Here is a 140397-nt window from a genome sequence, read left to right on the forward strand (position 1 = left end):
AAATGAAGCATCACATTACACTACAAGTAAACAACAAGAAGATGACGAAAACATGATAGAAATCTCTTGGAAAATCATTCCCATTATTCATCACACCAAAACTTAAATCCCCGTACAAAAAACTAGTTCCTTCTAAGAGATTACAAGAGAATCACTAATGAAGAAAATAAGAAACCAAGAGAAAAAATAAAGCAGTGCTTACACAAAGGCCCAAACAAGTAAAGCCCAATCACTAGAGATTAAATAGAGAATGAGAGAAAAGGGAAAGGTTTCTATACTTCCCCTACTATATAGAAGATATTACTTTTTCCATCTAGCCATCCAATTTAGATCAAATGAATCATTGACCATTTGATCTAAAATTTGACAGCTATAAGTATTTTATTTTTTCTATAAATTATATGAATATGAAATTTGGTACATATCATCATTTCAATGGGACGTACCTAAAACAAATATTAAAAAAATATTTTTGATAAAATACAATATCCAAAATACCCCTAAAACTTTCAGAGGCATTTTGGTTATTTCATTTTATTGGGAATTTTTTTTATATATTTTTTACAAGTACAAAAATGTTTTCTAGAAAAAACATTAAAAATAAAATAGTGTAGAGGCATGACATTGTGATTGAGCCATCTCAGTCGTCCAGTCAGAATGGACGATTGGATAGGGGGAAGTTTATAAATTTTATACTGTAGGGAAAGTATAGAAAGCTTACCCGAGAGAAAAAAGGAAAACACAACTTGTACAATGACCAGTTAAATAAAACCCATAGCTACTCACCATAGATTACAGCTAAAGTTATACTAAAGAGTGAGAAATGGTGTTCCTACTAGTACAAAAGTTATCCTAATCAAACCCAATTTCCAGCCCCCCAGATAGCATAAGACTCAAGAAAGATGAGGAAGAATTCCACAGCTGGAAATGGTATCAATAAATTATAGTACAAATACCAGCTAAATAAAAACCTAAACAATTTTACAAAGGGTTAAGATCGCTCTCTTTCCCTGGGTCAAAATCTCTCTCTCTCTCTCTCTCTCTCTCTCTCTCTCTCTCATACTACCTGGGTACAGGTGGTGGATTATTCCCCTGCATGTAGAATCCGGTCCCTGGATTGGAGTAAAACCCTGGGAGCATCATTTGTTGCGTTGCTGGCCCAGGCCCAGGCCCATGCACAGGTCCATTGGACCTAGGACCCATCATAGCATGAACAGGCAATGGAGGAGGTGGGGGCAATGGTGGGCCTCCAGGCCCATAACTATAAGCCAAGCCCATCATTAGCCCTCCACTAGGCTGCACATATTGTTGCATATGAGGTTGCGGAAAGGCCAGGCCTTGAGTTATTTGCTGGGTTATTTGAGTAAAGACGGGCATTGGTTTCTCAAGCTTTGGCTTCTTCTCTAATGGGCTCTCATTCCAATTTTCAGGTGTGCCTTCTTGCCCAAAAAATGACCCAGATTTTTGGGAAGAGGCAGCTTCTTCAGCTGCAAGGGAAGATAAAACAGAGGAGAATATTTGGGCTGATGAGGTTGAGGCAGTGAGCTTGGCGGCCATTTCGGCAGCTAATTCAGCAGCTGATTTCTTGGGGGGTTCAGGAATTGATGCGCTTTTAGTGTTTGAGTTAGAAAGTGGGGGGGTCAGGTTCAGGATTGGTGTTGGGTTGGGGTTGGTGGGGGGTGGTGATAGGTCTGATGAGGTGGTGAGGTGTGCGGTGGCGAGGCGATGCCGGATTCTGCTGGCTTGGTCAATTTGGGCCTGTGCTACCTGTTGAGAGTGTGTGTGTGAGAGCGAGAGAGAGAGAGAAGTGCCATGACCAGCCGAGACAAACGACAAGCACATTTTAAGTGCGACAGTCCAACATACAATGGCAACTATTAGTTTACATCAAATGAAGGAATGCGTTCTTAAAGGATGAGAGAATATTTCTTAATTTTACCTTTAGTTGATTACGAACTTGCTCCAGTTGGGATTCCTGCAAGTTATTCAGTAAGAATACAGGATTTTCTTTTTATCGTAAGTTCAAGACTCTCAAATCAACATGTACTTGCATGAGTCGTGAGATTTAAGACAGGTAATCTTCGAACAATAAACTTAGTTCTTACCTGTTCCTGGAGTGCTTCCTTCAGTTGGATTATCAGAGAAGCTCTATTAGCTTCAATACTTTTAAGTACTTCAATGCATTGTCTCAAATTGCTTTCCTGCTCATCTAGTTCATTTGCCAACGTGGCTCCCTGTGGATCTCCTATATCAATGAAAAGAACAATCTTAGGGGGCACAATGTAGATGCATGAAAACCCGATATATTGTATCTGAGAAGAAGAAAGCATCAAGCACATAATATGCCTCATAGTGTCACAGATGGGAATCTGATAGCTACACTTTAAGATACAAATTCAGGAAAGCCACTAATTTGTGTGAATCTTATGTTATAGATTGAAATGTACTTCTGATGCAGATTCAGAAATATCCCTATATTCAAGAGGCAAATCTAAATGGACCATTAAATGGGACTTCTAATGCTCATTAAACACACAAATGCGGTAACTCAATCGCAACATGTTTGTTCCCCGTCCATTATGAGCCCACTTCTGTGGATTGTGGCCAAAGAAGAATAACCTCCGTAAAAAAACAAAACATGTTTTGCCCTCATCGAAGCCAAGATGGAATCGCATCAATAAGTTACCCCTAAACAAAACTTCTTAAAGAATCAAATGAATGAGAGATATTACCAGAGAAGACACTACCATGGGATTTGAAAACCTCCAAGCCAAAAAGTGAATTCAGAAGCATGAAGACGTATGAAAGAATTGTATGAATATATTCAACATGGCATGGTCTGCACGGTATTTCTTCTGATTCCCCCACAAGCTTTTTCTAGAAAAAAAAGGACCATTTGAAAAACAAGCAAAAGAATTAAGAAAACAAAAAACAAATTGACCCAAACACTGTTCCAGTGAGTACTACAACTAAGACCAAACAGGAGATCATGAACTTTGGATATACCCAGGAAATAGCGAAATGCGTTGATACTCCAAAAATCAAAAAGTTTGGAGTCCACCTTATCGCGATATCAGATTTTACCGCAAGTCTCATAGCAAACTTTAGTTTAATGGACCAAATGAAGTCTAAAAGCACTCAAATTTTTCAAAAGGCCTACTAAAGGTGATTTAACAGCATACACCAAGTTTCATTCAGTTTGGAGTGGTACTTTTGTCTGAGTTCGCTGTGTTCGTATATTAACAAGGGACCTTCATGGCAGACCTCAGATTTGGGCTCAAATTGTATTCAGACCCATTCAAATTTGGTGGGAAGGTTGGCAAAAACTTTGATAGCATGCGGATGAAGCTTCATGCAACTGGAACTCAATTGGAGTTCAATTCGAATTGGTTTCAATAACCCCACCACGAGCCATTTATAACCCACTTTCCATCTGCCGCAACTCTCATTGTTCATAATAAATGGTCATGACATGCAGAGCAATTGTGTTATAGTGATTATTTGGGTCTAAGAAACATGAGTGATGAATTTCAAGGGTTTTTATTAAGGTTTGGGGCCATTTTCAGAAGTTCAGCATAAGGCCAATGTTGTGCTTTGGTCCTTGCAGCTATCTCTTGGATCATGTGACGGAACACGTCTTCTGTATGATTGCAATTTGATGATAGAAGTTGCCCGGATTTCATGTCCAGCGACTCTTCACAGCCATAAATCGCAGGATTATGTCCTCAATGGGGCATCTAATTTCCAATATTTAATTCTCTCATGTTTCTAAAAGATAGAAAATTCCAGAACTATGAGATTTGAAGATAGAGAGCTTCCAAAATTTGAAATAACGAGCAAGTTAAATGCCTGAACCTTCGGTGGTACTGCAGGAAACGAGGCTCTCACTGAAACAGTTGAGAACAGCAATTGAGGGGCTAAGGCCAAATAGAAAGAGGAGACTGAGAATAAGCCAGTTGGGGATGCGGACCATATGAATTTTTGCCTCCCTTGTTCAGGGGGCAAAATTGTGTTCTAGTTCCTCAAGCAGCCAAACAGGTCTAGTAGCTAGTCATCCCAGAGGTCTTGCCTAAATCATCTTGGCAACCACAGTGTAAACATTTTGGGAGTCATATGATTGCAAGATGGATGCTTCCTGGTCTGGGGTTAAAAAATACAAGTCTGACGTGCCTTTAAAAGGCGAATCACCCAAGCAAGTGTCCTTCCAAAACCTGATACGGTCTCCAGTCTTGGCGATAAAAAGGGTTTTATTCTTGAATTCCATGCATGCCCTTATCAGGCCCTCAAGCTCGGCCACTAACAGAGCTTTTTAGAAGCCAACCAGTGTCATAAAGCTCATATTTGTGGGAGATGACATCTCTCCAAAGATGCCCCTCTTCGGTAGCAAGCGCCACAATCATTTTTCTGCTGGAGAAGTGTTGAGGTTTTTGTCCCGAGCATGCCCTCTCTTTTTGGTCCGCATACTGTCTCCCATTGAACAAGATGGGACTCATGGGTATTCCCACTGCCTGCCCAGAGAAAATCCTGCATGAGCTATTCAAGTTTGTTGGCTACCTACCCTGAGCAACACACAGAACAGCAACCACTGTTATGCAGGAATATTGAGAGGATCAATCTTATGAGGGTTATTCTTCACTTCTAAGTATAAGAAACGGCCTTCCCAGGTAGTCAATCGGCTCAAACATTTCGATCACCCCGTCCCACCGGTGCTTAGGAAGTTTGCCCCCACAAAGGGAAAGACCTAAATATTTGATGGAGATGGTGTCTGTATCACAGCCTAATCTTTCTGCCAAGGTTAGGGTAATGCCATGAGGAACATTGGCCCCAATCAGCTTGGTTTTTGACATGTTAACTTTGAGGCCTGTGAGTAGTTCGAAGCATCTGAGGAACAGCCATAGTTTTTTAACTTGATTTTGGTTGGTATTGCAGAACACTAGAGTATGATCTGTGTATTGAAGATGGGATACCCCGCTAGAAGAATGGAAGCTTTTCAAGAATACCTTGGGAATATAGCCTGGATATCGAGTTGCTCAAAATTTAAGCAGCTACTGAAAAGAGGAAAGGGGCGATGGGTTCCCTTGACGAAGGCCCCCTGAGGAAGGTTACAAAAACCTTAGCAAGCAACCATTTATGAGGACATTGAAGTGGGCGGATTTGATGCAGCCAGAGATCCAAAATTTCCATCTTTGGCTGAATCCACTCAATTGCAACTTTCATCTATGATGTCCCAATCAACGTAGTCATATGCCTTGTCCCAGTCAAGCTTCAAGATTAAGCTTGGGGCTTTTGAGGTGTTTTTGGTGTGGATGCATCATCCGAAATTGGATGATCTTGGACAATGGCAGCTTGAGTTGGACTGATGACCATGTTCAGCATAAGGCAGAATCCAGAGGCTCTTGATCCTATACGAACTATTGATCAGGCTTATGCGCTGGAAACTCATCTCTTTCGTCCCTTCTACATTGGGAATCATGGCATTCATCCCCTTTTGATTACTCCTGTTCGGTGGAACTCTGATTTCGGGTTCCCCAGAAGCAGTAACATATGGTGACAGGGAAGCCATCAGAGCCTAAGGATCTGCCTTAGCTAAATCTACAATAGCTTTGTGGATTTCCTCAATTGAGGACAAACATTCCAGCCATTCAGCCTCAACTGCTGACAGGCTCTGGAGTTAAAATTGGAAATCTTAGGTCTAGGGAACTATTGCATAGAGAACAGCTCTTTGAAGTAGTTGATGACAATTTGGTTGAGGTCCTATGCCTCTATGTTTGAGTATAAGAATGCTGTTGGACCTTCTACTACAGTTGGCTATCATGCGGAAGAAAGTAGACTTGCAGTCTCCTTCAGTTAACCACTTTACCCAAGAGCTTTGGTGCTAAAAGATTGCTTCCATTTTCAATACCCTAAAAAGTTCCTCCAATTCTCCCATTTCTTTGTGTCAGTAAAAGATTGGTTTCTTCCAAGTTATCATATGTGATATTTCATCGAGGAAGCAACCCCTTTTCTAGTGATAAGCGTCTGAAATGCTCCTTAATTCACTGCTTGATCTTGGCTTTGAGCAGTTGTGATTTCTTATAGAGCCTAACACCAGTCGAACCATGGACCTAAAATGACGATCACCCAAGTCAAATCAGTCAATGTAGGTCTGGATCTTGCAGCCACATCATCTCAAAGCAGATTGGCCCATTGCCGCCCAAGACGGGGGACATATAGAGAAAGATGGGGAACTGGTCAAAGTGAGCTTAGGCAAAAGGCTTGAGTGTGATGCGATGCTCTGCATGGTTTGACCATACGAAGAGGATGCCATTGGACGGTAAGCCACTATCAATTTACAGGAATGGTTGTCAGAAGCTCACAACAACACCACTGTTACTGAAAAAGCCCCTAAAGATGTCATTTTACGAAGTATGGTTGGACCCCATGTGGGTCTAAAGCCTCCCGACATCCCCTACAGCAGGTGGGATTCTTAAGTACATGGTTGTTGACCCAACGACTGCCTGATCATGAGTAGAGGTGGGTGGCCTAATTTTGTTTCTAGAAAAGCCAGGATATCTGGAGAATATTTGAGGGAATGGTTGAAGGCGAAGGCTTTCTTTGAGGCATCACTAAAGCTCTGATTCCAGCATAAGATCTTCATTTAGGGTAGGGGGAAGGGGTTGGTAGGCACATTAGGGAGAATCTATGGAGAGCTCCTCAGTGGTTGAAGAGCTAGGTTGAGGGTAGAGGGGTGCCCAGTTAGATGAACCAGGCCTATTGTAACTTACGTTTCAAGAGAGGGTCTTTACCTCTCTGCAACCTTTACCTCTTGACTTGGACTCCTTGTGTCGTTTTATGCTTGATCAATCTGTTCTATCTCATCAGAATCAACCAAGTAGAAGGATTCCCAATCTGAGTGGTTGAATCTGAATCCTCTGGGTCACTTGATGCATCGCCGAGCCAGGGATTGAGCACAGAGAGGTAGGGTTTATGTTACCGCACAAGTTTAACAGGAAGATGTCAGGTGGACTTGTTTTACTTTATTTCATCCTGCGTCTTTTACTTTTTGCACTTGGTCACATGCCTCGGTGACATTTTGTACTTTGACCCTCTGGGTCTTTTTGTTTTTCTCTTATCCTTCAATACAATGTTAACATTATCAAAAAAAAAGATGTCTCATTGGGAGTGTTGGCCGATATCAAGAAGGCTTCTGAACTAGAAAGTTGGGTTTCAAATGTTTAGTTTCTGTGTGGGTAAAAGTTGAATGGATTTTGGATAAGCGTTTTTTAAAAAGCCCGTTGGCGTACCGTTTATGGGTAGGACCATGTGGTTCAGTTGTTGCAGGGAGATGTGGGAGGTGGGTTAGAGGCAGATTTGGGAACAAGCTGGATAGATGGGTCAAGTTTTCGCTCAGGCAGGTTTGAGTATTTTGGTTAGAGTTGGTTATGTAGTGTCTGAGGTAATAGTCAGGCAGACCCTGATGGCAATGTAGTTGGGGTTAAAGGGTGATGTTGACAGGTTAATAGAAGACAGGCTTTGTTGTGGGGGAGAGGGAGAACTTGAAATGGAGACAAGGGGGAAGGTCATGAAAAAGAGGTGAAGATGAGAGGGGTGAGAAGAAGAGGGGTTACGAAATAGGGGGTGGACAGAAGAGAGCAAGACAACAGTGAGATGGCAGAGAGGAGAAAATTGGGGACACAAGAGATAGAGGTTTTTATCTGGTCTGGCTCTGAATCATCTGGACAGATCGGCAAGGGCAAGTGGACGGTCCGGATTGATTCTTCCAGAGGAATGTTTTGGAATGTACAAATGGTATCACCACACTTTTCTTAAAGGAGAAAGAAGATTGAGGATAGGGCATGGCTATCTTTCCACCATCCAACTGTACAGCACCGATGGCCTATTCTGTCACATGGTAGCCGTATGTTAGAATGTCGATGGGAATGGGATGGTCTGCATGTAGGCTATTGAAAGGTAGGTCAATTGCTTAAGGCCCCAACCCTTTGGGCATCCACTGGGGGGGGGGGACCTGTCCCATGACCAGTTTGATGCCCCTAGGCGGTCCGCAAAAGGAGCCTTTGCGATGACATTGTAAGAGAGAAGGTTTTCGAGAAGACGGAAAGTCGGTGGAAGTGGGGTTGGAGGGGGGAGATAATTGTTTGGTGATGTGGGCTTTCTCCCACTCCTGTTGCCACATCTTCTGTCTTCAAGGCTCCCACGGGCATAGTTATGCTTCTTTTTTTCTTCTTCTCCTTTAGTTGTGCTGAAGCTTGTCATTCTACCCTGGTTGGATAGTTTCATTCACCATGTTTACAGAAAGCTGATTTGGTAGTTGACAGCGTAGCCCATTACTCACCTGTGGATACCCTTCCTAGATCATGTATCACATGTTGTTTGATGCACTCTTTAACAGCCATTTGTTTTTTAATGACCCTTTAGATAACCATTTCATGGAAACCTATATTCCTGAAAATCTCGATGTCAATAGCTACATTGCAAACCTTTCTTCTAAAAGTTTTCTAGGCAAATTGTTTTGGTCTAAAACCATCTTTCTTCATATGGAGCTTTGAGGATCATTAGTGTTCTCACTGAAACAAAAATATCACTCTGATCTACCTCCATCGCCACATCAACCACTTAATTTCGAACATATATGGAATTACCCACCAACTCAAAATAAACAGTGTTTCAAACTCATCATAGGAAAAAATGCCTACAAATAGATCACTCCTAAAAATGTTGAAAAATACCCTTGTGGCGAAGGGTAGCTCGATCAGACTTAAACTCAACTTCCCCTCACACGTCTCTAGGGTTTGGAAATCAATGGACCACCAGATTAACCAGTTGATCCATACTTTTAGTCCAATCAGACATCAACCCTTCAGCTTAATGAACCCATATTTTCTGCCAGTCTCAAGCTCATCCTGTATCCATCACATACTAAACCGGTAATATAAAGCCACTCCTATGCCAATTTGATGCAGCAAAAGTTGCAGAGAGCAAAAATTTTGAAAGGGAGGGAGACTGCAAAAAGCCACTAATGAGCTTAATAGCTCACGGAAACAAAACACCCATAAGAATTTCATAATAAATCAATCTACTCTTACAATGGTTATATAGAAACCTCTTTATGAGCAACAACACCTTAAAAGCTAACTTGATACCCAAGAAAGCAACCTAAAACCTAAATACCCCTAAAACTCATCACTAAAATGTCATCAAACTTTAACCATGATTTAGAGCCCACGTCATGAAACATACATGGAAATAACGTTCACAAGTCTTGAACAAAACTTCAAAATGAAATTTGGACCACCTGAAAAGGACATAGGAGTGGCCACCAGAAGTTGAATGCATAAATTCCATCAAGAGAGATCATGATATCATTAACTTCATAAAAAAATAAATAGAAAATAAAAAAACCACAATAGAGTTCACATAAACATGAAGCACAATTCCATCAAAGAGGATAGGATTAATTACGAAATAATGGATTGGACATATTCCCCAGGGAACCAGCTTTTGTAACAACCATGTGAACTACTCAAACAAAGCATAGATGCTTCTTTGAGTCCGCATAAAGCTGACTAAAGTTACCACGAGTCAGAAAGTAGAACAGTAGTCGAGGCTGGAAGTGTGAAATTAACAAACAAATAGATGACACAAATGCTACATGAAATTAAGGAATCATGAAGAGCCAATGGCTATCTGCAAGTCCATAAAAACCATGTTACCAATGTGATGAAAGCTTTGAAATTCAACAGACACCCACCCCCTACTTTTTAAGGAACTAGAATCTCCCCTACATTTCAACACAATTGTTGTGTTGGGGTTTCATAGCTGTTAAAGGCCGTGAGAGCACGTAAATATAATAAATCATAATGAATTAGACACTTTAGTGAAAGTGTTTTGCGGAGGATTGGGCGGTCCTTTGCCCAGGTCATGTCCAAAACCCCTGGGCATGTAGCGCTACCGTTGAGGGTTTATAGAAGGTCATCCTTTGTTGAGGTCAGAGAGATGCTCAAGAATGTTTGTAGGCCAGGTGAGTTGTGTAGTCTCTTGTGTGTCGATGAAGGCTTGTGAAAGTGAGGGCCAAAATCCTCAACAAAACTTTTGCACGCCTTTGTACATATGACAGGGTCCAATTGTGACCCTTGTACTCGATTGTGCATCATGGGTCATGTTGGGTGGTTTGGGAAGACAGTTGTGGATCATGGATCCTGGCACGTGGAGTGCCTGACAATCACTTGTATTTTACCTATATAGTACTAATCCACTTCTAAAGGTATTTTGTGAATTTTAGTTTTTTGTAGAACTCCATAAATATTGTTTTTCAACTATATTGTGTTTCTAGAATTATTGGATTTTTTCAGAATTTTAAAATGATTTTAAATGGCATAAATAACCCCAAAAGGGGAATTACTATAATTTTCAACTGGGTGGGCTAAGGCCCTAGTCCCCACATGTGTGGGGCTCACATCATGTGGGACATGGGGCCCACATGGGCCACATGCCCCACATAGAGGGACGCCTAATGTTTCAAATTAAATTGTGAAACTTGCGTTATTTTATGTAAAATATCCTAAGGTTGGAACTGAATTATTTTGAGATAGTTTTTGTGAAAACTATTTATTTGGTTATCTAGATTAGTTTGATCAAGTTTTATTATTTTGAAATCCTAATTGTCCCTTTGTGAGAGAAGGAATTCTAGAAGATTAGTTTTGACTAGTCAAAAGTCTAGATAGATTAGAAGTGGATATGGGTCAAATCTCAAAGGGATAAGGTTCCTAAATATTCACTCTTAATCATGATCACCCTCAGGCCTATATAAAGAGCCTCCCCCCCCAACAAATTCTCTGGACATCTCTCAGACCTCTCTCCCACCTCTCTCTCTCCTCCATGCCAACTCTCTCTCTCTCTCTAGCTCCTCCCTCTCTAGGTGGCACGCCACCCCCCATAAGTGTCTGTGGTGGCACAAACCTCTCTAAAGAGGAAATGGGCATGCCGAGCCTGGGTTTTAGATTAGGGAGGTGCCATCTTGTGGCATGCCCCAGGTGAGAATGGGTTATTAGTGAAACCCTAATTGCGACCCCGGCTCTCGGTCCAAAACTTCAGAAATGATGCTTTAGAGTTGCTTCCCAGTTCAGATTAGTGGATTCAGCAGGATCTTGAATTAAGTGTGTCACCGGTCAAATGCTCGAGTGTGGGGTGTATCAAGCCCTATGAGAGTAACTTTAGGCAAAAGTCCAATAAGTCGTCCCTTATTTATTTTTGTTTGCTCTTGTCTTATTGTTTTTGCTTCCTAAAGTTGTTAGTTTGTATTCAGTTTTTTAATAAAGTTTATTTGGCAGTAAGTTACAAATATCTTATATTGTAGTAGGTTTATTTTATGTATTCTTTTTTTGTGATTGTAAGTAGAATTTCTAGCCATTAATAAAAGAAAAGAAGAATTTTTTTGAATTTATAGTCTGGAATTCTACATAGCCACTCCTTTCAATTGTCACATTGAAACTTAGAACTGATGCTGCATTAAAGTTCACAAATGATGTTGAGAAAATCAATGTCTCAATAGTAAAAATTGATAAAAGTAACGTATAAGTACCAGACAAGGTAAGAAGAAGCAGCCCAAACTTTATGTTGCTAGATTTCATGGTTTGCACGCATTGGGAACAGTGAATTATACTTGTCACAATAAAATGGATATGTGAACCCAGTCCTAAGAGTTGTAGTTGTTAGGTCATCATGCTGCCTCATGATCGAAATACCAAAACCACAATAATCATGATGACATACCATACAAAATCATAGACAAAGGCTCCAACCAGTAATGGAGGTTTGATCCCAAATTATGAAATTATGGAAACCTAGATGCAGTGAAACAGGTTTGGTAGGTGCCACACTCCAGATCTCACATCATATGAAAGCAAATAATTACAGTAAAAGAAAAAAAAAGATACGATAACTCAAAGAGAAAGGAAAGCTTTCAAACAAAATAAAGATTTCAATCTTGAGAAAGGTTGATTTAGGTATACACCCAATGACAGCAAGCCATGCACAAAAAGTTTACAGGAAAGGGTATACCAAACAGAATAGAATTGACTATATATCTCCCTATAAGTACATAAAAGCTGGAGTGAATATATGATTGTTAAAAGCAGGCATTGTTGTAGCCTTGTAGACTGTCAGTTTTGAAAATATCCTAGAATCCATGATTCAATACCATAAGATGGCACGAGACATAATATGAAGAGTAATAGGCCTATTTGCAAATATCACAGAACATAAAATGTTCTACATGAAATTGGCCCTGCAGATGTTCAATAATAACATGCATTGCAGGAGAATATACAGTATAAACACAATGAATAGAAATGTCCATTTATGAGGCGTAGAAAATTATATACTCCCTATGTATATTCAACTTTTCTCCAACATGCTTTCCACAAAGTAGAATCGCGTGACATTAAAATCCGCACTGAACTTACATGAACTCTTACAAGGCTCCTAATTAAACAACTGTAGCATTGCACACCATCCAATGCCCCATTAATTTCTCGCAGCAGGTAGTGGAACACACCTATTCTAACTCTATAATTATCCAATTAACATTGCCATGGTCTAAACTAAGATCTGAGTAAGCATCACGTCCATCCTACAGTAACAAGCAAGGGTATTCACATGCATCCTTCAATCTGAACCATTTATACTTTCAGTGAAACTATCGACATTCGTTTTGCACCACAATGAATGATGACCACCCCCCTCAAGCTCTTAACAATATTGGTTCTAGCAAAATTATTTAGAAGGTTATGTCTCAAGAAGCAACAAAGGCAGATGTAATAACAAATGCAAATGAGACATCATTTTGCCATGTTATGCAAGTAACGGGAATATGACCTGGAATTGAAGATCCAACTTGAGTTAAAATTAGCGATGTGTAATCCGAGGCATTCTCTTGAGGGTTTTCCCAACAATATGCAATTTAATAATAATTGTAGGAAAACTTTTTAGTTGCTTCAAATTTCTCTCAAATTTTCAGTCTCAATGTATGGAAAGATTATATGTGTGTATATACATATGTGTGTATACACACACACACACACATAGAAACAGCTCTCTGGAGGCTAGAAAAGGGTTTTAAGGTGATTTTTGACATTAACAGTAAACTCAAAGTCGATATCAAGCATATTATTCAGAGAAGCAGATGCCATAGCCAACTCCCTAGCTAGAACTTAACATTGACACAGATTCCCTCCTAAGAACTATAAAGAATGCATGAATTTCGTCCCAGTGGCAGATATTTTACACCCCCTATCATATTCTTCCTTCCTCTTCTCTCTCATTCCCTCTAGCAAATGTCTCTGTTTGGTCTATTCCTTCAAAAAACAACTTGATTGCTTACATTTCATTTATGGAAGTCTGTTATCAATCGAAAGCTGTGTTACAGCATTTCTTTTATTTTGGTGACAAAACTGTATTGGACACGTCTTGACATACAAACCTACACAGGTCCTTCTGAATTCTTCTACTTGTCTTTTAACCATCAATTACAACATTTTAGAGGTTGTGTCTTCGTTTCATTTTGAGTAGATAGATGTGAAGTTGAAACTATGTATGGACTTCAGAAATATCCATGGAGTCAACAAATTAAGGTATCGCTAATTATTTCTTGCTATAAGGTATCACTAATTATTTCTTGCTATAAGGTATCACTAATTATTTAGTAAAATATTATTGGATTTGGTTGTCTATTCATATTATAGCCATGTTGCCAAATCCTCTTCTTCACAGCATGAGGGATCCAACACTCAGTACCCAGCATCAGACATTGACAAATGTACCCATGTCTATGCAACATACATCGAAAGCTAAATAGAAGATATCTCCCCAGCTGCTCCTTTCTTTCTTCACCAATATCCAAAGAAAGTAAATCGAAGTGTAACCCATGAGCATGCATACTTGATTATCGGTGCCATTTCTGCATCAGACATTTTTAAGTCCATCTCCTTCACTCTCACTCCTCTCCACAATGTTCAAGCCACTAAACATTAAGGTTTTGGGCATTTCTTGAGAGCTCACTCATCTCTATTATGTTGAGGTCACTTAGCATTAATATTCAAGCATGTAATTTCCTCTCCTCTCTGTCTTGTTGAAGCAGTTCTGTGGACTTCCTTCACAAATAAGACCCCTAGCAAAACCATATCTGGAAGATTCTTACCTAAGGGATTACCGAAATCAAGTTCGAAAACTGATAGATAATTGATTTCAAGAAAATACAGAGAAAGAAAAGTAACAGATAATTCCAATTGTCTAATCATGCAAAATAGGACAAGTGCACCCCAAAAAAAAGAGGACAACAGAAGCCGAAATAAAGGAACATAGATTACAATAGTTGCATATTGTCAAACAGACTATTAAACATTTTTACATGATTCCATATTTCAGGAACAACAAAGTATGAAACATCATGCAACCTTACCACGTGAACAGGCAGTCTCAGCATCTTTTTCCAACTTCCCCATGTGGTGAACAGAAGCCTTGCAGCTGTTTAAAGCATTATCTTCCTTAACATGATCGTCATGCACAGAATGAAATGAAGACAATATTTTTTCTGGCATACCTCCAACAGCCAATTTCTGAATTTAGAAAGAAAATTCAGTTCATAAGACAAATTTTCTTGTTTTGACATTTAAACTCTAGAGCCAAAAAAATTAAAAAATGCAATGAAAATCACAGACAAAAAAGGAGGAAATTGAAAGAAAAACAAAAACCAAAACCAAATGTGAACCAAAAAGGCAGAGGGGGTTCTTACTATTCTTAAGAAGTTTGTATCCTTCTTCACAATTTTGATAGAATTCGAATTTGAGCTCTTTCCATTGTTCTCTGGTAAAGGTGGAGGATCTTTTCCAAGCATTTGTGCTTTGAGGCTCCGTGCACGAGATCCAAATACTTTCCTTTCTTCCCAAATATCCATCTAATAATTCCATGTGAGATAACCAAGATTAATTTCAAAAAATGTGAGATAACCAAGATCAACAAAGTTAACAAGTTTTGCTCAATGCCTCAACCCAATGGATGCTGGAGGCATTGGACTGAGAACCACATAATAGGAAACTTACTTTATTCATTCTAAGCCTGCTTTTACAAGCTACACCAACTGCAACATGCAATGAACTACCAGGGAAAGTTACACAGACAGAGATATTTATGGGCTAGCAAAATCATTAGTTATGAAGCTTAAATCAGTTTCTTTTCCTGGGAGGTCTGGCAACAAAATATGCCTACACCTACCGCTTAGTTTGTAGAAAACATGGTTCCCAGTCAAAGAAGGGATTTGTGCGCAAAGTCATTCAAAGGATAGAGAAACCTAAGTAACAGGTTAAGGACTATGGTTTGACGTAAGACCCGGATAGAATATCAAAGTTTTTTTAAAAAATCACCCACGACATTGTTCCTTACTTGTACCCTTCAAAAAAGTAAACTACAGCAGATATATCATTTCTTATTTTCTCCTTAGGTCTTAACAAGTGTTATTTCACTAAAATAATCATTCTAATGAGACAGACAATGAACTAAAACAAGACAACTACAAACTAAAAATAAGATTGACCCATCATAGAGAGGCCTGCCACCATAAAATGTAAGGGTAGCCACTCTGACGGTATGTAAGAATTGTAATAAACAAAGGCAGAGATGATTTTTCTTAAATATAGTCATACATGATACATCATCATCATCAGAGCCTTATCCCACAAGACCAAACTTCTCTTCTGCATGCATGTACATGACCGGTATAGAGGAATATAATAGACAAAAGATAAAAATACTTTACGAGGCAAATATACAGAAACATAAGCAGAAAGTCTAGCATTACAGTTCACACCCTAGCTTAACAAATATCAATCTAGAATAAGTAATTTTCAACTAAGAATCCATACTGATCACTATAGTAAAAAGGTTGACAGGCTACAACCAAGTAGAATCATGCAGTAGAGATAAAACACCGACAAGAATCTGCTCCTGAATACATCGACAATCAACAACACTACACTGCATCTAGAAGGCATGTGCATGTATTGGTGGTGTCATAATAAAGAAATGAACCTCTCATGTCCTTAAAAAATGTAATGGTTAGCATAGCAGCAAAATTAGCTCAAGCAGTATAGATGAAGACAGGTACTTGGTTAACAAGTGACATGCAAAGGCAAACACAAAGGCATGCATGGGCCTGTACATATTATTAGGACAAGTTACCCAGGGAAATCAGTATGAGCCACAAGGTCCAAGGATAATGAACATAGATAACACTAATAAGCCAAGCCCGTGATATGTAAAAAATGATAGGAAGCCAATGTTCTAAATGTGCTTTTTGTCGCCCTAACTAAAAGGCAGTGCATGACATGCAAGACATCGAAGAAAAGGTTGTCAGAAAGCCCACAATCTATTTGACTATGATGCATGGCATCAGCCAAGAATTAATAACCAAACAGGAGTATCTCACGTTCAGCTCAAGTGTAGCTTTTGTTGTCTTATTACTCTACAAGATGAGCATGTGCTAGATCCTATTGTAGTTGTGCTGAAAAGTCCACAACCAAGGGGAGCCTAGGTGAATCTTCAAGGAAAAGATCTTAAAGCCACAACACAAAAGTACCATCTGTATAGCCTCCAACTCAATGTGAGAATCAAACTACAATCTACATTGGCTGTAACTCCATTCTAATCACCGCATAATATAGATGTATACCAAACCGTAGTTGAGTTACATGGAGTAGAAAATACTATCAAGCATACTACACCATTCAGGTCCCTCTATAGCAGTATTACTACATAAAATTGTGGATAATTTTGAGAGAAAAATATATTATTAACTTATTCAGAGTATGTAACACAAGATTAATAAATTTAATTGTTCACATGCATGTGTGCAGGCATATGTGTTTCAATACATATACACACGCACAATGTTATAACATGACTTTCAAATTACAAGTCATGTCCCCGCTAATTAAACTCTTTGTATGCTTTATTTAGATAAGTTCTATAGATAGGCATCTCCTTAAAACCCTTTCATTAATTATTTAAATATAACATCATTTAGCCAGATCTTTTAAAAATTTGACTCCTTTATTTATTATCCAAATTAAGTTTATCACAAAATAGACTAGAGAGAATAATTAGGGAAGAGAAACAAAAAAGCTTCAAAATATTTAGGAAATAATGCTATACTATAATGTAAAGAACGAATTCATACCAAAACTGGAATTCAAATCAAAATAACCACATACCATTTTCCTTTTCTCAACAGAATAGGTATCCACATAACAAAGAAATTAGCCAATGATTGATATTTAAGAAATAAAATTAAACATGAAAAATAAAATTAAATATGAAAATTAACAATTACTGAACTAACTTAAACTAATAAAACAAAAAATATATATTAAAGCTTCATTTTATACTGAATATCAAAAAAATTTGATTCGCATCGCATCTAATTTTCTAAACTAGAGCATCATGCAATGCATGTGCTGTTATCTAGTGTGTGTGTGTGTGTGTACCGATATGTGAGAGCGTGTTCCATATGGCACATGCTTATTGGTGTTCCCTTCCTTGCATTTAGGACCCTTCCTCTCATCCGCCACTGTTCTTTGGACAGTGCATAGTGAGCATGGGATCATCATCCAACACGCCCACCTACCAACACTACCACAGCCACCACCACCGCCACCATCACCTTCCCAACACCAATGTCATTGCCACCAACCACTGTCCCAAAACTGCTGTCAGTGCCACCCCATTACTATTGCCACCGTCATCATTACCACCGCTGCCTCACCACCCTCATGGGAGGTGACTCAATTGTTAGTGGTTGAGGCAGGGTGGTGTTGGTGTGAGGCATTATAGTGGTGGCCATTGTATTCGTGATCACTTGTCCAATGCATGTTCTCCACTGCAACGGACAGTGAATATGAGGGAGGGAATACCAATGGTTATGTACTAGCTAGAACATGCTATCATTTCCTCAGATCCACCCTCCTCTACCACACACACACACACACAAAAACACATATACTGCACATACTAAACACATTAGATATGTTCACTCTTATAATATTACCAGGAAATGAAAATTGATTATTTTGATCGTTAGTACTAGTTACTGAATATGATATATCCTTCTTTATTTAGGATTTTTCACCTCATAAAATCCCCTAAATTTTTTTAGTAAAGAAACAAAAGTTTACCATGGGTTGAAAATGAGATAACCCAAAGCCTTACCTATACTTGGCAATAAAATTGACAAAGTCCATTTCACTTGAAGAATTCATCACCATTTACTTCCCTATTAAATTAGGAAAAGTGCATCATAATCCAATGGTATATGCTACAAGGAACCCCCATCTAAACCACACAGCATTCTGTAATTACAGAACATGAAAAAGAATTACTACAATTTAGGAGTGAAAAGTAAATTCCAAAATACACCCCATTAATCCGTAGTACTGTACACTAAAAGCCTCTTAGGTAGCCCTTGGATTTTCTTTAATTTTAATGAAATTAACATAAGACTTCTATGCCTTCTTGCTATAAGGAATTTAGAAGTGAACCACGAAGAAGTATAAATTAGGCAAAAAGATCCTTTGCAAATCAGGAAACTAGTTCTTTTGCAAAAACTGGAAGGTACCAACCTTTCAGAACTCTTCTAACAAGATAGTAAACTACAACTACTTATTTGGAAAGAAAATACTTACTAAAAATAATGAAAACAACCCATATTTTTTCTGAAGATTTTTTTTTTGGAAGATTTTAAATATAAAAAATAATTATCAATGTAATTGAACACAAACCACTAATCTTAATTCATAATTAAATTCAACACTACACTTTGAACCATGATGAAGATACCTGACTTAGGAAAATTTCATAGATGTAAGGGACGTAAGTTTAAAAGATATTCAATTTAAGCTTTCGATTACCCCCCCCCAAACAGATTAATTCCAGGTGAAAAGTAATGCATTTGAGGGGCGGTCTGCATCATTAACCTCTCATGCCAAATTCATGGAATGACATGCCCCTCCCAAGTAAGGAGGAGCCAAATAGAATCCACATTTATGGCACCCAATAGATGATTTGCTACAGCCACCCATAACCAACCCCAACCCAATCCACACACACCACCCCCCCCCCCCCCCCCCCACACACACACACACAAAAAAAAAAAGAAACAAAAAAACCCCACCCCACCCCAACCCAAAAAAAAAAACAAAATTAACAAAACACCGCGGGTACATCAGTTTCAAGAAACCCCAAAAAAGCTGATGTAACATACATGCAAGTCCATAGGAGTCTAGGAACTAAAAAATAAAAATAAATCACAAAAGAATTTAATGCTATTTTTTCCTAAATGCGACATATATAACTTGTTTTTAAGCCATACATTTACAATAACATCTTTAAACTAGTGAAATAAAAATTGATACCAGTCTAGTGACCACTTTTTTCCCAGGTTCACCATTATTCTCCAAGACATCCTTGAGGGCTCTAGGGAGGACCTTCCAGAATTCATTCACAAATTCACTCCCTTTTCGCCTGCTGTTCTGTAGAATGTCATTTGCCAGATAAAGAAAGGCAATGCGCTGCTCTTTCTGACTGCTATTAAAAAGTTTCTCCCACGTCTCAACTACCTGTTTTGCTTTCTTTCGATGGAATATACACCAATGAGATAATGCTAGCTTAAAGTTAAGAGATACACGAGTATGAAATGCACTGGAAGCAATGACATACCTTTATGGCATATAAGAGAGGTACATACTTAGCAAGGAAGATAAAGGAAAGCTACATATAATAATCAAGAATAATCATCTTCTATATGGCAGGCAGAAGAAGTAGGCCACCTTAAGCTTCTGTGCCAATCACACAAGCAAGATGAGCTACCATGCTGAAGAAAAAAAAAATATGGGAAATTTATGTAGGGATTCAAAATAAGTTTTGATATTAAAGAATAGTCCATATTTTGAGACATTTTATCATGAGGTCCAAAGTGTTCAAGTCTTTTTTACTCTCATTTTATCCCGGGATCAAAATTTCAGTTTTCAAATAGCCAAAACACAAAAACACTAAGTGTTTGGGTGGTTCAAAAGTGCAACTTTCGAAACACCCAAGCACAAAAGAAAAAAGGCGTTTGGTCGATTTAAAAGTCCAATTTTTAAATTGCCCAAACCATAGAAAAAGATTCAAGTGCTTGGGCAGTTCGAAAGTCCAAACACTTCGGTTTTTCTTTCTTTTTTTTTTGGGTGCGTTACGAACTAGAGGTAAAATGGGAATAAAAAAACAAACTTAAAAATTTGGACCTTACCGTAAAATATCCCAAAATATGGATCATACTTATTTTGGGTCCCTAAATAAATTTCCCAAAAATCATTAGGGCTAACACATAAAACTGCTACCAAATAGCCAAGTTTCATTTATGTGGGTTGATTAACCACAATAAGCATTTGATTAGATACTGAAAATTAGCTAAAAACAAAGAACTCCAGTCAAGCAAGCATAGATAAGTGTCGCATTATGAACCTTCGATTCAAATATTGAACATTTTGGATAGCCACGATGAATCTCGATCGTCTGATTTCCTCATTATAATTCAAATCCTCCATGGAGGAATAATTTTGGTCCAACACAATACCAAATTGTCGGCATGACGATATCATTTTGTTAACGAAGGAATCAGAGTCTTATTACAAATAGATAATAAACAGTGTCAAACCAAATAAAAAGGTCAACATCCTTAAGGACACAACTCCAAGAATTAGATATCTCCATTTTCTAATTCAACCGAATCATTAGGCTGCTAATGAGGACCTTTTTTTTTGAGTAATTATGGTAATGAGGACCTGATGGGAACAAACAGCGCACCCTTACACACCTTTCACCTCACTTCCACAGACAGTCTCTTAGTACTAAGAACTCCCACCTTGTAGAAAGAAGTTCCTTGAGGAATTAAAGCAGATAAAGGTTGAGATTATCAACGGTGCCAGCAGCAGCACAGACACATCTGTTGAACATAATACAAAATTATCCTTTTCAATGAACATTTACTCATTCACGAGAAATACAGAGGACTATAAATCACCATTTGATCCGCAATAAATAGCACTGACACTTAATCAACATTACACAAGTTTCCATAATTAGCAAAACACCATGGTATTGCATACAGAAGCATAGGTCGAAGCCATGGATTTGGCTGAAAGCTCAGCCTATCGAGTTATTCAGTCAGGCACAGTGAAGTCACAAATATATAAAAAAAAAATAGACTCAACCAAATCCCATATGATTCAACCAACAATGAGCATGATTCTGAGCTGAGTCGACTCGTAACCTTTACAAAGAAGTAATGCTGAAACCATATTTTACTTATTCAACTAGGAGTAATTATAGGAAGCCTAAGAATTTGATATTTGATAGTGAATATTGCAGGATACTATGCAATTTCAGAGCTTTAAATCTAACAAATCTCAGAGAATGGTAGATCCCATACTACTTTCTATGATACTGAAATCTTAAATTGCATGAAAATAATTAAAACACAATAAAGTCAAGGATACTTTCTATGCTTTGCTGAGAGTTATTGAGCTTGGAGAGCTTCTCAGCTAATATTTGATTGTTAAAAACGTTATTCATCCTGTCGTCACAATCCGAAGTCATCTGCATATAAGAGATCTGTAGAAATTTGTAAGCAACACACCATTTCTAAACCCATGATTTACTCAAATTGATCAAAAAAATTATACTCAATTATCACGTCAATTTCTAACAGCACTGTGGTATCAATTTCCAATAGCATGCTAGAAACACAAGCCATGGGAAACAGAAGCCAACAAATCAAATGCAAGTAGTATTATATGAATGATTTTGAGATAATAAGAACAAATGGGAACGTAGGATAAAACATTGAGGAAATTTTATTAAAGAGCAACTGACATAACCACTCATGATAGAGAAGGTATAAATCAGAAGCTTATAAAGTGAGTAACTTTCAGGCAGACGCTTGCTAAATGAGATGAGAAATCGATGGTAATCTGTCGCAAAAGTACATGCATAGTTTTTCTTATATAATAACTTCTATTGATTGCCACAGAGATAGTAAAAGCAAAATGATAGTACAACCATAGAGATGAAACCCCAACCTAGACGTTTCATTATGGAACCATATCCGCCACTACATTGGCTTCTTTATGCACATTTAGAAGAAAATCTCCAATGAGAGAAATTAAAGCACTGGTAACATATGTTGTTTTTGTTGTATCTAATGAATTTGTGATGTTTTACGGTATAGTGATGTCAATTTGTGGTTAAAGAAGAAATTAGAAGTCTTAGGGATCGTCAGTATGCCTAGGTCCAATTACTCGTGCCTGCACAAATTCAGAAATGTGAAGGATGCATCTAGAAATGTTTTACAACGTCATAAATGGATAAACAAGGGAATGGAAATATCAGAGTAGGTGATTAAGGAATATCGGGACAATTTCTCGAAAGAAGGAATCATATGGACAATTTTCTTAAATTCAGAAACTTATGTAAAATTTTACTAATTAGCCATTAATGCTTTAAGGAAAATACAAATCTTTATTAAACGAAATTCATACAAGTTCTTACCAGCATATTCAAAGCACATGGACCAGAACTTGTAATACCAAATAGTACCAAGCAACTTCCTCGGATGAATCCAATAACTTTTTCTTTTTAGAAATAATTTAAAAGAAGATGATAATCAATACAATTCAGTAAAACTCTGAACATTTAGTGAATGATGATTGTCAATGAACGCATCAAAGATTAGACTGCAGACTAGCATCCTTCTCCCAAGGGACATCTAAAGCAATATGTTTTTTTGAAGGAAAGGTTAACTCCATCTAAAGCAATATGTTAATGGTGCTCAAAAGGAAATCCGGATTAGGGGTGGCGATGGGACAGGCCAGAGTTGTCAAAGTCCAGGCATGGCCCCCGTGGAGGCCTCCATGGCTTGGGCATGAGCTGGACCCACCAAGGCAGAATGCATGGTCCGATAAATGCCAGCTTTGGGTTCAGGCCCTGACCCAACCATTGAGAAATCAGATAAAAAGAAAAAACTGGAAAACTGAGGGAAGATAGACAAAGGAAATACAAACTTAGCAAACAGAGTAATGAAGTTTCCCATTGAGAAACCCAATAAAAAGAAGAAAAAAAATTGTCATATTTTTTGAACAAATCAACATAAAGTAATAATTATGGACATTTCTAATAAAATTCATACCAAATGAAAAGAAGCTTAATATCCTTACTTTAGAAATTGCGAAAACCATGAGGATTTTGCATGCACCATGCAAGTAAATTAGGTCAATTGGAGGGTCATTCTTTCAGGCGCTTTCTCACTCCTGCCATACATGGCGATAAATACCTTTTAGTTTTAAGGATTTCAGAAACCCTCATTCTGAACCCCAGAAAAGGATTACTCCACTTTCTCTCTAACCCACTACCCCAGAGGATCCAAAGGCCTCAAAAGCTCCCACCCCATAAAGTCACGAGTCTCATCAAGCTCGTGCCACCAACCAGACTAGAGAGAAAAGCCAAATGGCCTTCAAAACAAAACAAAAAAAAAAACAAGAGAGTACCCGATTTCGACTCCCTTCCTTGAGGCTTTTACACAAAAACGACTTTGAGTCATATTTTTTGATCAAGATATTTTTGCTTTTTATGCTGTTGCAGTGAGAGAGAGAGAGAGATGGTGATGGTTAGGTCAGACAACGATATTGAGGGGGTCGTCCAAGGGTTTTTACTTTTTTTCTTTTTTGGGTATAACAAAGATTCTTCATAAATTAGGTCATAAATTGGGCTGCTAAATGAAGACGCATTTACTTAATTTAGGTATGAGTTGTCCCAGCCTGAGCAATTAAAAGTTACTATACAGAAACCCAGTAGGCGGGCCTTAGGCTCTAGCCCGGGCTCGGCCTGTTAAACTACCATGCCTGATTTCTTACGCAATGGCAGAAGCACTAACATAAGAATATCACAGCAACATAAATCGCATCAGGTCTAACAGCCCATTTTCAGCCCTAATTTGTGTAAGGCAAGTTTCTAGGTAACTTGGAACAAAACAAGTTCATGGTTCAAAGATAAATGGATCATCTTGGGGTGACTAATTATGTGACAACAAAACAAATTGGAGTTGTATACGCTCCAAGTTTTCAAATATCCTCCAACACACAAATCAATGAGGAATACTCATTGAGTCATTCATTGGCTCCATGGGAAGGGCCCCTCTTCTTAATTATTACACATCCTTGATTATATTAATGATGCACTTTTATTGTTACAAAAATGAGTCTTGTCCAAAGGAAGACTAATTTGACGACAAAAAAACCTTCTTATTATAAGGTCTCTTATTAAAATGGGGCTCCAAAAGTTCTCTCAACGTTCGATGTGTCAGTACTAATTAACACATGGATAGCCAACGATCTAAACCTCCATTTTCTGTGATTAAAAAGTAATCTCCCTTATCAGGAAGAAACGCCTCAAAACAATGTTTCATATAATGTTTCATATACTCGGGGCCTCTAATATTGGCTTATTCTACAGCCAATGTCCTAGTTTTGTTATCTAACAGATAGAAACCATGATTATCTACAGGGAAATTGATGCAACCTCCTTTTCTAGTGGTGCTTTCTCATGCATGTCACATGCAAAGTGATGTAGCATTCCTTTCAACGCCAAGAAAAATAGTAAACAAGTTGTACAAAATCTAGCAATAGCTTATTTGCAAGATTGACGACGCAATCAACATAGAATTTAAGTATTTTCCATCCATAAACATTAAGGAAGCATTTGAATAAGCAGTATTAGAGCAGGAAGCACCTATTAGTAAGAATTGTCCAAAAAAAACCTAGATTACATGCAGATGTGCTCCCATCAGGAAAAACAAGTTGAAAACAAGTTGCACTAAATCTTGTTCCATGAATTTTTCCTATAATAAAAGCCTATGATTGTGTTATGCTAATGTTCATGAATAGATGTTTCTATTAGCTATCCAATTCTCTACATAACCAACCAATCAGTTATGTGGACATTCTGCGTAATTATTATAAAGATAGCTCATAATTCTTAGGAAACAGTTCCCATTCCCAAATGAAAATGCTTTTCGTATCCATTATGCCTTAAAGTTCCACATGTAAACACCGATGACAGGGATCCAGCCCAAATTTCTTCTATTAGTTTTCCTCCATATATTTTCCATGGAACTTCTTGCTCAACTATGAGCTAAATATTCATCATCATCAAAGCTTTTTCCCAACTAATGGGGTTCGGCTACACGAATCATGGTCCGCCATTCTGTTTTCGTAAGGGTCATACCCTCACTGAGGTCATAAGTCATCTTTTCTCACTACTTCCAACCATGTGTTTTTTAGTTTACCCTTTGCCCTTTATAAGCCTTCCACTTGAATTAACTCGCACCTCCTAACAAGTATTGTACTAGGTCTGCACCACACATGGTCAGCCCACCTAAGTCTACTCTCTCTCATCTTATCGCCTATTGGTGCCGCACCTAAATTTTCTTGTATGTATTCATTTTGAATTCTAGCCTTTCTTGTCTTGACACTCATCCATCTCTATGAGCTAAATATTTGCAAGATTCAAAAGTGTACCATTTCAATCCAAGCAAAGTCGAATAATCGAGATATCCATGAACAAACCAATGGTGTTCTATCTATCTATATATATATATATATATATATATATATATATACACACACACACACACTTCCCAGTTAGATGTATATTTTAACCTACCTCCCTCCCTCCCTCCTCCAATTCACAAAAAAAAAAGGTGTAAAATCTAAACTGTGATCATGAATAAGAGAGAACTTATCTACTTTGTCAGATGCGCTCGAGTGCCAATAACAAAAAACAGAGAGAATAGTATATTCATAAGTCATAACAGATTGACCAAAGAACATAGAAAACCAGTGGTGATCATTTTATTTAACATTTTCTACTCACAAAAAAATATATGATCTTTATCTGAGGTTTTTCCTTTTTACCAATGAGAAATTTGTCAACAAATATAGGGATATTTATCGCAAATCATCCAAGAGATAAACTATTTAACATTCACACCTATTTCTTTCGATTTAATTTAAAAAATCTCATTAAAGAACACATAATCATGAATTAGAATAATTTTTACGTGTGTTTTGACAATAGGATAAACTTTTAACAGTTGATATTTTACATCAACTAAGGTTGAGGACCTTAAACTTTTCCTTAACCCATCCCAAGCGCCAGTAAAGGAGCTGAGTTGCGTTTGGTAGGCAGCCAGTGTAAACCTTTGCCACATCTTATTCATGTAGTCAACCCCAAATCATCGGGATAAGGTTTGGATGATGATGATATGTCATATGTGTTCCGATAAATTTCTCATAAATATGTAGTTACAATACATCAAAGAAATAAGCATAGGCAATGGCAGAGTGTAAAGGCGTGACCACCAAGCACAGAGATGCAATCCTAGGAGTAGAAAGACATTGAAGATGGTAGAATAACAAAAAAGAACTTAACAAATAAATTGTAAATTATACATTTTTTAGTAATTATATGAACCACAATATTCCAAAAAAACAAGCATAGGTCATGGCAGAGCGTAATGCCGTGACCAAGAGCGTAGAGATGCAATCTTAGGATGAAGAAAGACACTGGAGATGGTAGGACAACAACAAAGAAATAAAAACCTTGCAGATGACTAAACAAAACAATTTCAAATGATAAAGAAGCCTTTATTCAGTCAAAGTTACAAAAAGCTTTCAGCTTTGAAGATAAAAATGAAATAGGTGGAAAAGTGTGTTTACCCCTCACATGGATGGGCTTGGTTTAATTTGAGATTCAAAGTGCAATAGCAGTGAAAATTTCACATGGTATCACAAAAATGCTGGTCAAAGCAGATCACAGAATGTACAAGGAAAGAGATAGACAGAGCTCCTACTCAGAAAGAATTTAGAGAGATCATGCTGAAAATCAAAAGGATAGCTTCTACCATAAAAGCATTTAGAGCTTTAGGACACCTGAAGTCCTGAACAACTCTAAAAAATAACTGAGTTATTTATTAGTAGAGGAGAAACAAGTGATTTTATATTCCTTTTCAAAGTCATGAACGTTTTGGTGGCATTTCTTTGACAAGCGAAGTTACAAAAATCTGTCACTTGTGAATATAGGCGCAGATCAAGCAAGGCATTCTCCCTCATAAATGGGTGGGGGAGAAAAAAGTGCCATGTTCCCAAACAATGATCCACCCAAACGAGTCAATAGAAAAAAAATTGAGTCGCACAATTATGTAACCTGATTTCCTAAATTGTGAGATATTGGCCAGTCCATGGTCACTTGATTTGACTGAAAACTATGCTCTAAAGTATGGGTAAATAGGTCAATGAGAAGCATAATACTTTTTTATTCAATGAGCAGTGGCGGTGGGCATATGTATTTTGGCAGGAATTTCTATTTGCCCAATTTCATGGCGGGTGAGCTCGGGCAAGATTTTGGGAAGTTTTCCAATTTGACATCAATATAATGCTTTGGCAGGACTTTAAGTGATGGAACTAAGCATATATTCATATGTAAGAAAACAACCAGAGGTGGGAAATGTTCAGTATGGGCCTTGGCATGGATGATCTGCAGCCAGAGGGTTCAAGTGTTTCCATGTAACATGACATTCACTAATGTTGTGTTTCTTTCCTTCCCTAAAAATAAAAATAAAAATAAAAGCATTGTACCAGCTTATTTTTTCCATGTGCGGAACCACTCACACCGCATGATGTGGTTAGTGGCTTCCACCATTAGATAATCAATAGAAAATGATTTTCTTTTTTCTTTATTAATATAAAAAAGAAATGAATCAAAGTCAGATTCCTATGAGGCTAATAACGATTTATAAATGAAATTTGTGCTCTAAATATGAAGTGCAGTGACTATGCAAATTTGTTTGTACATCTCACAAAAACTCGCCCATGATAAGTTCTTTCTAGCATGATTTTGCTCGAATACTATCCAACTTACAACCATTTTTTACTAGAATCAATTTCTCATTAAAATTATTCAACCCAATTGAAATACCACATTTATCTCCAATATAGCTTCTCATATAAAAAAAATATCCATATATTGTCTCATCATTTGAATCATTGTATACAATATTTTATTTTCCAGGGTACATTTTTACGTCTACTAGATACTCTATTAGCAAAAAATAAACTCTAAATAATCTAAATCAATATCAGAATTCTTTGAAGATTAAAACAATACATCATTGTATGGTTTCCTCTCTCATACAGAGTGCACTGTCAAGATTAGAATTACATATTAAAATTGGGATTAAAGTTGTATAAATCTTACTCATTTTACTGTTTCAAATTTTAAGGGCATAAATTATTGCAATCATAAAAAATCCTGCTAGTCATTCTGAGACTGCTAAACATATAAACTTGCATAGCATAACAACAATTTGCATCAAAACCAGTATAAACTACAGGCAAACCAAAATCCAATTAGCACAAGATACTATCGAAAACCTAATTGCAAACAAGCCTGAGCTGAACCGTAATTTATGCACCTCTAGCAACAAAAATAATTTATGCACCTCTAGCAACAAAAATAATTTATGCACCTCTAGCAACAAAAATATCACACCAACTGAGTAGTAAGATTAGAATCCACTTACCCCAATCCTCGAAGAAGTACCATTCCTTTCGCTGAATTTCTAATTTAGGAATTTGTCACGATACTAGGCAATTCTAAAACCAACCTTACTCATACCAATTTCATGCCAAAAACCCCCTAGTCTGGGCCCAACCCCTATGGTGAATTTGCACCGTAATACCTTAAATTGTACCAATCTTTTGTAGTTACCTCTCCATGAAATAAGAATAGTGAAACCCTAATTTCTCGTCTGATAACCAGTCCTAATCCTTGTTCGATCTATGCAGAGAGTTCAGGGTGATAAATTGAGAATCTGTGGTAAATTTTGCAGGAAAAAAACCGATTTTTTTTTAAAACAAATTGGGTAAATATGAAAGTATTATATTGTGCCGGATTGCCCGTCGTATTTTTAAGAAAAAGTCTATATTGCCCTTTACTTTCATTTAGACTTTCGGAACTGCCATCTCCTAATATCTTGAATGCGTGAGCACAATTATCGTTAAAACCCCAAGTTCTGATTCGGATGGAACTCCGATAGGACGGATCCAGCTTTAGGGTGGCATAGGTCCCGACCCAGTTCCTGTCTAAAAGTCCTCGTATACTTTTACCTTTTCTATGGGCTTATTTATAATTTTTTTAAGGTTCCCTCTATATCCCCACTATATAAGCTTTTTTATTAATTTTTATTCTATTTTATTTTTTAAATGTTATTTAATCATCAATTCGCACTGATCCGTATTCAATCCGGATTTTCGATCTAGTGCGACACTAGTTTCATTTATGATTTCATAACTGCCATCTCCTAAAGAGTACATGGTTCTTGAATGCGTGGCACAATTATCTCGTTAAAACCCCAATTTCTGATCCGGATAGAAATCGGGTAGAACCGATCCAGCTCTCGAGTGGCATAGGTCTCGACCCAGTTCCTCATTAAAAGCCCTTGTACATTTTGATCTTTTCTCTGGGCTTATTTATATTTTTTTTAAGTCCCCTCTATATCCCCACTATATAGGCCCCTTTATTAATTTTTATTTTTTACATTTTTTTGGATCATCCATTCAGACTGATCCATACCCAATCTAGATCGTCAATCCAATGCCACACAGATTTATAGATGGATAATTGGCTCCACCAATCCGAATTTTGAAATATTGGGCAAAATGATGTCAATAAAAGGGTGAAACTGAGGTGGTCCCTTTTTTTTCTATAATGTTAATGGGCAATTCAAATGATACAAAGGGTGTGGTTTGTATAAGGTTGAGGCTTTGAACAATCAAAGGAAGTTCAAAGGAAGACACGCATTAAAATAGTGTCAAAATATGTTATTTCAGTATTGCAAATCTTTGAGATGGCCTGAAATTTTAGTTTGATCTCTAATTATAAAGGGAGAATACGGAATGAGACCAATTACATTTGATACAAAGTGGTCACAATAATATTGACTATTGGATATGAAATTGGGTATTTGCAATTATTCCATTGATCAAGCTTAAACTTCAAAATAAATTTTTTCGAACTTTGTGAACTATAAAAATTCACATCAAATGGTTGAAAGGAATTGTGATCATCTTGTATTAAAGATAAATTGTCTCATTATATACAATTCCAATTATAAAATTTAAAGCTTCAAAATTAATATAAATCGAGCAGATCTATAAATACTTGATAATTTTGAAAATTGGTAGTCTAGATAATGCATTACAAGATGCACTATTTCCAAAACTTGAAATCCATATTTTCTCACGTTCATACATATTGAGGTCGACATGATTTGAGGATGTTTGAACATCGAAACAACCTCTTATAGTGAAATTTTTAGGTGCATCTTAATTTGATGAGAGCCTCACCCTTATATAAACTTTTTTCTTTGACAAAATATGTTAACATTAGAAAAAAAAATACAATATTTAAAATAGAAAAATCAATACTAGAGTGAGTAAACTGTTCTTAAGTTGGAGATTATCACGGGAGAACATCGTAAGCTAACTCACTAAAATAAAATAAAATATGAATATCTTGTTTGAGATATAAATATTTAAAAGTTCCAATAATAATCATTCTTTCAACATAAAGTAGATCTCTAAATTTTAAAGATAAAAATACGCGTTACCCTGGTGAGCAAGTTTGCACATGTAGAAGCACCCTGTAAAAAAAAATCAACACATCTAAAAAAATGAGATTGCATACAGTGTGATTATTTATCATCGTTATAAAGAAAACACAGTTGCTACTAGCCATTAGATGCAGCATTAGATGTCTTGAGGCATGTCACAAAGTTTAAGATTTTATTTATTTTGAACTACGAGTCCAGTCAATGACACACACAACCACCTGATTTAAAACCTAAGGGAAAAGAGTGACTCATGACCTCTTTGTATTAAAAGTAAATAGTCTCTATATACACATTTCCATAAAAAACATGTACATGTGCATGTAATGCGATGACATTGTTAAAATAATAAATTTAGGAAAAAAAAATTATAAGGTTGCTACCTTATTTAGAGAAGTAACCATCAATTTTATTCGAATGGTGTGGATTTAACGCAAATCTAAGAGACATTTGAGACGTGTCACTTTTTTATACTTCTTAAAATATATATCAAATCTACAAAATCCAATTAAATAGAAAGATTTACATATGACCCCCCCCCCCCCCCCCATATATTTACTAATACATTATTAAACGAAGGTTAAGGCAGGGCATGGGGTTGAAGGACCTTATGCACTATGAGATAGTGAAAATGTGTGAGTTTTTTAATTTAAACTGCAAAATTGTAATTGGGAATATTTTATAATAAGCAAACTTTAATTGGACTTAAAGCCTAACGATAACATATCGTTCTCTTTAAATTTATTCGTTCTCTTTAAATTAAGAGCAAACTGTAATTGGGCATAGTTTATAAGTTTATATAAAACAAACTGTAATTGGGAATAGAAAATATTGGAAAATGTAATTTATGTATTTTCCCATAAAAAAATAAAATATTGGAAAGATCATTTTTATTTTTTCCCATAAAAAGGTTTTCAATAACCGTGGCTTTTTGTTTGCTTGAATTTTTTAATAGAATGCCAATGGTGTATGAGAGGCTTTTTGGTTGCTTTAATTGTTTAATGGAATTTTAAAACAGTGGAAAATATAATTTCTGTATTTTCCCATAAAAAGGTTTTCAATAGGTTTTTTGTTTGCTTTAATTTTTTAATGGAATTCCAATAGTGTATGCGTGGCTTTTTGGTTACTTGAAGTTTTTAATGGAATTCCAATGGCTGAAATTTTAAATGGAATTCTGATGGCAAAGATTGGTTGCTTGAATGTTTGAATGGAATTCTAATGGCAAATACACCTTTGAATGGTTTTATGAATGTTTGAATGGAACTCTAATGGCAAATAAATCTTTAAATGGTATAGATTGATTTTGAAAAAAAAAAATTAAACCTCAAAGCTGTCGTAAACCACCCAAATGCTCTCAATCTCAAAAAATTGTAACCTGAAAGCCACTTTCTAGGTTTGTAAACCAACCACCCAAATGCTCATGTTTATCATCTCAATATTCAGTTTCATCAAAACCATTTTTTTAGTCCGGTACAAAATAACAATTAATTCAAATCTTTTTAAAATTTTAGCAATTTGTAATTATTTAAATTAAAATTATTAAATACGGCTATTTTTAAATTGAGAATATGGTATTTTTTTTAAAAAATTCTAATATTAATGAATCAATCAAAATTTAAATATTATAATATTATCTAATATTATATAGAATAAAAAAATCACTTCAAATCAATATACCTCTTTATTCTCTTTCAATGTCCTAATATATTTTATCCTTCATTCTATTGACAAGCTTTGTTTGCTGAATAAACTTTTTTTTCAGTTTAATTTCTTAATGTTAGCCTCATAAATTAGATGGAAGATATATAGAAAAATGCTTGACAGGCTTATAGAAAAAAATAAAAAAAAATATCACAACAAAAGTATGTTATTCATTTTTTTGAAAAAACAAAAGCATGTCAGTCCAAAGAATATAATATTAAAAGCATGTGATTCCAAATGAAGAATCGCTTGTTTTTGTTTAATTTAATTTGATTTCTTATATGTTTTTAGATTTTTCTTTGGTTATTTATGTTTTGGATTTACCAAACAATTTTTTTAAAAAATAAAATAAAAAATACATAATCACATCAAAATCATAATTGAATCTCACAAAAAGAGAGAGTAAATCATTACCTTTTCTTTATTTTATCTTGTTGTTATTTTAAATATATTAGCAGGAAGATACTAAAGATTGCTTTTAAGCTTATTTTTTTATACAACATTAATTAATATTATAATATTTTAAATTTGAGTGATTCATTAATATTAATTTTTTTTAAAATAATGAATATCACATTCTCAATCTATTGTAAATTTAAAAGTAGCTACATCTAATAATTTTAATTTAGATAATTTCAACTTTTAGTTTTTGAATGTTAACATCACAAATTAAGTCGAAGTTATATAGAAAAATGCTTGAAAAGCTTATAGAAAAAAAATGAAAAAAAAAAAAAATTCATAATGAATGAATGTTATTCTAGAGCGTGTAATATTAAAAGCATATGATTTCACATAAAGAATCATTTTTTTATGATAAATTTAATTTTGATATCTTATATGTTTTTTGAATCTTTTTGAGTTTTTTTTTGGATTTATCAAACAATATTTATAGAAAAAATAAAAAAATAAATGCATAATCACGCCAAAATCACAATTGAATATCGCCAAAAAAGTAAAGCATTGCCTCTTTGTATTTTTTAATTTTTATTTTTTATTTTGTCATTTTGCTTAATTTCTTAATGGAATTCCGAAGACACCCTTTGTACTCTAGAAACCACAAAGTTATAGACGGGAAATTCTTGGCATATGTTATTGCTTATTTAATTTATACATGCAACGCATGTGATCCTATTAGTAAAGTATATGTGAAACCACTTCTCAAATGTCCAATCCAAATAGATGATTGGGATCGCTCATGATGTCATGCCGAAATATTATTTGATTTTTAATTTTTTTCTATGAAATATTTTTGAACGAAATTTATACTATTTGATTTTTAATTTTTTTCTATGAAATATTTTTGAACGAAATTTGGGATATCCCCTCTTCTTATTGGGGCGCAATTTTTTGTTTATAAACATATTCAAATCGTTTCAGTTTTAAGCTTTGGATTAATGATAAGAGGTGAAGAAAAATAGTTGGATCTTATGATTAGAGGTGAAAAAAAATAGTTTTTTCATGTCATCATGAGGGCTTCCAGCGACCGATTCAACTAGGGAATCGGCATACCCGATTCGGTTCCAGTGAATCGCTCTGTTTTACTTTTAAAAGTCGGCGAGTCGAACCGAACTCCACCGATTCGACTCGATAACCGGCAGACGATTTTTCTGTTCGGGTGATTCGACTCGAGAACCGGCAGACCCGATTCAGTTTTAGAGAATAACCGACGATTTCATGTCGTAAATCATCAATCGCCGTATGACTTCCATGCCGCCATATGACTTCCATGCCACCATATGACTTTCTTTAATGGCTATTTTTGTAAATTTTCTTCAATGGGTATTTTTATAAATTAGTTCGTTCTGATTCTTTAATGGCCATTTTTGTAAATTTTCTTCGATGGGTATTTTTGTAAATTTTTTAAAATACATGTACCTTAAGGTTCATACACCTCGTCACGTGACTCTCCTCACTTCGCACACATCATCTTTGTTAACTACAAAAAAGTATTTATTCACTACAACTTTCTTCTACCTCTTCGATGTGGGATAATGTGAAGGTATTAACTTGAAACATTAATATATTATATATTTTGTTTGCGCTTTTAATACTATTAAGTAACATGCGGCTTACTGGTTTCCATTCTCCTTGGAACGAAACGGGGTTCTTTTATCAACTATTTTTCTTGTCAATTTAATTTTTTTTGAGGTCAAATTTTTTTCTTATAAAAAAAATGAAAGGTTTTTTTTTATCAATTTCACCTTTTGTCAAATTTTTTTATTATCAAAAAAATGAAAGGTTTTTTTCATCAATTTTGAATTTTGTCAAATTTTTTTCTTATCAATAAAATAAAATTTTTCTTATAAAAAAAAATGAAAGGTTCTTATCAATTATTTTTCTTGTCAAATTTCTTTTTTTTGTCAAAAAAAAAAAAAGTTTTTGTCAAAAAAAAAAAAAAGTAATAAAAAGTTATTGTCAAAAAAAAAAATTTCTTATAAAAAAAGAATAATACAACAAGTATTTTTGTCATAAGAAAAAAATGAAAGGTTTTTTATCAATTTCGCTTTTTGTCAAATTTTTTTCTTATAAAAAAAATGAAAGGTTTTTTTATCAATTTTTCTTTTTCTCAAATTTTTTTCTTATCAATGAAATAAAAAGTTTCTTATAAAAAAAATGAAAGGTTCTTATCAATTTTTTTTCTTAAAATAAAAGGTTTTTGTCAAAAAAATAAAAAGTAATAAAAAGTTATTGTCAAAAAATAAAGCTCTTATATAAAAAAAAAATAATACAACAAGTATTTTTGTCAAAAAAAAGGTTCTTGCTAAAAACAAAAAAAAATGTAATACAACAAACATTTACTGTAAAAAAATAAAAGGTTTTTGTCAAAAAAACTAAATTGTTCTTATAAAAAAATCATTATTTATTATAGTTCATGTATGATTATATACTTAAACCATGATAGTTCTATGATTTTTATTTGGTGTGATATAATCAAATGGTTAAAATAAATTCATACAGAGAAAAATATCTCAATATTCACATATTGATGAAAAAAATGAAAATTAATAATATAGTACTCTAATTTCTTATTGGATTTATAGAAAACAACATTTATCATAAATTTTAATAAATTTTTTATATTTTATTTACAGCTCAATCAGACTGATTCGACTGATTTCCGATCCGAATCACCATTCCGGATGGATTTGTTAGGTGCCCGATCCGAGCTACTTATCCGTTTTTAAAACCACTGCTTATAGCACATAAATGGATATTTGGTGGGGTTTTAAAGGGGGCCCTTGATTGTTTAAGGTTCATGCCTTATGTAATTACACCCATACAATGCACAAATTTTTGTATGTTACCTTAAAGTCATATTTCATACGCACATTGTACATTTGCTTTCTCGGGTAAAATACACTTTTCCATTAAAATTGTTGAGATTCACTTTAGAGTCATGATTATTTTCTAAATTAAATAAAATAATTTACACTTTTTCATTAAAATTGTTGAGATTCACTTTAGAATCATGATTATTTTCTAAATTAAATAAAACTAAATTTTGATGTAGTTGTTCTACTGAAGGAAAAAGTTTATATAAGGGCAAGACCCTAAACAATCAAATTAAGGCGTGCCTCAAAAATTCATTAGAATAGGTTGTTTCGATACCCAAAAATCCTCAAATTGATCATCTCGCCTGTATGGAAGTGAGAAAAATGGATTTTAAATCTTGGAAATGGTGGATCTTATAATGCATTTTTTGACCGTCAATTTTCAAGACTTTCAAGTGTTCATAGATCTGCTCGATCTACACTATTTTTTAAGCTTTAAATTTTATAATTATATATAAAAATAAATTCTCATGCCATCACAGAGATTCCCACTATTGAAACAACATCTTTTGACACACTTTGAAGGTGCGCCTTATTTTGATTGTTTAGGGCATTAGCCCTATAGAAACCACGCCCTTTATTAAATGAAAAATTGTTTGATAGGGCTGGAGCCCTATCAAAATAAATAAAGCCTCACCTCATAACTCACTGAAAATTGCAATTCAAGAGTTGAAAAAAACTTAAAATGGATCATCTGAGCTTGAATATTATGGTTGTTAAAAAACATTAATATTTCAAATTCTAAAAATAGTGTATATTACAATAAATCATTTAGACTGCCCATTTTACCTTAAGTAGTCATAGATCGACAAGATCTGTACTATTTTTTTAGTTTCAAATTTTATTGTCAGTGTGGAAAATTGGTTTTAGATCCATCATCAGATTTTTGATGCCAAAAGTACTTTCCTCCTGGGGATTTGAGGTGACGCTTTATTTTATTTTCTTAAAGCCTAGGCCCTATAGAAATTTCATCCATTAAGTTTACAATGTGCTCCCAGGAAACCGCCGACTCAGAGGAGCTACACAATATAGGGAAACCTTTGGCTGTGCAATAGAGTTCAAAACTAAATTGTTTCCGTTTAAATATTATATGTTGAAGGTGAAATAATTTAAAAGTTATTAAAGGATAAGTTTATATATGGTGTCAACTTTTTATTTTTGGGTAAAAGTCGGTGGAAGAGAAGGTATCGTACCTGATTTTCATTAATTAAAAATAAGAATGAGAATTATATATTATTTTACAATTTTATAATAAGGCAGTTACGCCAAATCATGAATTAACATAGTGGAAATAAAGTATAGTAGACGATAACATCAAATAGCAGCACCAAAGGTAGCATATGCTTTCTTTGCAAAGACATCAGTTACCATATTTGCTTCACAAAAAATATAAATAATAGACAACCTATAGGTAGAGATACTGCTCCGACAATTGTCTGCAATTGTCGGTAACCGCCATGAGGCATAACATCGATCATATATATACGGTGTCAACTTTTTATTATATATGTACCGCACGCATTAAAAACCTATAAGAGAAAATGTGGTTCCAAATGCTAAAAACCCTACCAAATAATTACCTTGTCATTGGGGTGTATGAATATGGACAAAAATGAAACATAATATATATTGTAATGCTAGACTGTTATTTTTTTTAATATTTAAGTATTTACATTTGTTAGAGATGACGTGAAAAATAGATTTTCAAGCCATTGTAGGGGTTTTCAGCCATAGAATTGCTTTTTTCAACACATTTTGAACTTAGGCCTTACTTTTTAAGGTTGGACTAATACAAACTGTAATTTTTATGGAAATATATAATACATGCACATAAAACATGAAGGAGAAAGAAAAAAAGGAGCTATCGACCGTATACCACATAGGTGAGATGCACCTATAAAACCCATTGGAGGTCATTTCGGCACCAAAAAAACCTCTAATTAATCATTCCAACCTCAAGATGTATGGACACAGAAAGAATGATTGTCTTAAAAAGTAGTTAATATTATAATTACAGGGACCATTAATTTTCAAGATTTTTAAGTGTTTATAAAGCAGTTTGATATGTACCATTTTTTCAAGCTTTAAATTTCATAATTAAGGGTGAAAAATGTTTTTCATACTATTTTAATTCTTCCCAATACTGGAATTAAATTTTTTACCAAGATTTAGAGATATGCCTTACTTTAATTGTTTAAGTTTACACCTTGTACAAACTGCACCCCTCTTAAAATTTTACATTTCATATGAGATAATATAAAAGGCTTTGTTCGGGTGACAATTAATGTTATTTGGAGCAAACCATCTTATATGAAATTAATACAACTTTAAATAATATTATTTGTTAATTGTTTAGTACGTACATTGTGTTATATACAAAATATTATTTAACTATTTAACTTATTGATAAAAAAAAGAGTTATTTGGCTAAGAACATTCATCGTTAGCAAATTACTATGAGTAAAGTAAAAATAAATTATGAAAAAAGATTAATTTATATGTGAAACTGTTATTTAACTATTTAACTTATTGATAAAAAAAGAGTTATTTGGCTAAGAACATGCAATGTTAGCAAATTAGTATGAATAAAGTACAAATAAATTATTTAAAAAGATTAATTTATATGTGAAGCTGTCTATTAATTTATTTCACAATCAAACAATAATTAATTCACTTTCACAATTAGTTTTACCAAAACAGTGAATTATGAGTGATAATGAATACAACCAAACATGTTCTAAATTTTTCTTTTTTCTCTCGGTGAATTGCTATAGATGAGGTCACATGTACAGCTTATAGTTAGCAAGTCGGGGACTATCACTAAATCGGCTCACCATAAAATTGAAAATAAATTATTTTTATTTTAAAAAATCAGATGAAACAATCGGGTAAAAAATACGGATTGAAAAAAATACTTCATATAAATATATCGCTAATATATCGGATTAGGCTAAAAAATTTGGAGTAAAGAAAATCAGATAAATTTATAATATTAGAAAAATTGAAATTCTAAAAAATAAAAATTATGTCAAAGCCATCAATTACTAATTCATCTAATATTAAATATACAATTACAAATTCATCTAATATTAAATATATAATTAACTAGATAATTAGATATTTTTAATATATAATAATTATTTTATATATTAAATATATAATTAACTATATATTAAATATATAATTAACTAGTATATAAAAAAATAAAAAATGTACTATATAAATGAACCCGTTAAATACTTTAACAAACATCACACATACTTATTACATACAAAAACAAATATACTATACAAATTTATTCATTAAAATACTTTAACTATGGTATGGTGACAAATATATTGTATGAATTTATTTATTAAATACTTAAACATCGCACCCACTTAGGAGATATGATTTTTGTTTTCTCATTACAATGATTTAACTATGATATAGTGATTATGGTCACTCCATAACTATTTTATAAATTTATTTAATGGAAAATAGGCTCGTAAAAATTTGGGTTTCACACGTGTTTATGGTTTAGAGAGAGAAGGAAGAAGGAAGATAATAAAATAGGATTGGCCTCATAGCCATTGGGATTTATAGAGAGAAAAAACGGAAGAAAAAAGAGGTCATGGGCTTCACAAACCCTAACATAAGAGGCCCTAATTGATTTGTAGAGAGAGAAAAGGAAGAACCCTAATGGAAGAGGCCGTAAGTAATTTTTAGAGCGAGAAAAAAAAGATGGTATGCTGATTTGAGATAATTTAAATATGGTTTTTCTCTCTGATTTACGATAATTTGAAGATGATTTTTTATTTTTTTAGGGAAACAGCAAGCAAAGCTGAAGGATTAAGTTTGGGGAACTAATGTTACACGTACAATTGCTTGTTCATGTAAGTTTACAGTTTATATAATCCAAAACAAACATATTGATTGCTTGATTCTGTAGTTACACTTTCTGTTTCTCATTTATTAGTAAAAGACTATGTTTTGAGCTCTAATTTGTGCCATAAACAGTATTTTCATAAAAACAAATCATCACAGAAATCTGCATGTTATATGATTTCTTTACACAATGATTTACTTTATAAAATGATTATTTCTTTACACAATGATTTACTTTATAAAATGATTTGCTATAAGGAGTGTTTAATTTATAGAATGATTTTCCAGAGTAACAACTGAAATCTGCATCTATTTGTTTAAGTTTTTTTAAAAATTCATACCACAACTGTGGCTTTGTAGAATACAGTCGGGATAGAATATTTTAAAATTTTTTCGTATTATGAAAAAGTGTGTTTTAAACGATTTTATGAAAACTACGCGATTTCTTGCCGATCTTTTAAAAAAATGGCCGTTTAAAACTGTTTCCATAAAAACTCCGATTAAAGGGCGATTTGCTAACTATGGTAGAGCCCGGGAAATACAGTGAATAGATAGTATGATCCCGCGAGAGCATTTTAGCTCTTGGCTTTTCGTTACGGGGCGAATAGATAAATGACATGGCGGTAAAACGGTAAACGGAAACCAGTTATGGAAGACGCACTGTGTCTGCACCTGCCCAAGCTCTCGGGGGGAGCGTCAAGCGAAACCCTAGAAATAGTTTTGCAAACGCTGTGGAAAACCAGGAAAACAGGGCTTTCACATGATGAGAAAGATTACATTCAGGGCCTTCTCCTGATGCATTCTCAAGAAGAGCTCGACCCTGTAAGTGAAAAATGTGAATAAAACCCATAAATTTATTTCCTGCATTAGTTTATTATGCATAATTTTATTAAATTATCTGGCCCAAGTGAGAAAAGAATCAAAACCCATGTTTCAATTTCTATTATTATGCATCTATTTGGTCTCTGATCATGGTTTTCTCATTGTTCATTGAGTATTTTTTGTTGGGTTTTCTGCTTGGGTTTTTTCCATGAGCAGAAGGACTTTGTTTGCTTTATTGCGTTAATTTATTATATTCCACCATATAATCATCTATGTTTTTTTCTTTGTTTAATGCAAATGCTTGTGTTTTTTCTTGCCTTTGCGGAGAAAAGTTTAGTCACAGTATTTGATATTTCAGTATTTGTTTCTATTGATTTCTGGCTGCCTTTATGCTGCATTTCCCATGTTTAGAACCTGTCTTTCTTTTTCCAGAAATTTGTTCATTTGGGGCTTAGTGGATTTGATACATATCGAGCAATACATTTTATTGCTTCCCCTTCTATTTTATTCGGCAAAATGGGGTTCTCATTTTTATTTATTTATGATGAATTGAGTATATTTATTAAAGAATATTATGAGTTTTTCAGCTTACTAGGGGTTCTCATGTTTCTTTGAACACCATTCAATGCATGATTATTTATAAGTAAGATGACCTTTGGTGACTACAAAGGCACGTGATGTAGATACTTCGAGGCAGGTCAATTCAAGTGTCGAACTAGATTTTCTAGAAAAATTGGAACTCATCGTTTTCTCAATCCTCGTGGACCCATGTTCATGCATATCGTAGCATAGCATATTGTATTGCTTGATTGTCAAGTTAATAAGCTTCCTGATAGCTAACTTCTTGGCTTGATTTTTCCAGCTTGACCTATCTTAGAACTGAAGATTCATTGAATCTAAGCAAGGTTCACTAGCTGTTCTCATCATCCTTCTCTGTGATAGGGTCATACCTTGCTTCAGAGACTGATCTTCCAATAAAACAATGTTCTGAAAATGATGTCGGGCACTAACATACTCCTAAATATATGATGTTCTTCACTTTTATATGTGTGTCTCTTGAGATTCCATTCTTTATAAGCTATGATTGATATTTTATTTGGGAGAGTATACTATTGTCCAATGGACTGCAGAAAACAATAGTCCTTTGGATCATCATTGTCGAAAGAAATGATGGAGGCTGCGAGCCACCAGAATTGGACGTGACCCAGTGGTGGGTCCAATGCTCTCTCCATTACTGTCTCTCATCTGATAATGACGACTCCAAACTATTTTGTCAAAGGCTATTTGCTTGTAGTATACTTCCCCCTTTCCTTTAATAATCATACAATAAAATGTAGTTTGTTTCTTGCATTCTATTAGCATGGTTAAGGAAAGTCATGATGAATGACAGTTAACTTCATGGATCTTTAGGTACTCGCATGTCTCCGTTCCCTTATCAGAAAGTGTGTACATGAGAACTTGACTGGGGATGATATCCAAAAGCTGTTTCCTCTTGAAGTTCCTCTTGAACTACAAAGTATTCTTGTACTACTGCTGCAAAAATATCAAAGCCAGTGGAAGGTGGATACCTCAAAAGATCAGGTCTAGTATGTTTGAAAGGATAGTCCCAGTGGACTATTGTCTATTCTCATGCATATGTTCACTCTCCCGTTCTTTGAGCTCTCCCTCTCTCCAGAAATAAGTACTTGTGTGACTGTCTATTGGTGATTTTTATTTCCATATTCTTTAAATTCTGTTTATGGCTTCTAATTGTTCCGTGATAATCCTTGTTTTGCTATGTTGGTAAGTATAATCTAGTAGTGATGCATCCATTCCCATGGTTTATTATCTTCTGTTTTTTTTGATGGTCCCATTGATTCCATGCTTTATTCTATAATCCAGCCTCAGTGGCCAAGACCAAGAACTTCATATCATGCTAAAGGCAATACATTGCCCACACAAATAGCTTTCTCTACTTTGGATATGTGGCCTCGCCAAGATGAGACAGAACAACGCTCGACTGTTGTTCCTACAACACCTTCTACTGAATTGAATCCTCCTCGCTTGCCTCCTCTACAACCCCAACACGATGATGGGCCGCCTCAAAATTTGGTAGGGCTGTATAAAACTTGGCATATGTGTGTTCTCACTTGAGATTGTGGGGAAATATATTAGTGATGTATAAATGCAAAGATTATGTCAGTAGTCTTTAACAAACACAACATGGTTTTGTCTATTTTTAATGTTAGAATTAGGATCGTGGCCAACAAGATAACAAACCCATCCATTTGTCTTCCATAGCTAGTTGCTCGATTCCCTATGCCCTTTTGTTCTTGTCTCATAAGATTATGTTGGGTATTTTTCTTTGGTGCATTTAATGCAAATGACATTATAAATTCTAAAGTCTTTTAACTATCAAACTGTTGCTTCCTTTATTTCCTTTTGTTGGAATAAGGATTGTGGCTGACAAAATAAAGAACTTAAAACTCATTTATAATCCACTAAATTCTTGAAATAATGTTTGGACATAATTTTTGGAATACGTTATTCAAAAGGCATATCATTTGTCTTTAATAATCACTTTAGATTCCTCATTTTATTTGTTAGAATCAAGATGACAAGCAAAATAAAGAACTCGTTTTACTTCTACTATATATTCAAATAAAATAAAATATTGGCATGGGAAATAATGACTATTCTTTTGCCAGATGTTTCTTCCCCGACTTAAGTCAATGACTTGGGCCATGGAGAATCAGAATTCAACACCTGCTAATAGAGTGGCTATCATCACTTTAAAGGTATGAGATAATAAGAACCAACATGAGGGGGCCACAGAAAATGGTTATCGATCTGGTTATGTATTATATAAACTGCACTGTAATCTGTTATAATTATTGGTTGCCAAAGCAACAGTTATTGATTGCAACTAAGTTATTCAACAGCCACTAATAACCTGAGTTATCTTTGGAAAAAAATGGTTTACATAGTCAGATTATAATTACATGAATTGGTCTATTGCAGCTTCAAGATTATGCTAATTCTCCTTCAGGAGAAACTGAGGAAAAGTTCCAGCTTTCCAGGGACACTCTTGATGCCATGTTGAGATCAATGGCCTATATAAGTGAGCAGCTTTCAAACGCTGTAAGTGGCTTCTCAGCTCGACTGTAATCTCTCTATTCTAATCTTTCTAAGTGATTTTTGCAATAATGAGAGTTTTGAAATTAGGGGATGTACCTTTTGTCGTTCATCAAAGGTGAAATTGCCCCTCTAACCAGCACTTGTTTATTGTATGTGCTTTCCCTTGTTGAAGATTACAAGAATCCCTTCTCATGATTGGCTTTTAAAATTACAATATTTGACCCTCAACTTCTAGTATAACCTTTTCATTAGGGAGCAATTTTCACAATTTGTTTGGGGTACATGAAAACTATATGCATGAGGACATATGTAACAGTTATTCTCATATTAGCATTAACTTTCCAAAACAAAAAGAAAAAAAAGAGAAAGTCTCATGTTAATATGACTTAATAATTAGTCATATTCGGCGTTGCTTTCTTCATCACATAGGGTAAACTTGCATTGGGACCTCAGCTACACAACACCTTCATCACCTAATAACTTCTTCTGTCCTTTAAAATAGATACCCCACAGTGAGAATTTTTATTGTACTTGTAAATCCTAACTAAAGTGCATGATTCCCCCATGGAAGTGATATGTCTACTATAGACTGAAGTATTTTTGGTCATTATGGGCTTTATATATTCATCAAACACACAGACGAGTGACGAAATTTAGTGAAAATTTGGTCATTTGTCTTTCTATAATATCATTTCCCTGAAACTAAGGGTAGAAATATTTTTTAAATCAAATGAAAATTTGGTTATTTGCCTTTCTTTGGAAGCTTTCGCTCTTTTTTTTCTTTTTTTTCCTTGGGATGTATACTGTGATCCACATGACTGTAGGAACTTCATGACCGAATGGTTATCAATGTCGCATTAATGGACTGTATGGTGTTTAGTAAGCGGGTCCCATTATAGAATTTCAATTAATGAACTGTGTGGGCCTGGCCTTACGTTCTCTTCATCAGTCTCCAACTAATTGAATGAACAGTGATAAGCCCAACAGTTATGGTTGTTATTATGACCATATGGATCATATACTTTTTCTTTCTGGTGAATATAACTCGACTGATAAGGGCATATTGCTTATAGGACATGCCTTCTTCTACGCCGCCAATGGCTCCGCCATCCAAGAAGCAGCGCCAATAGCTTGCACCCATGTAAACCGACGAGGCCAAGCACGTTCGATAAAATATTGCCACATGTGGGCCTGCCACATCAGCATGGTGCATCCATCCATGCTGAAGTGGCGTCCCCCATTGGTTGAGACATGAGAAGGATTCTTGTTGTTGTGTATGGTTTCCTTATGCCTGGAGGCTTGCAAGTGGAGCCCCTTGGTTGCTTTTGCCTCAGTGATGAGTACTTGCAATTTTATTTAGAGTTAAATCAGGAAAATCTCTCTCTCTATATCTTTTATATAAATTATAGTCATGCCATTTAGTTGGGTTTAATGAAAATTGGGGGAAAGGGAGGGATTGGATTGTTGATTGCTTGGAATTTTGTTGATTTTTATGTATTTTAGAGAATATCTTGTTCATTTATACATTTCATTTGATTATATTGTGGGCACGGTTTCTGTGAGTCCATGTAGAAATGAGCCACCTCTTAAAAATCTATTTTTGAGATGGAGTTTTTTACTTCATTTTTAAGGACATGTGATTGGAGATCATGAATACGAATAAATAAATAAATTTTGAAAACTAGAAATAATAATTATATTAAAAAAACATTTGGACCATTAGTTTCAATTATTTTTAGATGGATCACCTATTTGCATCTATTTTTAAGATGGATGCTTTACACCTTGGGACTTCACATTGTAGAAATGCAGTCCAGCTCTGTATGAAACAATTTTCCTTCATTTTTTTTCATGAAGCTTAGGACTTATACTAGCCTTTTCCCTTTTTAAGAAACTAAAGTTCATTCTTAAGCCCTAAAACCCAAAATCATCCCTCTCTCTCTCTATGATGGTGAAGGAAATCATAAGCAACTACTACCAATAATCCTCTCTCTCTTCAATGATGCAGTAAATCATGACACTATATTCATCTTGATCATGAGATAAAAAATCACTGTTATAAAAAATCATTGTTACAAATTACTCTACTCTAGGTTAAATTCCCCACCATTTTGGATCTTCTAAATTCATATTTAAGGGCACAAAAATGATTTTCAAGCCATCATAAGGGGTTTTTGGCATCAAAATTGTACTTCATGATGGAGTGTCATAAAGCCACAACCTCAGGCTTCAAAAAATGAAAAAAAGTTGTTGCAGGGCCACGACTTATCTCGCCAAAAATTGTAATTAAGGGTTTTGAAAAATTCTGGAATTGATCTTCTCCATTTTGACAATTATTGATCTAAAAAATAAAAAAAATTAAAAATTTCATTGAAGAAATTTATATAGGGTCGAGGCTCTAAACGATCAAATTAGAGCCCACCTCAAAAAATTCATTAGAAGGGGTGGTTTTGATTCCCAAATATCCTCAAATTGATCATTTTCACATCAAGATGCATGAACATGAAAAAAATGGATTTAAAGTTTTGAAAATAATACATTTTGTAATGTATTTTTGGACCATTAAATTTTCAAGTTTTCATAGATCTGTTCGATCTATACTATTTTTTAAGCTTTAAATTTTATAATTAAAAATAAAAATATATTTGAAGGCTTTCACAAAGATTTTTAGTATTGAAACCGCATTTCTGGACACTATTTGAAAATGCGTTTTACATTGATTGTTTAGGCCTCGGCTCTATTCAAACCGCACCCTTAATATTAATGTATCTTGTGACTCTCCATTATCAAATAGTCAGGAGCTTCAAATTTCAGAAATAAATAGTTTATACAAGGCCTATACTTTAAAAATTAAAGTAAAGCAGCATCACATAAACCCCTTTGGAAGATATAGTTCATGCAGCAAAAAACCCATCATCATGACATAAAAATCAAAGATATAAAAAAAAAATAGATCTTAACCCATACATAAATGTATTATAAGTTATAACATATTATCATATGGATAAACATACAATGAGACCATTTATGTTTGGTTAATGTGGTCACAAATAATCTTGACCATTGAAATTTTTTTTTTTTGACCATTGAAACGAATTTTTTTTCGAACTTTATGATATAGCCAAGCTATTAGATTTTATGGTTGTACGTAATGCATTTGATTCTTGTTATAGCTTTAAAGTGGTGCAATTTGGCTTACAACACATTACTTGGGCTGTCTTTTTTCAAGTATTTACAATTCTTTCAATTTTGTGCTACTTATGGAGATTAAAATTTCACAATTAGGACATAAAATTTCACAATTAGGACTTAAAAATTTTACAATTACTTTTCTAAAGCAAGGAAAAGTGTTGCATGCGTCTGGTCGGGGGAGCATAACTATGCTTTATGTCCCCCAAGGTATCATACATCCATCTTTAAGATAGATGGAGAGTTGTGGTCCCTCTAAAAAAAATAAAAATCCTTAAGTATATTTTTTTTCTAAAAGAATTATCATTTTTATTTACTTATTATTTATTTTTTTACATATTAATAATCTCTATATTAGATATTACATGTACCTAAATTTTAGACTTAAAATCCATGGCGAAAATGAGTGGTGAAGAAGGGACATATATTTATAGGAAAATAGTTTGCTAGGGTTGCAACCTTATCAAAATAAGTAAAGCCTCACCTCATAATCCATTGAAAATTGCAATTCAAGTGTTGAAAAACCTTGAATTCAATCATCTCATCTTGAATATTATGGTTGTGAAAAAAAAAAAAAGGATTTCAAATTCTAAAAATAGTGTATACTGCAACAATGTCAATTTCACCCTAAAAATAACATTCACATATCTACAATATCGATACCATTTTTTTAACTTCAAATTTTATTTTTGATATTGAAAATTGATTTTAGGGCCAACATGAAGATTTCCATTGTCGAAAATGCTTTCCGAAAGACGATTTGAGGTGAGGTCTTTTTTTTTTTTTGTTTTCATAGAGCCTCATCCTACTTATATAAGACACAAAAAAAATGGTCCGTACAACAAGAGTTGCTGCCTAAATAAAAAAGCGGGAAAAAATATTTAACCATTAAGAAAGATTGGCGCCACATTTTAAAGAGAGGGGCGGCTTTCAAATTTCTCAGGCACTGTACCCCAGATATTGAAGGATAAACACCCAACTGCTTCCTGTTGCTGCTGAGAAACTCTACAATTTGCAGAGAAAGAGTGGATCGGTATACGAGAGAGAAAGAGTGGATCCGTATACGAGACGAGAAACCCTAGAAGATCGTTTCTACACTGATTTTGCCGACAAACCTAAAATTAACAGAAGCCCTAATTTTCACAGAAACCTAAGTTTCTCAGATTTCTCTTGAGATAAATCGGAAAGATTGTTCCTGTTGGCTTCTTCCTTTGAGACACAGAAACTCTATAAATTTGCATAGAAACCTTGAAGATTATATATATATATATTCTCCAGATAAACCCTGAAGTTTATTATTGCATTACAAAGAAACCCATTTATCTTATGTCAAAGAAGAGAAAAACAGTTATCAATCTCCATGGATCAATCAGTAACCCTCCTGCAACTAAAGGCCCGCAAACTTGAGAAGAGGGGCAATGTCTTTGTACTAACTCTAACAGGCAACGGCAAACATCAATTCAATCCATCTTCCATTGAAGACATAACAAAAGCTCTGGACTTTGTTCACATGGCCCCTGGTCCGAAAGCTCTGACCACCACAAATGAAGGCAAGTACTTCTCTACTGGCCTCGATCTCAAATGGATTGAGCAAAACCTACCATCTTGCCTCAAAATCATTCAGCTAAAATTCGAAGGTCTAATGTGTAAAATGATGAAACTAGGGTTACCCACCTGTGCTGCAATTAATGGCCATGGATCGGCAGGTGGGTTCATTTTTGCCCTAGTCCATGATTACAGGCACTTGAAGAATGATAAAGTTGCTTTCTATATGGGTGAAATAGACCATGAAATGTTGATGCATAGAAGTTGGATGTCTGTGATCACAGAGAAAGTACCACCTTTTTGTTTGAAATCGGTGGTTTTGAAGGCCCACAAATTTGCAGCTTCTGATGCTCTTTGGCGTGGTTTGGTTGATGGTTTTATGGGGTGTTCAAAGACGAATCTGGAGCAGGCCATGAGGGAAGGGAATGCACTTGTGATGAGGAAATGTGACATGGAGGTTTATGCGAGCCTCAGGTGCAGACTTTACTCCAGCATGATCGAGGAGCTCGAGGCACATACGGATCCTTATTCATTGCCGAAGTGTTCATGGCTTTAAACTCGTTCTCTTTATCTCACTTAACTACACGTGAGTGTTCAAAATAAGATGGGTACCTCTGTTATGATGCTATGATCACATGTTTGTGAGATGCCTGACTTACAAGGAGAGCTTATTAATTCTCCCATAAGGGTGGCAATGGGCAGGGCCTTGGCCATTGTCCCTATAAAAAAAAGAGGACTGGGCTCTGCCAAATCGAGTGGTCGGCACTAACCCAACCCTGCCCTTGGATCATAGTTTGTGGCGCCCGCCCTACTTTTTTAGGGCCGGGCCATGCCGGTCTATTTGCCCGCTCTATTCTTCTGAAGAAAAACCTTAAAACAATTCTTTCAAGAGAAAAACGTATATACTATACTTCTAAAGGAGTATATTGTATACTTCTAAAAACAATTCTTTCAAGAGAAAAACGTGTAAACTATACTTCTAAAGGAGTATATTGTATACTTCTAAAGGAGTATATTTTGCATCCATCCCCTTATTCAAGATACCTACTTGGATGGATTTTTTATTCCTGAATTTTGGGGACCATTTAAGAATCACTAGATTATTTAAAAAAGAAAAAGTTTATATAGAATTGAGGCTCTGAACAATCAAATTCGAGCCTACCTCAAAAATTTCACTAGAAGAGATTGTTTTGATGCCCAAATATCATCAAATTCATCATCTTGACATCAAGATGTATGGGCATGAGAAAAAATGGATTTCAAGTTTTGGAAATAGTGTATTTTGTAACACAGATATGGACAGTCAATCTTCCAGAGTTTCAAGTTTTCATAGATCCCTCGATCTATACTATTTTTGAACATTTAAACTTTATAAATAAAGATGAAATATATTTTAAGGCTATCGAAAGGATTTCCAGTTTTGAATTTTGAGCTTTTGATCCTGCCTTCAAAACTATCCTCATTCAATATTGAATTTTGAGCTTTTGATCCTGCCTTCAAAACTATCCTTATTCAATATTGAGACATTATTTTTTCTAGTATAGAAAGTCAGTCCAATTGAAGAGGTTACTTCCTGAAAATGTAGGGTCGTAAAATTACTCTTCGGGTTTAACCGAGGGAATAAATACACAGTACACATCCAAAGGAGTATAAAATCTTTTTGCCTTAGGGAAACCCTCATAAGGCCTAGTTTGGGTTTGTCGCCATTGCTGAGAAACCCTTTCCTGTATCCATCAACCTCCATGGATCAATCGGCACTACTGCAACTAAAGGCCTGCAAACTCGAGAAGAAGGGCAATGTCTTTGTCCTAACCCTAACAGGCGATGGCGACCACCGGTTCAATCCATCCTCCATTGAAGACATAACACAAGCTCTTGACTTTGTCCACAAGGCCCCAGGCCCAAAAGCTCTGGTCACCACAAATGAAGGTAGGTACTTCTCTAATGGCCTCGATCTCAAATGGATTGGACAAAACATGCCATCTAGCCTCAAAACCATTCAGCCAAAATTTGAAGGTCTACTGTGTAAGATGATGAAATTAGGGTTGCCCACCATTGCTGCAATCAATGGCCATGCGGCGGCTGGTGGGTTCATGTTTGCCCTAGTCCATGATTATAGGTTCATGAAAAATGATAAAAGTGTTCTCTATATGAGTGAATTAGACCATGGAATGTCATTGCCTAGGAGTTTAATGTCTGTGATCAAAGAGAAAGTGCCACCTTCTTGCTTGAGAGAGGTAGTTTTGAGGTCCCAAAAATTTACAGCTTCCGAAGCTCGGACACTTGGTTTGATCGATGGTTTTTCTGGGAGCTTGGAGATAACTTTGGAGCAGGCAATGGGGGAAGCTAATAAACTAGCAACGAAGAAATGGGACATGGAAGTTTATGCGAGCCTCAGGTGCGCGCTTTACCCAAGCATGATCGAGGAGCTTGAGGCGCATAGGGATCCTTATATATGGCCTAAGGGTTCGAAGCTTTGAACCCTCTCTCTCCCATTTAGCTGTATTTTCTGGTTCAAAATAAGATTGGTATCTATGGTTATGATGCTATCCCAAAAATGTCCATGAGGCACTTGAATTGCATTCTGATTTTCTGAAAGTTATGAAATGTTGTTCTCCTTCTCTCTCTATATACTGATGACATTGCTGGGTCAAGAATAAGATGGGTGTAGCTCTGTTTTTTTATGTAATTCGTGATGTCATCTCATGCGGCCTGAGTGCATTATCTGGCTTGAGCTATCTTCCTTGCTCACCTGCTCATTAATTAGAATCTTCTCCTGTTCATTAATTCTGTTGCTATCTCGCTCTCGTTCAGCTTGTGACTTACGCTTTACATTACAATGGGTACCTTTGATCTTGGTTTGTTTCAACATGTTTTATGGGAATTGTTGAATTGTAATGTGATATTCTTCTGTTCATGAATATTATAAGTTTATGCTTGGATTTGTGGTCACTTGTCTCCAAGTCCTGCTATGTTCTCGATTGTTAACATTTTAACTGCTTTTCTAGTTCAAATAAGAAAGGGTGAATCTAGCTTTTTGCAAATTCACTGCACCTAGACATGTTATTGGATGATTGAACTATACTGTGAATTTCCGGCCATTGTGAATGTACAATTCACTCTGTCTCTTTCTCAACATTGTATTTCTAACAAAAAGTTAAAACTATTAATAAGATGGTTTGCTATGGTACCAGACCATCACACCGTGTATTGGATGTTTGAATTGTAATTTGATTTCTCTACTGTTTGTAGACGATAGTATGGTATCACAGTCTCCACAGTCTACCACACCTCTCTCTTAACATTTTCGTTGCATTTTAAAGATTACATGAGTAGCACTTTATAGGTCACCGTGATACCATAGATTGGGATCTCTGTCTATCTCATCTTGCTTGTGGAAACACAAACACATTCTTCCAAGAGTTCAGGTATAAGTCGGAAAACATAGAACTCAATAGTTAACACGAAAAAGGGTTGGAAAATGTTCTCATATAATATAAGCAGACACATCTCAACATGAACCTATTATTATTTTCTATTTGTTAAAATTTTATTTTATTTGTCAGAAAGGAATATTGAAGCATAGACAATGAGGGTGTCATGTTTATTGTTGCTTGTCTGAGAAAATAAAATCCAAGTTGAAGCTGCATGGGGAGTATATGAACAATATGAGGCACCCTTAATGCACATGTATCTGTGTTTCAATCCAGATATTATGCATGCATATAGGATTTCCATGGAAGTTTTCAATGTTGTCCCTTATCAGCTAAGACATATGAATTTCTGTCCTAGTTCCATCCATATTTGTAGATAAAGTTTATATGTGGCTATATGTTAACAAAGTTTGTTTCTATCTAATCATCCATATCGAAATATTTAGGAATGGCTAAGGTCACTTGCACCCAAGCTGGGGCTGAAAGGAAAAATACCCAGTGGTATCCCTCTCGGGATAATTACTTCATAGAACTTATGCTCAAGCAGGTTAATCAAGGTCGGTTGATCAGTTCGGGGTTCCACAGAGATGGTTGGAATGAGATGGCAAAGATGATGAAAAAGAAGTTTGGTAAGACATTTGATAAAGATAAATTGAAGAATAGATTCAAAACACTGAAAAAAATTTATCGCGAAGTCAAACAACTCCTCGGACAGTCTGGCTTTAGATGGTGTGATAAGAAAAAGATGGTGACAGCCGAATTGGCAGTTTGGGAGGAATTCATAGTGGTGAGTCTATAACACGAGCAAAATGCTGCTTCTAGTGTCTATGTATTTGCTATATGGATATTTGTGACAAAATTATATACCTTTACTTGCGCAGGAACATCCATGGGCTTCCAAATACAGAGTTAGAATTTTGCCGAATATTGATACCTTGGCCATAGCTTTTGGAGAAACCATTGAAGATTGGAGGCAAAGTCAAAGGGTTTGTGATACAAATCTTGATGACATCATGCCATTAGGAGATACTGATCAAAATGATTTGTCTGGTCACATGTCTGCTGCACAATCTGATGCTCCCCACATTGACCCAGTCGATGAACTGGCTGAATCATCGTCTTCGGGTGAAAATGCGAAAACGTCATCTAGTCAATCTAAGAGGCGCCAATCCGAAGCTCCCCCCTTTCTACCTCCCTTAAAGAAGCGAGTCATTTGTGAAGGAACATCAGAGGTAATGGAACCATTAGTGAAAACAGAGAAGATATTGACATCTCCCCAAAACCTTCAGAAACAGTGCTTAGAATCTGTGAAAGAAATTTACAAGGATGATGAATTAGACAAAGACCTCTTCTTGAAGGCTAGCGACCTGTTTCGGGATCCTTTGAATTCTAATGTTTTCTTAGCATTGAATCCCAAGTATCGAAAGAGGTGGCTGGATTACAAGGTTGGAAGGTCCCCCTAGTCAGTTGTTTTTCAGAACTATGTTTAAAAAGTTCCTTTAGTTAGGGGAACTTACTATTTTGTTTAATGCCATAGCTATGTTATTCAGAACTATGTGATGGCAATATTATCACCTCCGTTGTTGAGGTTTTTGTGTCTTTCACATCCATTTTTCTGGTTGCTCCTCCCTTATCCTGTCCTTTCATTACTACGACCTCTTAGGCCTCTTCTTTGATGGAGTTCTTCTTGTTCATCTTTCACCTTAGTTTATTTTGGGGTGCATGCTCTAACGAGTTTGTAGTATCCATGAATGATATTTGCTCATGGGCTTGTAAGGTTACCTGGATTTTATCAACTGTCATGGCCTTCAAGGCTCCAAGATTCTTCAATGCCTTTAACAATATTCTTACACTTGAGATCAAGTGACAGTGCTAATTTATCCATCTCTTGAAGATTTCCCAAAATTACCCCATTTCTTTTTAGCTGGTTTACTATCACCTGACCCCTTAGAAGTATTTTGAAATGTTCTTGGATTCGTTCATGTGCAATACCTTGAACTCAGGTTTAAGAGTTTGAAGGCACACTCTCATCACATTGTCAACTCCCATAAAATGAATTCTTAAAAATCTTCTTTGCAGCGGAAGTAACTATTCAAAAGTGGCTTCATCCATTTCTTGTGGATTAGAAATAGAGCTTTCTAATCCAACTTTCATGACTCCTTTAACAAACTTCTCTGATTTTGATTCAAATTAGCTTCTTCTTGATTGGTTGCTGGTTCTGCATATCCTGTTTTCAACAATTCCCGGGCATCTCGAGGCGCCAACAATGCCTTCATTTGAAGACTCCAATTCTCACAGTCATTTTTGCTGAAAAGGAGAACTTGTGGTCAAATAAAGGGAGCCGTTGGCTCTCATACCGCTTGTTGGAAGGAGGAAGGAGGTTTGAATCAACATTTTTTGCAAATGATAAGATAGTAAGTTCTCATTCCCACATTGCAAAATTATAGTCCATGCATACACACAATATTAATACCCTTGTAGACTATTCTGACTATTTTATGGACCTTATCTCTACCTTAACATGGATGATTTTGTCTCTACCTTATCATGGATTTGAAAGAGAGACAAATTTACATGGAAAAAAAGAAAAGGGTAAGTCAGTGGGGATTTGGGCTCCTACCCTTTTGGTGAGAATGGAGTCAAAAGACTTCATCATGGGGCTCGTTGGTATTACCGTCAATGCCCCAGCCCATTCTCACAAATTTACATGGAACAATTACAATATACACATACCAAATTCAACATTGCATGCTTTGTACTCCATACTCTCTTTCTTGAAAGTTGGTAGTATACACCAATTCAAATTTATATTATCTAGTATATTCTTCCAAGCTGTTCTTATTTATCTGATTGGGCTTTTTTTATAATTAAACATATTTATTTACTTTCCCTTAACTTGTCCCAAACCTGAGTAAAGGAGGTGGGTTATGTTAGGATAGGTAGCCAATACAAAACTTTGCCAAAACATTTCATGAATCCTTAAAAATTTTTCGTGTAGCCGATCCCACATAGTTGGGAAAAGGCTATGAGGATGATGATGATGATGATGATTCTACCCTTCACGCAAAACTTCCCAAAATTGCATTCTACATTTTATTAAAATAATTAAAGTAGCCTTTTCACCTCCCTCGGTGACTTTTGTCTACCCGCTTGGGTTTTTGCTGTGTTGTAACCTTCTCTACCATCAATACAATGTCAACCATTATCAAAAACAAAAAAAAATCAAGCTTATTTTCAATTTTCAAGAATAAGATGGTGAGCTCTTTGTTGTTTGTACAACTTGTAATTTCATCTCATGTAGCCGAATTGACTGTTTTGCTTGCCCTATCATCCTTGCTGATGACCTGCCTGCAATTTTCAACTTTTTGGCGAGCAGGGCCCTTCGCTAAGGCGACCCACTCTCCCCATTCCTCTTGGCCATCATACCTGAGGTGTTCAGCATCTCCATCTCGAGGCTCTACCAGTCTGGTCTTGTGCAAGGGTTTCAAACTAGTGGCCGTGGCCCTTGGGTGTCCCACCTTCAGTACGTGAATGACACTCTCCCTTCGCAGAGCCATGTGGACAGCCTTTGGACCTTTCTCAAGTGTTTCGAGATGGCCATGGGGTTCAAGGCTAATTTTGCCAAATAAAAAATGATAGGTGTCTACACCTGCCCTACCCTGCCCTGCCCTAGTTCATAGTCTCGTCAATTCTTGGGGTTGTGCAGTTGACCATCTACCATCCAGTTACCTCGGCCTCCCACTATGCTGTGGACTACCTAGACTATCTTTTATAAATTCGACAGGAGGTTCGCAGGTCGGAAGGGCAGGTTCTTGTCTAAGGCTGGTTGGCTAACCCTTATCAGAGCTACCCTTGCGAATACCCCAGTCTATCAGATGTCCCTTTTTTGCATTCCGGCCTCGGTTGCGGACCATGTTGAGTGTATGATGAGGAATTTCTTTTGGCAGGGGAGCATGGACACAAGTAACATCTCATCGCTTGGGACAAGCTGTGCCAACCTAAAGATTTGGGGGGCAGTCTTGGAGAGCATAATGTGGCTCTTCCGGCCAAATGTTGGTGGAGGTACATCACCCAACCGGAACACCTTTGGAGGGAGGTTATCAAATGTAAACACTGCTCTGGGGTTGATCATTGGACCCTTGATTGCAGAAGCAGTGGCATCATATCGGGCTTCTGGAGGTCTGTCCTTAGAAGTCGCGAGCCATTCCTCCAAAATATTCGGTTCGGACCTAGGGAAGGGAATAGGATCAAATTTTGGACCAATGTATGGGTTGGCCACACTCCTCTCAGGGATCAGTATCCCAATCTCTTCCGTTCTGTTTAGCCTGCAACACTTGCTCATCTGTAGCAGATAACTTTAGTGGTGCTGGATTTTCGAGATCTTGGAGGCCTAACTTCACGAGACCTTTTTTCGAACATGAGCTTGATGAGGTCAATTCTTTGGCTGGCTCCATTCAATATGTGTTCCTCACAAGCTTCTTTGGCTGGCTCCATTCAATCTGTGTTCCTCAGAAGCTCTGGCGATGATAGGATCATTTGGCCCCCCTCTCCCACAGGTTTTTTCTCAGTCTCTTCCTTCCTTCGCGGCCCCCTTCCTCCTCTAACCCCTCTGGCCTAGCCAGCACTCTAGCATCGAGAGCTTGGAACCCCTTCATCCCTCCTAGGATCCAGGTGTTCTGCTGGATTGCACTACATGGGAGAGTATTAACAGCCGACCAACTTCAGAGGAAAGGTGTCGAAACCCCAAACTGATGTGCCTTGTGTATGATGAACGAAGAATCCAACAACCACCTTTTTCTTCAGTACAATAATTCTCGGGCACTTTGGAGTACCATTTTATCCTGGTTTGATTGAACTTGGGTTACACCGAGTTCCATTGCCCACTCATTCTGAGCCTTACCTTACAGCACCATGGCCTAAAGCAGGAAGACTGTTGTGGAAAGCTTCGATTGCTGCCACGGCATGGGTCCCTTGAATTGAAAGAAATCATACAACTTTAGGGGTGAGTGGGCTTCGGTCGAGCAATTGGCTGAGAAAGTGAGGAACCTCGTCGCTGTTTGGGCCACCAACCATGACCTTTTCAAGACCTCTGCCTTCAGTGATTTCCACAGTAACTAGTCGAACTTACTGTGCCTTAACCCCCCTAGAGTCTCAAGGGCCCTCCCTGTGGAGACCTCTGGATAGGGGAGCCCTGAATTTTAATTTCGATGGTTGTTCTTTTGGCAACCCAGGATCCGCAGGCATGAGGGGCTCTTGCGCGATGGAGCAGGATGTATCTTGATGAGCTTCTCTAGTGGCACTAGAGTAGCTGACTCGACTTTTGCCGAGGTCTCCACCCTCTTGGAGGGTCTTCGCAAGTATGACCCTTCCTCAAGTCCCCTTCTCATAGTAGAAGGAGATGCCAAGAAAATCATCAAGCATCTCGCTTAGCCTGGCTGTGGCACCTTGACAACATTTTTGAAGAAATTATGTCCATCACCAGAGATCTTAGAGTCATCTGGCAGCATGTGTTTAGAGAAGCCAATTTTGATGCTGATAAGTTGGCCAAGGAGGGGGCTTCCTGTTAAAAGTTTTTCCCCGCCCCCGCCCCCGCCCAGCCTCTTAATGCGATACTTCATTGTTTTTTTTGTATATCGTTTGGACCCTGTGGGGTTATATTGCGTGACCCTTAGGGGTCTTGTATATTTCCTTATTTATGAAATAAAGTGAACTTTACTAAAAAAATATATAATTAATATTATTTATATCTAATATGATTTTTAGCATTATAAATTACTCTTAATTAATTTTTATAAGAAACTAATTAATTATAATAATTTAAATATCGTTTTTTTAAATTCTCTATATATAACTACTATTGATCACCTACACAGATTCACTACATTTATAATATCAACTAAAAATATCTGAAAATAAGAGAATATTCATTGAATGGATAGTTATATTTTTATTATTGAATGCATATTTGCACTCATATGAATATGATATCTAATTATACTTACAGTTTTGTAGTATTTTTATTATACTCGAATGTTATTCCATTTATTTGTGTAATTAATAAAATATTCAAAATTCCTATTCTATACATAAATTATCATTGTATTTATACATATTTATTTCAAGTCATTTATGTTTTGTTTTTACATGATTTAATTTAGGAAAAAGTTTATACAAGGTTGCAACCTTAAAATGTAGAATTACATCTGCACCTCAAAAATCTATCGAGAAAGGTTGTTTTAATGTTGAAAAACCCTCTAATTGATCATCTAGACAACAAGATGTATGATTGTGAAAAAAAAAAAAAAAAAATTGCGTCACAAAAATAGTGTATCTTGCAATATATTAATCTAGACCGTCCAATTTCAAGATTTTCATATGTTTATAGATCTACTTGATGTTAACTATTTTTGGAGTTTAAAATTTTATAATTAGACGTGAAAATAGATTTTGAGATAATCTTAAAAATTTTTTACACCAAAATTACATGTTAAGATAAATTTGGGATGTGCGCCTAAGGTTGCCACCTTGTAAAAACCACACCCTTTAATTTGTACATATATCTGATTTAACCACACCCTTTAATTTGTACATATATCTGATTTTTATTTTTTATTTTTTTTGAAATGTTCGAATATATTTTCCAATAGAATAGTATATTTCATTAATGATCAATCTTGTTTAGGTGATGTGAGAGAGATGCGTAACCCACACTTTAGAGAGATGGAACCCTGATACATTGATATTTCCTGCAAAGAGGCCTTTGGGTTTTGTTAAAAGTTTATATACTTAAATGTTGTTTTCCCCGCTTTTGGGGTGCTTGATTAAGTTTTGGTAAACTCAGGAAGGTTGATAATGGATTGTCGTTGCCCCTTTTCTATATGATCTGTAATGTCTTGGATTGTGGTTATCCCTTTTCTATATCACTCTATGATCTGTAATGTCTTCCTCACCTATTGTGTTTGTTTTTTTTTTCCCTCATGGGGGTAGGGGTGGCAATGGACCCGGACCTGACCTGGGTCTGGGTCCGAAAATTGGACCCTGCGGGTGAGGTTCGGGTCCAAAATCTTGGACCCAAACACTATTTAGGTCTGGTTGACTTCGGGCCCAACGGGTCCGGGTTTGGCCGGACACAACTCGACCCATTGCCATCTCCACATGGGAGATAGCATCCGGATTTTGGACCTAAATACTATCCGGGTCTGGTTCCAAGTCCCACATTATATTTTCAGGTTGAAGTCCAGGTCCAGTGACTTCAAGCCCAATTGGGTTCGGGTCTGGCCGGATACGACCCAACCCGTTCCAAACTCTACATGGGAGATAGCATTTGAACTGTGTAGTTAAGATTTATTGTCTGTATTTCTGTTGGGATCAGTTGAGATTTCTGTGGAGGCTGCTTGTATTTCTTCCTGATTCAGTAATGCTTCTTGATAGAATCCCATTCTCTGCTGTTATATGGGAGGAATTATTTTACTCTCTCCCTCAAATCTAAATACAATTTCTCTCTGTCTTATACTTCCAATGCTTTTTTTTTTCGCTCTACTAAGGGGTGAGGTTTGTATAACCTTGTACTATTGAAGTAAGGCACACCTCAAAATTATGCCGAAAATGCAGTTTTTTGTGTTGTAATGATATGAAAATCTATTGTTGCCCCCAATGTTTTAAAAAACGGCGAGTCAAACCGGACTCGCCCGGTTCGACTCGAAACACATGTGCATGTGTCGGTTCCAACCAAAAACCGGGAACCGCCCGATTCTAGAGTGGAACCGCCGGTTCCCATCCAATTTAGCCCAGTTCACACACATAACGCATGACACGCATGTGCGAGCGTGCCCCACGCACACTCACACGTGTGTCCAAGCGCACGTGCGAGTATGCCCCACACATACTCACACGTGTGTCCAAGCGCACGTGCGAGCATGCCCCACACACACTCACACGTGTGTCCAAGCGCACGTGCGAGCATGCCCCACACACACTCACACGTGCACACACTCGCACGTGCACATTGCGTGTCCAAGCGCACGTGCGACCGTGCCCCTTCCCCCCCGCACACTCACGCGTGCACACGTGTGTCCAAGCGCACGTGCGATCGTGCCCCCACACACACTCACGCGTGCACACGTATATCCAAACGCACATGTGAAGTTACCCTAATTTTTTTACACACATTTTATAGTTCATATTGCATAGGTATTTATATACCAAAGTTGAATACCCATCTTTCGATGTGGGATAATTCCCAAACATCATTAAATGAAAACGAAATGTAAATATAGTCTATTAATCAGCAATTTATAGTCACATGGAGTTAGATGGCTTTATGGTTATGACTTTGATTTTTTTACTTGAGGTCCTAAGGTCGAATCCCCTTGGGCATGTGTTGCATTTTTGTTGTGTATATAGTGGTTGGTATAAATATAAATATTTTTGTTGTGTATATAGTGGTTGGTATAAATATAAATATTTTTGTAAATAATATAAAAAACATAAACAAATGAAAAATAAAAACATTAATTTTTTATATAACAGTTAATTTTTGTTGTATATAGTGGTATAATTATTTTTGTAAATAATATGAAAGGTATAAAAAAAATAAAAATAAAAAGTTTATTCCATTTGAAATCTCCATCTTTTTACTAACAATCTCTTTTACTAAATATTATAGAAACCTAAAAAAATAAATTTTTGAAAAATTGAAGTGTTATTTCTAAAATTTGTACGCATTTTATTAATTTTTACATTGAAAACCAAATCTTTTATTTTATTTATGAATTTTTACATTATAAATCATGTAATGTACTATTTTTCTTACAGTTGTCAATAATACATTTTAAATTAGATAATATTGTAAAATATTTTTAATTTGTTCTTATTTGTCTAATAAAATAATTATAAAATATAAACTAATAATTATAATTTCAGTATATAATATTATAATTAGTGAGGTTGTAATAATTTTGGATTATAGTTAGTTAGGCTGTAATAGTTTGGGTTTTTTTAGCGGGTTAGGGTTTTTTGTCAAAACGAGATTTTAATGGCCATTATTTCATTGATTTGTCTACTCTTTATAATAGTCCATATATAGTTATATATTTTATCCATGACAATTCTATAATTTTTGTTTTATGTTATGCAAATTTAATAGTTAAAATAAGTTTATACAGGGAAAGAACATCTGAATATTCACAAATTGATAAAAAAAATGAAAGTTATTAATGTAGTACCCTCATTTTTTATTGGATTCCTAAAAACAATATTTATAATGAATTTAATAATTTTTTCGGATTTTTTTGAAGCTTTAATCCGACCGATTCAGCCGATTCCCGATCTGGATCGGTTTTTGAGGTGCCTCACCGATCCGCTTTTTAAACCATTGTTTGCCCCCAATTATGAAATTTAAAGTTTTAAAAAATGATAACGATGAACTATTTTTAGGACTAGAACTCTCCCTTTTTTCATGTCTATGAATCTCGAGGCCAAGATGATCAATTTGAGGGTCTTCAACACAAAAACATCACTTTTTTTAAGGTGTGCTATACTCGTACAATATAAGGTTTGACACCTTATATAAACTTTTTCCTTGTGAAAATGTGGAAGTATAAAACTCAAGTGGGGAAATGCTTACACACATTTTGGCTTTCTTTTGAGTAGTATGCATCGCACCACTGTTTCCTTATTTTTCTCGACACTGTTGTGTTACCACATGGGTCAATGCATGGTTCAAATAACCATTTTTGGGAGGGAAAAATGGTTGGTTGCTACTTGCCAATGGCCCCTAATCGACTAGTCTTGCTGGACCTGTAACAGAGTCAAATGCCATTGCAAAAGGTGGGGCTCTATAAACGGGTCGGTTCAGGTCAGAATTATGCAGGGGTGGCAATGGACCCAACCAGGAGGTTCAAATTTTGGACCCGAGGTCGTGTCTGGGTTCAAAACTTGGACCTGAATGCTATTTGGGTCTGGGTCCGGCAGGAAGCGACCCAAATAATATGGGCATATATGGGTATTTATAAATGTTGCCAATACGTTTGTTTTTTTAGGAATATTCAGTTATTACGTAAAAAGGTAAGAAATGTGGGTATTCATTAATGTTTTGCAATATTGTAAATGTTGTCAATAATATGGGCATATGATGACAATAAAAGGGCACCTCGGGTCTGGGTATGGGTCCAAATTTTGGACTCGAAAGATAGCGTCCAAGCAACCTGGACCTGAATACTATTTTGGGTCTGTGTCCAATCCGACTTCTGCCGATGTTCAAGTGTTTAAATTTTTTAAAAATACAAAAAAATAGAAAATATATGTTTAAACTTTAAAGTAAGATTAAACAACACACATCTAAATGAGGCTTAAAAAGTAGTAAAAAAATTATAGATTTAAAAAATTAATTTGTGACTCAAGGTATTTTTTAAATAATCCAAAAAAAAAAATTGTTTCATGCAGGCTGGACTGCATTTTTACATATGCGGTCCAAAAATTGTAATGCATCCATCTTAAAGATGGATGCAAGTAGGTGTTCCATCTAAAACAATGGAAACGCTTACTAGAATTATTGTTTTTAGTTTTTAAAATTTATTTATTTATTCATATTTATGCTCTCTATGTTAGAGATTACATGTCCTTAAAAATTAAGTCTTAAAATCCATCTCAAAGATAAATTTATTTAGAGGCTCGCATTTTGATATATGTGGACTTGGCTGCATAGAAACTGGATCCATCCAAAAAAGATGGGAAAATGTTAAAATAAATATTTAAGGCCGAAATACTTTTCAATTTTATCAAAATGATAGAACACAAAAAAAACATATTACAAATAGATTTATCATTTTTCTTTTCTTTAATTTCTTTTAAAATTCCCAAGTTGGATACCCAACTGGGGGTACACTGGTGATTCCAAGAGGACTTCCCCGAGTAGTTGAACACCAGCCAAAATAACTTTTCGAGCAATTTTGTTTTTAGATAGAGAGATGAAATACTTATTAATGTAAGTATTTACATTTTCTCTCAAATCAATTTTTTTATCCCAATTTTTACTTCAAAACTAATTTTTATAGCAAAGCTCCCCAAATCATTATCTGAAACCTATACTAAAAATATTAATTTTTTTATCCCAATTTTTACTTCAAAACTAACTTTTATAGCAAATAACTCGAGTAAAAACACTAATAGTTTGAAGGCCTTTCCAAAAATAGTATACCAAGTGTGAGCTGTAGCACCCTTGTGCAAAAAAGTATATACCAAAAGCTGTCGGTCCACTCCAAAAATAGTATACCAAGCATTGTTCGTAAAATTTCCCGATCTAACCGCTAACCTTGGCGGATTCCGGTTTTGAGCGGTTTGAGTGATCAACTGGTATTTAAAAAAAAAAAAAGTATATAAATTCTCAAAAATAAAGAATTTGATTTGCAATGCATTTTTAAATATTGTTTATATTATGGTAAGGATTAAAAATTGTTTTGGTTATTAATACTCAATTTTATATTTTTCCATCTTTTTTTAAAATTTTAAAAATGATTATTGAAAAATATAAAATGGGTTAAAATCCATTTGTTTTTATATATTTTCAAACTTTATTTGAATGTGTTTTGTTTTAATCACTTTTTATATGTTTCTTTATATTTTAGTAAAATATTTTTTGTATTTTTTACTTTTTTAACAGCATAAGACTTATCCAGTTAGAATGGTTGAATCGGTCGGTTTACCAATTAAACCAGTTAAACCTCTTCCAAGCTCATGTCCGATTAAGCGTTCCGAATCGACTTTGGGAACGCTCATAGCAAGCGTCGGACTCGGACCGCGGCACCCTTGCGCACAAAGGAAATCCTCCCAAGCACCATAAGGGAGTAGAAGTAAACTATGCTCCCTCGGGAGCATGGTATATGCACCCGAGCAGAGCAGAGAATATTCAAAGTTCAAGGGTTAATGTAGCCATTGTCACCGAAAAAGGAATATTACATGGTATCCTCCGTTTTATCCCGGAAATTAGTTTTGTTATGTTTTTTGTTCTTTTCTTGTTGCAGGAGAAACCTGCGATTTGTTTTAAGCGGCTGAAGTCCCCTCACTCTCTCTCTACAGTTTCTTTCCAGAACACTCTGCAAAACTCTCATTGTCACTTCATTACCTCGTAAAACCCTAGTTTTTCTTTTTCCATTCTTGAGCTGTTCACACTTAGAAGGCTTATTCTTGTGAAAAGGATAAAAAGCCCCATCAAAATTGGATTTTACAGTAAATTCCAGTGATTTCATGTGAAATTGAACCTTTGGCCCGAGATTCTGGGAATTTTTCTTGAAGAAACAAAAGAAGAGGTAATCCTTTCTATCAAGTCATTTACAGTCATTCATGCTCGGAAATTTACTTGAAAATTGCATATATCTACTTATTTGTTCATTATTTATTTATTTTTTTCCTTTTTTGTAGAAATAGAATGGGCAGTTTAGGTGAACCAGAAATTCAGCCATTTTGATTCATTGTTAGCAATTTTCTATTTACCCGAAAAAAATTGTTAGTAATTTTCTGGGAAGTTATCTCGTTTTCTGAGAAATTTTCAGTCTTTAATGTCGTCTCTTATGGCACTAACTGTTATTCCTCCTAATAGTGATTAAAAGAAAAAACATTTAACAAAGTAAAAAGGCAAAAGTGAGGAGCATGTAATTCAGAAGAGTGATCTATATACATTACAGAATGGCCGACTAGGATTCGTGTAACCAACTCCAAATAGTTGGGAAAAAGCTTTGATGATGATGATCTATTACATCCCTATGAGATATAAATGACGAGAAATAAATTCCAAATTATAAGGTAAAAATAGAACTGTGATTCGAAAGTTATACCTGAAATCGAGCTTCGTGCCCCCAAGGAATGAAAGAGCATATTTAGTGAGGTTCTTTATGGCTAGGTCTCATTGTAGATAGTCCACTTGGACTTGACATGCTGCTGAGCCTGAAACAAACCATGCGGGAACCAGGCGAGTTTGGCATGTTCAGAATAATTGAATATATTTCTTTGTACAGACAACCGACCCGACTTAATTGGGAAAGCGGCTATAATGATGATGGTGATGATGATTTCTTTGTACAGACCCGACTAGGGATCACGACCCTGACGAGTCCCAACTTGAGTCCTTGTCCCCCAACACTGTTGTAGATATTAGTTAAAATGGCAAGGCAGACTAGGATTCAACATAGTCAATCTGGGTCTGGAACCAGGAATCTGAAGGAAAAAAAAAGAAACTTGTAGTCATTGGAGTCTATCCTTTTTCAATAATTTTTTAAGTATCTCTGTTAAAAGCTCCTTGGTCTGGATCAGCCTCAGGTTGAACTAGGTGACTTGGGATTGGGACCCTAGCCTTGCGAGTCCCTGCTTGAGCCTGCCTTTTTTAGTCACTAATAGATATACGCTAAACAAGGATTAGTTCCTTAACTTTTGTAAAATTTTATAAAAATTAATACCCACGGCGAGGTTCCTGCACAGAGCCCTGTTTGTGTAGTGAAAAATATCTGCTGTGATTTCTTAAGAACCTATGGCTATACACAAAGAACTCTAGTAATTTTGCATAATGTTGTCATTGGGAGTATTAGTAAATTACCACCATGATCATGTTCTTTTTGGGGTAGATTCTAAAGATTTGATCTCCTTTTGGATTTCTTGTTCTGAAGTATTATAGGGGTTACATAAATAACTTACAACAGGAAAATCATCCAAATACAATAGAATATTATAAACATTTGGTACATATTGAGTTTTTTTTTTTTTTCAATATGTTAGCTCTATTGATCAAAAGAAATTAAGTACAAAAGATAGGCAAGGAGGGGACTGAAACCCACAGAAGGGTTTCAACCAAAAAAATAGGCTATCCACAGACGGATTACAAAGGCATAGCTGCAAGAAAAAATGCTATACATATCTGATTTGAAAACCCAAAAAAGGCAGGCCCGAAGCTGAGAGGAGGACATCAGGCCTGAAAACCACCTTTAGAGATAGATGCAGCTGCTTTGGCTGGGGCATCAACGTCGCCATTTGCTTCTCTCCAAATATGTCTCCAACGGACAAGAGGGATTCTACTGAGACGGGTAATTTCCTCGAAAATACTGTCGAGTCTCCAAGGCCAGGCAGCAGAGGCTGAGGCCCAGGAAATCACACAGGACGAATCGCCTTCAATGGTAAGAGAGAGGCCCCTCACAGGATTGAAATTTCTGAGTCCTTCCCATAGAGCTGAAGCTTCCCCTACTATAGAATCTCAGATCCCAATTGGGATGGAGAGCGAAAGTAAAAATGTTGTTGTCTTAGAGCGAAAGTAAAAATGTTGTTGTCTTTGTCATGGAACAGTCCACCTATACCAGCTGGACCAGGGTTGCAAAAAGAGCACCCGTCAAAATTTAATTTGATTTGGCCCTTCGGGTGGTCTCCATATTGAGTTTTCGAAAGTGCATGGATCTTATGTAAAATGCATTATTATTGCAGGTTCCATAATAGGCATGAGTCCCATAATAGTGCGTTACACGTGAGAAAATCATCATCAAACGGAGTAAGCTGCTGGGAGTGCTGCTTACCACACATAGGTTTCCATAATGTGCATGAGGCTCATATTAGTGCATTGCGGGTTTTATAAATAGCCGTGGGCCCCCATAAGAGTCACTACACCTCCTTTTCTTGCTAATTTTTTTGGGGGATCATCTGAGGCACCTTTATGTTATTTTGAAGGGGAAACCTGGAATACTAGCCAAAAGAGAAGGTAAAATTCAAAATAAGGTAGAGTTTTAAACCGATGCTAACATCGGTTAGAATCGAAATTTTTTGATGTTTGTAGGTGCAATCTGCACTGTCCAACTAAATCCAACAGTGCAAGATGCAGGCATGCCTGCAGGCCCACCTGCATAAAAATTGGGTCTATTTGTGATTCCCCCAAACATTTGTGGACTTATGGGGTCTTATAATACAGTGTAGAAAGCAAAATATGAACACAAATAATCAATTTTTCAGCGGGTCAATCATTTGCTTCATTGGTTCCAATAGTGGTAGCTGTGGAATCTGCTATAGGGTCAGCCATTCTTGTTATTTCTTTCCGAATCCGAGGGACTATTGTAGTAGAATCTATTAATTGCATGAAGGGTCAAACAAAACATTAAAAAGCACAAGTAATGAATTTTATGCTGAAAATGTTACAACACTTTGGCTAGTTAGCTGACTTATGGATCTGGCTTTCATATTCATTTTGTTTTATGTTATATTGTCCTTGCAGTCTTCATATTTGGCTCAGGTCAGAAAAACCCTTTTGCCCTTCAAAAAAAATATTGAAAAGTGAACCATGTATATGTTTTATGTATGTGAATACTGATTTGTACGTTGTAATTTTTACCCATTGCTCTGTTTTACTTTCAAATATGCATAATTGAAGGGGGACTTAATGTCTTAGGATGTTGTTATTAGATATTCTTCCCTTAACGATCCTTCAAACAGTTTCAAAATTTTCATTGTGTTCAGGTTCTTATCATTGTTAGCTAAGCATCTCAACAAAGACGAAAAACCAAGTATCCAATGGCGCTGTTACTCCCAGCTTCTTTCACCATTAGTCCCTTAATAAACCACATCGAACCCATCCAACCCTTAACTCAATGTGCCTTTCTTTCCTCTCTCCAAACCTCTAGTTCCTCTTTTAAACATCTAAACGCACAAAGAAGAAGAAAGAGCCTCACACTTAAAGCCTCGGCTGCAACCACAACCCCAACAAAGAAGCCAGAAACCACCCATCTTTCTTCCTCTTCTGAAACCTTCAAGCCCAAGCGTGTAATGGTCATTGGTGGCGATGGCTATTGTGGGTGGGCCACTGCCCTCCATCTCTCTAACAAAGGTTATGAGGTAGCCATATTAGACAACTTAGTTCGGCGACACATAGATGAACAGCTTGGTATCCATTCTCTCACCCCAATCTCATCTATCCATGTAAGGGCCAAGAGGTGGGCTCAACTCACCAATAAACATATCCCTCTCTTTATAGGCGATATATGTGACTTTGAGTTTCTATCTGAAGCTTTCAAGGCCTTCGAGCCAGAGGCTGTGGTCCACTTTGGGGAGCAGCGATCAGCTCCATACTCGATGATCGATCGAGGGAGGGCGGTGTATACCCAACACAATAATGTGATAGGGACTCTCAATGCTCTCTTTGCAATTAAGGAATTCTCAGAAGGGCAGTGTCATTTGGTGAAGTTGGGCACGATGGGGGAGTATGGAACCCCAAATATCGACATAGAAGAAGGGTATATTACAATTACACATAATGGGAGGACCGATACTTTGCCCTATCCGAAGCAAGCGAGCTCATTTTATCACTTGAGCAAGGTGCATGATTCCCATAATATTGCATTTGCTTGCAAGGCTTGGGGTTTGAGGGCCACAGATTTGAATCAGGGGGTGGTGTACGGAGTGAGGACTGAGGAGACTGCAATGCATGAGGAGCTATGCAATAGGTTGGATTATGATGGGGTTTTTGGGACTGCTTTGAACAGGTTTTGTGTGCAAGCTGCTGTGGGTCACCCACTCACTGTCTATGGAAAAGGTGGCCAGGTATATGAGACTTAATGGTTTTTTTAATTTTGTTTTTGGGAATGTATACTACGATCCAGTTGATTATTGGGAAGCCATGATAGCTAGTGTTATCACCATCCAAACAGTTGGTGGACTGTGGGAGCATACCACCTGGATCATGTCATGTTCTTCTGGCCTCAACTCTTCTCCATCGGGGTACCACAATTGATTGGATGGTGATAATGCTCAAGAGCCAGAGCTTTTCTATAATCATATGCATTATATTATATTATTTCTTTCCTTTGGTTTTCTTGATGAATGTAGAGTGCCTATGGATCTGTTTTGCAGAGTATTCATATGCCAAGCTCCTGATTTTTGCATCAAGAATTGACCAGAATCTCTCCCAAAAATGCTTCTCTGATTATTATAGTACATTCTCAATTGTTCTAAATGTGAATGAGAACATTTAAACATCTAATTGGTAGATTATAACTGACTTGTGGAACAAATAGCAAAATATAATCTGCTCTGGGTTGTAAAATACTAGACGCTTGTGACCCTGCAAGTTTCAGTAACTAAGGAAAACGTTTGAAACAGTTAACTGAATTCCGAAATGCCCCAGGAGAAAAGAGTTGAGGATAATTATATTTTACTTACTGATCATAAAATCGAAAAGAGTTTATGAGAATTTTCTTTTTTTTTTCTATGACAGCACCTAATGCAATTCCCGTAACCTAATGGAAACAGTTGCAAGGAGAATTCTCTTGTTCTTTATAATTAGCGGTGTTGCTGGTTTCTTCGTGTTTAGTAGTTTTTAGGTTTTTCGAACTTAATCACGAGGTATAGACCTTCCTGCTTATATGTTCTCCCACTTGAGTGCGACATTTGAGCCATTTGATAACTGTAGAACTTATTTTCTCAGATATACAGCATAACTGTAACCAGGTCTTCTTTTTACTTAATAACCAAAAGGAAAATTGATTTTATAGTCAGTTTTATTTTATTTTGATAACTATTTTTTTTTTCCTAGTTTGATACTTAATACTTGAATTGACCTGCAGTAATGTGTCTTCAAGGGAAGTTTCTCATATCAAGCTGTAATTCTACAACCCAAAAAAAAAAAAAGCTCGTGTTTTTCTTGCTAATAAACAAAAACCCTTATTATTTCTTTATAGAAGGCATCCAGAATATCTTAACTTCTCCTTTTTTGAACCCGCAGACCAGAGGTTACCTAGACATCAGGGATACAGTCCAATGTGTTGAGCTCGCCATTGCCAATCCAGCAAAGTCAAGTGAATTCCGAGTCTTTAATCAATTCACCGAGCAATTCTCAGTAAACGATCTCGCGCGATTAGTCACAATTGCAGGGAAGAAAGCAGGGCTTGAAGTCCAAACAACCTCAGTACCTAACCCAAGAGTAGAAGCTGAGGAGCACTATTACAATGCTAAGCACACCAAGCTCATGGAGCTAGGGCTTGAACCCCACCTCCTTTCTGATTCACTATTGGACTCGCTCCTCAATTTCGCAATGCAATACAAAGACCGAGTTGACATGTCTCAAATCATGCCTGCCGTTTCATGGAAAGCTATTAGTGCGAAGCCAAAAGCTGCACCTACCACCATAGTGTAAGTCTATATCCACTACCGTGTTATGAAATATGGCTTTGGACGGATTGTGAGGCTTTCAGATTTTATAAAGACCAAGACGATGTGTTTGGTTTTAGAGTGGGGTCTAGGGTTTTGGGGTTAGAACACTAATTTCATCAAATATGCCTTGTGTAGATCACGATTGTGGTGAGAAATGTCAATGTCTGAAATTTGAGAAGAGCTGATGTTTACGTCAAGCTGTGGAATATGGATCGAAGATCTGCCTATGTATATTTACAGAGGTCAATAGTGTAGGTTGACTGATCTGTAAGATGTACTAAACTACTAGTAAATTTCCCCTTGTTAATGACTCTCGAGGGCAGGAAAATAATATGTTTCTTCTTTGGCATTCTTGTGTACTTTGAGACTCACTGGTCTCTCTCTTTCTGGTTGTGCTTGATAAATGTTGCTCTCTCTTTCCATCTCTCTCTCTCTGGTTAACTTCACATACAGGAGCCCTTAAATTCGCTATCCCAAATCCAAACAACATTACAAGGCCAATGAAAATAGTCGGTGTATCCAAACAAATAAATACATTCCCATGCGAGGGCATACAATTTGTAGAGCGAGAGAGAGAGAACATAGGTTACAACAATTCCTGGATATAGAGCACCTGTTACTACTACTACTTCGAACTCATGTACAACTTCCTCCCTCTTAGGACCTCATCTGTTTTCTACTTTGAGAGAGAGAGAGAGATTGGGTTGCATCAGAAGGGACGGAGGGAGGAGATGACGATGTCATGGAGGGAGGTGTCGCGCTGCATGGCAGCCTTGAACTCCTCAAAGCTTATCTTCCCATCACTATTTGAATCCATGCGCTCAAATATCTCGTCTAGCTTCCCTGGCTCTGTTACATCCCGGGGCAGGCATTCTTCCGGCAAAACCTGCACGTCATGAATCGCAAGTTAAGAAATTCTCCATATAGAAAAACTCTCTACCCCCCTCTCCCTCCCTCTCTCCCTCACACACACACGTCATGGATGTATGCGAATGTGTAGGTGAGATTATAAAATGTTACACTTATATCCGGTCTTTTAAAGAGCATTGTTCTCAGACACCCAAGTCATTCAGACTCGAGTACTAAAACTAAAATCGGGCAAGTCCTCGGTTTTTATGCATTTCTCTTTTCTCTTCTTTCATAACTTTTATCACTCAACAATATTGATCCCTACTTTGCATGTTAAGGAAAACTGATTCAGGTGCATCCACTTGCTTGAATTTCTTCACCCAAAACAATTGAGAGAGATGCAAACGTGGATGCTGAGCAAGTAAAATATACAGTGCAGATTAAGAAGATGAAATATACTCTGAGCATTGAGGCCAACTCATCCTTGGATATGGATCCGGATCCATCCGTATCATATATCTGAGAACCAAATGATATTGGAAAGTTAGAAGTATGAATATATACTTCCCAAATTATATGAAAGATGGAAACTTCCATTTATTTTCTCAGTTTTGAAAATCCTTCCATATTTTCATGATATCAAGAAATTCACAATCTTGGTCGGGAGCAAAGAAAGCAAGTCATATACCTGAAAGCAGAGCTGAAGAGCATCATCGCCACGAGAATTCCTGAGGCTGGAGAAGCCGCATAGAATCTCTCGCATATCGACAGTTCCATCCCTGTTGTTGTCAAACAGGTCAAAGATGCGAGGAGCAAATGGAAGTAACGAACGCATATTCATAGCTTTTAGCACTCCCTCAAATTCTGACAGTGTTGCGCTGTCTCTGTTCGCGCATCTGCATCCAATAAAAAATTGTTCAGAGAGAGGGAGAGAGGTCACCTAAAAGTTATGTGATAAACAGAAAAACTAATTGAGATGTGGCCATAATTCAATAGAAAAAAAGACGGTAGGGAAATTTCCACATTATTTTGAAGGGAAATTAGGGAGACTGCGTTCTTCCAATCCTCTCTCCCACCGGGCTCTGCCCAAAAACAATTTATCATTCTCATAGAGGAAAGAGAATGGGAATTTTCAATTATTTTTGGGGGGAAATTAGGGAGACTTGATTCTCCCAAATCTTCTATCCCTTTCTCCAAGCCTTGCGCCAAAAATTCAAGTTCAATACTGTTTTCCTTCTCAGTATCAAAATACATAAAGACGAGCAAATTTTCAATAGAGGGCTAGCTTACATTTCTTTAATGTGACCCCGCAATTTCTCAAGTTCCTCAGGAGTAAGATCATGGGAGCCCAACATAGACTTCAGTTTCTTTGTTTTAAGGAACATGGCACTGCTCCAAACACTCGCTATTGCTGCTGCTCGAAACTTACGGCGAGCATTGAAACTTTGCAATCGAGAAACCACCTCGGCATCCATGAGCTCCTGCTTTGCAGAATCCCCTATTACCCAGGGATGTAGAAGAAGCTGTTTCAAGATCAATTTAATAAAATTTATTCAATACAAATTCACATACAGAAAGAGAGAGAGAGAGAGGTTGGTACACACACCATTGTTTTGCATACTGAAAAATATCACGAAAGCAGAGACACCCTCGTGTCTCTGGTCCATATGGAGAAAATGATGAAATAACCTCTCATTTCTTTTAACATAATGATGAAATAACCTTTTCTTATCAAATGGATGAACCGAGCTCTTCTTTTTATCATACTGATGAAAGAACCTCTTTCTAATAGCTTTTACCAATCCGACAAAATTTCGTGATAGCTTTTAAATTTACATTTTTTACATAGATATACTCAATTTCAAGTTTCAACTAATCCCATTTACTCTTAAGAGGAAACTCATCTAAATCGGAAATTGTGAGCTGAAAGTCTGTCTCTCTACAAATAGGAGATCCAATTATCCAACAACACTCACGTAAAAGCTCCCTCTCTACCCTCAATTACCTAAAATGCACTTTTTCCTGAGGTTCATTTTCAATTCCCTAAAATGACTTTCAAAAGGAAAAATCACATCAAACCCCCCATCCCCCAGGGGGACTGCCTGTGTGTGTGTGTGCACATGCACGTGCAATGCACTAGTTGCGATGGACTTCTGCCATTGGCAATAGTATCTTGCCAATGGACACTGTAATTCAGAAAAGGGAAAGTACACTCTAATTCAATGCACATTGAACCCATCAAAAAAGAACTCAATGGAAAACGATAACCAGCTGAGGTTGGCCCCAATGACATGGATGGCAAGGTTTTATATGATGTGATTTTCATAGTTATGACAGTCACTACAGTTGCAACAGCCATTACAGCAAACATCACCGAAGAATAAGCATTACACCTATTATAACGGCATTATATAAAACTATCGTTCGCCATTATAACACACTGAAATGTTTACCACCCCCCCCACAACTTTGAAGAATGTAGATTGGAAAAAGTGGGACCAACCAATGAGATGATGTCCCATTCTGATGGGTCCCACTAGCTCACCATCACCATTTATCACTTCATTATATGGTCATGACCCGAATGAATAATGGTTTTCCATGGTCCATTGATTTATTATGTTCTTTCCTTTCCCCAGTTTAAAACCCATGAAGGCTTTGAAGAATGCAAGATGAAACAAATTAGTATAGAATGGAATACGACAGGATGCACAAAAGGCCTCTCAAGTGCCAAAGAAATCAGGGTCACACCTCTTTGGCAGTAGGTCTCCTGTGAGGATCAACTGCCAGGAGATCGGATATCAATTGCTTTGCTGATGGTGAGATGGTTTTCCAAGTATGCTCGTCAAAGCTGAAATCTCCCTGGATTGCACAAAATAATTTGTTAAAGTAAATAGAAAACAGATCTTCAAAATTGCATTGGATTTTGGATATGAAACTTGAACGAAAGCAAGAAAGATCGTATAATCATGGAAACTATTCTAATCCTCTGCCAGCGCAGGACAAGAATTATCATAAGGAAAACAAGTTCACGCATAAGTTTCCTCGTTCCATGTATACTGAGAATGACGAACTCTATGATCCAAACAATAACTACCATCTTCTACACAATTAGATAAATTAAAATTACTCTAAAGCACATTATTCGGTGTGACATGCACAAATTTGCGACTTCAATGAATCTTCTTACCGCTAATATAAGGCGTAGTTTTTCCTTGTTGGATGTTACATGGAAAGGTGGGTACCTGAGGCATCAAACAGATACAAAGAATTAAATAATAAGTGTACCTTCCTGAAATTAATTAAATTGAGATAAATCTTAAATACCATGTCAAAGAAAAATAGTGTTCTTTGTCAACTGCCCAAAGAAGCATTTGATTACAACAGGAAATGGAACCACGTAGTTAACTAGGCAAAATAGATTATTGCGGGTTTCTGGTTGAACTAATGGACTTCAGGAAGATCTCACTGAGAAGAAGGATAATTGGAAACCTTTGCAACAAAAAAACACCTAACTACAAATAAACTAAGAAAACTAGGATATCCTACTCCATAAGATGCTGGTGTGCCATAACCATACAGATGTTCCATGAGAATACTACTGTACCCTTATATCTATCAGATATATACATGCAATTCTCACTTACCCAGAAAGAAGGATATATAGGATCACCCCCAAAGACCACATATCGCTCGCAGCCGAAACCCTACGCTGTGATAATGCCTCAGGAGAGACATAATCAATTGACCCAAACAAACCCACAATTGGGTCAGTGAAATCCTCCACTGAACTAAGCCCAAAGTCCATAATCTTCAATGGAGAATCCTCACTCTTGTTCAAGAAAAGGCAATTCTCGGGTTTCAAGTCCCGATGGACTATATTTGCTTGGTGAAGACCCCCCAGCCCACTCGCGATTTGCCTGACCACAGCTGCTGCTCCTGCCTCTGTGTATCTCGCTTGAGCAACTATCCGATCAAATAGCTCACCCCCTGAACAAAGCTCCAAAATCAAATGAACCCCACCTTGATCCTCATAAACATCATATAAGTGGATCACATTGGGGTGAGGAGAAACATCTTCAACAATCTTTCTCATGACCAAGATCTCATTTGTGAGCAAAGCGTCTGAGATCGCAACCTGTTTCCATGTGGGTAATCCAGAGGCTGCTTTGCCAAATCGCGTAGACTGGTTTCTCGAATTTCCCAGCGGTAAGGAGCCTACTCTTTTGAGGGTTTTAATAGCCACCTCAGTTTTGCTCCCATTGTCCTTGCTGACTCCTTTTCTTACAACTGAGAATCCCCCTCTTCCCAACACCTCATCAACTTCATAATCATCTATCAATCTTCTCCTTTCTTGCTTGAACATTTGTTAGATGAAGAGAATCAAAGGATTCTCTTGCAGAACTGTGACCGAATTGTTCAATAAATGGAGAGGCTCTTTCCTTTTCTCGGGGGTTGTATACAACCAAGACTTGACTCTGTAATTTAAAGAAATTCAAGTAAAATCCTAAGCCGAAGTCAAATGAAAGAACTAGATGGAGTAACTTCTTAATCCAAAAGGATTTCTTTTTTTGACAGAACTGACATAGTCAAATTCTTTAGAACCCAATAGCTGGTTTCAGGACAAATGAAGGTTTAAACCAATAGAACTAGAAACAAGAATGTCAAACTTATAAAGAAAGAGCATAAACCAAATGGGGAACATATAGAGAGAAAAAGAGAATAAATTTGAAGTTTTGAACTAATTTCACTGGAGCATAAATAATAAAATTGAGTTGAAGATAGTTTGAAAATACAAAGACAATCATATAATCATTCGAGAAAATGTTTGAAGTGATTAATTTGCTATCTGGGTTCAAAGAGCAAAATTCAGTGATCTCAGAGGGAATTTCAACACAAACCAGATCATAGAGAAAGCATTAGAACCCAACAGTAGGTAAAGCCTGATATTCCAGTGCACTGGATGCAAATAAAGAATCGCAGAAACATAGAAACCCTCATAAACCCTAAATTCTCAACAAATTTCGAATTCTTTGAAGAAAGACAAATAGCCAACCTTCAGAGGCCCTAAAAATCTCAGTCCAAACCTTTTCTTGTAAATCTCAAAAACTCAAATAGCATGGTTCCTCAATCTCACCTTTTTCTTAAATTTAAACCTTAGCAAAATAGCAGGCAGAAAAAATGAATTCCACAGAGCAAGACACCAATAAAAAACCAATATATCAACTTAACCAAGCAATCCATGAGACCCCAATACAACAGAAAATCCAACATATTCAAATCAAACATAAACAAAACACCAAAAGGAAACAAACAACGGTTAATTCAGAGCTTTGATCTTAATTCCTTGACGGTGTCCAAATGTGAGAGAGGAAAAGGCCAAGAAAACCCTAATCCCAGGAAACAGTCAATCCATTAATCAAATTTTGTTCCTTATAATAATAAACCATTGATTAATTAAACAAAAGCAATTTGCCAAAAGAGGAATAAAAGACTAAGAAATTCAAGGTGGATACTTACAAAGAACCAGAGAAAACCAGTGAATCAGAAAGAATAAACCTTGATTCTCATATGATGGTACTGAAATTTGAAACACTAGTTTTAGTCCTCGAAACCCATGAAGACAAGAGACAAACCAGTTAAATTTACGTATAAACCAGAGCAAGTAGCAGTAAAAAAAACCCTAGAAATAATTGGACAGAGGTAGGGATTGACCTAGAGATGGTTGCCATTAAAATAGGGATTAAAATATGGAATTAGCAGAGAAGTAGAAATGGAAAATGCAGAAGAATTAATGGGCATAAAATGTTAAAAAAATCAATAAATAAATATTTTCAGGAAATTTTAAACAAAAATGACAAATTAAATGAATTATTTTCAATGAAAGTGAGAAGAACGGAGAGAAGAGAAGAACAAAGAGTTGAGAGGATGCAGACACAGAGAATGTCAAACTCTCTGATTTTCAAAACAAAATAGCGCCAATAAAATAATCCCGTGGGTACACGTTAACACCAGCTCAACTTGTCGTTATTATTGATGCCAACACTGTTTCAAAAACCCGATTAGTGGGGTACACTAAAACGATGATTCTCTAAAAACAGCGATCCCGACTGCCGATACACCAATTTGGATCAGATTTTTATGAGAGAATTGTTTTTTCGCTTGGTTTTTTGCCAGCCGATTCACCAATCTGGATCAGGTTTTTACCAATTTACTATTTTTTCACTATTTTTGGGTTTTTTTCACATTAAAACACTGAGCTAGACCGCCGATTTAATGTTCGATACCGATTTTTGGGTGCCTGATCCGGGTCATTCATCCATTTTTTTTAAAATCATAAGTCCTGACTTATTCTTATCCAGATTGACAGTCCAGATCATTAACTTTTAAAACAATGATACCAATCTGGATCAGGTTTTTATTAGTTCACTGATTTTTCACTTGTTTTTTCGTCGGCTCATTGTTTTTCTTCAAATTAAAACAACAATATGGACCTCCGATTAACCAATCTAGACTTTTTGAGTGCCCGATCCAAGTCACTAATCCATTTTTTAAATCATAAATCCCAACTGATTTTCATCCAAATTGGCAGTCTGGTACCAATGATGTCCTCTTCGTTGGTGGAAATTATTTTTTATGTTATTTAAAATAGGGAAAATAATCAAAAGCCACCTAACTTATTGTTGGGTTTATGTGGCCTTTAAAGACCTTATGAGTGTGTAATGTAAAACACATATTATAGTGGAACATAAATTCAATAGGAGTGTGGTCCTTCGAAGACTATACTAAGCAAATGATATTTGTGGATACCAGACTGTGCATGACGATCTAAGCTAGTCGGTTGGAAAACCCAAGGTACCTGGGCATAAAAAATAAACCGAGAAGGGTTTTTGGGTTAGCCTTTGATGAGGTCGGAGCTTATGCCTAAATGAGTGAGCCGAGGGACTGTATAACCCTTGTGTATGATGATAGGCCTACAGAGACGGGGGCCAAAACCTCATTCATGTTCTATTACACGACATGCATATAGATAGATCGTTCAGGAAAGCTAGATATCCACCTTTGGGTAAAGCATATGCATGTGCGAGAGATACTCATACGCGCTATAGAGCTGTGGTCGCATCAGATCGTGGAGACCTTGACTTGTCTCTAGGGGAGGACCTGTAATCCACAGACTGGGATTGTGACTCTTTGGCTCATCGACCAGACTTTGGTGACCCGCTAATGAGCCCCTGCTTGGACTGTGGGTCAAGGGAAACACTGGGTCGGTTCGATAAAGCAAGTATGGTCTGTAGTTAAAGATGGAGTACCTAGTGATCGTTGATTAAATTCCTGAACCATATGGATTCATTTCCCATCATATTAATTTAATTGTGTTCTTTTTATTATTAAATTATTTTAAATTTATTATTTGAATTTTTATAAGTCATTTGATATTTTATTTCTTATTTTTGGACTTATAAAAATGAAGTTATTAATTTACAAAGTTATAATGTTTTAAAATTCATTTTGTTTAATTTTAAAATATTTATTAAAAAAAATACATGGGGGCCCATAGTGCACATGGGCCCACCATGTGGGTATTAGGTGGGGCCCCACATACCATACATGGGCGGCACGCCCCACCCTTGGATACTATATCTTGTCTTCAAGTTATTAAATATAGTAACTATATCTTGTAGCATATGGTCAAATATTGATTAGGAAATATTGACCATCGCTTATCTTGAAGGAATATCTTGACTTATATTATTGAAATATTCTTATGGAAAATATGAAATGGAATATACAATTTATGGTATGCACTATATCTTTAATAGATTAATTTATTTAAATATATTGATGGGACAATGGTTTAAGGAAAGGGGGATAATAGTTCATGCACCTTCCATAATGTTGATGGCTTATCTATAGAATGAATGACTCAAATCTCTCACCCCACAAGTCATCTTGATCAACGGTTCATATTTAATATCAAGAAATAGGCAAATTATGGGAAACCTTAAAAAAACCCTAAACCAAAATTTCATTATAAATAGGGGTGCTCTCCCATCCATCTCTACACATCTCTCTCCCATAAACTCTCTCTCTCTCTCTTCCCTAGGGACCACCCCCCTCTCTCTTTACTCTCTTTACTCTCTCTCTCCTAAAAAGACCCTAGGGAGCACGCCCCAACATAGACTAACATAGAGATTCTTTCTCTCTCATAATCTAATCTAAGGGTTGGGAAAATTAGAATTTGAGCTTAATTATTTTGGAGTTAGGGTTTTGTAGAGATTTAAATGTGGTTATCTAGTTTGGCCGAAAGTAGCTTTCCCGATTCGAGATTGAAGCTAGACCGTTGATCCCGCGCCATTGGATATGGTGACTCGGTATGGGGTGTAAAAAACCCGGTTGAAGTAATCTCTGGTATCTTTTCTTTTAATTGTTTGTTTTTTTATAAGTACTTTCTAAACAAGGATTTGAGGTGAGGCTTTACTGTGTCTTTTGTAAAGCCTAGGCCTAATAGAAACATCATCCCTTGAATTATCTCTTTTTTGTTTTTTTTAAATTTTTTTGGCCCCACTTCAAGATTACATTTTTTTTTTTTTAAGTTTTTTTTTTTTGTTGGCCCTCTTCAAAAAGTTCACTTTACAAGTGATTTGAAATCTCTTAGATACCATCTCGTCACTTTGCAATTGATTTGAAATCCCTTAGATACCATCTCTAAATTCATAGAAGGATTTGAAATCCCTTAAATACCATCTCCAAACTCATAGAAGGAATAGGATTTTGGATCAAAATATTCCCCAAATTACTTGTATTTTTTGGGATCCTTATCACTAGCGTACAAAATTTTTGGAAGCTATGGTGATGACATACATGGTTGGTTCTTCAGTCATCTATTTAAAAATACGAGGGAGAGTAAACTATAATTTATATTACCATTTAAATCTATGGTCATGAGTGTCATCACTATTTGATCAAGTGATCAATGGTCGTTGAGAGTAGTGGGACCCATTGGAAGATGAAATAAGTGGTGGCTCCCATTGTTTCTCCATCACCATCTATACATCGATTCAAAGGGGAGAGACGCTTGTGACCATGGATTTTCCATTGTCATGCAGATCACAGTACACTTTCACATCATATAATTAAGTAAAATTACTAATTTTAATTTATATATGAAAATATTGAGATTAACCCACTAGCTCATATGAACATATGATTCCAATGTTCCAAATTGAATCTGTGATCAATCTGACGGTTTTGTAATTATTACGTATTTTAATTACGTATTTTAATTGTAATTATTTTTTTTTACAAATGCAAATAACCTGAAATTTTAGACGTCCATTCTTCTCATCAAAGATCACTTAATAAAATTATTTAAAAAATAATTTCCAAAAAATAAATTGATCAAAATGCCTCCGAAACATTTCAAAGGTATTTGGGTTAATTTATGTCTTGCAAATTATTTTTTTGATATAACAAGGTGAGGAATTAGATTTTTCGCCAGCACAATATGAAAACCAAAGACATTTAGTAAAGAAAATTACAATATCCCCATAAGAGACCACCGCTCCATAAAACATGTCAACACAATTCAAACAAGACTTTTTGCATAGATATAAAATTTACTTCGGAGGAGATGGGGCGCTAGCATTTTATGAAGGCGGGCAATTTGTTCCTCCTGGTTAATATCCTTGAACTCCTCTTGGAATTCCTCCAAACTTGCAAACTACAAGCATTTCAACCATGAATAAAAAGATTTGTACTAAAAATTCTAAACAGATATGCATTTTCACTTTTACAAAGAATAGTCATACAGTGTAAATATAGAGCACCGAGACTAACCTTTCCAGCATCAAGAAAGTGCATCAGCATGAAGAGCTCATCCAAGTTATTCTGGAAAGAAATATATAAATAGCTATAAGTACAATATAAGTGAAACTACCAAGCAACAAGTTATAAATATACACATCAGAAAATAAAATCAACATAAAATCACCACAAAAATTGCATCAAAATGATTATATGACCAGCCGACAAAAGTAGACTAATTGAACACCTGGCAGGGTGAGAGTTAAAATGATGTTTAGCATAGCAACCAGATGGATTACATTTTTATTTCTTATAATGGGAACCAGATTGACAAGAATCCAGCAACTCATCCATATAGATATCAGATTCAATTTGATTGTCTATAGCCAGCACTTTGGGTTTTGTTAGTGGCAAAAAGAAGAAGCACAGCATTGTAAAATCTAGGGCATAAACAAACGTGATGCTTGTGACCATTCATAGCATAAACAACCTTCAGAAAAGACACATACAGGTAGAACCATTTTGTACACCAATTGACGTAAAACCAATTTAAATGGTACTGATAGAACAATGGGTCAGCACATGCCCTCAAAAAACTGAGGCCGCAGCATGTCCAGGCAACTTGCATACGTAAAACCAATTTGTGCAGTCTCAGTGATCATTACGTATTTTAATTGTAATTATTTTTTTTTACAAATCCAAATAACCTGAAATTTTAGGCGTCCATTCTTCTCATCAAAGATCACTTAATAAAATTATTTAAAAAATAATTTCCAAAAAATAAATTGATCAAAATGCCTCCGAAACATTTCAAAGGTATTTGGGTTAATTTATGTCTTGCAAATTATTTTTTTGATATTTTTATTAGATTCTTCTATTTTTAAAGAATGCACACCTAAAATTTCAATTTATTTAAATTTGTAAAAAAAAAATTAAAATTTAAATATGAAATGAGGTCGTGACCGACAGATCTGCCCAGATTCAATCTGGACTGTTGGGCTCATATCAACATATATGTTCATATGAGTTAGTGGGTTAATCCTAGCATTTTCCTATATATATATATATATATATATATATATATATATATGGGTAATGATTTCATGCAACTGTGGTATAGTAATATGATGCATCAACCTTAAAAAACCATCTTATGGCCATTTGTTTGATCCAAATTTTGAAATATACACTATTTTCATTATAATGAACAATCACAAAAAAAAAAAAAAATGAAAATGAAAACACAACCTAGAAAGTAGTTTTTTAGCCCAATTAACATAGGCTGTTCATTTTCGTGAGATGCTTAGATTTAGGGGTTAGAAGGATTTTTTCATTCCCAATTTTTTTGGATAGCTTTAGTATCATTAGATGAACAATGTTAAAAAAAAAAAAAATGTTCTTGAGTTTATAAAGGTTAAGATCTTGAAATTCACAAAATAAATGGTGTAGATTCATTTTTTGGAAGGGACTCATTTGACCATATCTAGAGTTCAAATTGAACTCTTTTTTTTTTGGGATTGATTATTGAGATGAAGAAAGTGTGTGTGCAAAATTTGAGGTCATACAAATACCACAAACATGGTTTTCTAGAAGTATCGTTGCATTATACTATGATACAACAGTTGCATTGGATCATTGCCTTATATATAGATAGGAAGATGCTAGGGTGAGCCCACTAGCTCACAGAATAGTATAAGCCCAATGGCTAAGATTGAATCTGGTCCGATCTGCCGGTTGAGAGTATATGAATTTGAATTTTTTTTTTTACAATTCCAAAATCACTTGAAATTTTAGGTGAATATTCTTCTCATCAAGCCGCACTTAATAAAAATATAAAAACAATAATCTGCAAAGTAAAAAATGACCAAAATACCCTAAAAAATGTATAGGGGTATTTTGGTCATTATTTCATGTAAATTTTTTTTAATATTATTAAAATATTCACTTATTTTTTATTATCACACATTTAAAATTTCAAGTGGTTTGGATATATAGAAAAAAAAATTAAATTTAAACACTATCAGATATCTGTGATCGTTAGATCGACCCAGATTCAATCTGGGCCATTACGCTCATTTTTTCTTGTGACCATTGGCTAACATAAGCATTCTCCATATATATATGGAAAATGATAGTGTACCCAGGCTCGCGTATTTAACTGCAATACACCAACGGTGATTAAGAGATGGTCATGGAATGAACGACAGGGAATATGTTGAAATACACCAACGGTGATTAAGAGATGGTCATGGAATGAACGGCAGGGAATATGTTGAAATACGCCAACGGTGATTAATAGATGGTCATGGAATGAACGGCGGGGAATATGGTTACAAAATTCAAACCGTAATGTCTTCTCTCTCCTTACAGCTGACATAGGATAGCTGTTTGTCACCTAAAAACTCTCTCTCTCATCAAAATACCTGAAATACCATGCTTTTCCTCCTCTTTCTATCCCCTGTGCCTCTTCCTCTCTCTCTCTCCCCTGCGCATGCAGCACTACCATCGCCCAGCCCTGCCTCCTCCATTATTGCAAAATCCTCGTCCTGCCTCTTTTTCTCTCTCTCTCCTCTGTGCTTGCGGCACAACCATCGCCCAGGCTGCTACAACCTCCAACCTTTGCAATACCCTCGCCCTGCGCACAATACCGCTGAACCAAATATGCTCCTCTTCTTTCTCTCTCTCAAAATAGAGAACGCAGGCCCCACTTATTTGGAATATAGGCATGGGATCCATAGCTGTACTTTCCTGCACTGTCTCTCTCTCTCTCTCTCTCTCAAGATTTTTTTGGGTATATTTGAGGTATAGGCATTGGTCAGCACTTTGTTGCACTTTCCCTGTCTCTTTCTCATGATTTTTTTGGGTATATTTGTGGTATAAGCGTTGGAGTCATAGCTGCACTTTTCTGCACTTTCTCTCTCAATATTTTAACCTTTTCTATGGCCGGAACAAAGGGGGATACACGTTACACCATGATTTTGAATCAGAAGAGAGATTTCAAGAAAGGGTAGGAAAAAACGAAATCTTTGTCTAAATAAATACGTTGAGAAACGGTAGATGTATAGAACCTTTCAACGAGATAGTTCTTTTTCAAATATCTCAAAATGGAATCTATTCCAAATATATATGTCATGGTTCATTACTTCGACAGGGTGCAAATACCGCCCCAGGTGGCGAAAAGCCAACATCGAGGTGCCAAACCTTCCCGTCGATGTGAACTCTTGGGGAAGATCAGCCTGTTATCCCTAGAGTAACTTTTATCCGTTGAGCGACTGCCCTTCCGCTGGGCACCATCGGATTAGTAAGGCTGACTTTCGTCCTTGCTCGGTGGGTGGGTCTTGCAGTCAAGCTCCCTTCTACCTTTGCACTCGAGGGCCAATCTCTGTCCGGCACTGTTTTAGGTATATTTAGGGTATAAGCATTGGAGCCATAGCTACACTTTCCTGCACTGTCTCTCTCTCTCCAGATTTTTTTTGGGTATATGTTTTTAATCTTGTAGTAATCCCACATACCTGAATTTTTTGTGTATATATGTTTCATTTCTTTTGAGTGTATGGACATGCGAGAATATTGCTTTTTCTTTCAATTTACATGTCTAGCACTAGTGGATCGATGGACAATAAGCTTAAGGAACTTATTGTTGTGATACTCAAAAGTCATTTTGATTTTTTTAGCACTTTCAACAATAGGGTTTACTTGGGTCATCACACTCCAACACAGCGACTGACAGTGATAGAAGGGGAAAAATTACAACTAAGTTTCTAATTTGTTTCATGGAACCACCATTCATTTGTTCCGATGATTATATGGATCATAGTCCCAAGTTCTAAAGACTTAACATCTAGCTGGTATCTATTTATTCTTTTATTCCCAAATTTGCTGGAGTCTTGAACATCTGACTGATTTTCAGTTTTTCTTCTATTGTCTGGCTTTGGTTTGGATATTCATGGGGTCAAGAGTTTTCATGAATTGATTCTTATAAGTGCACAGAGAAAGAAAGAGTTATTGTGTTCTGCCCAAGAGGAGCCCTGAGAGCAAGGTTTCAGTGGGAAGAAGCCTGTCGATTTGGGATATGACAAGATAGAAAAGGCAAGAGAGAAGGGTTGGGTATAGCTTAGAACCTTGTAAGAGTATTTCTTTTTTTTTTCTTTGTGTATTCGAAGAAATCACACGATTTCTTTTGTTTGTTAATTTCAAGAAGTTCACACTATCTGATGTAAAATGTATGATGTAGAGTTGCTTTGCTTGTAATTTGAATCTTCTGGTTTAGTTTGTGACCTGTTGTGTGCACTTGCTAACATAAAGCGTAACTACTGTTATTGGCAGTGTCGGTTAATATGGGAAGTGTACACTGAGTTATGCTCGAGTGTGGTGCACCCCCTTAACATATTTGAAAACAGAGTTTTCTTGTGCTTGGCTTGGGGAATTGTTCACATTATATTGAGGATTAGGAACTTTTTTCATTTTAGTTTTGCTTTTTTTTTTTCTTTTTACTCTCTTTTTTGTGTTTTGGGGTGTTTTGGGGGGAATTGTTCACACTCTCTCTCTCTCTATCATTCACAATTTTGTGTTCTAATTGGTGTAGGTGGGAAGATGGCAAGTTCATCCACAAGCAATACCATGACATATCCAGACAAGAATTGCAGAAATTGTAGCAACAAATGTGAGATCTACACATCTAGAAGCGAACAAAATCCAAACAGGAAGTACCTTATGTGCAAATCATATAATTTATGGAATGGGTGGGTCAATATGCACCTCCGATACTCCCAAAACTGCAATATATTGGAGTCAACCGAGTCATTAATCAAGTTATTAGAGAACCAACAACGTTTGACTACCCAAGAGAATTTTGAGAAACGTGTAATTTTATTCATATTAGCTTTGAGTTTAATATTTCATATTGTATATTTCTTTCTCTTTATACGAAAGGTGTAAAGTGTACTTCTCTAACTTAGTTGTAAATAAACTACATTTTGCATTAAAAAAAAGCAATGGGCCTTTCATTCTTTTGGCCTCAAAGTTACTCATGCATGGGCCCCTAACCCTAGGCATTCGTGAAATTTCATTCTGAACCGTATAGGAAATGCATGTGGGTCTGATCGGGGGGATCTCATTAGCATCTATATGAGTAGGACAGGGTACTTGAAGTCACTGTGGTATAGCTTTGAAATTTTGAAATATCAAAGAGTTTATCATAGGAACATAATTGAAAAGTTGAGTATTGATGAGATACTTCTGCTGAAAAGTTTCATAGCCCCACAGAACATAGTTGAAATCCAATGTCTATGTAAAATACTTAATCTCATAATGTACCTTCTCACTTGAATAGCTAATAGTTGGTTTCAAAAGTTCAAGTTTAGTAAGAGAAAAAGGGAAGGGAGGGGAAAATCAGCCTTCTATTTAGTCATTTGCAATATCTTTATTGAAAGTTCTACATGAAATACACAGTTTGTTCCACATAAAATACACAGTTTGCAAGATCTTTATTGAAAATTCTATAGAAAATCAGCCTGCTATTTATTCATTTGCAATATTTGGGAACAATGGCCATTCCACAAAACATTGTAACTTTCATCGATTTTAAGGCATTATTTTGCTTGGTCTCATTGTGTGTGCATGTGTGTGTATGTGAGTGAGAGATGAGATAGAGAGATAAAATATGTGAGAGAGAGAGAGATGAAAGAGAGAGAAAATTTGTCATTGTTGAGGAAGCCATTTTAGCCCCCATAATTGAAGATAATGACGACATAATCTACTTACCGACATTCAAATTCTCATGATACAATGAAAGCATGTGTGCCTTTATGTGTGAGAGAGAGAGAGAGATTGTGTGGGTGTGAGAGAGGGGGGGAGTGTCACATTCAATTGAACTATACAATTATATGAATACATAAATAATAATATGAACACGTACAAATGGAGCACCTGAGACAGTCACTTCAACTGTAAATACTAAGCATAAAATTTAACTTTGGGTTAGATAGAAAAGTTACAACCATAAGATGCAATGCATCATCATTCATCAAAGTTGATATTTCTTACTAGAAGAAGCAAAGAAAAACAGAGAAGCTTTATATGTGAATCATCATTGTATATTAATTATGCCAAAATACACTAAAAAGGGGCAATCTAGAAAATCAAATGTCACTATAACAGCTTTTTTGGCCCTTCAGCTTTGGTATTGGAAGCGAATGAGATAGGCACCAACGGTGGTCCTTCACAGTCAAACTCATAACTGCCTGTTCTGCTTCTGGCTTTTTCTTAGCTTCTTCTTAAATATTGAAAGGCGATATCCATCTCTCTTCCTGTAATAAAAGATCGTTATATCACATTAATGTATGTAGCGTATTTCTAAGCAACACTACACAAATTGGCATATGTCATTATCCAATTATAGATATGTGAAACTAGGACAACTAAAGAGTAATTAAGAAGCAAACCGCCTCTTGGGCCTACATGCTTTGCTGTAACCAAAAGAAAACAAAACAAATAAATGATACAAAGGGCAAGAAAGGTCAGTCCAATATTTTGCAATATACCAAGCCCCATTTCAAAGACATGCAAATATATAAACATTTTGTACCAAACTATGTAATTTATTTGTAAATCCAGTTAAGCAAATGAATGATCAGAAAATGGAAACAATATGGATTAACATTGTAACTTCAAAGAGATGGCAACTAAAAAAATGATGGGATCTGAAATACAACAAGATTCACGCAAGTATCTCCATGGTAGAGATTTAGTGAGATTTTATTTAATAAAAATAATGAGAGGGCGAAATTTCATTCTAATGGCAAGATGGACCATATACAGTCCTTCCTGCAAAGAATATAAAATTAAAATCTTCATACCCCTGAATGGCTCGATGAAGGAATGTCGGATTCCCCGGATCCAATGGGAGTCTCCGCAATGCACTAAGCGCTGCATACTATAAATTATTCCAAATGATAGACAGCAAAAATGTCAAACAACACAACACTTCCATCTCTACTTCCTGTAATAAAAGATCATTTCATCACATTAATGTATGTAGCGTATTTCTAAACAACACAACACAACATTAAAACACAATAAATTCAATAGCATATAACATAACACTTACATGATTCATCATCATTACTATATATGTTCCATGTCTTCACAACTCCCACCAATGGCTACCATAGTATCGTTTAACCTGTACTAAGAAAACACCTTATAAACATTTAATAAATCCATGTTACATTTACAAAGTGTACAAATATGGAGCAATTATTTATGCATACTTTGAATGAGCGAATGATGAACAATTTCTTTTGTCATGTCCACTCTTCTTACACACTGCACATTTTCTAGTACCATGATTTTCTTTTGCTTTAGCTTTCTCTGACTCTACCTCAAACCGAGATTTATATCTTATAAGACAAGGTCGTCCCTTTGTTCGTGCCCGTGGGGGCTCAAGGATATTTTGAAGAGGGCATCCCTCATTTCTTCTGCTGCTATTGGGGTTCTTATTAACATCACTTGAATCTAGCGTACTCGCAATATTGGCATCTACTTTTTCTTGTGTAGCAGCAAAATCAAACATTATCAATTCATAAAGTTCCACACTTTGTGCGGCATTCTCTGCAAATTTTCGAGCCATTTGACAAACTTCATTATAACGAATGGACCAGGCTAGATTAGGAGATACTTGAATTGTCTTGCCTTTTTCATCAACTACAGCCCCTTTCAGCACATCTTTTTTCCATCGATTCATTATGAAATGTGATGGAATCTCAAAAATATTATTTATCGAAAATATTCTAAGCACATGCCTACAAAGAATGCCTAACCTATCATACAAGTGGCAAGTACAAAAAGCAGTTTGATTGACTGTTGAATTCCACAACAAATACCCTTGCTCCACTTCCAGGTTTTGTCACCTTATTGGTGGCAATAGTGTCGTTGTCTTCAATGGCTTCAATCTTGTAATTTGAAGAATCTGCAACTTCTTCCCCAAAAAACTTCATCATTTTGTGTGCATAGATCTTTGAAACTTGTTCATCTATGAAGGTAGAGGTCCTCAAAATAGGAGTATATATGATGTTATGTAAATCATTCTCCCTCATTTTGTAAAGCTTCTTTTCATGTACTTTTTGAGTAATTTCCAATAAAGAGTGCAAGCTTGTTGTGGGGGTTAAGGACATCTTAAAGTGCTTATTCACGCCTTCACTTCTTTGAGTCGTTGACATACCAGCTGTGAATGCATCAGCAGCATATGCATCAACCCACTGCATTCGACGATTGTATATCCTAATGAGCCATTCATTTTGTTGAAGATTATATTTCTCAATAAAGGATTTCCAATCTGCCTCAAACTCTTCTATGGTTGGGCTTGTTATACACTTTATAAAAATTTCTGGAAAAGTGGGATGCCAATGCAATACATGGCACATTTTTTCTTTCACCTTTGCAAGTATGTGCCACTTCAAATAGTGATGCCTACTTTCTTTTAGAACTTGTCTCACTGTAGTAGTAATTGCAGGATCCTGATCAGTGATAATTACACCGGGTTGACGACCACTCATAGCTTCTAGCCACGTTTCAAATACCCATATAAATGACTCCATCTTTTCATCAAACATAAAGGCAAACCCAAAAAAGGTTGTGCTGAAGTGGTGATTCATACCAAGTATGGGAGCCAAATAAGTTCATCTTGTACGTCGTATAAAAAATTATCACGTCTGAAAAGTGGTGGTCCAACACCTTTGACATGGCGTCTACCCATATCATACAGATTAGATGACCATCTTCATCTAATTTAACCCTATGGAAAAATGAAGGGTTTGATTTATTCATTTCGTACAGCCATTGCATAGCACGATTGCCATCTTCTCCTTTCAATTTTCTATGGTTTTTTGCTATTTGGTTTTCGATATCTTTTTGTGAGCATTGGAAATTATCAATCCCCCCAGCTTGTCCTGTAAAAATACCATAAATATTCCTAGATTTCACCAAAGCAGAGCTCATAGAATTTATCATCAACTTTGTTGCATTCGATATTGTTCGGTGTAATCGAATTAGTCCAGCTTTCCTTGAAGTGACAAGGTTGTGGTTGTCGTCATTTATAAACTTAGTCACTACCCACTCATTAGTAGAATTTAAGCTTATGCATAGCTTAGCCTTGCATCCACACCTTGATAGAGGGATATTCCTTTTATGTACGACATCTTTCTCAATCCTACACCCTTCCCTAGAGCAAGTAACTTCTCTATCTATACTTTGTCCATCATTATTATTGTGTAGTTCCCTTTCGAATGCCAAACCCATGTGCCAATGCAAATGCCTTGTAATATTCACATGCATCTTCTTCAGAAACAAACTTCATTCCAATTTGGGGTTCTTCGATTTTTGTATTTGTAAATTTCTTTTGGGGGTTACGAGCATGTGATCTTGCTCGATGGGTTCATGTCATCCCCCATGTTGTCTTGATCTAACAATGTGGGAGATGACACACCGCCTGAAATGGATCGGCCCATCTCAGGTATTTGAATCGACCTACACAAAACAAAACATCTATATGAACTTATGACTAACAAAGCATTTCGCTTTAAATGAATCCAAAGGAGATCTAATCATTATTTCACATAACTCAGTGTACACTTTTTGCACAACAGCCATAATTTTTATTAAAATTTGGGGTTCTATCCTTGTACAACAGGCATAATTTTTATTAAAATCACCAACAGACTCGAGCATTACTCAGTGTACACATTTTCATAAATGTTATTCAAAAAGTAAGAAATTACATCCTATGCCAACAAATCAAGCTCATGGTTCTTTCCATACGATATATGGTGAACTATAGAAAGATCAATTATGAAATAAACAAAAAAAATCTAAGCATTAGTAATTGCATGATTCTTAAACAGTCTCAAACTAAAAAACCAATGGATGAAAGATTCCTTTCTTTCTCTATGCACTTATAAGAATCGATTCATTTTGTTGTCAAGTTGAAAAAATTTGGATTTATTGAGATATACGGAAGTGATTGCATCACCCATGTTGTGGGTTATAAGTAGTGGCCTAGAGACAGTGCCCTATAGTGCTTTACTGGTTAGCTTTAGGGACATGGTCTTTTAGCTAGCTAGAAGAATTTAAACAATCCAAGTTCGGGATTGAAGATACAGCTGCCCCTTGGCACATGTAAAAAAATTTCTAGAGACTTTATCAATTCTTGTTTAGATATAAAATGTAAGCAAGTTTTTTTTTATTGGAGGTGGGTATTTTTGATGAATGGTTTGTTTTTAACCCAGTCTTGTAGATGTGAAGGCAGCAACTCATTGAATTTTTTATGCCTAAAGGTGGTAATTAAAGCAGAAAGATCATACTCTTAAACCTAGTTCCATGAAACAAATTATTAAATTAGATGTAAGTTTTCCCCTTCCATCACTGTTAGTCACTGTGTTGGACTGTAATGACCCAAGTCGTTGTGTTGGAGTGTGATGACCCAAGTAAACCCTATTGTTGAAAGTGCTACAAAAATCAAAACGAATTTTGAGTATCACAACTATAAGTTCCTTAAGCTTACTGTCCATCGATCCACCAGTGCTAGCCATGTAAATTGAAAGAAAAAGCAATATGCCCTCATGTCCATCCACTCAAAAGAAATGAAACATATGTACCCAAAAAATTCAGGTCTTTGGGATCACTACAAGGTTAAAAACATATATAAAAAAAAACTTGTGAGACAGAGAGTGCAGGAAAGTGCAGCTATGACTCCAATGCTTATACCCTAAATATACCCAAAAAAATATTGAGAGAGAAAGTGCAGCTATGGCTCCAATGCTTATACCACAAATATACCCAAAAAATTCTTGAGAGAGAGACAGAGAAAGTGCCTCTATGGCTCCAATGCCTATGCCCCAAATATACCCAAAAAAAATCTTAAGAGAGAGAGACAGTACAGGAAAGTGCAGCTATGGATCCAATGCATATACCTCAAATAAGTGCAGTCTGAATTCTCTATTGAGAGAGAGAAAGAAGAGGAGCATACCTGGTTCAGCGGTATTGCAAGTAAGGCGAGGGTATTGCAAAGCTTGGAGGTTGCAACAGCCTGGGCGATGGTTGTGCCGCAAGCACAGAGGGGGAGGGAGAGAAGAAGAGGCAGGGCTCGGTGATGGTAGTACAGCATGCATAGGGGAGAGAGAGGAAGAGGCACATGGGATAGAAAGAGGAGGAAAAGCATGGCATTCCAGGTATTTTGAAGAGAGAGAGAGTTTTTAGGTGAGAGAAACAGCTATCCTATGTCAGCTGTCAAGAGAGAGAAGACGTTACGGTTTGAAATTTGCAGCCATATATATATATATATATATGTTTGTCTAGAGTTAACAACCCAAGATATAAAGGTTCAAGTTAGAAGGGATTGTGACGCGTGTATTATCAAAACAATCATTACTTTTTTATTAAAAAATTATTTAAATAAGTAATTTTACCATTCAGCAAGGGCAAATTTGAAATTTTTGTAAAATTACAATGGCATTTTGGAAGTTAGTGTCCAAGAATTTTATTTGTAGAGTGCCCTTGTCATTTAGTTAAAATTTCAATTTTACCTCTTATAGAGATGACAAAAGTATCATTTGTCTTGTAGTAATATTTACAAAATTGCTCTACAAAAGTAACTTTTTTTAAAAAAATAAACTACAAAATTAATAAATTCACCCTTCACAACTTTCACTATCTTGAACTTTGTAATTTGAAAGGTTGTGAAGTCTAGAATACCCCTATATATATATATATATATATATATATATATATATATATATATATATATATATATATATATATATAATTTGCGATAGATGGTGAAGTTAAAACTGTTTTGCATTGCAGATCTTGCAAAATGGACAAGACTGTGGCAGTTCACCTCGACGAGCTTGGCTACACGAAAGAGATGCCGTTCCAATTTTGAGGCTCCTGGATTTTTCTTCCATGTTTTTTTTTTTCCTTTCAGACAGTGATACATTCCAATTTGGTCCCCCTTGTTGAACAATATACTTGATTCATTGTTGGTGCTAAAGAAAAGTCTCTCTTATTGACTATGCTTATATGCTCTCGAGAGGCTTCTACGTGTTTTGTTTCATGCTTAGTTTATTGGTTATGCATTTTGGCTTGACTAAATCTCTCACCAATTTGGTTGCTAGTCCAATTCCGATAACATCATTAACCTATTAGAGAGGGAGAGAGAGTTAATGTTTGATGAAGTAGCGCCAGATATCCAACAGATCAAGAATAAGATTCTTCAGAGCATGGAGCTGGTTTAGTATTGCTAAGGAGGGGCGGGGGTATCTAAACTTGATGTGGAAAATAATACTGCATTCCTTTCAGACAGGTAAGACCAAAATGCAGGTGAACACCACCAAGTAGAAGTTGTTATAGCTTAATTTTGATGGATCTTCGTTTGGGAATCCAAAAAAGGTAGGAATTGGGGGGCATGTCGTGATTATAATGGTAATATTTGTTTTTTGCTATGCTGCTCCCTGTAGAGAGGTTATTGCTAATCATGCTGAAATGTTAACCCTTGTTAAAGGGCTATCTATTTGGAAAGAAAAAAAATTAGGTAATTATCTGACAGTTGAAGGTGATTCCCTGAATGTTATAAATTGGTGTAATTTATCTTTGAGACCTCTATGGTGACTCAGATATATTTGGATGCAAGTTATGGATTTGGTAGCAGGATTTTTTATTTCTTTCGATCATGTGTATAGGGAGGCAAATTTCATAGCTAATGATTTGCCCAAGAAGGGAGCCCTATCTGATTCATTAGTAGTTTCGATGGCTTTATTTTAATCTTTGTTATGTTTGTAATGGATCCATTTAATCAATAAAGTGAAGTACTCCTATAAATAAAAAAAGGAGAGAGAGTTAACTTTTTCCATTTTGATGGTACACTATAAATTCGAATTCCCCTGCTTATTATTTATCAACAGTGTCTAAAAAACCAAATTGGTGGGTCGAACCAGTTTATCAACAGTGTCTAAAAAACCAAATTGATGGGTCGAACCAATTACGCACCCATTCCCATAAAAAGCTATCAAATTCTTGGGGATTAACTTCGAAAACCTATTGGAAATACTGGAACAAGACAAAAATGGTTTATTAGACTTTAACCAGTTACCAACCAGCTCCAAGCCGGCTCATGCAATTTCAAGCAGGCTCGTCAAAAAAAATTTAAAAAAAATTACTTATCAATGTTTAAAAAATAAGTCGAATCACATCCCGAACCACATCCAGAGCAAGCAATCCGAAGCTCCCACTTCATGATATTTTTTCATTTTCCTCATTCATATTGAGAAATCCTAAATTCGTATTTTCCATTTTCTCTTTGAGAAAAGCTAGGTTCAACTCAAACTCAGAACGCGCACAAGTCAAAGGGCTACCCATTCACAATTTGTAGTTCTGTATGGCTTTTAATTTCATGCAGTTCAATTATGCAATTCTTAAAAGTATAATTACTTAAGTGGGAATAACCACTACAAGTCCAGAGACCTACAACTAGGGGGTGGCCACCAAATCACAGCCCCATCAATTCAATGTACAGTGATAATGAAATGGGATATCATCTTTCACTAGGAGTGGCAATGGACCCGACCAGACCAGACCTGAAACTCGACGGGGAGACCCAACCTTCAGTCCAGGTATAGGTCTACAATTTGGACCTGAATACTGGGTCCGGCCAGACCCAACCCGTTGCCACCCTTATCCTTCCCCAGTCCACTTAATTATAATCCCAACAATTTTCAACTTGTTCAGAATATACCCAACCCAATTCAAAGGGAACCATTAATTTGAGAAAATTGTATATATCTTTCTGTTATCCCAAAAGGGTGGATATTTACCGAGAATGCATGATCATAATCCCTTAATTACAAAAATTTTACGACAAGGGTCACGAAAATACAAATTTTTACAAGAAGGAAACTCCATAATAACAGCTATGACCTGGTAACAAACCAGTAATAAGAACAAAGGAACGAGTTTATCAATAACCCGGCGATTCAAATCGATCTTGCACAATTCTCATCTATTTTATTGTTTATTTTTTTTCATCTTCACTATAAATAAAACAAAAAACTTATATTAAGTATCCACAAAGTGCACCACAAATATTCTTAAAATTGAAAAAGCCTCCGATAGATCATCTCAACCTCGGGTATGAAAAACAAAAACACAAACTTAAAAAAAAAACATCTCATAACAAATTAAACGAGCCGTCTATTTTTCTAAAGGAAGAGTATTTGGTGAGTCAACAGACTCGCCTATTCTTGTGTGATCTCCCTCCAAAATATGTCAAAGATGTTTTTTCGATCTAAAATTTTAAGGTTTGATAACATCAACTATAGCCTATAGGAATTCATAGTTAGGAAGTCAGAGATTAGCAATAAATCGGTTCACTATAAAATTGAAAACAAATCATTTTTATTTAAACAACTCGGATGAAAAAATCGAGTAAAAGAATATAGATCAACAAAAATACTTCATATAAAAATATCGCGAATATATCGGACTAGGCTCAAAAAATCAGATAAGTTTAACATCACACCTACTTAAGCACATACATAAAAAAAATACACGAATTTTTTCTTATTAAATATTTTGATTATGTTATGATGACCCTCCCTCAATAACTATGATTCAAAGCATAATTTCATGCCAAACCATTGATTTCTTAGGGTTGATAGGTGACCCAAAACATCACTATATGAATTGATGAGGTGTGAACCGTATGATTAACCATACCCCTTCTAACCAAACAAATTGTGTTTTAAATATTTTCATTTTCAAATATGCTCTAAAGTCACCAACCGTCCAATCGAACTTACCTCTCTCTAAAATCTGCTTTCTATAAACCTAATCTCACTCTCTAACTTGCTCATGGTATAGCATCCATCCCTTATCCTCTCTCTATCTAGCATAAAAATCCTCCTATTTCAAACACAGCAATTAGGTTAGAGAGAAAAAGAAGAGCGTCCGAACTTTTCCCAGAGCAAGAAGAATAAAACCCTAAATTCTTTATTTATCAAAGCTTCTGTTCAACCTTCGCTTCTAACCCAAAAGAATCTCTTCTGCACCCAAAGCCTTCATTATGAGGTGCCCACAGCCACAGAAAAACAGTCACAAAGTTGCTCGAAGAAAAATCTCCTCACAACAGGATTAGTTATAAGCTTGGGTGAGAGAGGACATGCAAATACACAAAATCTCATAAGATTAGGTATAAGCTTGGATGAGAGAGAGGGCATGCAAATACACAAAATCTCAAAGATGAAAGATTAGGTTTGGTTTTTTTTTAAAAAAAATTAGGCTTTTATATTAAAAGAGTAATGCCTTTGAGCTCTAATATATGTAATGGATGAGTAATGCCTTTAAGCTCTAATATATATCATGGATTTATGGGTAGATCGTTATCAAGCCAAAATTTGAGGACTTTTGATTTAATGACTTTCGTGCATTTTTATTCCAATTTGTTTCTACTTTGTGACGTTCAACTTTGTGAGGTTATTCCAATTTGTTTCTACTTTGTGACGTTCAACTTTGTGAGGTAAAATCAACATGAGATTGCATCTTTTAAGTTTCAAATTAGAAAGAAATACTCTGGATGTTTCTTTCTAAGCTACTATAGAAATATTTTGTTTAGAAATAATATGTTTTTTAGAAAGTACGAAAATAGCAGTACACATAACAGGAAATAAAAAATTTATATTTCAAAAAATATTTACAGGTAAGAAAAGGATACATTTTTTGGTCATCATCAAGTCATTTTTGTTAAAAACACGTTTCATACGTTCTTTTGGAAAAAATAAGCTTTCTTTTTTTTTGTCGTTTTTGTTAAAAGTACGTTTTATACTTTTTTTTTTACCAAATAAGGGCTTTTTTTTTTTTTTTTTTTCTAAGCTTTCGTTCCAAACATTTTTCTTAAAAGAAAACTTTATATATAACCAAACCTCTCAAATTTGAGCCTACCTAAAAAAAATTTCACTAGAAGAGGTGGTTTTTGATGCCCAAATATCTTCAAATTGATAGGCATCGACATGCCTAAACATGAAAACAAAATTAATTTCAAGTATTGAAAGTAGCGTATTTTGTACCGCATATTTGAACCGTCAATTTTCCAGATTTTTCAAGCTATCATGGATCTGTCGATCTATATTATTTTTGAAACTTCAAACTATATAAATAAATATAAAATATATGTTAATGCTATCACAAAGATTTCCAATATTGAAACCACATTTCTCGACGCTATTGGAAAATAAGCTCTAATTTGATTGTTTAGAGCCTAAGCTCTATACAAACAGCACCCTTTTCTTAAAAAGTCCGATTTTATGAATAATATCACATTTTAAAAGGCAATTTGCTAACTACGTAGGAATTTAAATTTGCAATTTTTCTTTTCCGCAAAATATAAATATTATTTTTTTGAATTCTTTCTTTAACCGTCCCATTTTAACATAGTGAATGCAACATGTTCTAAAATCTTTCTTATCCAAAAAGTCGGATATACATGCAGCCTTCCCACAATTGGATTGCAGGCAGGGTTATTTATGGAGCCATTGATCAAGAGCCTTAAAACAGGTTTCCTAGGAAGGCACAATTTTCTTATACCACTAGCTACAAGTGAATGAATAAGATTCCATTTTTAAAGTGTCCAAAATGCCACGATTTCTACTTACCTCATGATTTCACAATTCAAATACAAGCAAATCGTAATCAGAATCAATGATAAAACAAAGACAAGGGTGAGAATCATCAGTTTTAACCGATCAGAAGGTCTACATGGAAAAGGAAGACAGAATTTCAGAGAAAATTTCTAACAAAACCTTCCTAAAATAACATTGGACCCTCTCCCTTAATATCACTGATCCCCAGGTATGCTTTTAATAATGTCAGAATCACCTACAAGTACAGAGAAACTGAATCAGTCATGTCATTAAGGAATATCTTTGTGGGGTCTTCCAGGTATGAAAACACTTGCATTAAAGAGAGAAGAGAGAGAGAGAGAGAGAGAGAGAGAGAGAGAGAGTTGCTTTAGCCATGTATGCAGAGTTGAATTTGAGAGAAAAACAATAACTTTTCAGGTCTTTCTACTTCCCACCATAATTATCGTCTCGCTTTTAAGACAGCGAGAGACAAATGAGCACTTTAGCATCTTTTTGGGTCTTCTTAGTCCCCCCATCAATATTGAGTTGTTTTAGAGAGCGTGAGAGAGAGACCATTGAGCATCTTGAGAGATAGAGTGAGAGACCATTGAGCATTTTGAGAGAGAGAGACCATTGAGCATTTTAACCATGCAGGAGAGAGGGAGAGAGAGAGAGAGAGAGAGAGAGAGAGAGAGACAGAGACAGAGACAGAGAGAGAGAGAGAGAGAGAGGCAATATATTTAGGATCCATTTAGTCCCATCAACATTGACTTTGTTTTTTGACAGAGTTGTGGAAGACAAACCTGGATCTGTAATACTGAGACAGCACACTCGGAAATACTTGCCACAAGCAGTTCCAAGATCTACATTGTCTGATACAAAGAATCAAAACGATGGGAATGAGAATTAAAGAAATCAAAACATCTTGATGAAACTAGTAATCTGAGAAGGTATATATAAAGACGGAATGTGATTTCCAATGATCAGGGTCATCAGCAAATTCGGTGTGAGAATGGCAGTGCAACATGCTCAGAAGTTTGCTTTGCCCTTCACACATGAAATACCTAGCATCCTAAAACTCGAAAGCAATGTTCTTATAATGATAGATTGCCACCCCTTAAATCTCGTACCGACAACAATCCTCAAAGGCCAATTGAATAATCCATCTCAGAAAATGATAATATTAGCCAACCAGCCTGTAGCTAGCATATGCACCTATATAGCACAGAATAGGTGGGATGACCAATGAAGAAAGAGATTAATAGCTACTACTTGTGCATTAATCAATTAGGATTTTAAGAAAAAGGACCTGATGACCATTTAGAAAAAAATGAACACACAAAGTTGAGGTAAAATGAGTACACTGTTCAATCATTCATTCTGTTTCTTTTTCCTATTACTGTGCTATAGGCTGTTTGTGTTATCATGCAAGTATATGGACTATGAGTGACTCATGCAAAGTGCAGCACCTCAAGAGCACAAATAATGTATTCACAATATGCATGACAACCGTATGACAAAGAAAAGAAGAAATAATCGATGACATCAATTCAAAAGCATCTGAATCAAGTGAAGCAACTAGAAAATTGTCAATCTTTGAATGTTTTCAATACGATACTATTTATCCCTAAACATCGTAACCTCTAGAAACATTTGCCTTGAAGAGAGCCACAATCATCAAAAAAGCCAGCAAATCCCCCATCTCAGGCATAGGCATGCAATCTCCTTGAATGTGGCCATATAAAATGTCTGTCCATTACTACTGCCCTACAAATTATACTAACCCCTTTTGAGCTTCTCAACCACCCCAGTAAAAACTTGAAGCAAGGAAATTTTGTGAATTGGGATGTCACAATGAGGTACACTAACTCTCCACCCTGAGTCAAGCTTCAAAAGTTGAGGAACTAGAGAAAGCCATCAATTACTTGCTCATCTTTTGGTAGGTCACCTTATGAGGAGCCCGAAAAAGAGTCAATAATAACTAGCTCAGGTCAAATTTCCCATCAGGGTAGTTTTTTCTTTTGGTAGGTCGGAATGGGATAAGACCAACGACCAAAATTAAATGACCGAGTCACCAAAAGAAGGAAAACTTGAGTGAAATCCTTGTTCCAGGAGTATTACTTTAACATGCAGGTACAGACAGATCATCAATGGGATAAGAGCCTAGTACACAGTGTTCCAAACATCAACAATTTGACAAATCAAGTCAACGACCGAAATTAAATGAATGGGTCACCAAAAGAAGGAAAACTTTGAGTCAAACCCTCGTTCCAGGAGTATTACTTTCACATGCAGGTACAGACAGATCATCTCATAAATAGACCACCAATTAACTAATTTCTGTATCAGATCTTCTCAGAACTTGATTATTTACTGGCTAGATTTTGAAACATGACCGGTGTTCATGAACAAAGAATGTTAATGAACTAGATCTGGGACTAGAAACATGACAGGTGCTCATGACTTGTTCGGAGTCTCCAGCCCAATAATGAGAACAAAACAATATCTCCCAAAAGGGATAACAAATACATCTTAGATCCCTAAAGGCACCATGCTCTCAACAGAAAGCTATCTTCTTAAGAGAGCGACAACAGCATTTTGCCAAGCACTTTCATACCTAAATAGGTATGAAGCTGCTTTCCCACCAAAATGCATTGAGCACCCCTTTGGCATGGAATGCACTTTCCAATCCAATAAACCATACAATGGAACAAAAATGGGAAAATGGCATCCAGTAAGAAAGGAATTTCTCAGATTCGATTCCTGCAAAACAAAAAAAATGCCCTACAAGAAAGGTGACAATGAATGAAATTTGAAAAGCTGAATCAACTCCCTGATCTTCCACACATTGTGTAAACTGAGCTGGAATCAGTTCTACACATGATTTCCAAGTTCTTAGCATGCAAACAATCAGCTTTTCTTCCACCACAACGTCAATAAGATGCAATGCAATCTACAGGTGTCCATGGGTAAAATTTCACATACAAGGCTGTCCTAGGATCTGAATCCACTCTCTTCAATCACATCGCCCTGTAGAACACTTCTATCAATTTTAGGGTCTTTACCACCTAAGAACATTCCATATCACTCCTATCAATTTTAGGGCTTTACAACCTAAGAACATTCCATATCACAACAATTTCGTCCCGAGTCTAGGCCATTTCTATTCCTTCCCACAAAACAAAAGGTGAAAACACTCTGATCAGCAACTACAACTTATAGATCTAAGACTATGACTAGACTATTCGCTCATTTCATACTTTGCTCATCAAGAAATTCAAAATCAATAATTCAAAACAACACGCATTCCTTTCTTAAATGCAGAAAGATAATTTTTATAGACTATGGAGAAGCAAGTTCAAATTCCTGAGGCTCCTCACAGAAATAAGGCTTCCTTTCATGAAAACACAATTGTTTATAATGACACTTCATGGTAAACATCGCTCTAAATTTTTCAAAGCAGCAAACAAGAAGATACAGGATTGCCAATGAATTCAAAAAGATTCAGAAAATATTGAGACTGCATAAGCAGAAATGGATAAATAACAAACTAAAAAAATAATGAAGAGAATCTTAATGTGCAACAGAAATAAGTTTGGGAATCAATCGCAAGAACATACAATTCTAAAAAGTTACAAATTTGTCTAATCAAGGGAAACATAAAAAAAAAAAATTAATGGAATGCATAAATTTTTAAAACATCATGATCGCAAGCTACACACATGGTTTGGAGAACAAAATAAATAGCGCACACGGAAAAAAAGTCCGTAAATTAAATAACCAAGTATAAGTACAGTAGCACACACAAAAAGTCAAACTACTCAGAATAAGGAACTTACTCCCATTGAAATGGTGAACTCCAACTTTTGCAAGCATAGCATAGTACTCGATCTCAGACTTCCGAAGTGGTGGGCAGTTGTTTGCAATAATTATCAATTTCCCTACAAATGACAAGGACAAGGAATCAGCACTGATCTTCACAAGATAAACCAGTACAATATGACATGTCAAGCCATCTTAGAAATGAAAAAACTTAAAGCACAAAAAGATTCATACAGAATTACATATGAAATGAAATAGAGGACCATGAGAAAATCCTGCAAATGGTTCACAGAAAATTAGATGAACAATTGCACTCAGGAAAATTCAGACCACGCCAATCATAGGGTCAAAAATGAAAATTCAGACCATGCAAATCATAGGATCAAAACTGAACAATATACAAGAAGCATCGAGTGTTCCGCAATTTACAAATAAAAATGAAATCAATGAAAAGATTCAACTGGAAGGAAGGTCAACTAAAGGCACAGGATGGCACTGATCTAAATAGCACATGGCAAACATACTACATTTTAAAAAAAAAATACCTACAACTTAAAACAAGCATATTACTTAATTTTAATCTTTTGTCAATGCTTCAGCGCGGTAGAACTCTCAGGTATACAAAGCAACAAAACACATGCCTGATACTTAAAAAAGGCCACTTGATCAGCAAAAATATCGAACAAAATTCCTCAAATTGAAGAAACAAACGAAGAAATGGAAGCTTGTTGCTTTTCAATGTAGAGTAGCAGGTAAAACAATAAATGGTGTAATAAAAAAGAACAAGCTCTCACCACATTATCAAATATTCCTTAAGAAGGAAATTTCACAATGAAAAAATATGTTCACAACCTTAACAGATATACCCAACTATACTTCATTTCCCAATTTTTCCAAGAAATACCACATAGCAAGGTATCCCAACAGGGCAATCGCTTCACTAAATACCATTATTTCATGACATTTATGACCATTCTATCTTGCAAAGGCATCGAAGATTAATAAAATCGAGAAACTTTATATTTCATGGTAATTTTTTATTTTTATCTTTTTTTTGGGGGGGGGGGGAGAGTCCAAACACAGATATTTTTGTGGTGATGCATTCACAATGCCACAATGCAGATGCAATATAAAATCCTAATAAAGCAAGAGGGACAAAGTCCATGTTAAAAATAAAAATAACAAAAAGGCTATTTCACAACAGGTAATAATAGACTCAAAACAGACATAACATAATAAAAACTTCGATTTCATGCAATTTACCTTTAGAGCTCCTCAGAGATCTGAGGACGGTTTTGTAACCCAATGTGTACTTCCCACTCTTCATCACGAGAGCCAGTCTGTTGTTGATACTTTCTTGTGTCTTTTTCTGGAAGAAATACAAAAATAATCTCGCTCAGTGAAACAAGTAGAAAACAATGACTAAAAACCCGACGTACCCAAAATATGAATGAATCATAGAAAATATAACAAAAAAGTATCCTTACAACTGAGGAAAACAAAATTCACTATTATAATGAAAATGACAAAATTAAATCACTGAAATATATATTAATATTTTATTATAAGTAGAAAATTTATTAGAAGAACAACAAGACAGGAAATCAAATAATATAACATAGCTGGCACATATAAACATAAAATTAATGGGTGCTGATATATTCAACACTGAAATAAAGCAAAAAAATAAATGGGACATTCAATACTGATATATAGCAACAGCGTTAGATGTATAAGGGAAATCACATCATACAAATATCAAACAAGAAAAAACAGATTTGCATTTTGAAAGTTGTAATAAAGCATTAAGATTCAGTTCTCCGGATGGAAAATATACGTCTATAAGAGCAGTCAGATTAATAGAAATAACAGAAGAAAAGCAATAGTGTGGGCCTCAATGGTTTAAATGATGGCAATAGCAAAAACTAAAAGAAATGAATATCACATCAAAGCAATAGAGTAGGAAGTTGAATAGCAACTAGAGCAATTGATTCCCTTGAAATTTATAAAAGCTTGATCCACAAATACCAAACACAGAAATGAGAGGAAATATCATAAACTCAAAAAAGGAAAACAATAAATAAAGGAGAACTAGAAAACTTAGCATTCAATCTAAAAGAAGATAACATTCAGCCAACAAAGCCTAAAAAAGACAATTGTCGTTCAATGAACAAGAAAAACTTCCAATAACAAGTATAAATGAAAACCGAACAAGGAAAAGGAAATAGAACTTGAGATCTGAGAAAAAGTATACTTAAGAGTGCTATGAAGAATCACCACAAAATCTCAGATAATTGGATAGAACAACACAGAATAAATTCAGAGAGAGAGAGGGAGCATAAATGGATCAATCAAATCCTTTCCAAATCTCAGGAAAAAAATGGTCAGATAGCACGAAGAAGAAGTTCACAGAAAACATAAAATTGCATAAAAGTGCAGATAAACACCGTCACATAGAGATAAAGAGAGAGAACAATTGCATTTTCCAACTGATCCGAAAACATGGTGGAATAAATGGAAATTAAAATACATAACAACACATATAAGAGCGAGAGAGAGATCATAGATATACAGAAGTTCAAGTTCACTTAGGATCACCATGGCTGCCAATGCTAAAGTTTGTACATCCAAAAAAACAGAATCAAAGTGAAATGACGAGATAGGGTCCTTACTGTCTTCTTGGCAGTAACCATGGCTGCTGAAATGTTTGAGTTCCTGAGTTTCTTCTGAAATTAGGGTTTTCTGAAACTAGGGTTTTCTGCCCCCGGAGGAAGAGATGACGAGCCTGCAAAATAGCCCTTCCTCACTTTCAAAACCCTAATGAAGCTGGGATCTATATATAATATGACCAAAAAAAGAAACGCCCCCATCTTCATATTAAAGACACGAAGTCCAAAGATTTACAAAATCGAAAGGATATTGTTTATATAAAGGTGAGGCCCTAAACAATCAATTTAAGGCGTACCTCAAAAATCTATTGAAAAAAAGTTGTTTTAATGTTAAAAATCGTAAACTCCATCATCTCAACCTCAAGATGCATGAATATGAGAAAAAAATTAGATTTTAAATATTGAAAACAGTACATCTTATAATGTATTATTTACATCTTATAATGTATTATTTGGACTGTCAATTTTCAAGATTTTCAAGTGTTCATATATTTGATCAATCTAATATGTTTTAAAACTTTAAATTCTATAATTAGATATGAAAATAAATTTTCACCATCATAAAAATTTATGATACTAAAACAACACATTTCAATACCATTTAAAGGTGTGTTCTACTTTGATTGTTTAGGGCCTCGACTTTATACAAACCACACCCAAATCAAAAATCAAAATCAGGAGGGCCGCTGATCTAAAATTACCACTAGAGCCCCAAGAGCTCACATTTTTAATGCAATTTTCCCTATTAAACCTCACCTCTCCTATGTTTGATGAATGTTTTCATCATATCTTGCTTGTCTTTTGTATTTTGGCACATTTTAAGACTAAAAGATTCAATGAGTCTTGTTGATTCATATGGGCTTGCCTCTCTTTTTTTTTTCTTTTTTTTTGGTTTTTGGGGGGATGATTGGTGTTGGGTCAGTTCAGTGGGAATCAAACTTGTAATGTGCCGTCCACATTTATAGAGGATTTGAAATGCATCTTTAAATCACTGCAATTTCATGTCCATCTCAAATCCATGAACTTTGGAGCACCAAACTCCGTGTGGGTTTGTTGGTATTTGAAGAAGGGTGTGGTTCATTTAAGGTGCTAACTTTAAACAATAAAAATAAAAAAAAGTTTATATAAGGTTGCAACCTTAAAATGTAGGATTACAGATGCGCCTGAAAAATCCATCGAACGTCTTTTTTAGGTGTGTTATGGAGTTGGCACAAACTCTAAAATGATTTATCGGACTCTAAGCACACTTTAAGCTATCGGATTTCACATCTAATAGCTAAATGTTATCGTGATGATGTGTAAAAAAAATGAGTAATCTTGTAGTATCCAATCCATGTGGAAAAGTACCATACTCCCTAAGGAGCATATTCTATCATGCTTGCTAGGATATTTTAGCATGGTATGCTACGCAACATTCCATGATCCCCAACGAGCATATTGTAGTGTATTGATGGGGTTTGATTAGACCAAATATCTACATATTCAGTCCAGATTATGCTAATATTTACCACTTATTTTATGGAGCAAAGTGTACAATATGTTCTCTAGGGAGTATGATATGAGCTGACAAATAATTTACAAAATGCCAAACTTGCTCCAAATTTTGGGTGTGTAAAATATCAGCCAAGTAAACAAAAGGAAAACTTAAAGGATAATGGTTTGATAGGGCTGCAGCCTATCAAAATAAGTAAAGCCTCACCTCACAACTCATCAAAATTTGCAATTTAAGAGTTAGAAAACCTTTACATCGATCATATTGGCTTGAACATTATAATTGTGAAAAAAAAAAAAGGATTTCAAGCTCTCAAAATAGTGTATATTAGTTTAGACCAATGTTTTAAAAAGCGGCTCGGTGATCAGGATCGGGCACCTCAAAAACAGATCCGGATCGACGAATCGACGATCATGATCAGGAATCGGCTGAATCGGTCGGATTAAAGCTTCAAAAAAATCTGAAAAAATTATTAAAATTCATTATAAATGTTATTTTGTAGGAATCCCATAAGAAATGAGGGTACTACATTATTAACTTTCATTGTTTTCATCAATTTATGAATATTGAGATGTTCTTTCCCTATATGAACTTATGTTGACCATTAAATTTACATCACACAAAATAAATCAAGGAATTATCATGGATTAAGTATATAATCATATATGGACTACAATAAAGAATTAACTAAATCGATGAAAAATTGGCCACTAAAATCTCGAATTGGCTGAAAACCATAATACGCTAAAAAAACTCAAATTATTACAACCTAACTAACTATAATATTATATACCAACAATATTTTATAATTATTTTATTATATAAATAATAAAAAATCTAAAATATTTTATAATATCATCTAATTTAAAATGTATTATTGGCAACTGTAAGAAAAATAGTACACTACATGATTTATAATACAAAAATTAATAAATAAAATAAAAGGGCTAGTTATCAATGTTGAAATTATTAGAATGCGTACCAATTTTCTTTAATTTTTTAGGTTTCTAGAATAAATTAGTGGAAGAGATTGTTAGTAGAAAGAGAGAGATTTCAAATGGCCTCATTGTATGAACCTATCTTTAAATTAATATTACTAAATTGATGTTAAAGACCATCATGTTATAAAAATAAAAAATATAATTAGACCATTTATTCCTAGGTTGTATTAAGAAATATCTTTTATTTTTTTGACAATAAATACTTATTGTGTTATCTTTTATTTTTTTTTAACAAGAAAAATATGATACTTGTTGATTATCTTTTTCTTTTTTTTTTTACAAAAAAAGAAGATGTTGTACTATATATTTTTTGCTTGTTGTAATGCTTTTTATTTTTTTTATCCTATGAGCTAGTACTAATTTTTTAATCCTAATTAACTAATTTATTAATTATTACTCATATGATGAAATAATACCATGATATAGTAGCTTAATAGAGTTTTTATGTTTTTTTGGTAAGTAAATTTAAATTTTTTTGGTGAAAGATAGGGGTGATGGGCACCTAATTATTATTTTTAATAAAAATTTTCTTTTTTTATCATCAAATTTCATTGCAACAATCGGACATACAACTTTCTTATTCATGACAGGCATACACCGTCGTGCGTACGCCATCGCGCGTACACTATCTCACTGCAATTTATCCCAAGCTAATAATATTTGCCAGCGTTTTTTCAACTCACAGATATATCCCACATCGAAGCGATGTGAGAAGAGTGAATACTATAAAAAAACCCAACGAGCTGCTTTGTTGTATGTTGTCTTGGCCATGTGAAGCGTGCGTATTGTACGTTGAGACTTTTTAAGCTAGCAAAAATTTGTCAATCACGTGGGGGGAGCAAGATGGCAAAAATTTGTCAATCACGTGGAGGTGGCAAAAATTTGTCAATCACGTGGGGGGAGCAAGGTGGTAAAAATTTGTCAATCACGTGAATTTTTACCAATCACGTGCAATCATGTGGGGGGGAGCAAGGTGGTGAGCAAGGTGGCAAAAATTTGTCAATCACGTGCAATCACATGGGGGAGCAAGGTGGCAAAAATTTGTCAATCACGTGAATTTTTGCCAATCACGTGGGGGGAGCAAGGTGGTGAGCAAGGTGGCAAAAATTTGTCAATCACGTGCAATCAAGTGGGGGGAGCAAGGTGGCAAAAATTTGTCAATCACGTGCAATCACGTGGGGAGAGCAAGGTGGTGAGCAAGGTGGCAAAAATTTGTCAATCACGTGCAATCAAGTGGGGGGAGCAAGGTGGCAAAAATTTGTCAATCACGTGCAATCAAGTGGGGGGAGCAAGGTGGCAAAAATTTGTCAATCACGTGGGAAAATTTGTCAATCACGTACAATCACGTGGGGGCAGCAAGGTGGTGAGCAAGATGGCAAAAATTTGTCAATCACGTGCGGAGAGCAAGGTGGCAAAAATTTATCAATCACGTGGAAAAATTTATCAATCACGTGCAATCACATGGGGGAGCAAGGTGGCAAAAATTTGTCAATCAAGTGGGGGGAGTAAAGTGGAGAGCAACGTAGCAAAAATTTGTCAATCATGTGGGGGGAGTTACGTGGGTGGGGGAGCAAGGTTGCAAAAATTTGTCAATCACGTGGGGGGAGTAAAGTGGAGAGCAACGTGGCAAAAATTTGTCAATCACGTGGCGGGAGTCACGTGGGGGGAGTAAAGAGGAGAGCAACGTGGCAAAACTTTGTCAATCACGTGGGAGAGTTAAGTGGAGTGCCAGTTGGCATAAATCACATTTAAAAAAAATCAAGGTGGGTTCATAAAAAGAAAACGAGATTAAAAACTAAAAAAGTAGGAGTTAAGTGGAGTGCCAGTTGGCATAAATCATATTTCAAAAAAACCAAAGTGGGTTCATAAAAAGAAAACCGGATTGAAAAATAAAAAAGTAGGACTTTTTAAGCTGGCAAAAATTTGTCAATCACGTGCAATCACGTGGGGGGAGCAAGATGGCAAAAATTTGTCAATCACATAGGGAGAGTAAAGTGGAAAATTTGTCAATCACGTGCAATCACGTGGGGGGAGCAAGGTGGCAAAAATTTGTCAATCACGTAGGGGAAGTAAAGTGGAGAGCAACATGGCAACAATTTGTCAATCACGTGGGGGGAGTCACGTGGGTTGGGGGAGCAAGGTTGCAAAAATTTGTCAATCACGTGGGGGGAGTAAAGTGGAGAGCAACGTGGCAAAAATTTGTCAATCACGTGGCGGGAGTCACGTGGGGGAGTAAAGAGGAGAGCAACGTGGCAAAACTTTGTCAATCACGTGGGGGAGTTAAGTGGAGTGCCAGTTGGCATAAATCACATTTAAAAAAAATCAAGGTGCGTTCAGAAAAAGAAAACCGGATTAAAAACTAAAAAAGTAGGAGTTAAGTGGAGTGCCAGTTGGCATAAATCACATTTCAAAAAAACCAAGGTGGGTTCATAAAAAGAAAATCGGATTGAAAAATAAAAAGTAGGACTTTTTAAGCTGGCAAAAATTTGTCAATCACGTGCAATCATGTGGGGGGAGCAAGATGACAAAAATTTGTCAATCACATAGGGGGAGTAAAGTGGAAAATTTGTCAATCACATGCAATCACGTGGGGAGAGCAAGGTGGCAAAAATTTGTCAATCACGTGAGCGGAGTAAAGTGGAGAGCAACGTGGCAAAAATTTGTCAATCACGTGGGGGGAGTAAAGTGGAGTACCAATTGGCATAAATCACATTTAAAAAAAACTAGGGTGGATTCATAAAAAGAAAACCGAATTGAAAATAAAAAAGTAAGAATCGCTCGGTTTTACCGATACTGCATTTGGATCGGTTATAACCGATACCCGATCCGGATCGCCTGATTCCGAATTGGATCTGCGATTTTTGAAACACTGGTCTAGGCGGTTCATTTCGCCGTAAAAGTAAGTGTTCATAGATCTGCAAGATCTATACCATTTTTTTAGTTTCAAATTTCATTGTGGGTGTTGAAAATTGTTTTTAGAGCCATCATGGAGATTTTCGTTGCCAAAAGTGCTTTCCAGATGAGGTTTCAGGTGAGGCTTTATTTTGTTTTCATAAAGCCTAGGCCTTATAGAAACCTCATCCAAAGTTAAATGCGTGATAAGAGTGGGGAAAAATAAATAAAAAGTCACGCTACACAAATTATCCGTCTATTGGATGGTCAGATCTAGGTGTTTAGAAATTCAAATTCATATTTTTTTTGCTTTTCTCTTTCTTTTTTATTTAAAATTGCTCAATTTGGTATTTCTAAAGGGAATCAAACCTAACACAGACCATCCATTTGGTGTACAGTGAGATATAGGGGTTTAGGAACACAAAACAATCTTTTGTGTATAATTCTTACTAGTTTGGTGATTCTAAAGTGAATCCTAATGCTTTTTTTATTTTAGAATGATTTTTTCCTGAAAACCCCACTTATTTGAACACATTATTGGGCTAATTGGCTAGGCTATCAACAAGCTAGAGCTTTGTTTAGAATGAGTTAATTTGAGGTCTTCATATGTCCAGATTGCATTAACGGTGTGGATTGATTGATCTCACTAACAAGAAAGCTGTGAACCCCAAACCAAATGTGCAAAGGTGGAGAAAGCTAGAGCAATGAAGAGCTTCTAGAGAACCCAAAAGATATGCTGCTCTCGTGGGAGCGAACTATCCATTTACTCCTTCGGGTAAACTTGCTAAAAATATATTTAGGACCCCAATTTTTGGGATGCACTTCTTGAAAACCCAAAAAATAAAATTTTCGATGCACTCGAAAAAAGTAACGTCCACAGATTGAACAAAGATCGTCCAATTTTCAAAAGGTAAGCTCTAAGTACTGAAGAACTCAAAATCTACTCTCTCGTTTTCCTATAAAATAACCATATAGTTATTATTAATTGGGTGCAGTTTCATATAGACTCCTCCGTAGGTGTAGAGGTACGGTGCCCTTCAAATTTTATCATGGTATATAATTTTGATGTAAAATGTCATTAGGATTATCTCAAAATCTATTTTTATATCTAATTATAAAATTTAAAATTTAAAAAATGGTTAAAATCAAGTAGATCTATAAACATATGAAAATCTTGAAAATGGATGGTGTAGATAATATGTTGTAAAATGCACTACTTCTGAGACTTAAAATATTTCTATTTTTCATAGTCATGCATCTCGATGTCGAGATAATCAATTTTTCAACATTAAAACTACCTTTTCCGATGGACTTTTAAGGGGCATCCGTAGTTCTACATTATAAGGTGGCATCTTTATATAAACTTTTTCCTTATTTATTAGATCACAGTAATTCAAACAAAAAAAAATCTTCCAAAATATCTCTTTTGCACGAGAGAGTTAATGTACAGTGTGCTCCTGCAAGAGCATGCTACATGGGAGCACCTAGAGGGTCTCCCATTTGATGTTCTAATCTAGCGAGTGCTTAATTTCTAAGATTCTTAAACATGGGTACCAAAGAAGAGAGACAATAAAATTTAGGGTGAGAATCCCCTCTCTAATGTTTCAATGGGAGTCTTAGTGCTACTTGTTGATTTTATTATGTTTTGGTGCCTTTTTATTTGATGGTAAAATTGTTAAAACAAAACGATTCTACCTCTTTGAAGAAGCACATTGTTCATTTACTCTCTCGGGCAAAACCCCACAGGTGAATATTTTAACATCTTCTACCCAAAAAAAATATTTTTAACATCCAGAAATTTGGGGATATAAAAATCAAATTGGACACTGTATGTATGCGGATAAAACAAAATAATATCCCATTGAAAAGAGATTGTCAAATTTTTAAAAGGCAAGATGTAAGTGTTAAACAACTCAAAATTCCCTTCTTCTTTTTTTAATTTTAAAGATAATCGATTGATGATTCTTAGATGGATCCAAAACTTCAAATTTAAAGTACCCACCCAACTAGCTATTTTGCTTTACAGAGTAAATGTACAATATGCTATAATGCATTAATTGATCCTTCCAAATAGTCCACACCTAAGTTCGCTTTACCAAAGCAGATTGTCCTCTATCTCTCTTATGGTAAAAAATTGAAATGATATTTTGGGGTTTATCCTTGAGTTAATATTGTGTCAATAGTATATATCATACATCCACCTTTCTTAGTGTCATGGTTCATATTTTAGAGTTTTAAAATTGTAGTTTTGATAATGCTTCTCCATTAGACATGGTTGGAAGTAGTGAGAAAAGATATAGGAACGTATGGCCTCATTAACGGTATGACCCCTAATAAAGCACAATGGTGTACCAAATTAACGGTATGACCCCTAATAAAGCACAATGGTGTACCAAAATTTGTGCAACCGATCCCAATTAGTTGGAAAAAAACTTTGACAATGATGATGACTATGCTTCTCCATTGTTTTTGCTTTTGCTATTGTGATGGAATATCACCCGGACATGGTTTTGTACTGCAATGTTTGATATGCATCTTGTAGAATACTTTCTTTTTTTTTTTGGTAATTCAGTGAGGAAGACATACTCTAGCCGTTTTTTGTCAAATAGATTAGAAGTTAGCTTTTCGAATATGTCCATGGGTGGTGTTAGTGAGATTGAAAATCACGACGTGATAACTAATTATAGGGGTGCTACCACCATGACCTAGCCCCTTTCCCGATGTCTTGAAAAATTGAGGGATAGTAACATCATTTTGTTCAGGAAAATGAAAGTAAATAAATGTTTGCTTGTCCACATTTCATATTCTAGATTAGGTTGAGGTGGTTCTTAGAATTGGTCAATTGTTGATTTTCCAGAGAAATGGTATAGAGGGCAAGGCATTGACTTGTCAAAAAATTCAGAAATATTGTGGTCGTATGTAATTTGTAAAAGGTTCTTTTACCAAAAAATGATATAGAGATGTCCAATTTAATGTAGAGAATCCATATCCATATTTAAAATGCCTTGATATAAAAGTAACGCCAGAATATATTAGGCTTTCATGGGAGCATCAGAGTATACTGTCTATTTACTCTCTCAAATTTAAACAAATCTAGGATTAACTTTAGGATCTCATATTTTGGGGATGCAACCTCTTCCATCACATACCAATCTCCCTAGAAAAAAATTCCAAATTGGATTCTCTATGGGCTTAAAAAAAATAATGCCTCCATATTGAAAAAAGGCCATCCAGTTTTTGGAGGGTGAGATCTAAGAATTGGGAAACTCAACTTCAAATTTCTTTTTAAAGATAATCATTAAGTTATTCGTAGGTGGTTCCCAAAATTTCTGATTAAAAAATTTTTCCCAATTGGGTCTCTTAGCCGAGGGAATAGACCTACAATATGCTACAGCGGAAGCATAGTATATGCTCTCAAAAGAAAGAAGGCAAATTGGATTTTAGTAAGCAATAACTATATGATTGGTCTATGTACCAGAGGAAGGAAGAGATAGAGGAACCCTAAAATAAGGATAGAGGTTTCCAAGCTTCAAATAGGCATAGAATATTTCATTTTTCAAAAGAAAGAGTGATAAATGAATAGAGAATGAGAGAAACTGATAAAAGTTAATGATATAGAAGTATGGAATTAAAAGATCTCAGCTATAGCTGCTTAAGAGTTTCGATTTTGCCATTCGCTCTGACTGATTCCATCACAAAGTCTGGGGAAGAATGCAATACTACATATTTTTGGATCATTACTTATAAGACACACAAAGGAATACCATTATAAGTATCAAAAAGTTCATATAAGGAGTAAACCTTATAATATGCAAGTAAAGTGCACCTAAAAAAACCTATGGAAAAAAATTTGTTCCAACATGGAAAAACCCTCTAATTGATCATCTCAACATCGAGATGTATGGATAAGAAACAAGATTTCAAGAAAACAAAATAGTACGTCTTATAATGCAATATCTAGATACTCATTTTCAAGATATCTAAGTATTTATAGATATGCTTAAATTGCATTATTTTTTTAGCTTCAAATTTTAAAAAAGTACGAGTAAAAAAAGATTTTCAATCAATCCTGCACTTGAACTATATTTTTGGGTAAGGTTTGAAATGTACCTTACTTGATTATTTAAGGTTGACACTTCCACAAAACAATGCCTATAGAAAGGGTATTACAAGGTCTAAGGTCAATATGCATTTATAGTACCTCCAAAAGCATGTTTGTTCGGATTCCATATTCCTAGATGGGATCAATTATATTCATGTATTTTCCCCATTTCTCATCCCCGTTATAAAATTCCTCATTATTTATATTAGAGAGAATATTGGCAGTCTATACTATCCGTGTCTATGGTTCAAAACTTTATTTCACTTATTTCTCTCTTTCCGTTTTTTTCATAACATTGTCGAAAATTTCCATTTTTTTCATCACATTGTTGAAAAGTTCTGACACTTGGTCCATGTCCTTGTGTTTCCTTTTTATCAAACCATTTCAACTAACAAAACTAATTGGGGAATCCAAAGGAAAACCAACAAAAATAACCACAAGATCAAGATCGGATGGATCAAGTATTTTTTATTTTTCTCAAAATTTTGATAAAAATAAAAAATATTGAATCCATCTAATCTTGATATGCATAAAAAAAACAAACCTAAAAAAAGCACGGTTAGCTCTAGGCATTCCAATATAAAGTAAACCTGCATTCTAAAATCCCTACTAATGATCTGGAAATCTATTTTTGCTTATGGCATTTGAAATTTGAAATTTAAAGATGATAGAAACAAATATTTAAACAAGGGAAATGTTTATAAGAGCCCAGCCTTTAAACAATTAAATTAAAACCCACCTCAAAAAACTCACTAGAAGATGTTTTGATGCACAAATATCCTCAAATTAATCATCTCGACATAAAGATGCACGGACAAAAGAAAAAAAAATAGATTTCAAATTTAGGAAATGGTACATTTTATAACACAATTTTGTACCACCAATTTTCAAGTTTTCAAGTTTTCATAGATCTCTCCATCTACATTATTTTTGAAGCTTTAAACTTTATAAATAAAGATGAAAATATATTTTAAAGCTATCTAAAAGATTTTCAATATTGAAACCACACTTCTTAACAGTATTTGAAGTTATGCTCTAATTTGATTGTTTAGAGCCTAAGCTCTATACAAACTACACCCCTTAAAAACACTTTAACAAAAGACAAAATACAATTCTTTCCTTAAATCCATTTCTTTTCCCACCTCCATCCATACATGTCAAAATCCATAAATGTCAAGGTCGAGATGGTCAAATTCTTTTTCACAATTGCTTTTCCAACACAAAAACAGTCTCCAATGAAGAAATGGGAGGATGTTACACATTCACTTCCCCAGCTAAACCCCACCTCGAAGGATCTGCAAGGCCTGGAATGTTTCCTCATCAACCCAACAACAACCCATCATAAAGAAAATCCAAGAATAAACATAAAATGTTTATTTTTGAGCGGTCAGAACTAAGATCTTTTTTTTGAACGGTCACAACTCAAATTCCATTTTATTAATTTTTTTTTAAAAAGCATTCATTCTGAAGTCATCCCAAAATTTAAGTAAAAAGGAAAAAAAAAATCCTCCTAAGCAAGTTTTTTTTACAAAATAGTGTTAATATGCAGTATGCTTGCATGTTAACTGAAATGAGCTAAGAAGGTAGAATTGTGGACCACGATTATATAGCCGACTCCAATTAACTGCGAAAAGGCTTTGAGGTTGAAGATGATGATGATGCAGTACACTATATACTCGTATATAAAAGCAAGAGGGTCATCCGAACCCAAAAAAAAAAAAGAACCCAAAAAACGAAAACTACAAAAAAAACCTATAAAATGACAAAATGGGAAATAAATACTCGATATCAACACAAACCGCTTAAACGATATTGATTCCCGCCAACTTACACATCATAAAGTATCTCATAAAAATGTAGGAGGTTCTGAATGATGAACACAGTTTGTACAAGGCCTGAATATATGCTAATATATGATCCAGCTACCAACCTCCTCAAGTACCTCAAGGCTCTGCTGCCAGAAGGAAACAATACAATAAGTATATCAACAAGCAGCTATTTGCAATCAGATTGAAGTTCAATTACAACATTCGTTATGCTGAAAGATCGTACTGCATATCTGGAGTGGGCTTCAGTGGTTATCAATTGACATTAACAACACTACATCTCAAGGTCATGTTCTATTGCTGAACTATCCCCTAAAATATATAAAAAATACAGAAATTTAAAAACTAAAAAAAAAGATTGTATGAGCTCATAAATTACCCCCATAGAGAAAAACCCTATATAAGTGTTTTTGGGGACCCCCAAATTTTTGGGGATGTAAGACCCTTAACCTGGAAGCAGACCAAAAAACACACGCACTCTATATGCACCTGGAAAAAATGCCAAAAAGATGATTCAACAGACTCACAGAAAGCGTCCAACTTTTGGATGGTCAGGACCCAGTGATTAGGAAACTCAAAATCCTTTTTCTTTTGTGAGAAAAAAATTCCTCCAATGATTCTAAAGTGGATCGTAAAATTTCAGATCGAAAAAATCCTCCTAAATAGGATTGTCGCCTGGTAAGCGTATAGAGCGGCCCTGTGGTAGTAATACATGCTCGTTGGCTATCGGAGACTACTTGGCTAACAAACATACAGTGGTTATCATCAAAAAACCATTCGGCTAATACACTGTCCACAACTCCATTGGAGTAATTCTTTCAAAAAAATGAACAGAAACTATTCACCATACCAAGAGACATAATAGATCAAAATCTAAATATCAAAAGAGCTAGAGAGAGAGGGGTGGGGGGCGGGGGGAGGGAGGGATGGAGAAGGATTAACCAGAACAGGGAGAAAACCAGTACAGGTGTGCATCAGGTTGTAACAGCAAAAAGCGATTAAGTGCACGACTACCACAAGTGAAGAGCATGGAAATGGAGATTATCTCCAATAGAAGGAGATCCTTTCACCACCCCTTTGGTGTTGGTGTGAGGGAATCTGCCACCGCTTGAGATGATCAACTTGAGGGTTTTGGGCATCGGAACAACTTTTATCAATGGGTTTTTACGGTGCACCTTACTTTTATAATATAAGGTTGACGCCTTAATGCTTTATATATTAACTTTTTCCTTTTAGACATTGCTAAAAGTGGGTTTCTAAATTTTTCTATCTAGAAGTTTCGCAAAATACATTTTCTATCCAGAAAATACTAATGATGACAAAACTCATAAGAGCAGGACATGTTTGATGCAAAAATAATGCATAGCCACAACTATTATCAAACATTATAGTTCCAATAATGTTTCAATTTGCCAAAGAAGACCACAATATTTCCAACTCATAAAGGCACTTTATGACAGACATTTCTTATGTTATAATTTCCACTGAATATTACCACAAAGCCAAACCAGTGTCATCAAATTTAACCATATAAAGAAGAGGTCCAATCTCAATTGAAAAGGTTACTATTGTACTAAAACTTACCAGAAGCTCAGCTCATAGAGTCTTCAGCGAATGCATAAACTCCAGATACTAGCTCCAGGTACTCTAAATTTCTTATCTCCATTGCTGAAAATTTATTCCGAGAAGAAAGCATAAAAGCAAATGAATACTTCATAGAGCAACAGAAGGCATAACACAGAGCACCCACACTGAGCACCAGATTAGCAGCTAGCTAGCAGCTGATACCTTTACTTGTTGAGTTTAATAAAGAAATTGAAGACCAGCATGAATGAAAACTGACCCATCAGAAAACAAGACCCAAAATGGAAACATTGGGACCAAACACCCAAAGCTTCCGACACTCCATGCTTATACTCTACAAACACAAGGAATATGCTTGGGAAAGCAAAAAGGATCGACACAACAAGATGCTAGAGAAAATTAGTAAGAGCCCCAAAAGAGTGAACAATAAAAGTTAAGCAAAACTTACATTTGGTTATGACAAGCCTTTCCCGTTGACTCGAATGGATCTCCTAGTTCCTAGCTCGACCACCAGAGGTAATATTTCGGCCACGCCCACCATGCTCCCTTGCCGCTAATTTGGCAGCAACTTGTTCATCCGACAAGGGCAAATAATAGATGCGAGGAGTTGCCTTAGTTTTCTTGAAGAGGTCATCCAATGTAGGCGGTGGTGGTTCAGGCTTCCTTGGAGGAGGTGGGGGAACAAGCCTCTCTTGCGCATGTGGCCTTTGAGAGAGAGGAGGAGGAGGGGGAAGCCTCTCAAGAGGATGAGAGACAGGGGGACGAGGAGGTGGGGGTGGAAGAGAAGAAGATGTAAGCTTTTGGCCCAAGTGTGGAGGAAGTGGAGGTGGAGGAGGGAGTTCTTCTGTTACCTGAGGACCCTTAATGGGGGCAGTTTTGGTGTTTGGGACAACCCCTACAGGGGTAGTTTGGGGAATTGGGTGATTGTTTGAAGGAGTGGAAGGTTGGGATTGAAGCTCGCCTTTGGCTCGGACACTGACATCCTCAGGTTCGACAAACTCAGCAGTTAGGAGGCGACCACCATTTGGTGGCCATTGAAGGTTGTAGAGAGCGTTGCGAGTCTCCACGGCTTCTTCGACAGAGGAATACTGGTAAGGATCAAGGCAAGGCAAGTAATCAGCCATTCAAAATGGAAAAGAGAACAACATTAATCAGACGATTTCCCTCCCACTCACCCACCCTCCCTCCCTGATCAAGTATAAGGGGCTTCAATGAATACTGGATGTTTGAAAGTCAATTAAAAACAAGAGGTGCTTTCAAAAGTATTTACAAATACTATCTAATTCGAGAGTATTTAAAGGTTGTATCCAGTTAGTTCCAAGAAGTCAATTAAATGATCAGCAAATAATCAAGGTTCAGATATCTTTTGGAAAATGGTGGCGTTGTCTGGGAACATTGACATCTCAACACAAGAAGACCTCATCAGGAACAAGTCCATCAGCAAGATCAAAACAAGGGTCTCAATCTCAGAAGCCTCAACAAACATTCATAGCCCAGATCCAAAAGACAAGTGTGCACTCAGAATTTTTTTTGATAAAGTTAACATTGTATTCATAAAATTAGGATCAATAAATGATTCGAAGAGACCCTCCCTTCCTCAGTCCGTCATGCCCCAGCAATGAAGAGCGTAATAGTTATAATCTAAGAAAGTAAAATGAGATGAAGGAATGAGTTACCGTGACATAGCAATGAGTCTTGATGTGGTCCATCCAAAAGCTGCAGAAAGTACCAGTCTTCGCAAGAAGTTCTTGCACCGCTTTCAAAGTGAATGGGCGTAGGAACCGATCAATTCTCAACGAAGTTGTAGGAGACCTCTGTGGTGGAGGCACTGAAGACATCATTCAGTAACACATCACAAAAAGCTAGTTAGTAATACAGCCTGCTGGGGCATGCCCCATATACATACACACACTAAGCTACACAAAAATAAATTTGCATTTAAGCCTCAATTAAAAAAAAATGCAGCCTTTGATCTTCTCATGTGACAGAAAGTAAAAGTAACATTCTAGATGAAGTTAAACTTAATGAAATGACACGCCTTAGTTAAAATGTTTTTAACAAAAGGATAGTTACAGGTGAATTCAAGGCAAACCCTAGCTCCTTTTAATAGGAGTTCACCTAGCAAGAGTCAAATGTAATGATTACATCATGGCAGCCAAAAGATAAATAGTATCAAAACTACACAACACAAGTTCAGGGAACAAAGAACATCAACTACCAGTCAAGCACCCTGGGACCACAACCCAGGTAAAAATAAGATGCATTTGATTTCCTAGGCTATATCATTAGATTAGCAACATATACTAATGATGGTTGAATATTCGAACATGTGCTACAATGCTAAAATAAATTACTGAAGCATAGCTTCAAAATTTAAATATTCTTCCATGATTTCTAATGATGTCATTAAGTTCAAAGTTCAAAACATTCATAAAAAATAAATACCTCAACAAAGTTCAAATATGCAAATTTGAGTTTGTTACATGGCATTTAATATTCACCAAAGAAGTAGGTAATAATAATTCAAACAGAAAAGTGCATCATAGTTACTCAAAAAAACAAACAAAAACCAATAACAAGTCAACTATCAAGAAGACAAAACTGTTCTCACATTTCTAGTAATTATGTTTTGCAAACTCCATACCTACCTGCCCATAGTAATGACACCATCATTTGGAAGCCCAAACAAAATGGAAAATTCTCAGTGTTTTCTTACGCAAAATTAATCCTTTCCTCTCCATCTCTTCCACCTACTGTCCCTTTAGCTACCTGAGCTTGGATCCTAAACACCCCCATCCCAAAATGCAAAATTTCTGTTGTTCACCATCCTCCAAAGGGTACTCAGTGTTGACCAGTTACAAACTAGAGGCATTCCTATCGCTAACTGCTGTAACCTTTGCAGATCAGAGCTTGAATCCAACAACCACTTGTTCCTTCACTGCAAGTGGTCTTGTCTCTTACAGGCTGATATTGTACAACTCTTCAATTGGAATTGGGCCACCCATCCTCCGTCCCCCTCCTTATCTTAGGGTGGCAATCAGCCAGTCTCTTCCTTTGGCGTTCAACAGTGGCTGCCACCCTTTCGGCCATTGGAACAAAAGAAACCAGAGAATATTTTGAGCCAAGTGGAATACGCAACTGCAGCAATGGATCGAAATAGAACTATGGTAATCTTTTGAGCGAAAAATTCCAAACACTTCAAACACTCAGCGACCTCTGATTTTCTCCAAAACTGGCTTGCTGTTTTGGAAAGAAGGCAATCTCGAATCCCATGGTCATCCCTATGAAACCAATCAGAGCAAGGAAGTATCAAGCTAAACTTTGATGGATGCTCCCTCGGCAATCCTTGGCCTGGTGGCTATGGGGGAACTTTTAGGGACCACGAAGACAACATATTGCTATCCTACACAGGTTTCATTGGAACAGCTGGCTCCACTACTGCGGAGGCCGTCGCTCTACTGGAAGGGATCAAACAAGTCTGCACGACACGGTCAGGTTCTCTAGTTATTGAGGGGGGCTCCAAAAACATTCTTGCTTGGGCTGCTAGGACCTCTCCATGCCGTTGGTACCAACTAAATGCCTTTGGACCTATATGAAGGGATGTACACAACATATGTGGCAGGAGGCCAACCTTAAAGCCGATAGTACAGCCAAAGCCAGTGCCAATGGAGGAAGTGCTGAAAGGATTGCAAGCAAAGGGTTCTCGCATGCATGCATGCATGTATGTATGACCTCAATACACACACACACACACAGCTGAACGATTGGGATTAGGAAACTTGGCTTGTGGGTTAGGATGTCAAGGGCCACAACACGACATTCAAGATTGAATCCTAGGTAACCAATCCAACAACCACGGATTGCTGTCAAGGAAGCAAATATACAAAATCTCAATTAAAGAATCGCTCTAAAACACCTGCACCAGAGACCATGCAGAAAAAAACATCTGCTGCAAGCTTCACCTGTAACAAGGCTGAAGACTGGCCCAAAACGTACCCCTTAGAAGGCCTTTCCAACTATGCTCCTTAAGTCCTGAGCAAAAAATCAATACACAGAGCAACCCCACCCCATTGTAACTTCCTGAGTAGTAGAGGTGAAGGGACTTTCACCATACCTGAATTAGCCCATTCCTACAACCATATCCCAAAAAAATATCTTAGACCATCATATCCAAGGCATTCCTAGTTCTACTGCACGTCACATAATCCATCTTGCATTCGGAATGCTAATCAAAAGGTCTCTCCTTCCTCCATACTCCCAAATGGCATCATGACATAAAGTGACAAAAAGTCGCATGTTCTAATCACCTCTAAAGTTATGTCTCCTGACGAATAAAACCTACCAAAAGCCAATACTTCAAACTCAACCTCACCAATTCAAACTTCTTAAGAAGCTAAAGAAAAACTGATTTGTAGCACATACTGGGGATACAAAGGCAGTTTATATAGTGAAGTCAAGCCGCAAGTGTTTTTGTTGTTCCCTACCCTTCTTTTAACTAATTTTATGAATTTTTACTGATACCCAAAATAATAACAACAGGAAACAGAGGTCCCCCATCCAAAGTCTTCTCAAATGAAATCTGAAATACCTCATGCACATAACTTCTTTCCCATGCTCCCACCTTCCTATCTTCAAACCCGCCATTTTTTTCACCATCCCCTAAACCTCATAACACCTGCAAGCTAAATGGAGAACTACCAATTTTTTTTCCTCGTCATCTTTCTAATTATCAACAGTGATATGATTACAAAATATGTGGTCTTTCCCGTATGGAGAAAAGCAACCAAAATATAAAATGCATTACATAGAAGAGAAAGTAGAAATATGTATTACAAATCAGCATGATTAACATACAATTTCAAAAAAAAAAACATGATTTAAAATTTTCTATCAAGAACCTTTTGATAATTTTTATAAGTGAATGCATCTATAATTTATATTGGGATTGCATGTAGAAACCATTTACAAATGAACATCAACTAATGTAACAAGCTGTTCTTATTTTCTTACCCACACGTTCTTTTGGTGCATCCTCACTGACTGAGGAATCAGACCTGGAAAGCAGCGGCTTTGGAGTTCTTGGCTTCTCTCTTGGAGTCAGAGCATCAAGATTTTGTGGTTTTGTAGGGGAACCTTGGGAAACCTCATTGACTTTCAAAGGCTCCCTTTGAACCTTACCAGAACGCGGAGAAATAACAGCCTCGTTGCCACTGTTCCACCTGCGCAACCTCTTAGTAGGTTCAGGTGTCACTTCCTCTTCCTGATCTGCAAACACCAGAAACCGAACATGAAACATAAATTACCCCCCTCCCCCTCCCCCAAAAAAAGAAGTCCATATGTCAACGTCAGTTTTTGACAATTCAACAGCCAGAGTCAATTGTATGCTAGAAATCAATAGAATATCAATTCGATGATTTAGAATAGAATTCTCTAAAACACTACATTCAAGAGCAATATTATCGGCACACAAATAAAGATGGTTATAAACAAATTTTGGATGTCATCCTATCATATTCATCCAGTGAATTTCAGATCATGATCCTCATTTAAGATATGCTTCTGAAATAGCAAGTTTGGAAATTTTAAGTTCATACATAACATTCTTTTACAATACAACATCAATACAGTTGACAACAGATTGAATGCAACTGCAACTAGCAAGAATTGGCAAACCGAACAGCAAGGAAGCAGAGCTACAAGTAGTGATTGAAACATCATAAAGTATCGTTTGAGAAACTATAAGCACAAGCCAAAGGCAAAAGACATAGCATAGTCCACTAAAAAAATAAAAACAAACCTACCTTCCTTTTTCCTCTTGTCACCAATAAGAACTGAGTTGTTACTCCCATCAGCCATTTTCACAGGAGGCTCGACAGCCATGACATCAGGAACATTTTCCTCTTTAGCACGAAGAGGTTCTAGCATCACAACATCCTTTTTCTCGTCCTCTTCTTTCAAGATAACATCCACATTCTTGCTCTCCAACAAATTTTTGTCCAAATATTCTTCTCGCAAATTTTCACCCAGAGGCGGATTATTTGAAGAACCAGCAATCCTAACATTATTTTCCTTGGTGAAATCAGCCTTCATAACATTATCATCCTTTACCTCATCAATGGTACTCTGCTCCTTGGTCAAATCAATATCCATAACATGATCATCTTTTATCTCATCGACGTTACTCTGCTCCTCAGCTTGCACGTGATCCCTCGATAAATCCAAGTCACCTACAGAAGACTCAACAGCACCAGGTGATGGTGGCACCAACCCCGGCTTAACAAATTCTGATTCTAAATTGACATTGTCAGCATTCAAATTATCCTTTAGTTCAGTTGTGTCCCTAATAGCCACAGAATCATTACAAAGAGAATCAGAATTTAGTGGAAACTCTACAACTTGGCTAACCTTCTTGGGTACATCGTTGATAGGCTTGGACAAATTGGATTCTTTGACATCAGCTGTTGGACCTTCAGCAAACTTTGGCTCACCTTCTCTGATGTTATCCTTTGGCCCATCTTCCTTGATAGCATCCACATGGCTTGGTACTTCCTGATGAACTTGTCCACTGTCTTCAATTACTGGGGCTTTTTCATCCAATGGGGGCTTGTCAATCACTTGAGAACTTCTCTCAATTGTCACTGGAACCATATCACTCTCTCCTTGATTGATACTACCATCAGGATCAGTTTTACCATCATTCTCATTTACTTTCTCGCTTGATTCGGCTTCAAAAGAACTAGCTTCTTCTTTATTTTCAAGCCCCTCATTGTTAACCTCTGCAGCCCCACAGCTAATCTCAACCTCGCCCTCGGGATTAATCCCATTGCCCATTGCATTCTTTTGATCATCCAGGATAGCTTGCTCAAGCCTCCTAATCAAATCTTCCTTTAATCCCTTAGTTGTTATCTTCCTGCTCTTAAGCTCGTCCTTTAACTCTGTGACCTTCCATTGTTCAAGGGGCCGACCCCCAAGTGAAGGAGATTCTGCTGACATTTTTGAGAACCTACAAAACAGTTAAAAAAAAAATCTCAATTGCTTCATAATGGCGGCAAATTAAGAAATACCTGAGCAGAAACAGAAAATCAAGAAATACGTGAGCAGAAACAGAGAGTAACAGCAACAGGTAGTAAGCAATCATAAGTACTATTTATAATCTTCTAACAACTATTGAAAATTAATAAAAATACCAACGCATGCACACCTTCACACGAATGTCTGCCAAGACACACAAACACATGGTTGATTCAAAGCTTAATGGGGTTCTCTCACTTATTTTGTACCACTTATTTGTACACTCTCTCTCTCTCCCTCTCTCTCTCTCTCTCTCTCTCTCTCTCTCACACACACACACACACACACACACACACGCGCGCGCACACACACATACAGAGGTTAAACTGAATGCGAAAAGCCATTAAAGGACCATCAGAGTCTTGCACAAATACCAATATGAGGGGAAACATTGACAGAAGGAAAATGATACCCTCCAATACTGTGCCAGAAATGGACATTTAAATACAGATCCAGATTCCAGAGCCTACAATTCTATGCAAAATACTCAAAGAGACACAAGAAAATAATTACAGCACCATAATCCTAAAATACTGAAACATTTCCCATGCGCACAAATCACAACCAGGAGAAAACAAGACAACAGAACGTGTCTACCATTCACATACCATCACAAGCTATACAACACAACTGAAACTGTGGAACACGCAATGCAAACCTCAGAGTAACTTCAAATGCTGTGACAAACAATAGGAACCAAATTTCCTCAAAAACATTAGGAACCATTTCACTACTGGAACCCTGAAATCTTCTTCATGAATCATGAACAACACATATTAAATATTAAATATTAAGAATGGCATAACCGCCAAGACCAAAAAATTACTTGACATACGTGTAATTCCAGATAAAAGCATCCTAAAAACAGAACCCCAAATCTTATTCGTAAAAAAAAATCTGCTCAACCATTCATCGAGAATGACAAGCATGTAATATGGAAATACACTTACCAAAACCACATAATGTTCCATAAAATATGCAAAACTAAAAACAGAGATATGATACAAACCCAACAATTCCAATACTAATAGCCAGAAATAAGAAGCTAAATCCCCAAAAGGATACTACACACTGAACAATGATTAAATGAAGGCACACTAAGAGAACGATGTAGACGAGCATAAACTCCATATTCAAACCCCAATCATTCCCTAAAAACTAAATAAATCACAGAATTTGGAACTGAAACTACACCGAAAATGTACCTGATAAAAATAATCAATTCACGGGCAAATACACAGCTCCAAAAGATTATTCCCACACGAATGCGAGAACCAAAACCCTAATATGAGAACAGAAACTCAAGGATTAGAATTAAAAGATCATTAACTACAGTTTATGTCAGTATTAGCTTGAAATAAAACTAAAATCAAGGTTTGTCCTGATATTTCTAATGGAAGTCTTTATATTCCAGTGCTTCACGTCCTCCCTAATGAAGATACATCGTCTCCTTTAAAGCTGGTAAAAACAGAGCTCTGCAAACTATGAATTAGTCCATGGCATGGGGAAACCAGAGTAGGGTTTCTATGGCCGCCGTTTCACACTTAATCGAAGCTGATGAGACCATAGGGCTCTGCCCTAGATTGAAGCTCGAAGAAGAAAACTAGGGTGTCTTCGATTTTCAATTCAACCTTCAATGAAGCTGATAAACCAGGAATACAGCTATCGAGCTATGTTAGGGTCCAAAAAAACTAGGGTTTTGTGATCTTCTTCGTTACAAGCTCATTTCAGGCCGAACAAACCATGAGAGCTCTGCAACTGCAATGAGCTACGCAGAAAGTCGAGAGAGATTAGGTTTTATGGTTTCTCTGAGCTCTGAGACCAATAACGATCTGCAACTATTAGGGATAGATTTGCAGATATGAAATTAGGGTTTCGCGGAACTTCATTGAGCATTTGTCTCGCTGCAACAATCTGAAACAACGGAGTGATTTTTTTATAGAGAGATGAATTTATTTTCGAGTAACATGGAGAAATAATCATATCCTCCACATTTACTAAATTCCAAATATGTCCTCGTCTTTGCTGGAGAGAGTAAAGTCTCACATTTGCCACCATGATTTCACCATAATTTCAGGTACTTCAAAATTACCACCTTTTAATTTTGTTATTCACCAAAAAAAACTTTGTTATTTTATTTTATATTTTAAAAAATTTCCACAGTATATTTGGTGTATTTGAAGGAGGTTTTCATATTTGAGAGAAATTCATGCTTGCTTTTTAAATTTATTTTTGTCATAAGTTAAAAATATATCTTAAATTTAAAATTATAAAAACCTCAAACTTTTAAAAATTTCATCCATACCTTTTTTTTTTCTCTTTTTTTATCACAATAGCCTTTGCGGTAGTCCTAAAATCACAGTCTATAGTTTAATGTTTTAAGGCATCACAACACTTGAACAGTTGTGATAGTCGTTAAAAGGCATCACGGCACATAAAAAGTCGCAATGGTCGTTAAGAGTTCTTATGCCCTGTGATGAATGTGTAATGGTTAAATTAGAATGTAATATTCCAATAAACCACCGTGGTTTTTTAAGTGTCATGGTGTTTCAAAACTACATTTGACTTACAACCCACCGTGACCATCACGGTTTTCAATATACTGTAATGCATTCACAATTCTAAGACTACCACAAAAAGTTATTTTTGTCTACTAATCCAAAAAATGGAGGTGGATGATGTTTTGGAAAGTTTAGGTTTATTTTCACTAATACATAAATTAAGGTATATTTTTATAATTTATCTTCTTCTTTTTAACATTAATTTAAGAGACAAAAATGATCATGACCTCCATGTACAAATGATAAAATGTTCATTTGTAAACAATTCCTTTAGGGGATTACATACAATGAGACCATTTACATTTTGTATAGAGATGACACAATTATTTATAATCATCCTATGTGAAATCTGATAGCTTGGGTATGCCACAAAGTTCGAAAAAATTCATTTGGAGTTTGTGCTTAATCAATGAAATGAATGCTACCACCCGATTTCACATCCAATAATCAAGATTAATTGCGACTATCTTGTACTAAAGGTAATGGTCTCGTCATATATATTTTTCTTAAAAATATTCGTACATTATAATATTTGAATTGGTTTTGGATGTTTTCTGTATAACATGTTACATACGCCCAAGTTCGTGAAGCACGTGGGACACCAGTGAGCTTTGTGTAAACCATCCGCTCTAAATCTCAAACTCTAAGGGGAAGAGGTTGAGAGTGAGAGAGGAGGAGGATGTGGAAGAAGCATGACCAGACAAGACAAGTTATGAATCTAAAAAATGTTGAGGAGGGGGGTGACTTTGATGATGGTGCTATGGCATCATCATCGTCAATTTCTTTTTGGGGTGACTGTGAAACACAAATATCATTTTGAGTTCATCACATGTAGAAAATGGGCGTCATGTTTAAATTTTGATGGAGATCATTTACTTTTAGTACAAGGATATCGCAATCACTATTGTATGTCAGATTTTAAATCGGAATATTATAAACATGTTATGGAGTAAACTCGAGGTTAAAAAAAAAAAAAACACTCAATCTTTATGACACACCTCAAGCCATATATTTTGACATCCAATGGTTGTGATTGATTGTGACTTCCTTAAAACAAATGGCAAAGGGTCTGCCTCCATTTTTTTTTTTTAACGCTAATCCCCATGGGAAAAAGTTTATATTAGGTTGCAACCTTAAAATGTGGAACTACGGATGCACCTCTAAAACCCATCGAAAAAGGTTATTTTAATGTTGAAAAAGCTTGTGATTGATCATCTTGACATCGAAATGTATGATTATGAAAAATAAAAAGATTTTGAGTCTTGGAAATAGTGCATCTTACAACATACTATCTACACCGTCCATTTTTAAGATTTTTCGTATGTTTATAGATCTACTTGATTTTAACCACTTTTATAATTTAAAATTTTATAATTAGATATAAAAATAGATTTTGAGATAACCCTAATAACATTTTATATCAAAATTAAATATTATGATAAATTTTGAAGGTGTACCTTAGTTGCATTGTTTAAGGGAGCAACCTTATGGAAACCACACCCTAATCCATTATATCTTCATGTCATACATACAAACCCTAAAAGATAATTCTGACAAAAATTACCCCATAAATTGTCAAAGTTACATTCATACCCATTCTCTCTCTCTATCTCCTTGGGTTGAGAATGCCTTTATATTGGATATTTGAGATTTTAAATTCCTATAAAAATTTTGGGTTTTGAAAATCTGAAAGTTCTTCTAGTCCTAGGGGCACAATAGACCCATTAATTGTGTACCTTAGGAACCAAAGGAATTTTGAATTTTTAAAATATTGATATGGAAATTTTAAATATTGAAAATCACAAGGCGAAAGTTTTAGATTTTGAAAATAGAAACTTCAAATTTTGGATTTTTAAAGATTGAATTTATAGAAATTGTGGACTTTTAATATCGGAGGGTGAAAATATAAATTCTGGAAGTCGAAACTTCAAAATTTTTTATTTTCAAAGTTTGTATTTATATAAATTTCATAGTTCTAAATTTTTAGATAAATTTTGATCCCCAAATTTACAAACTTATGTTTTACTAAATTTTGGATCTTAAGACTCAAAACATGGATAATTTGGTCATTTAAAATAAATGAAAAAAATAGGTCGTGTGAGGTTTTTTAAGTAAAATATTTATATCATGATATAAATTGATATTTTTTAATTACATAATGACAAAAGTATTTTACCTACAGTTTCCAATGACATTTTATCATAAAAATAGTAAAATATTACGATATGTACACAAAACACCACATCACCATAAGTAAAATTCATGCAATTTTTCCAAGCCAAAATGAGCGCAATGTATTTATAGATTTATTTTAGGCGAAATAGTAGCAATGTTCTAAGGTTACATGTAGATGCTACCCAAATAACAATAACTAATTTCCAAATAACGAATTTCACCAAGAATATATTATGTCAGTAATGAATTTCACAAACAATAAATTTTCAATTACCCAAACATCCCTTGAATAACTTGTTACTAGATACATTATTTTTATGACTTAAAGGTCTTATATGGTCGATTTGAGGGGTCTCCAGCATTGAAGCACTCTCTTCTATAGGATTTTTGTGGTTGAGCTTTCTCTTCCATAGGATTTTTGAGGTGTAGCTTTCTTCAACAGTACATGGTTGCAACCTAATGTAAACTATTTCTATGTTTTAATTCTATTGTACAGTACATGGTTGCAACCTAATATAAACTATTTCCATGTTTTAATTCTATTGTACATTATATGGTTGCAACCTAATATAAACCATTTCCATGTTTTAATTCTATTGTATGAAGAGGGTTGCAATCTAGTGTAAACTTTTTCCTTGTTTTAGTTCTATTGTATGAAGAGGTGTATTTTATTGGGGTAAATACAGTGGGGAAGACATGCCCCTACTTATTTTTACAATAGATTTGGGAGTTATATTTTGAAAGTGTTAATTGGGGGTGTCAGGGTCGGAATGAAAACCACAAAGTGGTAACTGGGTGTGGGGATGCTACCACCACGACCCCAATCCCTTTCCTAAAAAAGTGGTATGTTAATGGGGATTTGAGCCCTTATCATTTGGTGAGAATAGAGTCGGAGATTTCACCACAAGACACAATAATACTACCATCAAAGCTCCAAGCCATTCTCAAAAGTGGTAAGTCAGTGGGGATTTGAGCCTCTAACCTTATACGAAAAGATGTAGGTGTATTGCAGTGAGAAAAGTGAACAACAATCCAATGGACTTACAAAAAACCATAGTCATTGATCAATCCATTACCATCCAAAAAAAAAATGGCAGTCGATGTGTTTCCCACCACTGGGATCCTTTTGGTTTTGGAAGGGTCATACTATCTTTGTTTGGTCATATATTCCCTACATCACCATCTATTATTTGAGTAGACTTTGACCAAATGGAATCCATCTACTATTGCATTAGACTCATTGAAACGATTAGAAAAAACTTTAACATCAATAATGTTCAAATCGACCAATTTATCAACAAAGTCGTCAAATTTAAATTCATCTAATTCAAGTACTTCATAAAATATTTGTTTTACAAAACCCAAAATTCATTTTATTCAAGGTTTAAAATGTCAAATAAATAGGTTATTTTGTGTAATTTGGCATGAACAAATTACTAACCTTGTTTTATGAATTCGTAGGTATAGAATCTTCTTGCCTTTTAAGTATTCTAAACTCAAAACACTATCTTTTTACCAAAAAAAAAAAATGCGTGGTCCGCATAATTATCATTTAGCTGAGTTTGGAACCCTGATCAAGCAAAAATATTTAGGTTATTTAGGTCTGGCCACCAAAATGTACCACATTAATTGAAATAGTATTGTTATGTGTAGGAATGACATATATATTTAACAAAAAATTAATTGCCTGACATTCTTTAAGTTTGGTGCTCAAATCCAATTTAAGGAGGAATTTATAATTAAAAGCACGCTTATGTAGGGGATATTATACACTTATTCCCTCAGGTCAAAAAGTTGATTAGAATAATTTTTTTTAGCTTTGTAATTTCAGAATATACATTACATTTAAAATAAATATAAAAAGATTGGAATTATGAAATACTAATATCAAATTGCCAAAAACCTGAATGATTTCTGTTCAAGCTTTAAACATTACTACTTTAGTGACAAAAGGTGTTTATTTATTTATTTAAGGTGAGGAGGCTATATCCTAATAAGGGAAATTTATCAAAATACAACCAAATTAAAAAAGGAATTTGTTTTGTTTTTTTTACAATTAAAACAAAAAAAAAGTTAAAGTGTAGACTAGTTTTTCTTTGAAAATATTTCAATGGAAATTTTACTCGAGGGAATGTTATGCTCTGGCATGAGCATAATAAATAGTTTGCAACTATTGCCAACAATTTATATTAATATGTACATATACTCGATCTTGAAAAGGACTGCCAGGGAAGGTTTTTTTTTTAAAAAAAATGGAAATTTTGAGAATCACATAAGCGTCAATATATGGTCTAATAAAGGTGACGACCTTAAGCTTTCATTTAACCTATACCTAGCTTGAGTAAAGAAGGCGGGTTGTGGTAGGTTAGTAAAAAACGTAAACATTGCCTCGTCTTCTCATGAATCTTCAACCTATAGATGTTGATAGAGAATAATGGAGGAATACAATTCATAAAATTGACCCTACATAATTAAAATAAGGCTTGGATGATGATGATAATGACAATCACCATATAATTATTTTCAAAAGAAAATTAGAATTTTAGTTGTTTTAACACGTAGATCCTCACCCTTCAAATATTGGTCACTTAATGAGACACCACTTTTTTTAAAAGTATATAAAGAGAAATTATAAAATATTTTTATTGAGGTTAGCCTATGGGTTAAGGGTTATATTCACAAATTTTTGTGTCTTAAAATGACTCCTGGATTGGATTTTGCACTAAGGAGTAATGGATAATATACTCCCGCGAGAGTAGAAAAACTTTTGGGATTCATAAATTTCGGACGTTTTGGTCTTTTTTAGTAAACATAAAGGGTATTTTAGTAAAATGAAAACGGGTGTTTTACAAGAACAATCCCACGTACTTCACAATCCATCTTTAATGGTGCAAATGCAAGGGTGAAATTTTAGGGTTTTTTTTCTGTACAAACCCTAATTCTTTATTCTCTGTGATTTTCTCTAGTCGGAAACTTCTAATTTAGTGTCTTTGTCCTCTGATTGCCTCTCAGTTTTGTGATCCTGACGCTCATGGTTCAGCATTCTAAAAAATGGTGTCTCAGTCTGCAATGGCCGCCTCAATTGCTTGATTAGGGTTTTCAGGTACAAATTAAAACTCTCTTTTACCAGATAACCCTAGTTTTTTGCCAGATCTATGTATATCATATTTTTAAGGTTCAAGCTTTTCAAAGTGTATTGTTGTTCTCGATTGTTTGCCATTTTGATCTACTTAGGTTTTCTCGTCCCAAACCTGTAATTCATTCTAGTTAAAATCCATAATATATTTACATTTGCATTGCTCAATCATCCTCATGGGGTTACGTCATAATCAGGTAATATTTTTCATTTTCAGGCACCATTGCGTTCTCGTCAGAGACAAACCATATAATTGATCAGAGACAAGCTTGAGGTCCAGCTTCTATGGTTTAGCTCCCACAAATTGTCGTGTGTTCGCTATGGAAAAAATGTGACTGTTTTTTATATAATTAATCAAGAAATCTGAGTAGAAATGGAGAGTTTCAGCGCAACAGAGCTGTCCACCATTGGAGGCATTGCGACAGTTTCTCTCCTGCACTCATTTATCCCCACACATTGGCTTCCATTTTCGATTGTTGGGCGAGCTCAGAAATGGACCCTCTCTCGTACTCTTATTGTCAGTAAGTTTTTCTTTCACAGTCTCCGCTTCTCATTTTTATTGTAAAAATTTATACAAGTATCATATATGATGGGGTGCCATGTCAAACAAAGAGTATAGCAAATGCATCAAAATAGTTAATATCAAGCTTTAGCAGACGTTGTATGACCTGGCAAATGATGATTGATTTGTTAGAAAAACTTTATGCTGTTGTATGTATAAGCGGTCATGATTGCATATGGGATGTAAAATGTTAATAGATTGTGATATTTTATAAAGGAAAATTTTTATATAAGGTTGCAACCTTAAAATGTAGAATTGAGGTGCACCTCAAAAATCCATCATAGAAGGTTGTTTTGATGTTGGAAAATCCTCTCATTGATCATTTCGACATTGAGATGTATGAATACGAAAAGAAAAAAATATTTCGAGTCCTAAAAATAGTGTATCTTGTGACACATTATCTGGACCGTCCATTTTCAAGATTTTAAAGTCCTTATAGATCTACTTGATTTGAACTATTTTTGGAGTTTAAGATTTTATAATTAGAGATGAAAATAGATTCTCAAGCCATCCTAAGAAATTTTGACATCTGTTGGCTGTACTTTTAGTCTTTGTAAGACGCGATACATCCCAATGAACACTTGATGAAGATTGGGGTACAAATGACCACTGGATAAAGTTATTAACAAGCTTTTCTTTAAAAATATATTGCTTAGTCCCCATACAAAACTAAGTATGAATGCTTGATTGGAGACATGCAGCTAAGTATGCTTGAACGTACGTTGGATGACTGCCCTCAACGGATGATAAAAAATAAACATGGTTCTTAATGGCATCACTCAAACGTGCCCTTGACAAGGGCTTGGCTTAACCCATGTCCGTATCCACTGTTAGTTGAAATATACTTTAGATTGACATCATAAGGCTTTATGTTATGGGATTAAGTTGAGACTTTCAAAGATTTGTGTTCGAGGCATTAAAACCCTCCCCCTTGAAGTCTCACATCAATGGCAATCTAAAGCATCCTAGGGATAGCTTAACCCATCACCACTTCAACGATAATCTAAAGCTGTCCAGGGATGGCTTAACCCATCATCACTTCAACGGCAGTCTCAAGCTGCCCAGGGATGGCTTAACCCATCACCACGTCAACGGCAGTCTAAAGCTGCCTAGGAATGGCTTAACCCATCACCGCGTCAACGGCAGTCTAAAGCTGCCCAGGGATGGCTTAACCCATCGCCGCGTTAATGGCAGTCTAAAGCTACCCAGGGATGGCTTAACCCATCACCGCCTCAATGACAGTCTAAAGCTGCTCAGGGATGACTTAACCCATCACCGCCTCAACGACAGTCTAAAGCTGCCCAGGGATGGCTTAACCCATCACCGCCTCAACGACAGTCTCAAGCTGCTCAGGGATGGCTTAAGCCATCATCACATCAATGGCAGTTTAAATCTGCCCAGGAATGGCTTAACCCGTCAGTGCCTCATTGGCAATCTAAAGTTGCCAAGGGATGGCTTAACCCATCTCCACCTCAACGACAGTCTAAAGCTGCCTAGGGATGGCTTAACCCATCACCGCCTCAACGGCAGTCTAAAGCTGCCCAGGGATGGCTTAACCCATCATCGCCTCAACGGCAGTCTAAAGGTGCCCAGGGATGCTTAACTCATCATCGCCTCAATGGCAGTCTAAAGCTGCCCACGGATGGCTTAACCTATCACTGCCTCAACAGCAGTATAAAGCTACCTAGGGATGATTTAACCCATCACCTCCTCAACAACAGTCTAAAGTTGCCCCGGGATGGTTTAACCCATCATCGCTTCAACGGTAGTCTAAAGCTGTCCGGAGATGGCTTAACCCATGAACACATCAATCGGCAATCTCAAGCTGCCCAGAGATGGCTTAACCCATGACCACATCAATCGGTAGTCTCGAGCTGCCCGGAGATGGCTTAACCCATCCTCCTCATCGCTCAACAGTTAAGGCCTTAAAAATTTTATGTGTCGTGCGCCATTTGGTTACCAAAAGGGGAGATCCCTTCCTCAATACAAGGAGTTATCTCATGAAATCAACGCCGTTGGATTCTTGACTCATTGCTCTATCACCCTTAAAAGGTGTAGCATGCATTGAGTTGAACAACAGAAGTGGTTGCAGCCCACTAACAATATTGACGAATCCCTGATGTTGCTCCCGCGAGATCATGAGATTCGACTGTTTAAAATTCAAGACTAGTGTCAACGATTATACTTGCGTGAACAACCCAACAGTGAGATTGACAGCGTGAAAAGATAAACACAAGAGGTAAACAACATTTATGAAGATAAGGATTGTGCCTTGCAAACTCTATGATTCAAATGAATGGATAAGTATAGATGAAGATAGAGGGTGAAGATTCAAAGATGGGAAATGCATGGTTATCCCAAACCATAACTCAACAGTATAAAAAGAGGATTATTGATTGAAGAGGGGTCTCACATTTTTGATAGACAGTTCAATAGAGATAAGTGTTCTTGCGAGGTTTTGCCTCAGTAAGAATTAAGAGTGGAAAAGAGAGTAAGATATTCAAGACACGAAGAGAGAGATAATCGTCTCCTATGATTCACTTGAGACCTGTTATCTTAGGAAGACCAAACTCGAAGGATGATATCCCATGCGTACATCCACAGGTATATGGGCCGATATGCCCTCGATGTTATCTTTTCCCTTTTGATACGTCTATATATTATCTTCCTCTATAAACGAATGTATAGGTTTCAAGGCCATAATCAAAGGTTTTCAGCTTATTTTTCTTTTTTTTAAGTCGATGTAAATTGTAATAGGGGATTAAACTTCTGGAATTGTTCAATGCTCAGTATAATATAAGGCTTGTGTTTTTGATATCAAGTGCACGGGTGAATTAGGCCCCAAATGTGATGTCCTCTGGTTTTCTATTTGGAGTCTAATATTTGTCTAAACATTCCCATTTTAAGCATTCATATTCCGGAGCGTCCAAAATTATATTTATGAATTATGATATAAATTTTGGAGGTGCACCTTAATTTGATTGTTTAAGGTTGCAACCTTATACAAACCACACCCTTTAATAAATCCTTTGTATGTATATATATATTTTTTGGGTTTGTAGTTACTAAATAATCATCTTCCACCCGCCTGGTAATGCCTTCTACCCCTTTCTCTCTTGGCCCTGAAGCGTGTACCCACTCAGATTCGGACAAGCCGAATGCTTTCCAGCTTATCCTCTTCCTTTTCGTATTCCCCTTTACCCTTTAGGCCTCCTTTCTTCCTTCTTCTTATGTACTCTATGCACATGTTTAGAGGTCGCACCTTTTTCTCCTCTTTTTTGGAGTTTTTTTAGTTTCTTATTTTCTCTTATTCTCGGCCCTGTAGTCTGAGCCCCCATCTTGTGGATCTATGTTATTGTTGGTTTATTTTAACAAAGTTAACCAGTTCCAATAAAAAAATTTATTTAGTTCAACATTATTGCAATTATTTTTCTTTTTAAATATTGACTGTTGTATCTTGTAACAACTAACAAATTACATATCAATGAGAAAATATTAGTTTTCTTAATTTTCTAAAAATATGGTATCTTATTTGGCCTCTTAAAAAGAGAGGGTATCTTATTTGTTTGGGGATGTTCATATAATATTGACAGAGGAGGAAGTTTATACGTCCTTCTTTAATGTGTCATTGGAAATTAAGAATTTTAGGCAGGATTGATAAAAAGAGTTAAGAATTTTATGCATGGCAGATGGGTACATAAGGGAATTGTTGACATTAAATCGGTTAGGCGGATGGATTTTTCTCGATCTTTTACATTTAATGGAGGAAATAATATCGGCAGTGTTCTAAGTAAGCATAACAATGTTTTTGCCCCATTTCTCACAAGCATAAGTGTGATCTTATTGACCAAAGAATAATTGTTGCTGCATTTTCATTGTACTGGTATTTTCAATATTCAAAGGTTGAAATATTACATTAAATCATATAATGTGATATATTACAAACTTGGGACATTGCTGATATTGATTACATTATTGAGATTTGGGACGATCTGAATTGATATTGATAATGATATTGATAATGCAGTAGTCACAAAATAATGGAATAATTATGGAAATTTTAGAATCCAAAGGTTAAGAATATGAATTTCTGGGGCATCACTAAACTGATGAAAAATAATTTCACTTATACATTGTTATCTTGAGCATCAATTGAACCTTTCCTTGCTAGTTATCTAGTGAAAATTGCAAAGTAAAGGACGGGTTTCATGAAATCCATATAGGTATTTTAAATCCATTGCAGTTCAGTATAACATGTTAATGGGTTGGACAGAATTTGAGCCGCAGTAGCATGTAATACATGTGCATCAGACCATTCAATTCAAGCATGTAAAATGGTAGATGAATAAACCTTGGTGTTTGGATAGGAAATGCATGCATGCACATAGTGCCATTTTATTTTTTACCGTATTCATACCCAAAAACACATCAGTTATATTTGTTCTTTGTTGGCTAATTTTCAAGAGGTTTCATTAATGTGGTTAATGTATGCTCTCCTGCTTGAAGCAAGCACCAGACATCTATTTTTATGGTATTCATACAATTCATTCAATTCATATGTACACAGAGTGGTAGATAAATAAATCTTGGTGCATGGGTGCGAAATTCATACATGCATGGATGCACATGGCACCATATATGTATTCACATTAATAGCCACAAACACATCAGTTGCATTTCTTCCTTGTTGGGCACTTTCATACCGTTCAAGAAGTATCAATAATTTGGCTAGTCTGTCTGCTTGTGTAGAAGCAAGCACCATACATCTGATTTTATGGTATCCATGCAATCTACTGTATATGATATTGTACTAGAAGTGATGTTTGCTCATTCAAATCATGGGTGTTGAATTCGTTTAAATAATCATCTATGATGCTTTTCTCTTTTAACCATAAACTCTGGCATCGCAAATAATCAAGTTGTGTTGACAATCTGAAATTTATAGGTTGTAGTTTTCTAGGGCCTGGTAAAGTATGGATCCGACAGTGGTATCTAGTAAGTATGGTACACGGTAATCAAATGGAGCATTCACTATCCATTCATGGTGACAGGGTTTTGAGATTCATCATAGTTGGGGTCCACCAGGATATTTATCCATGTATAGTTAATATCTTCTGCCCATCATCGCAGGTGGTGGACAGTGGATATTCATCCAGGTCCAGTTAATCTTCATCGGGATATACGTTCATTTTGAGTTAATCTCCACTATTCATCATGGGTAGCAGACAGTGGATGCCCTATGCTCAGTAGTAGCATACGTCATACTCGTGTGGTTTACAATTTATTTTTCCAATATTTTATGCCATTTCGTTGTCCAGTCTGTGTGTGTGCGTGCATTCATGTGTGAAAGAGTCTTTATAAGAAGGTTAAGCTTTTACCCATGACCCATCTTTCCAATTGGATTAGGGAAAGGATTCAATAAATAAATGGTTTTGTAGAGTTCTCACCGAAATTCATGTGCCTCACAGCTGCATTTGGAGCCGTTTTACATGTGGTTTCGACCGCCTTTCTTGGCATAGCCGCAATCACAATGGCAAACACGATAGCTGGCGAGGAGACTGTACATAGACTGGCTTCTCTCTTGCTTGTAATCCTTGGTGGAAGTTACATTTTGCTCTTCATTTTTGGGAAAGGGGGGCATAGTCACTCTCACAACCACCCTATGGAGAAGATGGCAGTTGCTGGTCTTGTTCTCGTACCTGCACTCTCACCTTGTGCCACAACACTTCCTGTTTTTCTCGCAGTTGGAAACTCATCTTCGATGCTGGTGCTTGCGATCATAGTGCTTCTCTTCAGGTATATGATTTGGCTGCACTTTTTATTATTTAATTTAACATCATCATCATCAACTGAGCTTTATTCCAACTATTTGGGGTTGGCTATACAAAACTTATTCCGCCATTCCACTCTATCAAGCTTGCGATCATAGTGCTTCTCTTCAGGTATATAATTTGGCCGCGCTTTTTATTATTTAATTTATCATCATCATCATCATCTGAGCTTTAATTCCAACTATTTGGGGTTGGCTATACAAAACTTGTTCCACCATTCCACTCTATCAAGGGCAATACTCTCAACCAGGATCGAACCAGTGACCTCTTGATCTGTAGTCCAATGCCCTTCCACTGAGCCCCATTGTGTAATAAGATCGAAGAATTAGCTCTGTTACCCTAGTAGTGAGATAATTCCATTATTTTCCATGGCACATTTCTCACTGGAAGAGAAAAGATATGTCGGTTTGATCGTTAAGAAGAAAATACAGAGCAAGATATATTGGTGATTAGCTGATAGGAATTGAATCAATGCAACAAGAAAGGCACCTGGACAGCAAGAATATTGTCAAGTGCAAGCTTCGATACCTAGGTTTTCAGACCTGTAAGCTTTTAGTTAATTGGGTTTGAAGGTCCATGTGCTTTTCTTTGTGTGTATCTGAGGTTTTCAGTCCTGTAAGCTTTCAGAGAATTGGGTTTGAAGGTCCATGGGCTTTTGTCCATGTGTATCGGAGTGTGTATGTGTGTGTGTGTGTGTGAGAGAGAGAGAGAGAGGTATTGCACATGCCTTTTGTGCAGTTCTTGATAACTGACTGATCTTCTGTTTTCTAGCTCACTAATTGTGTTTCAGTTTTGTGGTTGTTGTGAATGTGAAACAGTACGATAACTGTGATGACTTCTCTTGTCGCTCTGTCCTATTATGGGGCAAGCCAGCTCAAGTTCCACTGGATCGAGCGCTATGACAAGGCCCTCGTTGGATCAGTGCTCTGTTTGGTTGGCATCTTGACTTACATTTTCCATGACCACGAAGGTGAAGGCCAAACCTTGGAGGGCCATCTGCATCGAAAGCTCATAACGTAGGCTGGTAAAGTTTGAAGTTGCTGAACCCTTCTCGGGTTCATGAATGTTTTGCAAGGTTTTTCTGCAAAGTTTTTCTGTTAGAATGCTGAGAGAGAGAGAGAGAGAGAGAGAGAGAGAGAGAGAGCATTTGTGAAAAGAGCCCAAGCCCTTCACGTTTTGTTGTTAAAAATACTCTTTCTTTTCAAATGTGTATTGATTTTCTTTTTTCCCCCACTCTTTAATGAGTGTTGTAGAACTCGAAGTTTGAAAATTAATTGTTGCTATTCATTTTCTCTCTGATCATTAATGCCTTCTACGCTCATGGGGGATGGCATTTTAACGGCGAAATCACGATATAATGTTCGAGTTTCTGTTGGGATCAGTTGATATTTCTGAAGTGGCCGCCTGTATTTCTTACTGATTCGGAAATGCTTCAGGTTAGAATCGCATTTTTCTGTCATATTGGTAGGATTTCTTTCTCCTCAATTTTTCTGTTATTTGCGAGAAATATTTTAACAAGCCTATCTTTCTACACAACTAACTTAAGAAAGACTTTTAAAATGTCTCTCTCAACAACTCACTTGAGAAAAACTTTTCAAATGTGTCTCTCTACAACTCAGTTAAGAGAGACTTTTCAAATGTCTCTCTACAACTCACTTAAGAAAGACTTTTCAGATGTCTCTCTACAACTCACTTAAGAGAGACTGTTTGAATGTCTGAGTCTCTCTTTTTAACTCCATGGTCACTCTCTCTACATACAACAGAGAGAGAGTGTAGGGCCAGAGTGTTGTGTTTTTACTACGGTGAGGAAAATAAGGATTTCAACTATACTTCTTCGGACAAATAACAATCTTGATGACAAATATCGTCTATCTTGTCGAATTTTCCGGGACGGTTTTTTTGTTATTGACAGGAAAATTTAGGTGAATTTCAATAGATTGTCATGGGCAAACTTATCAAATTATCTACAAAAGATGGGCAATGTAATACTTTTTTTATATTTTTTATTCAATTTCAAAATGGCCATAAAAATCTGCACGGTCTTGAGATGCATTAGTTGGAAATAGGTAAAATTTTGAATAAATAATCTCTCATACATTTGTGCTTGTAGCTCATTGATAAAAAACCTCACAGGCATTTTGATAAAAAAATTTGTATTATATTATTTCTTTTGAAATATGTTTATAAAATTTTTCTATATTATATTATTTCTTTTGAAATAAGCATAGGGATTGTATACATAGAAAGGTTGTCACAATTTCTTATAACCATCGGATGAAAAATTTGATAGCTTGGATGTGTCACAAAGTTCGAAAAAATTTATTTTGAAATTTGAGTTTGGTTAATGAAATAAATGCAACCACTTAATTTCATATC

General features: G+C 35.9%; 10 protein-coding genes across 24 annotated transcripts; 5 read left to right on the forward strand and 5 right to left on the reverse strand.

Moving 5' to 3' along the window:
• Positions 1-761: 761 nt before the first annotated feature.
• LOC18427056 (uncharacterized) lies at positions 762-29136 on the reverse strand. Of its 5 annotated transcripts, XR_016045972.1 has the most exons (10): positions 28718-28971; positions 23298-23390; positions 21582-21696; positions 19458-19705; positions 14789-14950; positions 14597-14612; positions 14456-14520; positions 2106-2245; positions 1940-1975; positions 762-1767 (listed from the first exon to the last, which is right to left on the reverse strand). XR_016045972.1 is itself a non-coding variant. In XM_088853811.1 (9 exons), the coding sequence occupies exons 2-9, from the start codon at positions 22636-22638 to the stop codon at positions 1063-1065; spliced, it is 1569 nt and encodes a 522-aa protein (XP_088709937.1). In that variant the 5' UTR covers positions 22639-23067; positions 28718-29024; the 3' UTR covers positions 762-1062. The 5 variants fall into 5 exon arrangements, 4 of the variants coding, with proteins under 4 accessions (XP_088709937.1, XP_088709903.1, XP_011620696.1 ...); XM_088853811.1 differs by lacking the exon at positions 23298-23390 and adding an exon at positions 22633-23067 and having other exon boundaries at positions 14456-14612; positions 28718-29024; XM_088853777.1 differs by having other exon boundaries at positions 14456-14612.
• An 11091-nt stretch (positions 29137-40227) lies between these two features.
• Positions 40228-45183, forward strand: LOC18427058 (uncharacterized). The gene is made up of 6 exons (XM_006836116.4): positions 40228-40527; positions 41938-42108; positions 42409-42618; positions 43215-43304; positions 43528-43647; positions 44718-45183. The coding sequence occupies exons 1-6, from the start codon at positions 40354-40356 to the stop codon at positions 44772-44774; spliced, it is 822 nt and encodes a 273-aa protein (XP_006836179.1). The 5' UTR covers positions 40228-40353; the 3' UTR covers positions 44775-45183.
• Positions 45184-47701: 2518 nt separating this feature from the next.
• LOC18427059 (enoyl-CoA delta isomerase 1, peroxisomal) lies at positions 47702-51165 on the forward strand. Its single transcript, XM_088854198.1, has one exon. It carries the CDS (start codon positions 48194-48196, stop codon positions 48932-48934), a length of 741 nt encoding a protein of 246 aa, XP_088710324.1. The 5' UTR covers positions 47702-48193; the 3' UTR covers positions 48935-51165.
• Positions 50090-57536, forward strand: LOC18427060 (uncharacterized). 3 transcript variants are annotated; one of them, XR_016046114.1, is made up of 5 exons: positions 50090-50844; positions 52259-52599; positions 52694-53044; positions 54007-54226; positions 55189-57536. XR_016046114.1 is itself a non-coding variant. In XM_088854156.1 (4 exons), exons 1-4 carry the CDS (start codon positions 50121-50123, stop codon positions 55240-55242), a joined length of 1470 nt encoding a protein of 489 aa, XP_088710282.1. In that variant the 5' UTR covers positions 50090-50120; the 3' UTR covers positions 55243-57536. The 3 variants fall into 3 exon arrangements, 2 of the variants coding, with proteins under 2 accessions (XP_088710282.1, XP_020518503.1); XM_088854156.1 differs by lacking the exon at positions 54007-54226; XM_020662844.2 differs by lacking the exons at positions 54007-54226; positions 55189-57536 and having other exon boundaries at positions 52694-53411.
• A 6253-nt stretch (positions 57537-63789) lies between these two features.
• On the forward strand, positions 63790-70329 carry SQD1 (sulfoquinovosyldiacylglycerol 1). The gene is made up of 4 exons (XM_006836119.4): positions 63790-64117; positions 67293-68372; positions 69553-69959; positions 70116-70329. Exons 2-4 carry the CDS (start codon positions 67347-67349, stop codon positions 70129-70131), a joined length of 1449 nt encoding a protein of 482 aa, XP_006836182.1. The 5' UTR covers positions 63790-64117; positions 67293-67346; the 3' UTR covers positions 70132-70329.
• A 167-nt stretch (positions 70330-70496) lies between these two features.
• Positions 70497-76945, reverse strand: LOC18427062 (calcium and calcium/calmodulin-dependent serine/threonine-protein kinase). Of its 4 annotated transcripts, XM_020662797.2 has the most exons (9): positions 76545-76829; positions 76350-76409; positions 74477-75307; positions 74020-74074; positions 73581-73691; positions 72120-72352; positions 71518-71725; positions 71289-71348; positions 70497-70866 (listed from the first exon to the last, which is right to left on the reverse strand). In XM_020662797.2, the coding sequence occupies exons 3-9, from the start codon at positions 75193-75195 to the stop codon at positions 70690-70692; spliced, it is 1563 nt and encodes a 520-aa protein (XP_020518456.1). In that variant the 5' UTR covers positions 75196-75307; positions 76350-76409; positions 76545-76829; the 3' UTR covers positions 70497-70689. The 4 variants fall into 4 exon arrangements, 3 of the variants coding, with proteins under 3 accessions (XP_020518456.1, XP_006836183.1, XP_020518455.1); XR_016046386.1 differs by having other exon boundaries at positions 72120-72327; positions 76350-76941; XM_006836120.4 differs by having other exon boundaries at positions 76350-76945.
• A 9637-nt stretch (positions 76946-86582) lies between these two features.
• Positions 86583-90060, reverse strand: LOC148783483 (protein FAR1-RELATED SEQUENCE 5-like; the record flags this gene model as incomplete). The annotated part of the gene is made up of 6 exons (XM_088855315.1): positions 86583-86941; positions 87491-87633; positions 87742-87816; positions 87905-88538; positions 88855-89230; positions 89899-90060. Coding segments are annotated over 4 exons (1230 nt in total), but the record flags the coding sequence as incomplete, so codon positions are not given.
• A 7233-nt stretch (positions 90061-97293) lies between these two features.
• LOC18427064 (large ribosomal subunit protein eL30) lies at positions 97294-103938 on the reverse strand. The gene is made up of 5 exons (XM_006836122.4): positions 103792-103938; positions 102383-102488; positions 101137-101238; positions 98101-98169; positions 97294-97553 (listed from the first exon to the last, which is right to left on the reverse strand). Exons 1-5 carry the CDS (start codon positions 103810-103812, stop codon positions 97513-97515), a joined length of 339 nt encoding a protein of 112 aa, XP_006836185.1. The 5' UTR covers positions 103813-103938; the 3' UTR covers positions 97294-97512.
• Positions 103939-115063: 11125 nt separating this feature from the next.
• LOC18427065 (uncharacterized) lies at positions 115064-125680 on the reverse strand. Of its 4 annotated transcripts, none has more exons than XR_966437.3 (7): positions 124962-125680; positions 122487-123688; positions 121696-121950; positions 118362-118513; positions 117134-117773; positions 116686-116769; positions 115064-115226 (listed from the first exon to the last, which is right to left on the reverse strand). XR_966437.3 is itself a non-coding variant. In XM_006836123.4 (6 exons), the coding sequence occupies exons 2-5, from the start codon at positions 123676-123678 to the stop codon at positions 117177-117179; spliced, it is 2196 nt and encodes a 731-aa protein (XP_006836186.1). In that variant the 5' UTR covers positions 123679-123688; positions 124962-125680; the 3' UTR covers positions 115064-115226; positions 117134-117176. The 4 variants fall into 4 exon arrangements, 2 of the variants coding, with proteins under 2 accessions (XP_006836186.1, XP_088710781.1); XR_002279745.2 differs by having other exon boundaries at positions 115064-115229; XM_006836123.4 differs by lacking the exon at positions 116686-116769.
• Positions 125681-131370: 5690 nt separating this feature from the next.
• Positions 131371-139323, forward strand: LOC18427066 (Fe(3+) dicitrate transport system permease). 3 transcript variants are annotated; one of them, XM_088854814.1, is made up of 5 exons: positions 131371-131407; positions 131505-131595; positions 131846-132149; positions 137659-137986; positions 138812-139323. In XM_088854814.1, exons 3-5 carry the CDS (start codon positions 132002-132004, stop codon positions 138921-138923), a joined length of 588 nt encoding a protein of 195 aa, XP_088710940.1. In that variant the 5' UTR covers positions 131371-131407; positions 131505-131595; positions 131846-132001; the 3' UTR covers positions 138924-139323. The 3 variants fall into 3 exon arrangements, with proteins under 3 accessions (XP_088710940.1, XP_020518564.1, XP_006836187.1); XM_020662905.2 differs by having other exon boundaries at positions 138840-139323; XM_006836124.4 differs by having other exon boundaries at positions 131371-131595; positions 138840-139323.
• The last annotated feature ends 1074 nt before the right edge of the window (positions 139324-140397 follow it).

The sequence above is a fragment of the Amborella trichopoda genome, chromosome 1 (assembly GCF_054954075.1).
Source record: "Amborella trichopoda isolate Santa Cruz 75 chromosome 1, AtrichopodaSantaCruz75HAP2 v2.0, whole genome shotgun sequence".
NCBI classification, from domain to species: Eukaryota; Viridiplantae; Streptophyta; class Magnoliopsida; order Amborellales; family Amborellaceae; genus Amborella; species Amborella trichopoda.

Excerpts from the sequence above, each read along its gene's own strand:
- LOC18427056 (XM_088853777.1), bottom strand. The coding sequence starts at position 23,318 with ATGGTTTTCGCAATTTCTAAA. Across the intron at positions 2,246-14,455 it reads TGAGACTGCCTGTTCACGTG|GAGATCCACAGGGAGCCACG; the intron begins GTAAGGTTGCAT and ends TCATTGATATAG. Across the intron at positions 1,976-2,105 it reads AGGAAGCACTCCAGGAACAG|GAATCCCAACTGGAGCAAGT; the intron begins GTAAGAACTAAG and ends AATAACTTGCAG.
- LOC18427058 (XM_006836116.4), top strand. The coding sequence starts at position 40,354 with ATGGAAGACGCACTGTGTCTGCACCTGCCCAAGCTCTCGGGGGGAGCG. Across the intron at positions 43,305-43,527 it reads TGGCTATCATCACTTTAAAG|CTTCAAGATTATGCTAATTC; the intron begins GTATGAGATAAT and ends GGTCTATTGCAG. Across the intron at positions 43,648-44,717 it reads GTGAGCAGCTTTCAAACGCT|GACATGCCTTCTTCTACGCC; the intron begins GTAAGTGGCTTC and ends TATTGCTTATAG.
- LOC18427059 (XM_088854198.1), top strand. The coding sequence starts at position 48,194 with ATGGATCAATCAGTAACCCTCCTGCAACTAAAGGCCCGCAAACTTGAG.
- LOC18427060 (XM_020662844.2), top strand. The coding sequence starts at position 50,121 with ATGGATCAATCGGCACTACTGCAACTAAAGGCCTGCAAACTCGAGAAG. Across the intron at positions 50,845-52,258 it reads TCCTTATATATGGCCTAAGG|GAATGGCTAAGGTCACTTGC; the intron begins GTTCGAAGCTTT and ends CGAAATATTTAG. Across the intron at positions 52,600-52,693 it reads TTTGGGAGGAATTCATAGTG|GAACATCCATGGGCTTCCAA; the intron begins GTGAGTCTATAA and ends TTACTTGCGCAG.
- SQD1 (XM_006836119.4), top strand. The coding sequence starts at position 67,347 with ATGGCGCTGTTACTCCCAGCTTCTTTCACCATTAGTCCCTTAATAAAC. Across the intron at positions 68,373-69,552 it reads TCTATGGAAAAGGTGGCCAG|ACCAGAGGTTACCTAGACAT; the intron begins GTATATGAGACT and ends TTGAACCCGCAG.
- LOC18427062 (XM_006836120.4), bottom strand. The coding sequence starts at position 75,195 with ATGTTCAAGCAAGAAAGGAGAAGATTGATAGATGATTATGAAGTTGAT. Across the intron at positions 74,075-74,476 it reads CTATATATCCTTCTTTCTGG|GTACCCACCTTTCCATGTAA; the intron begins GTAAGTGAGAAT and ends TTGATGCCTCAG. Across the intron at positions 72,353-73,580 it reads GGAGACCTACTGCCAAAGAG|CTTCTTCTACATCCCTGGGT; the intron begins GTGTGACCCTGA and ends ATCTTGAAACAG.
- LOC18427064 (XM_006836122.4), bottom strand. The coding sequence starts at position 103,812 with ATGGTTACTGCCAAGAAGACA. Across the intron at positions 102,489-103,791 it reads TGGTTACTGCCAAGAAGACA|AAAAAGACACAAGAAAGTAT; the intron begins GTAAGGACCCTA and ends TATTTCTTCCAG. Across the intron at positions 97,554-98,100 it reads TCTCAGTATTACAGATCCAG|GTGATTCTGACATTATTAAA; the intron begins GTTTGTCTTCCA and ends CTGTACTTGTAG.
- LOC18427065 (XM_006836123.4), bottom strand. The coding sequence starts at position 123,678 with ATGTCAGCAGAATCTCCTTCACTTGGGGGTCGGCCCCTTGAACAATGG. Across the intron at positions 118,514-121,695 it reads TGCACCAAAAGAACGTGTGG|TGCCTCCACCACAGAGGTCT; the intron begins GTAAGAAAATAA and ends TGATGTCTTCAG. Across the intron at positions 117,774-118,361 it reads AGACTCATTGCTATGTCACG|TATTCCTCTGTCGAAGAAGC; the intron begins GTAACTCATTCC and ends GATCCTTACCAG.
- LOC18427066 (XM_006836124.4), top strand. The coding sequence starts at position 132,002 with ATGGAGAGTTTCAGCGCAACAGAGCTGTCCACCATTGGAGGCATTGCG. Across the intron at positions 132,150-137,658 it reads CTCTCGTACTCTTATTGTCA|CTGCATTTGGAGCCGTTTTA; the intron begins GTAAGTTTTTCT and ends TGTGCCTCACAG. Across the intron at positions 137,987-138,839 it reads ATCATAGTGCTTCTCTTCAG|TACGATAACTGTGATGACTT; the intron begins GTATATGATTTG and ends AATGTGAAACAG.